The following is a 101445-nucleotide window of genomic DNA, read 5'->3' on the forward strand; positions in this document are numbered from 1 at the left end:
ATAGGGCGGTATAAAAATTTGAATAATAAATAAATAAATAAATAAATAAATATACTTTTAGAAAAAAGGTATTAAAGAAAAGACTGGACAGCCACCGGTCTGAAATAGTATAGAGTTTCTTGCTTGAGCAAGGGGTTGAACTAGAAGACCTCCAAGGTCCCTTCCAGCTCTATTCTGATTGATATATTTTAATGGACTATTTATTCATTTTAGCCATATTCAAATTAACTGTTACAAACTCTTTATTAAATCATTTACTAAAGCCTTTCTCTGTCCGTACCCTCCATAGAGGTAGAGAGATGATCTTTGAGGTGAGGAATTTTACTTTTTTTCAAATAATTTTATGAAGAATTACAAATGGAGAATAAAAGCTAATGCAAACTACAAAAAATATCAAAAAAGAAAAATGTAAAAAACAAAAAAGAAAGGAAAACAAGTATCTTCCCCTTTCATCCCAGCAGGTGAAAACAATTTTAATAGCTTCTCGACATCTGTAAATATAACGTAAACTCTGCCCTGTAGCTCACCTCTTAACTAAAAATCAAAATCCCCAAACAGCATTCATTCTTTGTCAGCAAAAGTCCAGTAAAGGAAACATGGATTTTTACTTTTTAAAATATTTTAGCAAGCTATTACTATATTTTATTGTGCTTTATTATAAACTGCTTAAACAGTTTTTCATTGAAACCGGGAAATAATATATGAACTATTTCTATGGGTGATGTATGTATCATCCTTTGGGCTTCTGTTTCTGTGAAATCATATAACTCAATCTTTTTCCTTAAGAAACAAAGATGCAGATTTAATAAAATAGGGAATAAATAGAATATTCTTTTCCTCTTTATTTTTAAGAGATCCCCTTTTCTACATCAAACCACAATCTGAGAGTGCTTTGAAGTTGGTTTTTTTAAACAGGTGAGAGTTTAATCAAATCTTTAGCTCACTTAGTCAAAATTAAGCTTACAATGATTCTCTAGTTACTGAAGTTCATCCACAGGTGGGATTCAGTTGGTTTGCACAGGTTTGGGCAAACTGGTTATCTTTTTGCGCAGTTTGGAGAACCAGCTAATCCCACCTCTGTCCGGTCCCACCCTGCCCCACCTCACCCTTCCCAGGAGTCCCAGTCACTCCTTATCTCATCTGGCCCACCTTGGCCAGTGCCTAGAGTCACGCCCATGGCATAGCTGCTGCTGCTCTTTGGCTCGCTTGCCTCAACAACGCGGCCCCCACAGCCAAGCCCACTTGCCTGCCTTTGCCGCAGCCTCCCACACGGCCCAGCTCACTGCCTGGTGAGCCTTCCTTCGCCGATCTCTCCTCGCCCAGCTGCCTCCCACTGCTCCCTGTCCACTGCTCGCTCAGCGCCTTGCGCAGCACAGTGAAATTTAGTGTGCTTCACAGTGGGGGAGATGGGGTCCCCTCCTCCTCCTGGAGCCCATTAGGAGTCCCATATATGGAGTCTGTAGAGTGTGGTGGCTGGTTCTCCTGTGGGTTGCACTTGGTAGGCGCTGCGAGGTGGAGGGTGGGAGGCGAGCCCGGCTCTGGCTGAAGCCGACCATCCAGAGGCCATCAGTGGGTTTGTTAAGGAGAACCGCTCCGCCCAGCTATGCATTTTCCAGCCTGGGCTGCTTAGAGTGAAAAGCATGGAACATGCTGCCGCTAAGCTCCCAGGTTTCCCGCACGAGCTCTGGAAGAGAGGGAGTCTGATTGTGTTGGGGAGGAAGAGGTGGAGGGCGGGCATTTCCAAGGCCAGTTCTAGAAGGAGAGAGAGATCTGTGTGCTTTGCCTCCCCATGGCTCTAATTCTTACAAAAAAAATTTAAATTCTTTAAAATTCAGTCACATGACACATACCCCAGCCATGTCCCACCCACCAGTCATTAGGAAGAACCGGTTGTTAAATTACTTGAATCCCACCATGAGTTCATCCATATTATGATTTGGCTTTCCTGATATTAAAACGATAGTATTTATTTATTCTTGTTTTCTTCCAAGGCAAGAACCTATGCAGTTTGCGTTCTAGGACTCTTCAATTAAACAGTGACATTGATTGTGAACCAAGAAGAATGCCTTCACTGGTATAGCATTGTTCCAATAATCTTTGGGAGACCTCAAAGACCCATTTTGAATGTCAAAACAAACACAATTTCTTCAAAAAATGCTATTTTATATGGACAGGCTCTTTTCCTTTTCTTTTAACTCTGCCTTTTTTTCTAGCCCATTTGCCTATTGAAGAGCTCTTGAAAGTCAAAAGTTTGAATGCTGTTTTGTGGCACTTTCACTGCTCTGAATAAAGATAGCCCCTGTTTGATAAATATTTGTTCAATAAGGCTGAATAGGGTCATAACTGCTTAGAAATTGGATGGGAAATCCTAGAGAAATGTGAACATGTTGGCTAAATTGATAAATGAAAGAAAATTTTACTTTTTTAGCCTCCTATAGACAGCCCCAACTGCTTTCCTCTGTGAAATATCTAGATTGCAAGCCCTATTATTCATTTGGATCACCCTTCTCTATGAAGTACCTTTTAGCAGTTTATCTATTATTAGAAGGCATTTGACAAACATTTGTGAAGCAAAGTCAAGAAGACTTTTATGGCTTCATTTATATAATGTATCATTTAATTAACATGTACCATTTGATTAGAGTTTCCTCTCCACAGGATGCTTGTAATATTGTTTTCTCATCTGTAATATTATTAGGACTCTAATTATACTAAAACCACATTAATATCATGCTATGTATTAAAGATGCGTCATCTCACCTAATCAACACAAATATATCTAGGAAACAACATCCATGAGATTATTCTATCATTTCCCATTAGTTCCAAAAGATTAATGTTTATTGCTAGTAAGACAAATATTACAGTAATCATAAAATAGTCCAGTGTCTCAGATTTGCAGAAATATTGATACTTTAGGAATCAGCTTGAAAATTCATCCAGGTAGCTGATTTAAAGGGGCTTTCTGCAATGGAATATGTTGGCCAGTTATCTCAATGAGTTTTTCTCCAGATAGGTTAAGACCACAAACTCAAGGTTTCCTAAATTGTGATAGTTTTTAGGACATTACCAAATTTCATTATTCACAAAGTAGAGGTGGGAGTTATAGTCCCAGAATTTCTGAAAGGGGAAAGCCAGTGGTGGGATTCAGCCAGTTCATGCCGGTTCCCCGGAACTGATAGCTAACTTTTTATGCAGTTTGGTGATCTGGTCTGATCCCACCATTGGCCCACCATTCACCCCTCATCCCTCTCCTCCCAGCCACTCATCTCCTGGCTGGCTTTTTGCCTAGATTTGTCTGGCTGTCGAGGGGGAAATAGATGGGGGTCTGGGGAGGAGGCACCTCACCTGCCGTGGTGCCCAACCAATGGCCCACGGCCCCCCTGTGCCCCATTTTCAGCTTGGACAGTCTCCTGCAACACATTGCTGGCCAAAACAGGGCATGGGGGTCCACATGCAGGCCTCCCGTGCCCTGTTTTTAACCTGCACAGCCTCCTGCAGCACTCTGTCAGCCAGAATGGGGCATGGGGGAGTCCCAGCACCCCATTTTGGCTGCCAAAGGCACCGCAGGTTGGTCCTTTGCTATTTCCAGGCTGGCCCCATGGGCCAGATTTAAGCACCCCATGGGCCGGATCCGGCCCATGGGCCTTGTGTTTGACACCTCTGACACAGACTGTCTACAGGGCATGATAAAGTAGTCACAATGCTTTGGGATATCTGCAAGAAATATAATTTGCTTGTAAACAAGAACTATGGGACCATGAACTAGACTAAGTATTAGAGAATGAAGAAATTAAAGTGCTTCTAAGAGTCTAGAATTCAAACAGACAAGCACCTGTCACATAATACCCCATAAACAATAGCTTAACTATTGTTGATAAGAAAGCCAAAAAAGTCTGGATAGTGGATGTTGCTGTTGCCGGAGATAGCAGAACAGAAGAGAAAAAAGTGGAGAAAATTACAAAATACAAAGACTTGCAAATAGAAATAGAAAGACTATGGCAAAAGGAAGCAAAGATAGTACCAATAGTGATAGGCCCCTTGGGTGTCATCTCAAAACATCTGGCGCACCATTTAAATACCATCAGCATTGAGAAAATCAGTATCACTCAATTGCAAAAGGTGGTTTTACTTGGCAGTTTTACTTTACCTGCAATGATATTCTTAACATAATCAAATAATAACACCTGCCTTGTGAAGGACTTGGTAAGTGGATAAAAATGCCAAATCCAATCTAAACATACAATTGACTATCCAATGAACCATAATAATATAATTATGCATGTTTTCCTTAATCTTGCTGCAAAGATATTTTTGAAAGAGAAAGGCAAGGTTTGATATGCCCATGCCAACCCAGCCCACTTGGCCTATGCACGTTGCCTCAAATGTTTGCCATTTAGCTGCAGGGCCCTGGAAATTGGCCCAGCTATACCAGTGCTGAGAGGCAAAATTTGCATGATGAGCTTTCAAAATGAGCTCATATGGTTGATGACAGGCAGGACTGGTGTATCCTTTTTGTCCCACTAGGCAAAGAGATGGTGTGAGGTGTGTGTGTGTGTGTGTGTGTGTGTAGATCAGTGGACATAACAAGGAAGACAAGACACTTCCATATGAGGCTTTGGCATTGTTCCCATGGTGTAAGGCTATCATATGTAGTCTGAAAAACATCCAGATGTAGAGTTTTCTCCACTTCTAGTGATCATCTGGACTTTGGCAGCTTCACTACAACTATTATAGGGCTATTTCTACTCTGAGCGCTATCATTCCTCAGGATATCTCCCAACTCTAAAAGAAATGTTTGTGAGAGGCCCATAAATTGCCACAGGCGTCTTGGCTGCAAGAAACAGAGAAAGAAGAAAGTGATAACTATCAAATCCAATCTCTGCCCTGGTGGGAATACAACCTCTGGGTTCTCACGCTAACATTTCCTAGTGAGCAGCCAAGTTGACCTATTTGATATTTTTTTAAAAAAAATGTGTCTCAGCTGCCAAAAACTCATAGTGCAAAAGTCCCAAACTGAACTGTTTTCAGTTTCAAGAGGCTGGACATTGGATCCCTTTCCCACTGGTGGGAATTTTAAGTAATCTTCATCTTCCGATTGCAAAGCTGCCCTCTGCTTTTGTCCATCTTCTTGGCTGTGAGTCTTTTCATAGCTAAAATGGCTGCTTTTTCTTTCTTGTGAGCAAAGATAGCAATGCAAGGGGGAGAGTCAGTCAGGAGTGGCAGGTTACTAGCAGATGACAGAATTCTGTGCTCCCTCATTGGTTGGATGGAAGGAGTGCGGGCAGTGGTGAAATCTGAAACAGTTTACTACCAGTTCGCTGGCTGCGCAGTGCGTGCTGCACACACGCATGCACAGTGTGCAGTGCGTACCACACAACAAATGCGAGGTGTGCGCGCATGCAGTGCACACCAAAAGGAGGCATGGGTAAAGTGACCAGATTTCAGCGATGGCAAAGCGGGACACCATTGATGGGGGGGCGGGAGGGCTGCGCATGCGTGCTGAGTCTCGCCACCTGGCTGAAGGAGGAGGAGCGGCTGCTGCTTCTCGGCTCTTCCAGGCAGGCTCGGCTCTCCTCTTGGCTCTTCCAGGCAGGCTCGGCTCTCCTCTCGGCTCTTCCAGGCAGCGGGTGATCTCGCGGCCCCTTCTCCGCCACTCCCCCTTCTCTGCCTCCTCCTCCTCCTCTTGCGTTGCCACCTCCCATTTTCAGAATGGGAGTGGGAAAAAAATCGGGACTTTTTTGAAATGCCGCGGGACGCGGGACAAATTATTAAAAAGCGGGACTGTCCCGCCAAAAGCGGGACATCTGGTCACTATAGGCATGGGGTAAGTAGAACAGGATGTGGGGGGGTGATCAGCTCTGCCACGCGATCTTTTTTTTACTTTTAAAAGCATTTTTTTTACAACCTATTCGGCCGAGCTGAGGAATTCTGGGAGTTGAAGTCCATAAGTCTTAAAGTTGCCAAGTTTGGACACCCCTGGTTTAACTGGATCATGGAGGTGCAGGAAAGCAGTCAGTGACAGATGTTCACAAATTCAAAGCTTTCACAATTACCTGCTCACCAATTCTTATAAAGCAAACACGTTTTGCAGACCTTCCACAGTCAAATTGTGGAAGATTTCATTTATTCTTTCTTTAATGTGGATAGTAGGTGTGGCTCTTACATATTTATTCTGGAAAGAAAGGCCTTTGCTGAACTTTTGCTGAAATACAGTACAGTACAGGAATCATATACATTAACACTTGATTATCATATATACATGGAAAGTTATAATGAACCGAATGAAATAAAATCTTGAAAAAGAAATTATGCAAAATGTATAAAAGAATAAATTTTGCAAAGGAAATTATTGCTATTACAAAAAAGAGCAAAAATATGTCCTTCAGATCCAGCTGATGTTTGTAAACAATTTGCCATTTAGTAGAGAGAAATGTTTTCTGTCAAGCAAGGACAAAATCATGCTTAAAGCAATGATAGTTTTGCATTAGCATATTTTTTCCAGACAAAAAAATCAATTGTAATTATTTCACTTAACTTCAAAGGAAAATATAGTTTAATTTGTAGGAACATCATATGCACCTCCAAAATTATTTACATTAAAGCCAAATACAATTTATTTCAAAATGTTCCAGTATTGTGAACCCCATCCTTTCTGATAGGTTTGAAGTAGATCCACAGAAAAATATAAATTTTCCTTAGTAAAGATAATAGTATTTTACTATTTTAGTAAAATAGTATTATTTTAAATAATACTATTTAAGTAAGAAAATGCTCAAGAGCATTTTAAATTCTTGAGCAAATCATTCTAAACTTTTTTAAAGGGATCAGTGTCTGTAGGGAATCGTAAGTGTAAGACAGTAAGGAAAGCAGGGGATCTCAATCTTTTAAGCTCTGACAGATTTCAGGGCTTTCTACCACATGCATTACCATCTGGCCATACTGGGCTTACCTGGACAGGCAGAAGGGATCATCCTAATTCATCTGACAAAAAGGTGTAAATTCCAATTATCTCCCCACATAGAGCATACAGCATGACTTCTTTTTACCATAATTCCAACCGGACATCCAGCTATGGACAAATGTCCATGTTTATTTATTATTTATTTATTAATCAAACTTATATACCGCACCATCTCCCGTAGGACTCAGGGCGGTTCACAGGCATATTAAAACAATATAATAAATAAGCATTAAAACCCTGATTAAATAGCTGTTTTTCAACAAAAAAGTGTGAAATGTATGAATCAAAACTTATCAAGACATATTATCACTGTAGTTCATCTCAAGATACAGGTATCTTCTCACGCTGTAAAGTGCAAAAGTACACAGCAAAACTGGAACATCTGCCTTAGCAATTAGTGTTTATCTTTCATACACTGAAATTTTCTAGTCACACACATTGTGCTTTTTACACACAAGCTGCTAAGCTGTTTACAATTCCTTCCCATTTCCCATAAACACAGGTATGCATATCAGTCAGTTGCCCCAAAGGTGCTTTTTTCAAAAGGCTGCTGGACTTTCTTTGCTTTTGCTTGAAGATGTTTCGCTTCTCATCCAAGAAGCTCATTTAGTTCTGCAAAATGTCTTCAAGCAAAAACAAAGAAAATCCAGTGACCTTTTTAAAAAAGCACCTTTCGGACAACTATGACCTGGATGACTGAGAATTTCCATAGACATACCGTTCAATTGGGAATAAGATGTCATACAAGCATGCTGTTCTGTTTCCCTCCCCCAATACTCCCAACAAAGAGTCAGTCAAAGGCCTTCTCTTCTAATTTATTTACATAGATAAATGTCCTGGCCACATCTACCCACGGGCCTGCCAAGTCTCTGGAGATAACGAGGAATTATAGATAAGGCCAGAATTACTCACGAATATATTCTTCCCTGCATTGATACAGTTTGCCCGCGCAAATTCACTGCTTTGTCCAAGACAAAAAACCAGGAAGTCCCGCCTCCTATTTATAGTCTCTGCAGATGTCACTGCATGACCATCATTCTTTGGCTTTGTCCCAACGCTTCCTCTGCTGCGCGCGCCGGTCACGTCTGCGCAGTCTTGCATCACTCCAAAACTGTTCTTGGGGCGTTGCCAAATCAGAAGGCTCGGGAGAATCAGGCCTTGCCGGCCCCTCCTCCTCCCTTTGGGTGGGTGCCAGGGAGGGAGAGGGCCCAAGAGAAGCAGGCCTTGCCAGGTCTTCTCCCTCACTTTCTGAATCATCCGAGTCCAGGAGTCCGAGTCCAGGAACCTGGGTCACAACACATGCTCTGTATTAAATCTAATCTCTTGCAAGGATCCAAGAATCTCTCCTTTAGATACTCCTATTTTGAGGGATAAGGGTGGGTAAGTGGCTAAGACGCTGAGCTTGTTGATGAAAGGTCAGCAGTTCAGTGGTTCAACTCCCTAGTGCCGTGTAATGGGCTGAGCTCCCGTTACTTGTCCCAGCTTCTGCCAACGTAGCAGTTCAAAAGCACGTAAAAAATGCAAGTAGAAAAATAGGGACCACCTTTGGTGGGAAGGTAGCAGCGTTCTGTGCACCTTTGGCATTTAGTCATGCCAGCCACATGACCATGAAGACGTCTTCAGACAGCGCTGGCTCTTCAGCTTTGAAACGGAGATGAGCACTGCTCCCTAGAGTTGGGAATGACTAGCACATGTGTGTGAGGGGAACCTTTACCTTATTTTGAGGGATCTTTTCTCTTTCACATCTCAGCAGCTATTTTGTACTTTGAGTTGAGGAGGGGGGAATCTTTATTTTCTTCTCAACAGCTGCTTCTGTTGCTGATATGAAAGAATGAGGCTCAACTTGGAGCAAATAAAAAACATTGATTTCTTATTTGTTGTCTATTTGGGAGGAGTTATCTTTTAGTAACCATGGATATCCGTCAGACTGGGATTGGAACATTGGCACTTCATTTCACTGCACAGGCAAAGGGGCAGCAACTCCAAGGATTTTGCTGAAAGCTGCAGTACAAAGTGAGACCAAGAGAGGAAAGAAGGAAAGAGCAGAACAGAAAAAACTGCTGGCGCACACATCAGATCAAGGAAAGCAGGAACCTCTTTCTGATGCCTTAGAAGGGAATTCACATCTTGCATCAAGAGGTGCTCCAAATGTTCTGTAATAGCAGCATGGGGACCAGTTGCAGTGCTGCTTGCAACATGGGTTTGACCAACAGCAGCAGTCTAGCTGTGTGTCAAGAACAGGACATTGAAAACTGGGCCCTTCCACCCTGCAACAGGTACCTCTGCCCACTGCTGCCCACATGCATTCTCATCCCAGTGACAGCTGTTTGCTTGGTCTTGCTGGTGCTGGGTGTAGGTGGCAATGTCTTGACTGTGATTGTTACAAGCTGCTCCCAAGAGCTACACAACACTACCAGTTTATATCTGGGCAGTTTGGCTGTATCTGACCTGTTGATGCTCCTCCTGGGTCTACCCATGGATCTGTACCGCTTGTGGCGCTCCCAGCCATGGGTACTGGGTACTGTGCTGTGCCGTGTGTGGCACTGGTCAAGTGAGGCATGTGCCTACTGTTCCATCCTGCATCTGACAGCCCTGACAGCTGAGCGCTATCTGGCCATTTGCTTCCCACTGCGGGCTAAAGTCCTGGTGACCCAACAGCGGGTAAAAGCCCTGCTGGTAGTGCTCTGGGCTGTGGCACTGCTAACTGCTGCACCTTACCTATTCCTTGTGGGAGTCCGACAGGCTGGCAACTTTTCCAGTGATGATGATTTCAGCCGTGAATGTGGCCCTACTTTGTACGCCCAGCAGACAGGGCTGTTGGAGACAATGCTCTGGGTCACCACCAGCTACTTCATCCTCCCCTTCTTCTGCCTCTACATCCTCCATGGCTTGATTGCTAGAGAACTTCTGCGTGTTGGCAAAGCACATCTTGGTGTGGCTTCATACCGGAACCATCAGCAAACAGTGCGCATGTTGGGTAAGTAAAGTGGAGGATATCTTAAAATGGGGGAGGAAACATTATCTTAGTGCTCCAATGTCTTGTCCACCCTTTACCTTTATCAAAGAAATTCCCCCAGCCCCATTATTCAGAATGAGGAAACCTTTGGATTCATAGCAGATTTCCATTGTTAGGGATTCTGTAGCAGAGGCTGACAATCTAAAACTCTCCCAATCTACTACACCACTTATCAGAGCTCCAGAACTGACGGAAACCCAAAAATCTTGGTGTATAATAAATAACTATGGAGATGCTCTGTGGCGTCCAAAAGTACTGAGTGAAGACGATCTAGTTCCAAGTATTATCTAGGGTTATCCTACAAAATGTCTAGCTAATCCTTCTTGCATCTAATGCAGAGGTCTTCAAACTTGGCAGCTTTAAGACTTGTGGACTTCAACTTCCAGAATTTCTGGAAGTTGAGGTCCACAAGTCTTAAAGCTGCCGAGTTTGAAGACCTCTGGTCTAATGAGTGTAAACAAGTAATCAGGGTTGCATAGCCCAGGGAGCTGTATGGTACTCCAGCCCCAGAATTTTTTAAAAAAAAAATAAGGATGAACCCTTATCTTGAAGAAAATTTTCTTGCTCATTCCCTCAAATGCAACACTTCGTCGGGAATGTAACACTTCGTCGGAATCTCAGAACACAGAAAGCTTTGGGCTCATGGGAATATTTCAGTTTTCAAAGTACAGGAGATCCCAGAGCCAATTCCATTGAATGAGAGAGAACTCATGCCTTTGTCATTATTTACATATATTTAAGTTGAGCATGGGGACCAAGCAAACATGCAGGTAATGCTTTTAGTCTCATAAACTGCATCTTGATCTACAGCCTGTGGCCAAAATCATTCTCATTGTTCTTCAATACCATTCTTCTCTAGACAGTTCTGGATTCAATCTCCCAGTCAGTCTCTGAGTTCTGTATGCTTCATGGTTATATTTCCATCTAATAGATTTTCCTCCTCCCTCTCTGTAGCCCTGTCTGAAAATGTGATTTATGTCCAATTGTTTATATAGCCAGTAATCAGTAAAAAGTAGACAGCAACTTTAACTCCTTTAGCTTATTTATTTATTTATTCATTCATTCATTTGATTTATATGACCACCTAGCTCACCCAAGTAACTCTGGCAGCATGCAAGGATTAACCTCCCCCCTCCCATACACACACTATATAATCCCTGGCACCCTAAGATAAACAATAACCTCACTCACACAGAAAAACCTCATTGACAAGAGCAAAACTGATCTAACTTTCTGACTTAAATACTTGGGGAAACAGCCAGGTATTCAATCAGAGGTGGGTTTCAGCAGGTTCTGACCAGTTCTGGAGAACCAGTAGCGGAAATTTTGAGTAGTCCGGAGAACCGGTAGTAAAAATTCTGACTGGCCCTGCCCCCATCTATTCTGTGCCTCCCAAGTCCCAGCTGATCGGGAGGAAATGGGGATTTTGCAGTAACCTTCCCCTGGATTGGGGAGGGAATGGAGATTTTACAGTATCCTTCCCCTGGAGTGGGGTGAGAATGGAGATTTTACAGTATCCTTCCCCTAACATGCCCACCAAGCCATGCCATGCCCACCAAGCCACACCCATCGAACCAGTAGTAAAAAAATTTGAAACCCACCACTGTTTTCAATACCCTGGCATTGAAAGGCTAACGGGGTTGGGATTATCCAAATTTTCAGGGAGATGCTGTTCCACAGGACAGACATTATCACTGAGAGGCCACAACTCTGTGATGCAAAATATAACATCGTTTGATAGAAGGGACCCAGCTCTCTCTGCTAGATCTGGTGGCTGAGCAGAAACCATGGGAGAAAGGTGCTCCCACAAGTAATCTGGTCCTATACTATGAAAGGTAGTATGGGAAATAACTAGCATCACACCATGCAAGCCTGATGGGAGACAGTACAGCTTGCAGCATAGCAGTGTTACGTGAGTGTAATTTATTTATTTATTTAGCGTAGGGCATCTACAGAGGTATGCAATCACTGATGTACAAATTTAGTATATACACACACTCACGCATATTATATATGATTGATATGTGGACAAGAAACATAGAAGATAAAATATTAAACTAGGATAAAACCATGATAAAATCACAAAATTACAATGGGATAGATGTTATAATTTGATATCTAAGGAAGCTAATTGTCTGCTTCTGGTGCGGCTGCGATGAAATCATCCCAGTTGCCTTGAAATTTCCTGAGGGGACATTCTTGAACTATATGTGTTATAGTTTGTTCTGGAACGTCACAGTCACATTGTGGGCTCTCCGCTATTCCCCACTTAAAGAGCTTTGCTTTAGTTCTAACATGGCCAGTTCTGATTCAATTCAGGAGGCTGCATTCCTGGAAGTGGTTTTGTTGGATCTGTGTGTTCTGTTTGATTTGGTTATTAAAAGTTGCCTATCTTAATTGCCATTCCTTCTCTAGATTATGAGATTGTGGTATATGATCCTAAATTGGTTTCCTAGACTTAGCCTGGTGAAAGGTAGAAAGTCTAAATGTCAAGCTTCCAAGTAATATGTTCCCCGATTCAATAATCCAAGGCAATCATTTTCCATCAGTCATTTTATTAGGAACATATCAAATTGGCAAAGTCTTGGTGTAATTCCGGCTCTGACCAAACCCCAGAATTACACCCAGTAGAAAGCATAAGTTTGAAACCTCCTGCAAAGTCACATTCACATTTTATCTATTGGAAGATCTCTAGCAGTCGATGACATGTTTATCTTAGACTGTCTGCTGAGATCAACTTAGAAAGAGTTAGAAAGCCATGAGAGTGACGTGGATTTAAGGGTTTCAGTTATTATTCTCACTGTGAATGTAATGATATGCTCATATATTCTCATCACATGGGTGTAATGAGAAATACCAAAATCTCCCTGTGGCACATGCATTTTCTAAATAGCAATAGCACTTAGACCAGAGGTACATTTCAGCAGGTTCTGACCAGTTCTGGAGAACCGGTAGCAGAAATTTTGAGTAGTTTAGAGAACCGGTAAATACCACCTCTGACTGGCTCCACCCAGGGGTGAAATCTACCTACCTTCCCTACCAGTTCGGAAGTGCATGCGCCATATGTGTGTGTCTGTGCGTGCTGACCCTCTGCACATGCAAAAACCCTTCTGTGCATGCGCAGAGGGTAAAAAAAGGTTACTTCCTGGTTAAAACCAGGAAGTAATGACTGGGTGGGTGGGTGGAGATTCGAGCTGCAATTGCTACCGGTTCTCCAAACCACTAGCCATCATCACTACCGGTTCGGCTGAACTGGGCTGAACCGGGAGCATTTCACCCCTGGCCCCACCCCCCTCTATTCTCTGCTTCCAAAGTCCCAGGTGATCGGGAGGAAATGAGGATTTTGCAATAACCTTCTCCTGGAGTGGGGAGGGAATGGAGATTTTACAGTATCCTTCCCCTGCCACGCCCACCAAGCCATGCCATGCCCACCAAGCCACACCCACAGAACCGGTAGTAAAAAAATTTGAATCTCACCATTGACTTAGACTTATATGCCACTTTATAGTGCTTTACAGCCCTCTCTAAGTAGTTTTACAGAATCAGAATATTGCCCCCAACAATTTGGGTCCTCATTTTACCTAGCTCGGAAGGATGGAAGGCTGAGTAAGCCTTGAGCCTGGTGAGATTTGAACTGCCAAATTGCAGTCAGCAGAAGTAGCCCACAGTACTACATTCTAACCACTGCACCACCAAAGCTCATGAATAAATGTTCTTCAAGGGACCCCCATGTACAGTTCATTACAGTGATCCAAATGGGAGGTGACTAGGGCATGAGTCACCTGAAGCAAGTCCTCTTGGTCCAATAACGGGCACAATTGGTGCACAATATGAACCTCTGCAAAGGCCCTCTTGAATCCCGGAGGACCTTCAAATTGCACACTATCTCGGACTGTATCCCCACACAGAGCTAACGATGTAAAACCTCTGGAATCGAGGTCCCAAAAACCTTGCCAGGTTGACTTGAAGCCTCTTCTCCCCAATCTACTATCCAAATTCACAATAAAGAGTCAGTGGTATGTTAATTTTATCAAGGCACTTATTGTTGAATGCCTCAAATAATTCCTCTTCAGATGAAAAGCTGTTGCTTTCTGACTTACCCTATGTATATTTCTTTTTTTTTTTTTTTTTTTTTTTATTCAAAAAGTTTTTATTAGTCAAAAAAGGTTTATACAAATACATATCAGGTATGGTAAATTTTCATTTTTCTTATCTAAAATAAGAATTTTACTCAAATTTTTTAACACATACAACAGCCATAAGGCAAGCAGGTGACACGAAGTAGCTAAGTTTGCAAATTTTAAATACGTAATAAAGAAGAGTCAAGAATAATCAGAATATCGTACAAAAGAGAATAAGGAAAACCAACACAATCCCAAATATCTTTATCACTTCCTAGTTTTGGATCTCAGAACTCTGGGTTCAGCCTGACCCAACTCCAGGGCCGCAACAGCGGCAGCCGCTCAGCCCCATGATCTATAACCTCCCTTCTTCAATTCCTGGGTCATCTGATTCCAGGAAGGCTTTGTGTTCCTCCACATAGGCCGTAGCCTCCACAATTGTACTGATTTTTTCGTAATGCCCTCCCGGAAAATCATCAATCCCTCTGGCATCAGCCATCTGAAGCCCACTCCTTCTGGTACAATTTGCTTGACAAAAATAATATTTCTTTCTTTTTCACGTACCTGTCTGGGAATCTGCCTCAGAATGGCTATCTCCTGCCCCTGTAAATCAGTGCCCCACTCCTATGTTTTCTAAGAATTTCATCTCTCGTCTCTCTTCTCACAAATTTGACATGAACCTCTCTGGGAACTGCATGCGTGCGTGCATATTGAATTAACTCTATAAACTCGATCCACATCCCAATTCATGAAATCAACACCTCTCCCAAGAAATTCTCCCAACAATTTAGTCACAACATCTCTCAAGTCTTCTTGGTCCACTTCTTCCAAATTTTGAAACCTAAGGAAATAAGACATTTTATCCATCTGTAGTCCAAGCACAGCATTGCCTGTCGTCTCCTCTCTTTTCTGCACTGCCCGCATCTCACCCTCCAAACCTTCCACTTTCTGCTTGTTTTCTGCTGAAACTTGTTGAGTATCCTTTAAATCCTTTTGGATAGTCACAATTTCTGCTCTTATTTCCGTTTGGCCTCTTTGCAAATCATCCAATTTCTTGTCCATATTAGATAACTTTTCCAAAATTCTCTCCATCTCTCCAGCAGTTGGTCTCTGACCTTTGCCATTTGAAAAAAAATACAAAATCCTCAGGCAGGCACAGTATCCTTGTAATTTCCTCCGGATCCACCAGGGGGCACTCACAGGAGCAACGAGTCCAGAGTACAGTTAGTCAACCAGGAAGCCGAAGGGAAGTGATGTCATCAAAATTCTCATAGTGAAGGCGGAAGCTGGGCGCCACCACTGTTCCCCAGAAGGAGGGGGGGCCTCAAACCTTCCCTCCTAAATTTCTCCATCACCTCTTCTCTCCAGAGCTCCACAAAACCGGTAATCTTCTTATTTTAAGTTCTCCTCTCTCCAGAATAACTCGTGCTCCTTCCAACCGCAGGGGAGAAAAAACCCCCCCGCACTCCGGAGCACTCCACTCACGTTTACCGATATTCCCTTCCCTTCTCCTCCTCAATTCTTCTCCGTTCCCTGTTCACCACCAGGCTGCTGCAGTTATAAATCCAATGCCCCGGTGTCACCGGGCACAGCGGCCCAGGCGACGACCAAAATAATGGCCGCGGCCTGTGGCCTCCGAACCCCGCCAAGCCTAGGACGCGCCAGCATCGGTCCCCACAGTCCTGTATATCGGCTGGGAGACCCCTGGCGAGCCGTCCGTACGGCAGGTGTCCTTTTCGGAACACCTGGCCCCTGAGGGCCTCGGCGGCGGCCGGATTCGGGCGCTGGAGGCAGGAGAAACCTTCCAGACGTCCGTTGCCGCTGGATACCGGAAGTCGTCTCCACCCTATGTATATTTCAAAGCAAGTGTGAGTATCAATCCACTCCAAAAGCTCCTAATCATGCCTTAGGTGTAACTGCACCAGGTCAACAGGTCATCTTATTTCCTTTTTTTCTACCCACTTGCAGTTATCCTGGTTCTGGCATTCCTCATTTGCTGGTTGCCCTTCCATGTTGGTCGGATCATGTACATCAACCGAAAGAACTTCAAGATGATGCTCTTCTCTCAGTATTTTAATGTTTTTGCATTGCAGCTTTTTTACTTGAGTGCTACTATCAACCCAATCCTTTACAATCTTGTCTCAAAGAAATACAGGGCAGCATTGTACAAGTTGCTGGTAACCAAAAAGCAACCGGAACGGGCTTCAACTATTACTAGAGAGACAGCTGGCTACCTAGAGATTGCTGGATAATTTAAAAGCAAGATGATTCCTAGGACCCTTTCTCCCACTGCTTTCACTGGTTACTTTTTGGCAGATGTGTGAAATGAAGGGCAGATCATAATGAATGCTTCCAGGCATAGCTCTGTGAAATGTAAGACTAGGCTAGTGCTGGTGAAACCAAATTATCACTAGGGCTATTTGGACAAGCAGAGAAAGATACTCTCTCCTTCCTATGTATAGTATAATTGCCACCTGGTCTTTCCTGCAAACTAATGCTTGTAAACCAGTATTAGAAGCCACACACTGACTTTGATTGGCAGGCAAGGACTTTCATATAGTTTGACAGCTCTGAAAAAATGGCAGCTTGAGTTTAGCCACCGGTGAAGAAGGCAGGCTTGAGATAATTTAAAAGCTCTGTTAGCTTAGCAACACAACGGGATAGCCCATCATTTGACATATGAGATACCAAAAAAATCCAATTTTCAATTCTCTACCACAGTTCTAGCAAAATAAGTTTAAAAGATTCACCTGTAGCCTCTGGAGGGTTACTATACTGCAGCTGGGACTAGAGATCTAGGAGCTGGATAAAAAGCCTGATTATAAAAATAGCAGCCAATATTTTTGTGTAACCTATAGTATAGTATGTTTATAAATTAGACTAGACAGTACTATAATGCTTTTGGTTTATCTATTTTAGCCAGTGTCAGAATGATTCAGTACTTTCGTAGCTGGGTTTTCAATTTGCCATAGCTCAAAAGACGACCCAATTAGCTGGACCAGATGGACAAAAATAATAAAACAAATATGGAATGGAAGATAGGGATTAAAATTAAATCAGACTATATCTTCATTTAGTTTAGCTCTCCTTTTGCTTCCCTCACATTGACACCAACTAGCTGATATAATTTCAATTGTAATTCTGCCTAACTAGGAGAACTATAAGAAAACCTGGTGGTTTTATGATAATAATTATGAATAGAATAGAATAGAATAGAATAGAATAGAATAGAATATTTATTGGCCAAATGTGATTGGACATACAAGGAATTTGTTTTGGTGCATATGCTTTCAATGTACATTAAAAAAAAAGATACGTTCAACAAGAATCATAAGGTACAACACTTATTGATAGTCATAGGGTACAAATAAGAAATCAGGAAACAATCAATATAAATCGTAATATTTGATCTAAACAAAAATAGTAAAATTGTATCTTACTCTGATGCAATTAAGGTCACAGTTATAGGGTCTGAATGTAAGAAGGCCCAAGAATGTAAAACATGTTGAGTTCACCCAACTCTACAAAAATGAATTACATCTAAATTTTCCCTTCAACAAAAAATAAGTATTTCATTAATTATAGGATACGAGAAGTTTCTGTTCCTCTCTAGCAAAGGTAGCAATGTGCCTCTCCAGTGGAAGGCTGATTGCTTCAAGAGAACAATACTCAATTAAGGGCTACATTGCAAAGTTCACAGAAGATAAGCTGAAATGTGATGGGCAGATCCTGAAGAAAAGATGAACGAGGTCTAGTTCTATTTCTTTAAGTATTTTCTTTGTGATCCCATTCTCTCTAAGAATCTTTTTATTTCTCTTTAATTTCCTCCCACAGGAAGAGTCTGATGGGCCTTGGTAAAGTTTTTAATTGCTGATTTCCAAGGGCTTCTTTGAATTAGGGCAAAGCTTGTGTAAGTTTCTTGCAGGTTGCCAACTTTTCCACACAAGGAAAACATAATGCTTGATGTCTTGTACAGATGATAAAGCTCCAAATCAGTGATTTAATTCTCACTATCATATTCAGTGCTATAAAGTTTCTAATTTAGATCCCATTTAAAAACAACGGAGTGGTCAGAATTTGTTTTTGTGATCCCAACCACAAAATATGTATTTTTTAAAATAGTGGCAGAAAGTAGAACTGAGTAAAAAAAACAACAATTACATTTTTACCTCAGAGAATAAGAAATAAAAGATAAAATAGGATGACCTTATCTCGATCCTATCTATAGAAATCAGATGACCATTACAAGACAGTAAACTCATAACACCCCTTGGATTTTTGCAACCCAGCTATACAGGTAGTCATCGAATTACAACTGAAATTGTGACCAGAATTTCAGTCCTAAGCCATGACAGTTGTAAGTTCACATGAACAGATCCGAGTTTGTGACCATTTTAAACACAATCATTATGAATCATGTAGTTGTTAAGTATGAACCCTTTCTCCTAAATGAACTTTTTTTGTGCCACAAACCAGCAAAAAAACTTTGCAAATCAGTCATGTCATTGCAGGATGCTGAAATCAATCAATCATAAATGTGAGCTGGTTGCCAGGCACCTGAAATGCAGTCATGTGACTGGGGGTGGGGCAACATAATAATTTACAACTACCTTTCTCAGGATGTTGTAATACCGAATGGTCATTAAACTTCTGGTTGTAAATTGGGAATTGCCTGTAGTAGTAGCTCTAAATCAATGGGGGAAAATTATGCATGCCAAATTATTTTTCTATTCCCTTTGTTGAGAGTTTAATTGCAGATGGGAATTCATGCATGTAATACTACAAAATGTGTTGGTGATTCTTGGTTTCAATGACATGGGTAAATCCGATCTCAAAATAATAAGTATAATAATAATAATAGATTAATTTGGTAATTTCAGAAAAAGTACATTACATACTGAAAAAAAGAACAAACATGCCATGATTCCTTCATGTGAGGTATCATCTTTCTGAATAAAACTGTCTACTGGCATTATTAAATAAAAACCACAATCTAATTGCTCCTGTATTTTCCAAGAGGATCACTGCTATTTTTAAAATATTATTATTTAGTTTTATCATAAAAAGTAAAAAAGAAAACAAACAAACAAAACAACAAAAGCATATATTCAATACTAGCAACAACAACAAAGAAAAATATAGTGTCTCATATACATGTACATATATATATGTATATATATATAGGTCTTTGGTTGTTCGGGTTTTCTCCCGTGTAAAATTGGAAGTGTCTTGGCGACGTTTCGACGAAGTCTCATTCGTCATCTTCAGGCTTCAGCTTCGTGCTTCTGGGAGCAATGTGTGATCGCAGCTGTTTCTTCCTTTTAACTGCTAGTGGGGGTTTGAACTGATTGGGTGGGAGCTTGGCTGTGCTCTGATTGAATGGGGTTTTTTTTGTGCTCTGATTGGCTGGGGGTGTGTCCTGTGTTGGTGGGGGCTTGGTTGTGCTCAGTTTAGTCTGTGTTGCAGGGGGATTTGAGCTGGTGAGCTGCATAGCTGTTGTTTGGCTTTGTGGTCGTGCTACATCTTCATAGTGGGTGTCAGTCTGCTGCATGTATGGATTGGAGGGGTTTGAAATGGCTAATGTTGCAGCTGCGGTCTGGCTTCTGGTCCTTGGTTGTGCTTCATGATCAGTGTGGGTTTGGGTCTGCTTTCTGGGTGGATGTGTGGTGGTGACATCCTGTGTGGACCTCGTGAGTGTGGGTCTGGTGTCATTCCTCGTGTTAGGGACTCGTTTGTCAATAAGGGCTGGTTTCCAAATGGCTGGTAGGTGGGAGGTGTCATCTCGTTTGTTCATGCTGTGTGGGCGTTTTTAGAGACTTCGTTGAAACGTCGCCAAGACACTTCCAATTTTACACGGGAGAAAACCCGAACAACCAAAGACCTATATACAAACACCCGTGAAAACCTCAGAAAACAAATATATATATATGTATATGTATATGAGACATATACATATACATATACATATTGTTATGTTATACAAACATAACATCAAGACAGCATTCTGCACAAACCAAAAAATATCCACCATCCTAAGAAACCCCAAAGACAAAATTGAGTTAGAAAATCAAGGAGTATATGAAATCCCATGCCCCACCTGCCCCACCACATACATCGGACAAACCAACAGAAGAATAAGTGCACGCATTGAAGAACACAAGAACTCAGTCAAAAAAGAGGAACCAACTTCTTCCCTGGTCCAACACCTTAAAGCCACAGGACACGATATTGACTTTAAAAAGACCAGAACTATCGCCAAAACTGAACACTTTAACAACAGAATAATCAGAGAAGCCATCGAGATAGAAAAACGCCCACACAGCATGAACAAACGAGATGATACCTCCCGCCTACCAGCCATTTGGAAACCCGCCCTTATTGACAAACGAGTCCTTAACACGAGGAATGACACCAGACCCACACTCACGAGGTCCACACAGGATGTCACCACCACACATCCACCCAGAAAGCAGACCCAAACCCACACTGATCAGGAAGCACGACCAAGGACCAGAAGCCAGACCGCAGCTGCAACATTAGCCATTTCAACCCCTCCAATCCATACATGCAGCAGACTGACACCCACTATGAAGATGTAGCACGACCACGAACACGAAGCCAAACAGCAGCAGTGCAGCTCACCAGCTCAAATCCCCCTGCAACTCAGACTAATCTGAGCACAACCAAGCCCCCACCCAAACAGGACACACCCCCAGCCAATCAGAGCACAAAAAAACCCCATCCAATCAGAGCACAGCCAAGCTCCCACCCAATCAGTTCAAACCCCCACTAGCAGTTAAAAAGGAAGAAACAGCTGCAATCACACATTGCTCCCAGAAGCATGAAGCTGAAGCCTGAAGATGACGAATGAGACTTCGTCGAAACGTCGCCAAGACACTTCCAATTTTACGCGAGAGAAAACCCGAATAACCAAAGACCTACATACAAACACCCGCGAAAACCTCAGAAAACACACACACACACACACACACACATATATGTAAAGGTAAAGGTTTCCCTCGCACATATGTGCTAGTCGTTGCCGACTCTGGGGGGCGGTGCTCATCTCCGTTTCAAAGCCGAAGAGTCAGCGCTGTCCGAAGACGTCTCCGTAGTCATGTGGCCGGCATGACTCAACACCAAAGGTGCACGGAACGCTGTTACCTTCCCACCAAAGGTGGTCCCTATTTTTTCTACTTGCATTTTTACGTGCTTTTGAAACTGCTAGGGACACGGTGGCTCAGGGGCTAGGACATTGTCGATCGAAAAGTCGGCAGCTCAGCGGTTCGAATCCCTAGTGCTGCTGTGTAACGGGGTGAGCTCCTGTTACTATATATATATATGAGTTAAATGCTAAATTTATTTGATCATTTTTTCCTCTTTTTTTGTACACTTCTATTTTTAACCATTACATAAAGAATGAAGCAACTGGTTTCATATTTAATAGAGAACTAGAAAATTCAGTTCAGGAATTTTTCAATACATGCGTTTGAATGGGAAATAGATAGCCAGGAATGTCTCATTCAATACAGTATTTCTTACTAAAATGAAAGATTAGAAATTATTAAAAATGATAATGAATCTCAGCTTTCTTTTAGAAAAGCCAGGTAAAGAAATCAAGAAAATAAAATTAGCTTTGTACAAACCCCAAAGAAAAGTGCATTAGCTATTATAAATAAATAGATGAGTGCTGCTGTTTCTTCTCTTGTCAAGTGATCAGGTTTTCAATAATTGCAGTCAGAGCTCTCCAAAGTATAGAAATAGATATTTTGCTTAAGGTAAGACTGTCACCTATATAACCATATAGAAGAATTTCCTTATATGATGTTTTCCTTTCCTATTTTTAATGCCATTGTCAAATTGAGAGAATATTTCTTAGGACAATTTTATCTATAAGGGGTGCAAAAAATCTTTGTTTGTCTTCGGTAAATATCCCAAACTGGAAGATATTGAGAGGGAGGGGAGAAATCTAAAAAAAAATCTGAGTCATTATGATGTCTGTCAGCTGAAGCAAATATTGCTTACTGTATTCTGTAATCCAATGGTACCGTAATTCATAGCTACCTTGCCACATGTGAATTATTGTAAAAATCATATGAAATGTGTTAAATTTGCTTAATTGTTTTAACAAACACTCTTGGATGTCTTCAAGTACCTTACCATACATCAATTATTCAGTTTCTGCTTATGTTGAATAAAGAAAATTGGTGAAGACATGAGAAGATTTTCTTAGCTAGCTCTTTTTTCTTAGATGCTCAATTAACATGCATGAACTTTAACTTTCATCTAGAATCTCCAGATGCTGTTATTGAAAAATAGCTTTCCTTTGATGCAGCTGATATATCCACTGAATTATCGATTTAGCCTTTGTTCATTTGTAATGGCTAATAGTGAATTTGGAAATAATACTAAGCTTAGTCTTTACAAAAGCATTTTGGTTACTACACAACTCTTCAACAATCAGATTAGCACCACCAATATTTCCATTTGTGATATTGACTCTGTAAAATAATATCTACAAGCAGAAAAAATGAGTAATATGAACAAAGTATAAAAAGGAATAGGTTAAGATCGAGATTGCGTCAAAATTAAAATAGAGTCACTGACATCAAAGGGATTTCATTAGCATAAGACCCACAGATTTTGAGTCTGAATCGGTCCCATATTTTTGTAGCTAATAAAATTCTGCAAGGTAAAATAAAACTAATTCTAGTTTCAGCTAAGAAAATATTTTAAATGTGATGACTTAAAGTAGGCTCTCCCCTGCAGGAAAGAAGCATTCAGAATTATTAACATAGGTTATCTTTGTATATTATTCCTGAATTTGTAATCAGATTAAAAACTAATTTAAAGTAATGTATTAAAGGGAAATATATGAAATAAGAGTATAAAATGTGCCTGTTTGTCTCAACGTGCTATAGCCAGCAAATATTTGTGCATGATATGTTGATATGTTCATTGTTTCAGCTCTCTATCTTTTCTTTGCATAAATGTAAGACTGACCCGCAGAAAATAAACAGGATATTCAAAACCCAATATAAAATTTAAACACCAGGGTGGGTTTTTTTCAGTTGCTATTGATTATTTCTCTTTGTGGGAGAAATCAAGAATCTCAATAATTTCTATGCCTTAACCTGTCATAGCAAATGAATTTGGAATGGGGCACGCTATTTGCTCTAAGAAAGGCATGCTTAATGTTTTCTTCAAATAGACTTATCTAGACAGCTAGCAGCCCATATTATCTGGCTGCTTTGCTAAAAAAAAATCAAATCCATTGCTTCTGTGTACATTTCAACAAGTTGCTTAATACAACAAATATGTCGCTTTGTGTTTCAAGACTTGTATAGTTTCCTGCCAGCTGGTCTGCTATTGTAATTGGTCAAAATACCTGAAGGGATTAAAACTCACAAGCTATTTGTCATTTCCTTGACTAATTTGCTCATTACTCCTGTCCAAAGTGTACTATTTCTTTACCCATGTTTTATAATTTCCATGGTTTTATCTAAAAGAAAGATCTCCAGAAAGAAAAAAATATATAGTATAGATGTTTTAAAGTGACTGTAAATAAAATGCCACATGTTCTACAGTGAAAAGAATCCTATTGTCTCTGTTCTGACTTTCTATCAAATTATGGAGTCCTGATTTTGGGTGTGGAGGGCACCTTAACCAAAATGATAGGCCAAATTCCCTGACCTTGCTGCTCTTCCTCCTCCTGGATGTCATTAGTTGATGGGAAACCATCTATCCATCAAGATGGTGATGGGAGATGGGGTTTGGGGAGAGGATGAGTTTAAATAGGTAGCCGATGCATTTAAACTGCCCTACCACATACAGACTGTAGAAGAGGGGACCTGTCATAATCCATCACCTGAAAATGAATTATCTCACTTTAATAATAAAAATGTGCTTGTGGCCCCTATAATAAGGAAAGGTTCCAGTAGCACCATGGAAACCATCATTAGGGATATTCTTATGGTGCAGTACAACTGAAGTTGGCTATTGTCCACTTTGTGGTCACTGACACCTGACCTCTTTCTAAGTGTGATTTAATTGCCATTTCTACAATCCCATCCTGATTGGTGACCTGGGCCTCTGAAGGAACTAACTCTGCCTCTTTAAGTGCTAGCTCTCCGGGTCTGGAAATCACTGTATGTAAAATAGGTAATTGGCCTATAGTTTCCCAAATTTCTTCCTCCAGATTTGCTTATTTCTGAGCTAGAAAAGATCAGGGGGAAGGAGAAGAGAAAGAATCAAAGAGGGAGAAGAGAAAATGTATCAAGAAGTGGTCAAGAAGTGCTGCTGGGCTGGTCCCAGCTGCAAGAGTCACCTGACTTCACCATTACTAGAATGCTAGGTAATGGGCATGAGATTATACCCACCTAAAAATGAGAGCTGCTTAAGAAGCAACACTACTGTTATACCAATATAACTAAAAGCAAATGAAGGCAGCATCACAGGAATCGAGACATAGCAGGAAAAAGGAGGATGCTGAGAAGAAGAGCCTTTTTCATGTTTTCTCTGAAATATCTATTTCTCCACCACACACATATTCTTGGGTTTTGATGGCATTACTTGGGCGTTATACACCAATCAAGATGTAACTCCCTAGGAACAGCTGAAACAATTCCTGAAATTGACGCACTCCAGATTTCTTGGATTACAGCTCCTGACCAAAAAAACTGACTTTGGCATTCACATATAAAACTAAACTATAACATGGTTTGTTTTCACTTTACATGGACATTAGGGACTGCAGAATACCATGTTAAACCAGCTGACTAAAGAAGGAAAGAATACAACTTTGTATGGTTAATTCATAGGGCCTGCCCAGATAATTCTAGCGAAGTCATTACCATTTCGATTGGATCAGACTTTAATCTTTACTTTCCGATTTAATGGGAAAATGACACTAGCCTTTGGCCTTTCAACTACTCCTCAGGACAACTTTGCTTAATTTTGACCGGTAAATTGCACCCTGCAAAACCTCAGCTATTTACTACACTGACTGTTCCTTAAAGCATGTAAACATTTGATTTTGAAGACAGATGAACATTTGGCATTGTTACCTAGTTGGTTGTCTTCAAGCAAACAACCAAGCTCAGAGAACACCAAGGACTCCACAGTTCAATCTTGAGCTACCAATATTCTCTTTTATTGGAGATAAACATCCTTCAGATTCTTCCATTAAAACACATCCAGTTTGCCTGAGTATCAGTCTAAAATGCCTTAGCTCCATTCCTTTCTATATTTTTCCTACTCTTTCCCTATATGATAAAGGGGAAGAGAGAGAAAGGAGTTCTAAAGAAGTCATGCTCCACATAGTCTCTGTATGTTTATTCTGTGCTGAAACCAGGAAGGGGAGATGATCCCTGCAGTAAAAAAATTACAATGGGGAATTAGTTTAATATTGTGCAAACAGACCAAAAACATACTGTATTTTTCGGACTATAAGACACACCGGACTATAAGATGCACCCTAGTGTTTGGGGAGGAAGATCAGAAAAAAGCTGATTGGGGGTGGATCAGCTTCCTGGAATACCCCCAATCAGCTGTTCCCAGAGGTTCCTTGGTTGTGAGCTCTGTGCCTTGTTTTTTTTTCAGCCTCTGAAATCTCCGTTTCAGAGGGGTTTTTTTTTTCAGCCTCTCAAATTGAGGTTTCAGAGGGTTTTTTCAGCCTCTGAAAGAGTGGTGGGTTGCTCCCGGTTCTGTCCAGTTCTATAGAACGGGTAGTAAAACCGGCGAGAGGCTCCGCTCACCCACCCCGACATCATCAAGGGGCTTCTGTGCATGCGCAGATGCGCACGCATGCGTACTCCCGTTGCGAACCAGCAGTAAAGGTAAGAGATTTGAGGACAGATCATCATGGAGAATATATGTCTATGTGGTTGCTAAGAATTGAAAATGAATTGATGGCACATAATCATCATCACTTTGTGTAGATAATGCGCAGGATCTGCATAGTATTTCATTTCTGTCTCAACTTAATATTTCCTATCCTTTGCCCCAGCCATGGTGTGTGGCACCTATCTAAATAATGTCAAAGAACGTATTTGGGAATATGAAGAGGTATGAACACAGCACCACTTTAAAACCACCATGCCTTTTTAAAAGTCTTCTGTGAAAAATTGTGGTTCAGTTGACTTGTTAATACAACCTTATGTTTAATGTGACTAATCTTTGCCCTAGCTGACAACTAGACTGTAGTCCACAAAAGATTTGGCCATAGTGCTTTTTTTGGGTTCCCTGGTATTTCTGATAATACAACTAAAACTACAGAAATATCCATCCAGTCTTCTTTTAGTTTCATTAAATGGTATGGGGGGAGCATTATCATGCCACCTGATCACTCCCCTGGAAGTTCTGCTATTATTATTAATGTACAATACAAATGTTGATGCTAATATAAAAGAGAATTTCAGCCAATTGTCACAGTGGTTCAATGAATGGCAAACATGCAAGAATCCACTGCATTTCTGGACAATATGGAAATATATTCATAATTTCTGACATAGGATTCTGGAGCTGTAAATCGACTCAGGGAGCCTTGCAAGTGACCTACTTCAGAAAACAATCAATTCACACAACAGGGAAACCCAGTAACCTGAAACTATGTAAATAGGTTAGTGAGATAGCCATATATTAAAGTGAAACTGCTGAGACACTTCTTTAAATTTCAGAACTATATTCACTTATTAAAAAACTTTAAGGACAAGATGATGTCTTCAAAGCACAATCAGAACCCCACAAAGTCCAAGATAGTCTAACTTTGTTATCAACTCTCAAATACATTAATATATATGAAGTCCAAATTGTCACAGGATTTTTTTCCCTTTAGTACATTAATATTGCATAGCTGATATTTAGTTTGGTCAATTTAAAAATGTTGATCCTGTCCTTGTCTGACTTACCTTGATAAAAATGCCTAACATTTCTATAGAAACTGCCCCAAACATGTTGTAAATCCAAATTACTTTCACAAATCTATTTAGATATAATATTGTCACTTTCAGAAGATTGAAAGAACTGTTCATTATCATGGTAAGGTTCTTATCTTTACATTAATGAGAGCAGTAGGGGATTGATAGCATTCTCTCCAGCAGTGTTTATTCTTGGCTGGCTACAATAGATTCAGTCACTGCCCTGTGTAAAGCAGTTTATTCTTTGAGTATCTGGGGAAACAGTCAAATGCTTATACGCCTTATCTGATTAATCAATAAACTCCAGGGACATCACGAGAACCCAAGAATAGGAGGGGAAATTGTGGATTGATGTATCCTTTGGTACCTCCTTCCCCTCACTAATCACGTCAGGCTCATGACAAAATTTAGGTCATAAGAATACTCAAATATTATAGCTTAAAAGCATATGTATCATGCTATTCCCTTTCTGATAAGCAATATTAAACAAAACACAGAAAGCAAGGAATAATAAACCAAAGAAATTAAAGGCTTATATACATGAAATGATAATATCTAGCAAATTGAGTTATTATCATTATTACATTTTTATTCCACCTTTCAAATACTTTGATCAACTCAAGGCAGTGAACAGACCTAATATTCCTGATACCTATTCCCCCCCCCGCCCCGAACAATAATCCTGTGAGGTGGCTTGACAGACCCAAATTCACCCAATTGGTTTTCATGGCCTAGAACTTGCCATCTCCTGGTTTCTAGGCCAGCACCTTCATCACTACACCAAACAGGCTCTCATAATTTAGTGATGTATTGTTGTTTTCATCATGTTTGTATCCAACGTCATTCATTGCCTTTTCTTATTTAAACTTCTTACCTTTTTTCTTTTTGAGGCTCTCACCAGCTCCATTATATTTGACCTTCTTCATCTTCACATTCCTTGTAAATCCATCCACTTTTCTTTCATATATTATTTCTATGAATCAGTCCAGTAAGTAAATGACATGACAAATTTTATTCTATACCAGTTATTGATCTTTTTGTTTTTTTAAAAAAGAAAATGCACCTAGTTTTGGGGGCCAATAAAATATGGAAAACTGCACAGCTATACATCCTTTAGCTGATAACTTTTCAAAATTGATAGCTTGCAGATTAGTTTATGAGTGCAGGGGGAACAAAGGAGGAGGAAGAGGAGAAGCAAACAAGCTGGAATGCATTTGGCGAGAACTGCTTTCCATTACAGTGTCCAATGAGACAAAATGATAATTGGATTCAAAATGGGAAAGTTATGTGAACAAGAAGGGCATAGGACTCAGGAAAGAGGGCAAAAATATATGAGATTTGAAAGAGAGATATGTGTTGAGGTAGCTGCTTTAATGCAGCAGAGACAGGAAAAGGTGACTTTAAAAGTTATGTCTAGAAATCCAATAATATGAAGTACTTCCTAGCTTGACTAAAATAAATATATTTCTCTTGCTATGTTCATTTATTATCTATTATACAGGATTGGTAGGAAGCCATAGGATTTTTTGCATTCCATTTTTAAAAAATATTTTACTATGCAAACAGTTAATAACTGAATTTACATAGTTTTTTAAAGGCCTATATAATTTAGGCTGGGTTGCTAAATCATTTGCTTATGGTTAAATGAGTTTCCCAGAAGAAGATGTCAATAACAAAAGGAAAGAACAAAGCTAGGGACTGAAAACAGAAACAGGATTTAATCCAGTAGAAAGAAGTTACCTTAGAACCAGGTTCAGTGGTATCTCAGTACTTGTTGTTAATTGGTTCTAGAAAATGACAAGTACCAAATACATTTTTCCCATAAGGAATAATGTCAATAAATGTAATACGTTCCCAAACCAAAGACCCATGATGAGAAAATAAAGGCACAAAAATACACAAAATGACCACAGAGGCAAGGAGATGTGCACAGGACAAGAGCTACTATGTGACTAATGCATGATCCTTTGTTTTGGCTGGAAAGGGTAGCGAATCACGAGGCAACTGACACTGACAAGTTATAGCTTGTGTGTTGAGTACCAAACAAACAATGAATACCGGGTCAAAATGTTCATGTCAAAATGCATCAGGTACCAAATTTGATGAGTTTCAGAGCGGTCAAGTAAGACTGTACTAAGACTGTACTATAAATTTCTGTACTATAAATTTCTTACAAGGGGATAATGTTTCCATTGGGTCTTAAACTCCAAGGTAAGCTTTACTTGAAGAACAAAGATCTAGGTTCCCTATGTTTAGATCCTCTTAAACAGGAGTTCTCTTGCCAACCAGATAAGAGCCAATAACAGAACATCTCAGAAAGAAGAAGAGCATTTTCCTCACTACAAGTAGGTTGTGTGTATGATTGCTCCTTTACTTTCCCATTATATTAAGTGCACAGGATGACTCTGGGACTGCTACTCTCAACCCGACCTACATCACTGGATTGTTCTTTCTGGGAAAAATTGGATGGCTTCAATCCGCAATCTGTTGCATACTGCATAAGATCATAAGCATTTGATTATGTGCTGGATTTTTTTTTTGTACATCATAGAAGTACAGAACATATAAATAGTATTGCTGAAATGAAGTTTGAAGAAGACTCTTTAGTCTATCTACATTTAAAATGACATCAATTTACCTCTTGATCTTCCTGCCACTATTCTATCAATATATTTAATAGAAGACATAGTGCTGCATGTTGGAACATGTTGACAATGAGATTATATATATGCTTTTATTTTTTTGAATTGCCCATTGAGGGATTACCCAAGCAAACCCCATATGCATCCATCCCTCTTTTTGCATAGGATTTGATATTCAAGGTGCCTTTAGGTTAACTCCGATAACACATATCCAACATTCCACAAACGAACCAGCAATGACTATGATGATCTAACTCATATAGATTTCACAGAAGACAACGTTGGTAAAGCTCTTCACAACTTAAAACCATCGCTTTCTATTGGACCTGATGGTCTATGTGCATATTTCTTAAAAAAACTTTCCATTAATATAGCTGAACCCCTAAGTATTATCTTTGATAAAGCTTTCACTACCAGTTCTCTTCCCAAACTTTGGTCACTAGCCACAGTCATCCCCATCTTCAAAAAAGGAGACCCCAGCTTAGTCGAAAACTACAGACCGATCTCCCTTTGCTCGTCACCTGCAAAGTCATGGAATCTATCATCAAAATTCACCATAAACCATGAATTCTGCTGCTTACAGCTACTTCCCTTTTTTTCAGGCTCACTTCATCAAAACACCCAGCCAGGGGATTTAAATCAGACATTTCTTAAATTCCAATGTCTATCAAATGAAGTTTATTTGTTTTTTTAAATAAAGAGAAATAAATAAATGAAGAGGCCACCATTTGTACTCTCCTCTCCCGGCTAAAACCACTGATACATATCAACGACAATCTTAGCTCAGTTTCAACTTTCAGGTCCTATATAATAGCTACATATTTATTTTCAAATAACCACCAGACCATAACCACAGTCAATTAATATAAACAATAGTGTTGCAATGATGTAAATGTAAGAACTAATCTGCAGCTGATCTTAATGCCAACTCTGTTGACTCTGAAAACCACTCTGACCTATTAAACAATAGGGACACCTCCATTTTCTAATGGGAAATATGGCATAATCCATCAGTAATCCATCCACCATACTTTATATGATTAACCTGGTCAATCTCTGCAAAAGAATAAATGGATACAAGTCTGATATTAACAATGGCAAACAGAAACATTTCATCCTCCCAAGGCATTCTGACAGTAATTTTAGGATATTGGCCGTGCAAAGCAGATATAAAAACTGCTCGCTAAATCAGTTAATTTAAGGAGATTCATCCGGAGATTTAATACCATTTTTTACAGTTTAAAGACAAACCAGCTCAGGCATGCTAAGAAGATCATCTACACAAGAATATTTTCTCCATGTCCCACTAAACCTAATACTATCTTGGGTGTAAAAAGTTAGCTGACTATGTGGAATATACCGTACAATTTTGAAAGTTTTGCCCAACATGAACCTTCCCTTTAGGCATTTTGACTGTAGATAATGGAAATTGTAGTCCAGTGCCTCTGGGAGGCCACATAGAAACTGGCACAGCTATTCCATTTTAAGCCAGTGCTGCTTACCATGTTCTCACAAGAAATGTAAATGTAAACTGTACATGACAAGCAATACAATATTTCAGTGTACTCCTTGCTTATTTTAATTAGTTTCCCCCCACCATTTGCATTTGAAAGTTAATAGACAAGTTCTATGGTATTTTTTTTTCAAGTGGTCAAAAAGATACGTATGCTCTGAATCTGATGAAGCCAGATATCCCCCGTTGACCCACAGAATTTGCTCTGACTTATAAAACACTGGACCCTTTTCTGTACACCAGATAAATCAGCCTTTATTGGCCTTTCCTACCAGCATCAATAGATGATCCATGAACAGAAAAGATTATGAATGAATGAATTTTCCTCGCTGCGTATTTAATATAAGGGTTTGTAACATGTCAGTTACACTCAAAGTCTCAATTTCTAAGGCCGTTTCTGTTTGCTATCTTTTAACAATTTAACAAACAGAAAGAGTTCCATTTCTTAGTTACCACTGGTACATTGGATAAAGGAAAACAATGAAGCTGATAACACAATGATTAAAAAAATACAGTAAACATAGACTTGCACCGTTCCTTTCTTCAGAGTTTTGTACAAAGTACTGATAATCAAATACCTGATTTGCTGAACAGGTGCATATTTCAGCTCATGAAAATTACATACAGTCATTTTACTGGGCAATATAATTCAAGATAAGGAGAAAAAAATATTTATGGAGTAATTGTTGCTATACATATGGAAGACGGATTCAGTATATTTTTAGACAGCCTAAGGTACGAAGATCAATTCAATAACCACCATAGTAGTTTTGAGGGGAAAATTCAAAGATGTTAAATGTTTATCTTTTATATATATCTGTTGTTTTGGAAGCACAGTTACTATCGAATTTTATATGTAGGGAAGAATTCATCAAGACATGAAGGGAATTGCCAAATTGTTGTCTTTGTACTTACAGCTATAGAAGTACACACAAATCTGGAAGAAGCCCTGGGATTGTGCTACAGATCAAGACAAGTCCTATTTATGGGTGCATGTGGCATTTGTTGGCTAGTACAATTGCCCAGGAATGAAGGGGTACAGGAGAGATCCAGGTGAAAAGTCTGAATTTTGTACAATCAATCCAAAAAGTGTGTGCGTGTGTGTGTATGAGAGAGAGAGAGAGAGAGAGAGAGAGAGAGAGAGACAGACAGACAGACAGACAGACAGATCATGTACAATGTTCAGCTGTCCTTCACTTTATGAATTTAGTTTATGCCTTTTAAGACAATTTGTTAAGTCAGGGAAGGTGCAACCAGATTTCTCATTTTTAGTGCAGGTTGTCATTCTAAACCTTTGCATCGATATAACGCCGTGAGCACAGCAAGTTCATCAAACAAACTTCCCAGCCTGTTTTCCTCTGGAGAGCAGCAGTAATAAAGTGCAGTAGGAGAAGGTAACCAGGTATATCAGCACCCCAAAGGCCTGATATAAAGTTTAATCAAGTGGCTACTATTAGATTAATGGAACAGGTAAAGAAACTTTGAAACTTACTTCATATTCATTCCTTAATTTATCATCTCATGGTATAGGGTCTCCTTCTCGAGCAGGACGTTGGATCAGAAGACTTCCAAGCTCCCTTCCAACTCTGTTATTTTATGTTCTGTGTTCATCTGTGACTGTTCGTTGACATAGTTCCTGTAATGAAGTTCAGTGTCCTGCAACAGTTCTTAATATGAACCTGTTTAATTTCTATGATGTGTGTTTAAATGGAAGCCATGCACATAACCCACAAGTCTGAACCATGCCTTATCAATTCTTTTGACTGTTAGAATCAGTGGTGGGTTTCTACCGGTTTGCCCCAGTTCAGGCAAACTGGTAGTGATGGTGGTGGGAGGCTCCACCCACCCACTCGCCCAGGCGTCATCATGGACGCTCTGCGCATGCGCAAAAGGGCAGTGAACAAGTGAGCGCTCCTGGTTCCAAATCAGTAGCGAAGGTAATGTCGTGTCCCACTCCTCCGCTGACGGCCGGGTCAGGGAAATCTGAATCAGGCGTGCCTCTGCAGCTCTGCCAAAGTCCTAGCAAAGTCCTCAGGGCAGGCAGGAGATCAGAAAGTGACTTCAGCAAGATATGTTTAGACTTTGCCTGACTCAGAGAATGCCAGAAAGCAGATCCTTTATATAGGCCATGGGGTGTGGCTCCATGACTCAGCACTTATCCAGGCCTGCCCCTCCCTTCCTTCTGTTACCTCCGCCTATCAAGTCTTCTGACGCGAGGGTCACGCCAGTCGGCAGCTGTTGGCAATAGACCTCCCTCAGGTTCACATGCTGTGGAGGAGGGGGAGGGGTCTAGTTGCTCCGTTTGCCTGGGCATGGAGCCAGAGCTGGGGGCTGGAGATATTTCCTCCTCTTCAGCCTGTCTGGGCATGGAGCCAGGGCTGGGGCCGGGAGGCATACTAGAACATTCCTCCGTGTTCAGAAGTAGATAAGCAGGCCCCAGCTGTGGTGAGATTGGGCGAGACACAACAGGTAAGTATAACCCATTACTGGTTAGAATCACTTTTGGATACCAAGAGTTGGGGGTTCTAAACCAAAGTGTGGGGCCCCAGTATAACTAAAGAGCTGTTAAAATTAATCTGAAAATGAAACCAGTCTCATAGAATAGAATAGAATAGAATAGAATAGAATAGAATAGAATAGAATAGAATAGAATAGAATTTTATTGGCCAAGTGTGATTGGACACACAAGGAATTTGTCTTGGTGCATATGCTCTCAGTGTACATAAAAGAAAAGATACGTTCATCAAGGTACAACATTTACAACACAATTGATGGTCAATATATCAATATAAATCATAAGGATTGCCAGCAACAAGTTATAGTCATACAGTCATAAGTGGAAAGAGATTGGTGATGGGAACTATGAGATGATTAATAGTAGTGCAGATTCAGTAAATAGTCTGACAGTGTTGATGGAATTATTTGTTTAGCAGAGTGATGGCCTTTGGGAAAAAACTGTTCTTGTGTCTAGTTGTTCTGGTGTGCAGTGCTCTATAGCGTCGTTTTGAGGGTAGGAGTTGAAACAGTTTATGTCCAGGATGCGAGGGATCTGCAAATATTTTCACGGTCCTCTTCTTGATTCGTGCAGTATACAGGTCCTCAATGGAAGGCAGGTTGGTAGCAATTATTTTTTCTGCAGTTCTAATTATCCTCTGAAGTCTGTGTTTTTCTTGTTGGGTTGCAGAACCGAACCAGACAGTTATAGAGGTGCAAATGACAGACTCAATAATTCCTCTGTAGAATTGGATCAGCAGCTCCTTGGGCAGTTTGAGCTTACTGAGTTGGCGCAGAAAGAACATTCTTTGTTGTCCCTTTTTAATGATGTTTTGATGTTAGCTGTCCATTTGAGATCTTGCGATATGATAGAACCCAGAAATTTGAAGGTTTCTACTGTTGATACTGTGTTGTCAAGTATTGTGAGAGGTGGAAGTATGGAAGGGTTTTCCTAAAGTCTACCACCATTTCTACGGTTTTGAGTGTGTTCAGTTCCAGATTGTTTTGGTTGCACCACAAGGCTAGTCGTTCGACCTCTCGTCTATATGCGGATTCGTCATTGTCTCGAATGAGACCAATCACTGTTGTGTCATCTGCGAACTTCAGTAGCTTAACAGATGGATCATTGGAGATGCAGTCATTGGTATACAGAGAGAAGAGAAGTGGGGAGAGCACACAGCCTTGGGGGGCCCCTGTGCTAATTGTACAGGTATTTGATGTGATCTTGCTTAGCTTCACCTGCTGCTTCCTGTTTGTTAGGAAGCTTGTGATCCACTTACAAGTCTGTTCCGGTACCTGTAGCTGGTTTAGCTTAGTTAGAAGAATGTCTGGAATGATGGTATTGAATGCTGAACTAAAGTCTACAAAAAGGACCCTTGCATAGGTCTTTGGAGACTCAAGATGTTGTAGGATGTAGTGCAGAGCCATATTAACAGCATCATCTGTTGATCTATTTGCTCGGTATGCAAATTGCAAGGGGTCTAACAGCGGATCCGTGATGGTTTTCAGGTAGGAAAGCACTAGCCTTTCAAAGGTTTTCATGACTACAGATGTTAAAGCAACTGGTCTGTAGTCATTCAGTTCCTTGATGATGGGCTTCTTTGGCACTGGGATGATGGTAGAGCGTTTGAAGCAAGAAGGAACATAACACATCTTTAGTGATTTATTGAAAATATGGGTGAAGATGGGGGCCAATTGGTCAGCACAGACTTTTAAGCAAGAAGGAGTTATCTTGTCTGGGCCTGGAGCTTTTCCTGGCTTTTGTCTGTGAAATAGGTCCTGCACTTCCTTTTCTGTGATCACTAGGGGTTGTGAACCCAATGAAATGGGGTCAGTTGTAGGAGGCTTGGCTGTTGTTGGTGTGTGTGAGATGGGGGTTGTGGAGATAGGTGGCTGTAGTTTCCTTTCAAACCTGCAGTAAAACTCATTCAGGTCATCTGCCAGTTGTTGATTACCTTCAGCCTGGGAAGGAGGTTTGCCATAGCCGGTGATATTTTTAAGAGTTTTCCACATGTTTGCTGGTTCATTTGCTGAAAACTGATTCTTTAGCTTTTCAGAGTAGCTTCTTTTTGCTGCTCTGATCTGCTCTCATATGTGGCTTTAGGAAGCAGGCTGTAAACAGAAGATTTTTAATCACTACAGATTGGAGAATGCCATGGAGAAGAAGATACTCTATCTTTCTAGAATTATTCCCTGATGAAAAACCAGGCTGTGATTCTGCATAAATTGCATGCATTATAATCCCTATCTGGGTATGTGAACACATAAAAGGAGGAGGAGATCTCTTGGGGAGAACTTGAAATATGTCCAGAATCAGAAACATTATGCTCTTTTTCCTGCCCTTTGGTAGAAGCAGAATTGTTCAGTCACAACTACATTTGTATTTTGCATTTCTGAATTATTTCAGTGGAGCAACTATTATTCTTCTCTGTTAAAATACATGAGATTAAAAATAAACCAGGAAGTTCCTTCTCCAGGCAGAATTGCCCATTGCCTTTAGCACCTAATGCATTAGCTACAAATCTTGAATGGAAAGAAAGGTTCACTTCTTACCAAATGTTTGAGCATCTTAACAATAGCACTTAGACTTACTGTATATACAGCTTCACAGTGTTTTACAGCCCTCTCTAAGCGGTTTACAGAGTCAGAATATTTTCCCCAACAATCTGGGTCCTCATTTTACCAACCTTGGAAGGATGGAAGGCTGTGTCAAATTTGAGCCCTTCAGAAGAAGGAATCAAACTCCTGGCAGTGAGCAGAGTTAGCTTGCAACACTGCATTCTATCCATTGTGTCACCATGGCTAGTGCCTCAGGTTTCCTAAGGGGCTTGTAGAGACTTTCTTCTGCCATAAAGCGTAAGCTGGAAATCTCAGGACTGCATATCAGTTGTGGAGGGAAACAAACTCACTTGTTCCTCCATCTGTTGGTGGTAGTTCAGAGAACAGTGTTATTATTAGCTTGCAGGTTTTTAAAATTCCCTTTATAAATGGAAGGTACATCAATCAATTATTTTTAGTTGTTGTTCTACAACTATGTACCTCCCTTACCTGATCTTCATTAATTGGCATTCAGCTCTGGTTGAAATGTAACACGATCAAATTTCCATTGGCAAAACTATTATAAAGAATTTCTCATTGTATGATATTTCTGGTCTTTTTGTTTTGTTTTTGTCTGCAGAAAATGGACAAGGGATGATATTTGATATGATCATATGATAATATTTATTGTCGCTTTTCTGTGTAAACAATGGCACACATAAAAATGAAATTCTGGTGCCCTCTCTCAAAAGAATATATACTCTGTGTTTGTGTGTATGTGTGTGTGGGTGAGAGAGAGAGAGTGTGTGCGTGTTTGTATGTATGTATGTGTATGGAGATACACGCATACACATTTCTTTCCTTTGATATTTGGCTTACAGTTGAGTCTGCAGGCAGGTCAGATCTGGCAATCCAGCTCACAGCACATGTGGGCTGCAGCCTAATTGGTCTCAGGGCAAAACTCCTCTGCTGGAGTTTTGTTTAATAAATTAAATTAATTTAAATTAAATTAATTTAATCTATCAAATGGCAGGTAGGTGTTACCTTCCCTTCCTCTGGCCAGCCAAGAGGGAGGTACATGGGCAGGGGCAGGCAAGGAGAGAAGAGCGTGTCAGAGACAAAGAAATAAAGGTACTTTCTCCATCCGCATCTGAGTTGCTATCCCATTTAGGAGCGGAATGTGGCAACTCGCCATGCCCATCTGGATGGAAATGTGGCCAATAATAATAAAATAAAGAAAGTCAATCCGGAAATACAAAAGTTACAATAATTTTGTCAAACAGCCATAAAAGTACCTGAATGAAATGATTAACAGTGTTGAATTTTCCCACAGCGAGTTGTCTTATGAGCTGGCCATGACAAGTTGTCCTAGATTTCCCTGTTTTATATAATCTGTTCAAGGCAAATTTCTCCCATTACAGATACGGAGCAAGCCAAAAGAATAAACAATGTCTTCTGCCTTGTCTGAAGCCTCTGGTTAGTTTGTGGCTATGGTAAGATTTCCAATGGGGCCTTCTGCGGTCATTCTCTTTCTCAATGAAGCGGCAGTTTCTCTCTTTTTTCATTTTTCATTTGGGTCCTCTGTCACTGCATATTATCTTGAAAGGCAATTCTGAATTGCAATTTTTTTTGGTGGTGTGTGTGTGTGTGAAAACTGCCATACTCACCAGGAACACAACTGAAGTTATGGAGATCGAAAGTACATAAAGTACCACAGATAGGAAAGTGATTTTGGCAAGTTTCTGTTTAGGAAGATGGCCCCTGATGTCATGAGCCTTCAACTTTAATTGAAGGATCTCCTAAACTGATACTATTTAACTATCAATTCAGATTATTGCGACAGCAAAATCTTGCCATTCTGCTGAAGTTTAAATTGAGACAAATTTTATCTGAGCTCCATAATTATTGTTTCCAGCGCCAGTTTTAGTTAATTAATTATTGTATTACATCCATTTCAATTTATTGCAGTAAAACAGTTTTCTTCCAACCTGTGCCCTCGTGATGACTAAAAAACCTGTCACTAACAGGTGGCATGCCTATAGTGATGGGAACTGTAATCCAACACGTTTAAAGGCAACCATTTGGGGAAAGTTGCAGTAAGCACGTAATACAAAAAAACCCCATTTTTTCTACCTTGTAGGAATGAAGGCAGCTGTTAATAAGATTTTTGTGCAACTTTCAAAATCTGTAATAAGTGATGTAGCAATAGAAACTTCAGCAGACTTGCAGCAGAATGAGAGTTAATGATATTGTTTTGCACATATTACTAAATTTGACATGAGACATACTTTATTACTTTAATTGTATGGTTCATCAAGAGTTATAAGACAATAAAGCATGTGAGGCACTTTTTTTTACTTTTTTGCTTTTGGTTTTGGTTCAATTAATTTTAACGAAAACCTCTGAGGCATTTTCTTAATAGATGAAAGTTCATTAACAATCCAATATATCTTCAGCTGCATTCATCTAAATGTGACATCAGAAAAACGCGGTAAAGCTATGAATGATGAATACTGGTATATATTTTTCAATAACCAAAAAATGCCTTCAATTTCTTTAGTCTAAGTGAATCCAGTTTATATTAGATAAGGAGCAAAGATCTCCAGTCAAAGCCCCACAGACGAACACAAGGCCAAAACTGAATGAAACTCTTTGGACAAACATACACATATACAAACCAAACACTTTTCAGTTTCATAACACTAAACTTCCTAATCTTCCAGGAATTTTTAAATTAAGAAATTTTCTGAAGAATCCTCCTTATATATTATGGCACATTCTACAGCAGACTTTTGATTCATGTAAAACTACCTTCCCCAGCCAATGACCAAGCTGGTGAGAGTGATATAATCCAAAACACCTGGAGATCATCAGAATCAAGAAAGGCTCTCCAGACCATCTTATTCAGTCAGTACATTTCAGGGAAAGACCAACAAAACTTTTTCTCAGGGAATTCCTTGATTGGATTCTGGGAAGTCCCATAAATAACAGGAAAAGCAATCTGAAAATCACAGCAAAAGGTGCAGACACGACAATTCAAATGACTATTCCAGATGTACCTGATTTAAATTATATCAAAATGACTTAAATTATATTAATAAAAACCTTTGCTAATATATATATCAGTTAAATCACAGAACCAAATCTTAGGCAGTTCTATAATTTTTTAATGTAGAGAATGAGGGGGGTGGAATCAATGATTATGAAGTGTTATGAAAATAATAATCACAGCTGCCTAAAGCACAAAGAATATTGGTGGCAAACGTGAAACAAAATTAGGTCTATCGTCAGCTATATGACATGAACACCCCAATTTTACATAGCACAACTGTATTTTTATTTTTATTTGTTTTTATCCTTCCTTTATTATTATTTTTACAGACAACTTAACACTCTCTCCTCCCCATTTTTCGCCCACAACAATAACACTATGAGATGGTTGGGCAGAGAAGGAGTAACTAATTTGGCTTTCATGCCTAAGGCAGGACTAGAACTCACATATCATTAATAATAAAGGTAAAGGTTCTCCTCACACATATGTGCTAGTCATTCCTGACTCTAGGAGGTGGTGCTCATCTCCGTTTCAAGTCAAAGAGCCAGCGCTGTCCGAAGACATCTCTGTGGTCATGTGGCCGGCATGACTGAACGCCAAAGGTGCACGGAACGCTGTTACCTTCCCACCAAAGGTGGTCTCAATTTTTCTATTTGCATTTTTAACGTGCTTTCGAACTGCTAGGTTGGCAGAAGCTGGGACCAGTAACGGGAGCTCACCCAGTTACACGGCACTAATAATTCCCTCAACACTGTCAAACTATTCACTAAGTCTGCATTACTATTAATCATCTTATCGTTTCTATCAACCACTTCCTCCCAATTATGACTGCATGACTGTAACTTTGTTGCTTGTATCCTTACTATTTATATTAATTGTTTTCTAGTATGATTTGATTGCTTATTTGTACCCTATGACTATCATTAAGTGTTGTACCTGATGATTCTTGACGAATGTATCTTGTCTTTTTATTTACACTGAGAGCATATGCACCAAAGAAAAATTCCTTGTGTGTCCAATCACACTTGGCCAATAAAGAATTCTATTCTATTCTATTCTATTCTATTCTATTCTATTCTATTCTATTCTATTCTATTCTATTCTATTCTATTCTATTCTATTCTAGGCAGACAACTTGTACTTACAGGCAACTGCTCTTAAGTTTGCATCTTCCAGCAGTCAGCATTATACAAACGGAACCAGCATCATTATTCTAACACTGAACTAAAGGGTAAAATGCCCCTCCCTACATGTGCTGACCCAGAACGCTCATCATTCATGGGGTGATTCCTTGGGTGGGGACACTGTCCTAAAGGAAAGAAAACCACTCACAACTGAGATTATGTTATACAAGCTTCTACCTATGTCCTTTTGCATCCTGAGAACACTAATTTCCATATACATGCCTTTTCCTTGATAGACAGCAATCCCTGTGGGTTATTAAAAGCTTAGAATTAATATCCTGTCGTTTCTAGATCCATTAATTTTGAAATTAAGTTAGCCTAGCACACACTTTCAGTTACAATAGGTTATGAATGATTACAAATTACTATTGATTACTGCTAGATAATTATTCAGTACTTTTAGACATACCAAGTGTTGGTTTTGTTCTTGAATCAACAGCAAGATTAACTAAGTGACAAAGGGTTACCCAAGCTAATGCTAATAGATTTTGTGACTGAACAAATCCCATAATCCTCCTCCTCTTATTCTCTGCCTCTACTTTTTATATCCCAGATTGGTTTCTTGATGACGTACTTTAGCAAAGTATGAAAATAACGTAATTACTACAAGCCACGATAGAAACTCATTAACAAGCAGAAACAAATATTTAAAATCAAGGAGGATAGACAATTATCGAAGAGTTGTGGGAAAATGTTTCGCAGTATTTACCCTAGCGCACAGTCAAGCTAAATTAGAGCTTCTATTGTACAGTACACATATAGCAGCTGCGCACTCTCCATAATTTAGTGTTGTATATGGACTGCGATTCTTTGGAGAACCACTAGATGTCAACAGAGATACAGAATGGACATTGGTCCTACCTGAATGTCCTTTCTCTGTTGGCGGGACCAGCAGCCAGGCATGGGAGTGACTCTGTATCCAATGGGATCGAGTCTGCTAGTTGAAAAGCACCTCCTCCTCCTGGTGCCTTCCAGCTTTCGGACGAGGATGATGCGGCAGACCGACGCACTGAGCTGTAAAACAGGAACTGCAAGAATATGTTATTATGCCTCCCCGGCATATGACCATGAGAGCCCGAATGACCTCCATAGAAGACAGGAACCGGGCGTTCAGGAGGGCTGGCTGCTGGTCCCGCCAACAGAGAAAGGACATTCAGGTAGGACCAATGTCCATTCTCCAGCAGGGCGGGACCAGCAGCCAGGCATGGGACATACCAAAGCAAGTCCTATCGGGAGGGATCCGCCCGGTCCGGGTTAGAACCCCCTTCTAGGACCCTTTGGAGAACCCTGCGGCCGAACGCCGCATCAGCAGATGCATAGGAATCGATCTTGTAATGGCGTATGAATGGATTCGGAGAAGACCATGTGGCTGCTTTGCAGATTTCTTCTAATGGAGCCTGGGTGGCCCACGCAGCTGAAGTAGCCGTGCTTCTAGTTGAATGCGCAGTGATGCGACTTGGAATAGGAATTCCCTGAATCTGATATGCTCTGGCAATGCATGCCTTAAGCCATCTACCGATGGTAGGCGAAGATACCTTAAGGCCGATAGTGGTTGGTTGAAAGGACACAAAGAGAGCCTCCGTCCTCCTGAGAGAGGCGGTACGCTTGATATAAATACGGAGGGCTCTCCGGACATCTAGGGTATGCCAGGACCTTTCCAGCCGGTGTACCGGATCTGGAGAAAAGTCGGGAAGAATGAGCTCTTGTAATCTATGGAACAGTGAGTTAACTTTAGGCAGGAAGGTAGGATCTAGCCGGAGGACCACCCTATCTGAGTGAAACACGCAGAGATCCGCCCTGGTGGAAAGGGCAGCAAGTTCAGAAATTCTGCGAGCTGAAGTGATGGCTACTAGAAAGGCCACCTTGTATGTCAAATATTGCAGGCCACACTCCCTCAAAGGTTCGAAGGGGCCCTTGGTGAGGGATGTTAGAACCTTCATGAGGTCCCAAGATGGGTACCTGTGGACTACTGGAGGACAAAGGTTGGTTGCTCCCCTCAGAAATTGACGGATGAGGGGCCGGTGGGCTAGGGAGCGTTTAGCACCGCAAGTTAAAATAGAAGAGAGAGCAGCTACCTGTCGTCGAAGCGTGTTCGCTGCCAGACCTTGTTCCAATCCGTGTTGAAGGAAGATCAGGATAGTGACCGTAGAAGCGGTGGTAGGGTCTATGTTCTTGCTTGAACACCAGGTGTAGAAGGTGCGCCACGTCGAGCCGTAGATGCGAATGGTGGAACTACGACGAGACGCCTGGATGGTGTTGGCGACGTTGGCAGGTACATGTCTCTTCCTCAGGAGGCTCCGCTCAAGCGCCAGGCGGTCAGCTTGAACCACTGAGGGTCCGGATGAGTCAGCTGCCCTTGGCTGAGCGAGATCTTGGTCTGAGGAAGTTTCCACGGGGGAGCCACTGAGAGAGCCACCAGGTCCGCAAACCACGGGCGCCGAGGCCAGTGTGGAGCCAGCAAGATGAGTTCCGCCTGTTCCCTCAGCATCTTCCTGATAACCTTGGGTATTGTTGGAATGGGAGGGAAGGCATAAAGGAGGCCGGGGGGCCAAGGGCTGCGCAGGGCGTCTATGCCCTCCGCCCCCTGGACTGGGTACCTGGAGAAGAACCGATCCAGTTGACGATTGTCTCGAGTGGCAAAGAGGTCTACCAGCGGGTTCCCGAAGCGGAGCGTGATCTCGAGGAACATCTCCGGATTCATCCGCCACTCCCCCTGGTCGACTGAGACTCGGCTGAGCCAGTCGGCCTGTGTGTTTGCCACCCCTGATATATGAGAGGCCCGTATGGACCTCAGGTGAGCCTCCGCCCAGAGACCCAGTTGCACTGCCTCTTGCAAGAGAGGCTGAGAGTGGGTTCCCCCTAGGCGGTTCACATGAGCCTTTGCGGCCACATTGTCCGTTAAAATTAGAATGTCTTGATTGAGAACAATGTCCTGGAATGATAGTAAGGCCAGATGAATGGCCCTGAGTTCTAACCAGTTTATGTTGTGGGTCAGGTCCCCTGGGGACCACTGACCCTGAGCCATGTTTGGTCCCAGATGGGCGCCCCAGCCATGAAGACTGGCATCTGTTGTCAAGATTAGGCGTTGGGGTTCCCTGAACTCTCTGCCCTTTGACAGGGCTGGGGAGATCCACCATAGAAGGGAGTGCCTGACTTGTTCTGGAAGTTGGACAAGTATTGGTGACGTAGCTGTGTGTGCCTTTTGAAAGGGGAGTAGAAACCACTGCAGTGTCCTGCAGTGGAGACGAGCCCAAGGTACAATGCCGATGCAGGAGACCAGTTTCCCCAAGAGTTGGGAAAGGGTCTTTAAAGGAATAAGACGTCTCTTGGTAACCCCCCTGACTAGGTTCTGTAAATTGGTGAGGCGCTCCTGTGACAGATAGACCTGGCCCTCGATCGTGTCTATGATGGCCCCTAAGTGTTGGATTCGATTCGTAGGATGTAAGTGACTTTTGGCCTTGTTGATCGAGAAGCCGTGGGCTTTTAGAACCTGAATGGTTGTGGACAAATCCGCTGCCGCCAGGGTCTCTGTCCGAGATTGGATAAGGAGATCGTCCAGATAAGCTTGGATTCTGATTGGAATAGCCCGGAGATGAGCTGTGAGGGCGGCCATTAGTTTTGAGAAGACCCTGGGGGCCGAGGAGAGCCCGAATGGAAGGGCACAATATTGGTAATGGAGACCCCCGTGGCAGAAGCGGAGGAATCGTCTGTGAGCCGGAAGGATAGGGACGTGTAAGTATGCTTCCGTCAGGTCTACTGACGTGAGGAAGTCCCCCTCCCTGATGCTCTCCAAGATGGACTGGAGTGACTGCATCTTGAACCGCCTGTAGACTATGTGGCGGTTCAGAGCCTTCAGGTCGAGGATTGCTCTCCATCCCCCCGAGGGCTTTGGGACTATGAACAGTCGGGAGTAAAACCCCTGACCGTGCTGGTCTCGTGGCACCGTTTGGATGGCCTGAATTGAGAGAAGATGTTTTATGGCCGATGCCACGAGCAGCCGTTTCGTCGGGTCGCAAGATAACGGGCACCTGACGAAATGACCCGGAGGGGTGGAGAGGAATTCCAGGGAGAGACCGGACCTGATTGTCTCCCTGACCCAGGAGTCCATGGTGGACTCCTCCCATTGGCTGGCGAAGAGCGCCAGTCTGCCCCCAATGGGAGGGACGGGCAAGCAGTCAACGTGAGCGTCTGAATGGACAACCTCTCCCCCCCCCGAAAGGGCTGCTTGAAGGAACCCCTCTGACCTTGACCTCCCTGTCTATCCTGCCTATCCTGTCTACCCTGTCTGGGGGAGAAGGGTCTTTGGGTTCTGGAGTTTCCAAAGTTAGAATCAGCCGCCCTGAAGGGACGAAAATATGGGGTTGGCCTGGAGTCTGAACGGCGGGACATGCTTGGAAGGATCTTGCGCTTGTCCTTGGTCTCTATAAGTAAAGGATCCAAGGCTGCTCCAAAGAGTGAGGTCCCCGAATAAGGGGCTGAGGCCAACCTCCATTTGTTTTTGGCGTCGGCTTGCCAACGCCTAAGCCAGAGAAGGCGGCGTGAGGATACTGTGGAACCAATCGATTTGGCAGCAAATCGAGAAGCATTTAGGGTGGCATCGGCTGAGTATTCGATGGCAGCTATAATCTTGTTTAGGTCCTGATGTGACCGGGAGTCAGTGACTGGTAAACGGTCACGCAACTGTTTTAACCATAAAAGGGCAGCCCGATTAAAGAAAGAGGCCGAGGAAGAGGCCCTAACGGCCCAGGCTGCCGCCTGATGACTTTTAATCAGGGTTTGTTCGGCACTTTTATCTTCCGGGCGAAGGGTTTCCTCTGGAGGTCCTGTGACCACAGATGGTCCTGCTAATGCAACTACTGGGGCATCAACTGTGGGGATTTGCAGTAATTTAAGGAAGTTAGGTTCCAAATTATACAAGCGACGGTCCAAGGCATTAGGATTAGGACCAGTTATAGGAGAGTTCCATTGCCTATCAACTACTTCCACAAAGAGTTTAGGGGCAGGCACCTCTTCTGACTCGACCACCGGAACTGAAAACAAGTCCATGGGTGGATCAGTGGTCTCCGAGGTGGGAATTGGGGCTGGTCGGGCCACTCCCAGTCGGGTAGTGACCTTGGCCTTGTGTAACAAAGACCGAAATAGTTGTGGGTTGAAGAGACCCACAAAGGAGGGTTGGTCTGGGACCAAATCCTCATCCTCAGAGAGGTTCTCATCCCTAAGGTCCCCTTCATCCCCCAGTGAGGCCCGAGATGGAGAATGAGCCTGGAAATCTTCAGCTTGAGGTGTGGAGTAGTCCTGCACCAAATCGTGACTAGTTTGGGATGCTACATATTCTGAAACCCATGAATGGGTTCTTGCCTGCCTGGAAGCAGTAATACCCCTCTGAACAGCAGCTGCAATCATTTCTGCCATAACTGCAGGGTCATTAGCCACTGGGGCAACTGCCTGGTGACTCACAGGCCCCATTGGAATAGTGGCACTAGAAGGAACCTCTGCTGACTCAAGTACTGGCGGGGCTGCAGGTAAAACCTCCATTTCAGATACAGAAATAGGACAGAATAAATCAGAATTGGGCAGAGGTTGGGATGAGTCTACAGATATATCAGGAGATAAAGTTAATGGAGCCCCAGGAGACTGCACAGGAGGCTGAACTGGTAAGGAGGTGGATTGCTGTTCCTGTATAGTATCAGCAGATTCCCTCACTGCCCTAGCAATGGCCCTATCCATAGCCTTCTGGCGTTGTAGGGCCTTCTTTTCAGAAGTCTTAGAAATAGCCTTTTGGGGCTTGGAAATGGGGGATTGAAGTGTCTCTGACCTTGTGGGTGCATGAGAGCTCGAAGCACTAGGCCCTGGGATTGGACTGGTCTGATGTTGCTTCCTTTTACTAGGCCGGACTGGAGGAACGGCGGCCATCTTGAAAGGCCTAACCGATAGTTAGGCCTCAAACCCCACGTGGACAAGGCCTGGATGCGAAGCCTATGAGCCTCTAGAGGCCCAAGCCAAGGCCTATTACAAAAATGACCTAGGACAAATTATAAATTAAATTACCATTTAAATAAAAATACAGTGGGGAAATTTTTCCATTCTCTAGGGCCTACTAGGTATTTTGCCACGTGGCTAGTAAAAACCGGAGGTGGCTAAGAGGGTAATCATACTCACAGACTGAAGGCCTCAGTGGGTAGCCGGAGAGCCAGTCGAAGATCGATGCAGAGGCTCTGCTGAGTCACCGAGCGATCGGGAATGAAGCCCGGGAGCGCCCACGAAGATCCGGTGACTGGAAAATAGGCCCATCAATGGCCTGATTAAAGACGCCCCAGAGCTCAGGCAGGGGCAGGCTGGCCGGCCTAGACCCTTTTCTGGGTAGGCCAGGGCGATCGGGAAGCACCCGGGAGCGCCCAAACGTAACTTTAATTAAAGCCGCCACGCGGCTGTGTGTTAAATTCGGCAGCCGCCGAATTTGCCAGCCACGGGGAGGCGTAATTGAGTCCTATCAGCCTCCCCGTTCTTCCAGCAGCTTCTTATGCTGTCCCCAGCGGTATCGGGCTGAATCGCCCTTCTCGCTGGGGAGGGGGAGAGCTCACCTACAATGGGAGCCTCAACCCCGATGCCAGCAGCTGGGAAGGAATAATTAGGGCTGAATCGCCCTCCTAATTACTAAAGAAATGCTTACTTTCCGATGAACTCAAAGGGAAGCAGCTCCGAAGTGCATCTGTTCCCAATCAGATCGAGTCTGAAAGCTGGAAGGCACCAGGAGGAGGAAGTGCTTTTCAACTAGCAGACTCGATCCCATTGGATACAGACCGAGTCACTCCCATGCCTGGCTGCTGGTCCCGCCCTGCTGGAGAAAATCCCAGTCTGCCACCAGGTTGGGGCTGATATATGCAGCCCCAGTACTCTATTGTATAGCAGCCCTATATTTAATATTGTATTTAATGTACAAGGATGTTACAGCCATAGCAGCAGCAGCTGCATAGTACAAGTTTCTTTACTTTTTCAATCTATGTATATTATGCAAACCAAACCCATTTGGCTATGGTTCAGTATATGGGGCAAATTCAGAAGATAGGTTAGTGTAGTGCCTGATAAGAGTATATTGTGAGAGCTCAACCAACATGATACAAACATGATACAACATGATACCACATTCCTAACAGGTCTGAAAGGGGCATGCATAAGGGCACCAGCATGCCTATCATCCCTGTCCTAATGTTCCCTTTAATTGTATTCACTTTATGTATTTAATTCATAAGGTAAAGGTAAAGGTTCCCCACACATATGTGCTAGTCGTTGCCGACTCTAGGGGGCGGTGCTCATCTCCGTTTCAAAGCCGAAGAGCCAGCGCTGTCCGAAGATGTCTCCATGGTCATGTGGCCGGCGTGATTCAACGCCAAAGGCGCACGGAACGCTGTTACCTTCCCATCAAAGGTGGTCCCTATTTTTTCTACTTACATTTTTACGTGCTTTCGAAACTGCTAGGTTGGCAGAAGCTGGGATAAGTAACGGGAGCTCACCCTGTTACACGGCAGCACTAAGGATTCGAACCGCTCAGCTGCTGACCTTTCGATCGACAAGCTCAACGTCCTAGCCCCTGAGCCACCGCATCCCTAGATTCAATTCATACTTATATATATTATCTAATATGTATGCGACAAAATAAATAAGTAAATAAATAAATAAATAATAAAATAAAATAAATAAATAAAATAAAGTGGTAAGCCCCAACCTCTCTCAACTGCATCTGTGTTGAAAGGAAATAGTCAATCTTACCTGAGCAATACTTCAATATCTGTGTACCATTAGATACTGAAGTCTGAGTTGTGCTTTATTCTGTTCCCTGTGCTGCCTGGAAAACTGACAGAAAAACTGACCTCTGTTCTTACATATAATACTAGGCAGAATGGGTTTGTAGTATTAGAGTAGGAACTATCTTGACTACTACTGGTTTAAGACTATCTTGCCGTTACATTTTATTTTTTAAAAATGTTGTTAAATGTAAATAGCATAATTATGATTTGAGGGGAAAAAATGTTTGAATTAAGTTTGTTTTTCTCTTTTCTCCTTGTCCTTTTTTCCTTATGTCTTTTAGATTCTAAGCTTAAGAGGATAGATGTGTAAGATTACTGATTCTTTTTCTTTGAAGAGCTACCGTAGTAAAAAAAAAATGGTTTCAGGTAAGTATAAACATAAGTGTTACCTTAATTAAGCTGAAGAGCAAATATTCTCTAAGCAAGATAGTCAGGGTCTAATAGATTATTCAAGTGATACTATCATCTCACTGCCTCAAAAACCTCATCAGGAATAAAGCAACTTAAAACTTTAAAAAGTTAAAGATTTATGGGTCACTTCTAGATAAGATGGGCAGCCCATAAATCAATCAATCAATCAAATCAATAAAGGAGAATATTTATAACTCAGGATTGAAATGATCTTCGGTTAGTTTGGTTTTTTTCTAGCAGACATTTCATTACCCAAACTAGGTAACATCATCAGTGCTCAGAGTATTGATAATGCTACCTAGTTTGGGTAATGAAACAACTTTCAAAGAAACAACCAACTTCAGAGAGCACCAAAGAACCCCCCCAAACAAATTCCGCAGTCTTCTTTCAGAAGGATCAGCATGTCTTCTAAAACAAAAAGCAGCATGATACAGACAGAAGTGTTTGGTGTATTCTCTCTATGCTCAGATATAGAAGAATCTCATGCACATTGGAAAAGATAATTAAGGATTTAAATTGATTAGTTAAGCCAGGCCAAATTCCTAAGTAGCCGAGAGCTGCCAAAATAAAAACCTGGATAGAACAACCAACCCCTCAGGTTGTAAGATACATAGATCTTTCTGCTATCACTAAAAATCAAATTTCCAGTGTTTTAAGTCAACTTGATACTTAGTCAGTATCCTCTTCAGGAGGATTCACCACTAGTGAATTGAGAAATCTATTGTATCATGGAACTGAGCGGAATAATCATATACCTATCCAATCAGACAATGCTCTCAGTTGATTCTATAGGACTTTTTTCCAGGTATGTACAGAATTGCAGCTCTATTTATGGAGTACAGTTTTATGTATCTTAATTCAGTATTAAACTCCATGATGTCCAACAAAGCTCAATCCCTAGAAAATATGTTCAAGACTAATGCATAAAACAGAAAATTACATCATTATAGTATACGTTGTTTTTAACATCTAATAATAGATAGAAATTATGCAGAAATTATTATAGCTAAATTATAAGTTACAGATAGCACAGCTAAGATGCTGAAAATTAGTTCAGCAACATCTAGAAAGCTAGAGATTCCCAATTCTTTGTTGTGAAGTGATAAAATTTAAAGTTACCAGATATTTCACAAGGAAAAAATTATGGCATTTTCATCACCATAATCTAAGGATTTAGTTGAAATCAGGAAAAAAAATCCAGTTTTAAAACTTTAGAGATCAATCGGTCAAGAGTTCATTAGCCTACCTGCATATTGATATTTGATAGAAAAAAATAATCCAAACATATAAATAAAATAATTTCCTCTCTGTTTGGCTTTTATTTTCAAGAATATCTTTCTTGCTTGTTCTCTTTTGTATTATATAGAAATATTGTTGGATTTCTTAAGACATTAAAAATGGCACAGTTTAACAATATATAGATAGAAAAGATAGATGGTATAAATCCTGGTAAAAATCCCACACAGAATCTAATAGAGAACATGACATTTAAATGGACTCAAAAGAAATTACTGGGAAGTAGTACTGGAAACTGTTACCTGAAAAGTAATCAGTCTTTCCCAACCTAGTCCCCTAAGGTCAATTGAGGGCATGATATTACTTTGGAATAAGAGTAGATCAGGGTATTCAAAGTTAAGCTTCTTCCAGTAGCACAATTCTGTGTAGCTGTATTTAATGAATCTTCTAGGCCTAACTATGATGGCAAAACAATCTTGCAGAAACTCAGGGGATGTCAATTATTTTCATAGATGGACTTTTGGGGGACAACCAACCAACAATAACCAGCAGACAGACATAAAAGCATACCTAGCCAAGGAAAGTAGAATGTGAAAAATTCTGGAGAATCTACATAGAGAAGTGGGATTCTATTGTATGATCTTCATTTATTTATTTCAAAGTGAAAATTCGCATATTTAAAACTGTGATTAGTGTTTCACGCAGCTTCAGGAATTCTGACTTGTAAACCGGTTTGCAGACTGGCCTGTTCATCATGTTGCCGGACCTGATAGTAGCTTGAGTCCAAATTCAGTCAGAATGTTATTTTATTTATCAAATTTATATGCCACTCATCTTGTGATATGGTTTTTACCCTGATGTGCAGTATTTGTTTAAAGAAGTATGCAATGGATAAATTACCCAAGAATATGCAGATGTTTGCAAATTATTATATTAATTCAGAAGTAATATGCTAGGTGGCTGGATGGAATCACTGAAGCAGTCGGCATGAGCTTAAATGGACTCCAGACGATGGTAGAGGATATGAAGGCCTGGAGGAACGTCGTCCATGGGGTCGGACACGACTTCGCAACTAACAACAACAATATGCTATTTTAACAATAGTGTATATTCTTTGTCTAAATAAATAGATTTACTATTTAGGTTTAAAATTTAAGTATATCAAATATTGTGGCTTTAACATGTTTTTCCAGTCCTAGCCAGAATTTGTCAGGAGTGGCTCCTCTTTCCCACCACCTTCAATGAAAACAATCAGCTCTATTTTAAAGAATAAAACATGTCATATTATGCTTCTGTTTAAGATTATTTGGGAATTAGTTTCACATCTAATTGGCCTGTCCTAAATAAATGTGCCTAAGGTAGTCTTATGGCATAACTGTCAAATATATATATTTTTTAGAAATAAATCCTACATCCATTAGTGAATGATTTACAGTGTGTTTCACAACACATTTTAACAACAACAAAAGAAGTTTCACTGATATTAAGCAAAATTAACTCCCTAGTAAATGGGTGAAGACCCTGTGGCTTTAGTTACTTTGTGGTACTTCCTTTGGCTGCAGTGAATCCTGAAGGAATCTTTTGGAACCATTTCCCACCTCTTAAAAGACAAGGAAGCAACTGTTCCCCACTTTCTCAAGCAATTTTTCATCAGCTATAGCTATTTTGTGCCAAAGTGTGCCACAAAGTCCTGCTACTACTTGTAGAGGACCATGCAATTAGACTGGGGGTGATGCGTTTCCAGTATTTCTTAAACTTTAAACCATTTAGGTCAATCCCTTCTGCAACACACTATAACCCAACATAGAGAGCGTGCACACAACTAATGACTCTTTCTGGGGTCAATAATGTTTATTCTACAGATTTCTAGACGTAAGAGACAAATTAATGCCTCCACTTCAGGGGCAGGTTTCAAAACCCATTGTTACTGGTTCGTTCGTGGGCCTGTGTGTGCACAGAAGTGTCCAGGTGGGTGGGTGGAGCCTCCCACCACCGCCACCGGTTCACCCAATCCGGGGCGAATCGGTAGCAACCCACTACGGCTCCACTTCATTTACTGTTATAGACATGAACTCAAAGATCAGATAGGATGAGTTGATGCACAATAAAGCTACTGTATATAATCTTAAATAAGAAGAGTCTCGCTCTGATTGATGGAAACAGACCTTCTTTATGATTCAAGCATAAATTATTTTGTTCTTTTTTTTGCCTTTAAAAAAAGTTATACTACAAAAGTCTCCATAATAAATGTCTTTAAAAGTCCCTATAATACAAATTCTAAAAATAATGCAAATACACCTTTTTCTTCACACTGTAACACTCAAATAAACCCTTTGTTGTTCACTGTGAATATGGTCCCACGTGTGTAAATTGCACTGATTACTAAAGAATGGGGGGGGAACACTGCGTTCATTCACTCATTCTGTAGTATAATTATAATGATAACACAGTCATGCCCTTCAATAAAGACTACTATTTGTGAACATTCAATATTCCTATATTAGGAAAATTAGATTAAATTATAAATTGGGCCATTTATAAGGGCTAAATTTTTGTCCTAGGATGAGCTGAGAATTTTATCCCCTCCCTCAACCAGGACAGCAGCCACCAAGGGCATTGGTTTGCAAAAACGCATGGTATTCTCAAACTCAAACAGTGCTTTCTTATAATGTTTACTTAGAAATCAATTTCATTGCCCAGAAGGGGGCTTACTCCTGGATAATGAGTATAATAGGACTGCAGTGTATGCATATCCCAATCAAATTAGAAATCCTTATTAACTGAGGGAAGGAGTGAATTCTGAGTACCATTTACAGCAAAATTACAACATACTGAAAGCAATTTCTGGTGAAAACACGACAATAATCTTTTGTGACATTGTGAGGGCACCACAAAAATATCCCCAATCACCTTAAGATAAACAGTAGGTATTTCCAAAATGATGTTACTATAACATTGTATATTGAGAATGCTTATACTTTGCCCCTCTAAAGCTTCAATAATATCGTTTGATTTTTCTGTTAATACATTAACACAATGAGTACCAATAAATAAACTAGAGGAAAGCTCTTAAAAGATTGTATTAATATTACATTGTGCAAAACAAGTAATGACCTACATTCTATACACATACCCTGACTAAAATATGCAAGCTAAATTCAGAAGCCATTACTCAGTTTCTACTTTTTCCTTGGCAATTCAAGTGGCCACAATCCTGTAATTAGGCATACCGTCTTTCCTTGATTCTGTAGTATAATTATAATGATAACACAGTCATGCCCTTCAATAAAGACTACTATTTGTGAACATTCAATATTCCTATATTAGGAAAATTAGATTAAATTATAAATTGGGCCATTTATAAGGGCTAAATTTTTGTCCTAGGATGAGCTGAGAATTTTATCCCCTCCCTCAACCAGGACAGCAGCCACCAAGGGCATTGGTTTGCAAAAACGCATGGTATTCTCAAACTCAAACAGTGCTTTCTTATAATGTTTACTTAGAAATCAATTTCATTGCCCAGAAGGGGGCTTACTCCTGGATAATGAGTATAATAGGACTGCAGTGTATGCATATCCCAATCAAATTAGAAATCCTTATTAACTGAGGGAAGGAGTGAATTCTGAGTACCATTTACAGCAAAATTACAACATACTGAAAGCAATTTCTGGTGAAAACACGACAATAATCTTTTGTGACATTGTGAGGGCACCACAAAAATATCCCCAATCACCTTAAGATAAACAGTAGGTATTTCCAAAATGATGTTACTATAACATTGTATATTGAGAATGCTTATACTTTGCCCCTCTAAAGCTTCAATAATATCGTTTGATTTTTCTGTTAATACATTAACACAATGAGTACCAATAAATAAACTAGAGGAAAGCTCTTAAAAGATTGTATTAATATTACATTGTGCAAAACAAGTAATGACCTACATTCTATACACATACCCTGACTAAAATATGCAAGCTAAATTCAGAAGCCATTACTCAGTTTCTACTTTTTCCTTGGCAATTCAAGTGGCCACAATCCTGTAATTAGGCATACCGTCTTTCCTTGATTCTGTGGGATGAAGGAGGTAAGCATGTGCTAGACCACTGCCACAGTGTCCAGCTAACACTGCACTGTTAACATCTGTGGAACCTTTGTTATTGGTTTGAATAAAATCAACACTAGGCGTTGAATAATGGCTTCCATATTTGGCCTGATTTTGTGATTGGTATTACACTTACATTAATCCCCTCAAGTGCAGGAGAACTTTTTTATGATGATGACGATTTGCAAAAAGAAAAGTCACTGTTGTAATAGATTTAGCAGTTGATTTCCAAACCTGCCCTCTTATTGGGAAGATGAATAGCTTATACAGTTTAGACAATGAAGTAACTCTTTCAAGATCCATTATAATGTGATTATCCAGCAGGGGTAGGCTTTTTAGTTCCATAAAAGAAGGACGGCTCAGTATCTATTTATCATTAAGTGCTTTCTTCATCCAAATAAACAATAGCTCAATTCATCAAATGTCTTTTGCTGCTGAGAAGACAATAATGATCCCTGTCTGGTAGCTGGCTGTCCCAAACGAAATTCTCATTGCTTCTTCAGACAGAGGCTAACAGAACCCGAGCCAATTTGGAATCTAAAATTTTGGTTATCTTTTTTTTTCTTTTTTAATAATAATTTGAAAAACCTAGGTCAACCAAGTTTAGTAATCTGGAGGTCTCCATTTATCTTTATTGTATCAATAGCTGATAACTTCTCAATGCGATGATAAAAATCAAAAAGCTGGTGTCCATCCACGAATATTCTAAAACGAGGGTGTTCACACAATATTTCAACCTGTAAGAAATAAAGTATGGATGAGGACCACAATTTTAATTGGAAGGAACATTTTAAGAACTCACAAGTAGTGTTGATATAAGAAGTGCTATCTATCTTACATAGCTTTGACCACCTATGTGGTTTAGACTAATCACTGAGAGATGGCCTCTTTTGCAATCCAAGTAGACAGACACAGTGATCCATGAAAAGCTATTTGCAGCTGAGAAAAGAAAACCTGCTCACAGAATCTTTGATTGACGTCACTAAAGCCCCCAAGTCAAATTTAGTTTCATATTTATATTCAGAGAATATAGTTTCCCAGTTATTAACTCAAGTAGTAATTAACTAAAGCAAATGGAAAAATAAAGTGACAGAACATAATCAAAGTACTGATGTGTTAAAAATTGCATCATTGGGTGCATGGTGTAGATGAGAATGAAAAGGCAATAGGGTACAATAACAATGCAGATCATGCAATATAAATACAACTGACTAGCTGAGGTATCTTCTTCAGCATGTTAATTATGAACCTCATAGATAATATTCTGGCCTTTTTTTCTAATGCAAGTATAAGTGTGCAAAGGTCTAATACTTAATGCCTCCCCTAACTAGATGGGGAAAGTGTCAGCTTTGGAAGCCATGCTAGGCCAAAGGCTTCCACATGCTGCCACTTTCTCCTGTGTGGGAAAGTAGGAGAAGCGGGTGGTGGTACAAGGGGCTATTAGACATAACAACATTCTTCCTGCCGAGGTCAGGCTGAGCTCATATCCGGAGAAGGAGTGGCCGGAGGGCTGTCTCGATATGGGATGGTTGAAGATTGGAGCATGTGATCGGCAGAGGAGTCATGAGGGTGGGGATTTTGGAGTTTGTATTACTGAGGGAGAAACCCGGATCCCCAGATTCGGATTTCAACCAACTGTGCCAGTTTACCTATGCTAGTAAAAGAACTTTGAAAGATGGTTGCTTCGGAGTCTTTTCTGCAGGAGGGGTTTTCTGGAACGCTGACAAAATGCATATCCATAACTTTTGCAAAATTCTTTCATCAGCAACACTATATATATTTTCAGAACACTTAAAGGAAATATGTGGTGTGAATATAAATCTTTCTCCGATTTAGTATTCACAAGACAGGATCTAATAGTTAATTGATGCAAATAAAGGGCTGCATCCAACCTCATGCAAGTCAACTTCCACAGGTGTGGTTAGAGTTTCCCATGGTCTCCTTAAACAGAGTTAATTTGTGTAGATCTTGTAATTTGTGCTGAAAGGTGCAGAGGAAAAAAGGAAAGCCTTATTTGCCGATAGTATCTATTTGCTACCAGTTGAACACAGTTGAAGATTTGTTAAATTAATATCCTGCATTCTTCCAGGGACTCAAAGCAGTATATCTAATTTAGGATTTTCACCCGGTTTCACCTCACAATATCACCACTGCTACGCTAAAAGAGAATACCCAGCACCTGATCATCCATCAAGTTTTCATGTCTAATTTAGATTTGTTCTCACCAAGCCTAGTTCAAAGCCTTAAGCGCTCTGTTGTACTAACTTTATTTACTCTTTAACATACTAATCACAAAGGCTTTTATTTGCACAACCCAATGAAGCAGTAACTACAATTCTAAACAGTTTCATGCCAGCTACCTCAAATTCAAACCTATGTATATGAGTACTTTGTAACTACAGAAGCAAATCTTAATGTCCTTTGTGAGATCTTATGGTGTGTAAACATCAAAATTAAAAAAAATTAAAATAAAATAATGGACCGAAATCTTGAATGATAAGGTGGAGATTTCATTCCTTCCAAAAATAGTGGCTGCTGCCAGGACAGGAATAGAACATTTTATTTTGCCTCTATTTAATAAAAATTAAGCATATTGATATGGCTACATTATAGTTACTATATGTGGTTAATAATCTCGCCTTATTGTAACATTAACTAATACAATTTGTAATATGTTTTTGTATTTCTTGGGACTCTGCACAACCCTGAAGATTTAGGACATTCACTTCTGTATCACTGAATAAAAAGAAAGAGAGCACTCAATGATGATGGGCATAATCAATCAAAATCAAGAACTTTTAAACTGTGATCACGTTGAATGGAAGACATTAGCAAATTTTCATTTAGAGTCTTTAAAAAACTTTTTTTAAAAAAGATCTCCAAATACCCATAGATAATATTCTGGTCTCATCTTCATTATTCATCTAGTTACTTGAAAACAAATATTTGCCATACAAAAGAAAAAAAAATCCTCAATTGCATCTAACTCGTAAATTTCTTCTGAATGCCCACAAAATTTAGAAGCTGGAACAGTGTTAAAGATGATTCCCCAAATTTTTTTATTGACAAATGAGTTTTTCTTCTCTGATGACAATGAACGTCTCTAGGATTCCAAATGAAGTACAATTGAGCAGACCATCAATGATTTAATATGCTGGAATAGACTACCAATAATTATATTGTTGGGGATTATAGCAACTATCATCCAATAGATCTGGAAGATGCCCTATATTATACCCTTTAATTGGGGAAGCCCACTGAAGAGTATATTCACCTGCTAAAAACACCATCACTGATCATTGCTGGGAACGTTTTGATTCACAGAATACTATGCCAAACACATACAAGGAATTTCTACAACTACAAGACAACAAAATCCAGTTCTCAAACCCAAATTATATTTTGCTTAAATCAGTGGTTCTTATGGTGTGGCCTGGGGTCCCTAAGACCCCTTCAGCGTGTTCACAAAGTTAAATAATATTTTTAAATTACTCAGTTTTCCAATATTGTAAACATCCAAAAGATATTATGCGTGTAAACCGAAGTTCTCTGTGATTCTCAATCATTTTTAAGAATTAAAGGAGTCCTGAGACCAAAATGTTTGAGAACCATCGGCTTTGTTTATAAAAAATGTGCTCTCTACGGGGTTACCCTTGTTTAACAGCTTATTATAACAAGATTATTCAGTGGCCCATGTAATATGGTACACTGGGCACTTTTCAAATAGCTACATTGTTTACTCCCAACAAAGGAAATTGAAAAGGCTAGTTTTAAGCTACAATTCTTTATGACTAGGGTAACAAAGGAATTGCATTCTTAGATGGCGACCCTGGATGGTCACTGCATTCAGCATCAAAGACTCTGTGGCAGGGTCTTCTGCCAACTGATAAAGTGATTAATAAAATGAATAAATGGACATATTTTTTTTAAAAAAACAACCCACTAATTGCACTTTAGGGATTTGCTCCCAAAAGTCTTGCTTGTCCACTTGAGCTAATTCTTTGCCTTGTTGGATTTGGTAGTTATTGGCAATGTTTCAGATTTACGCTTGCTGATTGTGATTGGATTTCTTGATTCTATTTGTTTGGGCTCCTTGTCATTCCAGCTCCTTTGAGAGCATACTAAAGGGTAACCAATGCTAAATGATGCCCTCCTTTGCTCTTGACTCCTTAAACAATATATTGTGTTCATGTCCTAAAACCAGTGTTAGAAAGCAAATGCAATGTGGCTCTTAGAATAACAGTGACATTACTGGAGAAATCCACACCATCATTGGAAACTAATGCAGGACTTGTTTGGTTCTGATAGCTATTCGGAGCTAATTTTAAATCTGTGCATACCACTTACCCTGTATTTTAAACTAGTTTTCCTTCCTCACATCTTTTAAAAAGTATAAAACAGCAATAAACAATATTGAAAACTATCATTACAATGTTGGTTTCTCTCAAGTTTCCACTGAGTACTTACTAAAAACAAAGCAATGCATTTTATATATAAATAGATCTAAATGACCACCACCATAGACAAGGAATCACATAATCCCAAAATGCACTATTCACAAAGGAATTAAAGCCCACTTTGTAAAGTATAAACTTTTAATAGCATGGGTTTCTATTTTTCAGTGTTGTTCCTTATATGGCACTGTTTCTCATCATTATCCTACAGAGCAGAGTCCCCCAGGGGAGTACTGTAAAATAAATATATGAGATACATAAGAAAACTTTAAAAAGTTGTTTAAAAAACACCATTATTTTTTCTCTTCTCATTCCAGCCCAATAAGTCATCTAGGAATGAATGTCCTTCCAGTCAGCTGAGAGGAGAGATCAGTATGCGATCACCAGAATTGAGATATAAGGTCAATGCTGTTGAATAACTATGTGAAGTTTCTGAAGAGGTTAGAACAGAGTGAGGCATCATCAATACATAGATGATATCCAGTTAAATATTCCATCACAACAAGCCCAGTACTTAGAGGCTGTCAGCATTTGGATGAGAAAATCATTGAACCTCAGTAAGACAGAGTGAATATGGATCAAAAATCTGTCTGAGATTGGATGTAGTCTATCTTTGGCCCTGGGTGGGATTGTGCTTACACCCTGGAGATCCTTTTATACTAGCAGTCCATGTTTGAACAACAGGTAGATACCATGACAAAGTTGGGCTTTTGTGACCTTCTGACAAGTAAAGTCAATGGGGAAACCAGATTCACTTAACAACTATGTTCTTAACTTAACAACTGCAGTAATTCACTTAACAATTATGGCAAGAAAGGTCATAAAATGGGGGAAAACTCACTTAACTGTCTCATTTAGAAATTTTGGGGTCAGTGGTGGTCGTAAGGTGAGGCCTACCTAAGAGCCTCGGTGGCGTAGTGGTTAGAGTGCAGTACTGCAGGCTACTTCTGCTGGTTGCCAGCTGCCAGCAATTTGGCAGTTCAAATCCCACCAGGCTCAAGGTTGACTCAGCCTCCCATCCTTCCAAGGTGGGTAAAATGAGGGCCCAAATTGTTGAGGGCAATATGCTCACTCTGTAAAACCGCTTAGAGAGGGCTGTAAAACACTGTAAAGCAGTATATAAGTCTTATTGCTAGTGCTATTGCTACCTGTTTGGGAATTTTACTGGATGCCATTTAGCTTCTGAATGCAATTTAACATGCTGGTGATCACTTTAAAACTCTACACAGCTCACAGTTGAATCTGCCTGTCTACTAACGTCTAGAGGTGATTTGCTTATGGTCCAACCACGAAGGAAACATATAGTCGAATCTTCCCAGCGATAGCCTTGTATGGCATATGGTTTTTAGTGGCCGGCTATGGCTGCTGTTGTATTGCTGAGAATCAGCAAATGAGAAAAGAAAAAGGGAGAAGCTCAATTCTTAAAGGGTAGCTTTGATGTCACAAGGGCTGTTGAGCTGGCCTGTGAGGAGATGCAGAGACTGCAGTTCCATTGTCCCAGCCTGGTATACAGTGTTGGGGACTAGAGTCCTAGAGGGACATCCACCTCCTCAGTTGCTGGGGGACATTCAGTTTTGTTCTGACCCAAAATTGGAGAAAGAGAGAAGAAAGGGAGAAAAAAAAGATGCAAAATAGGAGTGGCTGGAGAGAAAAGGTGAAGAGTGAAGTTACATAAACACATAGAACAGTTCTCAATCTATGGCCAGTGAGAGAGAAGAGAAATCTATGGCTTCTTTGGAGGAAGGGAAGGGAAGCCCCAGGGAAATGACACCTTCAACCAAGAAGCAGGGAACCAGCTACTGTTGGAAAAAAATCTGATTTCTGGGGAAGGACTGGGCAGAACACCCTGAAGGTGCTTCTTCCCCCAAGAGGGGAGAAGGTGATCAGCCAGATGGATGCAGAAGGATTCAAACACAATCTTTTTTTTCACTTTCTTTAATAAGCCCAGAAATGGGAGGGAGGGAGATAGAATGAAGAGGGAGGAAGTAAAGCAGTTAGCAGAATTAGAGAATAATCTCTGGGAGACAGATTAGGATTTGACAACCAGCAAAAGCCAAAGCCAGGATTGTTTTGTATGTACCTGTATGTACCTGTTATAAATATATTGCCACTGTCTTTTTTTTCCTGTCAATTGCCATCCTTGCAAACCTAAATACACCTCCAGTTTAAAAGAATCCAGTCCCACTATGACACCTTCTTTTGGAAAACTCTACCTCCTGATATCTGAACCACACAGTCCTTATTTTGGAATAGCTGTGAAAATACGACAGGAGGGCTTTGGGGGATGAATAAGACCTTTAAATCACGGATGTCAAACTCGTGGCATCACATGACGTTTTCCCCATTTGCGGAACTGGGATGGGCATGGCCTGTGCGTGATGCATCCGGCCCGCTGGCTGCCAGTTTGATACCCCTGTTTTAAATGATGGCCCATCAGATCGTTTGCAAATTATTATGGACTGAATAGTTTAACCCTCCCCAACCCTAACCTGTAAGTCATTCAGGGTCTTCAAAAATAAATTAAGATGAGTGAAAAAATTAAGTAAATAAGTAAAGTAGGTAAGTAAGTAATCAAACTGCATGTTTCCTTAAATTAAGTTTTAATTTAAGATCCCTATAAAGGGGCAGTTTATTTTATGAAAATCACAAATGCAAACATTTTCAGGGACGAAAAAAACAGAAGGACCATTGCAGGTGGTCTTGATTGTTTCCCAACATTCTCCTGGACCACCTGAATGTAATATTTTGAAGTGTCATGTGAGGAATCCAATGCTTTTCCTCCTAGTGTTGCACAGGTATCTTCAATGAATGTATATGGAATCAAAAGAGGAGAGGAATCTAGTAACTCCATGACCTCACACAATCATGAATATAGGACTTTTTTTCTGCTATTTATTAAAGCTATTTATTATTTCCATTTTTCAGGCTTCTGTGTGAGCCTGAAAAAAAGTAGCTGCTTTAATGAGTCAAATTATTCTCACAATGCAACTTTAATGCTGCTCTTGTATCAAAAGCATCCTTTTTCTAAGAATCATGGAAGGCATGAATGAATAATGGAGAATGTTTTTTAAAGGACAGACAACTCTAAAAACTATCTTTCCATTTGATTCTAATGCTATGACAGTATAGTTTGTTTTTTTGATTATCTCTACGTCAAGAGCCTAAGAGTGCTTTTCATTTGAATGTGTATCTGATTATATTATAGGTAGTCCTCAACTTACAACAATTAATTTAGTAACCATTCAAAGTTACAACAGCACTGAAAAAAGTGACTTATGACCATTTTTCACACTTACAATCTTTTTAACAGCCCTAGGATCATATGATCCAAATTCAGATGCTTTTGCAACTGGTTCATACTTACGACTGTTGCTGTGTCCCAAAGTCATGTGATCCCCTTTTGCAACCTTTTGATAAGCAAAATCAATGGGGAAGCCAGATTTACTTAACAACCGTGGTACTAACTTATCAACTGCAGTGATTCACTTAAGAACTGTAGGCAAGATATGTTGTAAAATGGGGCAAAACTCACTTAACAAATGCCTCACTTAATATTTTGGGCTCAATTGTAGTCTTAAATCGAGGACTACTGTATTACATCCCTTTTCTCTTATTATAATGAGATGATGTAAAAGAACAGAATAAAACCAAAATACATTAAGCGTGTTTTAAAATAACACTATTGCTTATAATTGTTATGGATATAAGAAGCTAAACTCACTCCAGGAGAATGAATAGCAATATATGAAAAGCATGTCAACCGAGAATAGGGAGACATATCCAAAAAAACAAAAAGCCATGGAGATAATACCAACGTGTATAGAAATCATACGGCAACCACTTCAAATAATGGCATGTTGCAGAGTGTTTTTAATTTATGTTTATAATAACCATGCCAATAAAGTTTCCTGTGGTTCTAAATATTGCCATCTTTTATTTGTTGTCATATTCCTCTATCTGGATTGAACAAATTGCCATCAGAATGAATGTATTCTTGGTCTTTGCTTAATATTACATTCCTACAGATAAAATCTATACACAGTGTTACTTAGAGGGCAAAAATTAGCACTGAAACACACCCAGAACAAAACCATCAAAGTTACATCTGTGTCAACAGTGTCAGTGGTTAGTCAATAAACTTCTCAGTACTCACCCTGAAGGGCTGGTCAGGGATAAATGGGAAATATGGAAGAGATGACTGTTCTTCTCCCCATTCTCCAGATATGCAGGAATTCCTGAGGAACTGTTTATCTGAAAATAAGGCTTTCAGTTCGATTGCTATATCCGCAGGAGGGTCTTCTGAATCTCCACATGTAAGACTGATATCAAAACTGTAAAAAGCAAGAATATCTCCTCACTCACTCAAAAGAAGCAATGAAATCCAAGATGCAGCCTATGTATAAACAAATGCCTTTCTAGCTAGCATTGCCAACAATAATTATAGTTGGTGTTGTTTATGTTTCAAGTACACCACTTGTATCTTCTGTACTGCCATTTCTCAATATACTTAGCTCCTTCACCCCTAACCAAGGAGATACTCCCTACTCAGAGACCATGTGTGAAGCATCCCTCTTTGTGCCCGTTTATAAGAAGTCTTCCCTTAAAAATAAATATTACATCTATATCTGCCTCCTCCCTATAGGTCAAATGAGAAACTAACGTTCTATATTTACAACTACCAGATAAAAATAACTGTCCTCGGGAATGATGGATGTTGGGCAGATACATTCTTCTTGTGGGAACACAGTTTTTTCTCGTGGTTCTTGGACAGAGAAGGAATGCATGGACAGGGATGGAAAAGCCTTGCCAGGAGAAGAAAACAGGCTGGGCCTGTGTCTTGTTACCTCTCTGGGTTGAGATCCACGATGCCCATTACCACGACTTTCTTGCCTGGCCTCATTCCTCCTTTGATGTGCCCACAGAAAGGGACAATCTGGAAAAGGATTGCAGGGAGTCAAAATGAGTAGCCTCTGATTACAGAGTGGAAGGAGAAGGGGGGCCAGATCAGGCCCAATTATAATAAAGAGAGGGAGAGAGGGAAAGCAAATCCTTTACCAGTCGTGGAAAATACACTTCAGCTTGAACTGGGGATCCCAAGGAGTTGTTTAAAAGTCTGTCCTCTATTTTCTAAAAGCAAAAACAAAACGACACATTCAGACACAGAAGGGACCCTTTGTGTTCAGCCCAGGGAAGGATGGAAAGGGGAAGAAAGGGGGGGGGGGGCGAGCCGGCGGCTGAGCAACAGAGCGCCAATTTCATTTCAAGTCTTGAAGAGAGAATCCATCTTTTTCCTCCAGCCCTTTCGCAAAACAAAGGGTGTTGCCTCCCAATTCCCCAGCAAAGTCTTCCAGGTACAATTCATGTCTGACTGCTCAGATCCATGCACCCCTCCCCCGCTCCCCAGCTAGGCATCTCACACACCTGATCATCCAGGTACAAAAACGCCAAATAGACTTATCTCCCCCCCCCCCCATCACCACCAACACACAAAACATACCGGCAGGGAGAAGGAATAAGAAATCCAGCCCTCCCCACCGCCTTTCATTCCCCGAGGCGTTTTTCTTGACGCCGCTGCAAACAGGTCCCCCTCCTTCTCTCGAGATCCCAATCCGCAGCTCCCCCTCTTCCAGCTCGAACCCGTCGCTAGGCGGGATCGCGGCGAGAGGCCACAAGAACCAGGAGCCACCGACCCACCTGAAACGCCCGGGCTCTCACCTTGCCGCCCGGGAGCCGCGAAGAATTTAGGAAAGGGCCACTTACCACCGCGTCCCTCTCTGCCACCGACCCCGCCATCTTGTTGAGACGGTGCAGCGAGCTAAGCCTGGATCGGCTGGAGGAGGAAGAGGGGGAGCTGCAGGAGGGCAGAACCCGGCTTAGACGTGCCTGCCGAGCGCTGGCCAAGGCGCATCCGGAGCTGAACTGGCAGGGAAGCCGAGAGACGGAGGGAGGGAGGGAGCCAGAGGGGGAGGGACGGGGGCGGGAGCTAATCTCGCCTGTCCCGAGCCCGGGAACCAGGAGGCATTCTCCGTAAATCCCTCAGCCGGCCACGCCGCGCGGAGTTGGCGATGCAGCAGCAGCAGCAGAAGCGGTGCAGTGGAAGAGGAAGGCGCAGAGCACTTCACCCTGGCACTTTAGAGAGCCCCGGCCCGGATTTCAGGAAGCTCAGCGCAGGGCATAAGGCTGAAAGGAGCCGGGCGGGGTCGGCAGTAGCTCAGGCTGTTGCAGCTTCTTCCGTTTCGTACTTTGCCTCCGAGCTGTTTTGCTGCGGGAGAGCAGGAAGAGAAGGGAAAGCCGCCGGTTGTGGAAAGGGGCACAATGCAGCCCGGCCGGCCTCGGGAGGTGGCGGCGGTTCTAAATAGACCGGGTTAAGGAAGGGGAGCCGGCTTGGCTGGGAGGTGGAACGGGCGGGGCGCAGTTTGGGCTCCGCCGTTGGTAGAACGGGGTGGGCCTGCCTGCAAGACGCACTGGGGTGATCGCTGTGAAATGCCTAAGTCAATCTACCTCCCCTCCCCGTACAGTTTCCATTTGATTTACCGCCCTATTCAAATACTGGAGTGCTTTGGAATTTATGTTAAAAAAACAACAACACCACACGAATAGCCAGTACAGGTGTGTAATAATACTACAATACACTATAATAAAGAATACTAATTAGAAGTAGAAGGTAATCGTTGCTTTTATTTTTGATTGCTTTTTTGTATATGTTTTATTTGCAGTTTTCTTTTAACAACGTATTTTGTGGACAGTGCAATAATTGGATCAATACATTTTTTACAGTGCTGACAATAATAATTACATATACCATAGTTTTTATCTTCTAATTTCTAACCTTAATATGCTCATATATTCTTTTATATATCAATATATATAATACTATTTTCCCAATTTGTACTCCCCGCCCCTCATTGGGGTTTTATTTTTCTTTGTTGATAATGCAGTCATTAGCCATTTAATGACTTCGTCTCATTAAAAAAAAGTACCCCTTGATAGCATTATCCAGAGTAGCTTCTTACGGATTTTTTTTTTGATTTTTTTTTTGCTAAAATCACCTCTTTTTCCCTTCAGATGTTTAAATCCTTTACAACTCCTTTTGGTTAACTTTCATTCAAGAAGACAGAACAAACTTTCTGTCGCCTTTGGCAAACATTTGGAAACTACCATAAAAATAATGATACTGCCACCCGGTGCTGACTGGGGCCTGTACTCAAAGCAGGTTATTCTTGCATTAGTGTATGCCTTGGTTGTGCAATTTAAAGGGCTCCATCATTTTGTATAGCTCAGCAACAGGATATTTAAAGGGCCTTTAACCTCACTGTCTAGTAAGACCTTTGGGAAAAACTACATGGGGAGGCAACTTGGTGACCACAGGTACCTGCCAACCTCCCTGCCCACTTGAATTTATTTTTTAAAAAATGAAATGAGAAACTGGAATGTTCCAGTGTGCCAGGCTGTGGTATTAACTTTATTTAGTGAGGCCCACACAGACTAAACAGGCAAAATTAAAGATGGTAGTAGTTGTAGCCCAGTGCTTTGGAAGTGTGCCTGTTTGTCTAGCAGAAAGTCACAAATAAATTGGGGTAGAAAGACAACCTTCTGGGACGCTAGAAGGGATGATAGATCAATCATTATAGCAAGATGCAGATGATTAAAACCATTTTAAATTATCAATGAACCTCACAACATTGGCTCATAGAAAACGGATAGTTGGCCATGCTTATTGTACTAGATATTTTGGGGAGAACATCTGGGATTTGTTTCCAATGTTTCAGGTGTGGCCATTGGCCTCAAAAGGCTGCTAATCCCTCCCAACTACTATGTCTGAGAAGGTCGCCTATGCCAAAGGGCCTGTTCTGTGTCTTATTGAGAATTTTAAAATATTTTAATCTGAGACGTTTATACAGCTACTATTAATTTCTAAGAAATCATCTACATTATAAGGATCAACAAAAAAAGTCCCACTTGGGTATCTTCAATACTGTGTAGTTTTAGAGGTCTTCTGAGTTGAAAAATGGTGTGGAGATTCTGACTTAAATGAGCATTGTTCCAATACAACTTGCAACAACTGTACAACTATTGCTATGAACATACATTAAGAAAGAAAAAGAAAACATCTATTCTAAGATCAATAGATGAAGATTTGAATCAATAAACCTTGATTTAGATTTTAAGTAACTAGTGCAACTTTGTTTTGCATTTCTTGAAAATTTTGAAAAGCAGGAACTGGGTATGTCTAGTCCCCTGATGGTGAACCTATGGCACACGTGCCAGAGATTGCACGCAGTGCCCTCTACGATGGCACACGAACCATTGCCCCAGTTCATTCCTGCTGCACATGTGTGCCTGCCTCCCACTGACCAGCTGGTCTTCAGGTCACCACGTGTGAGGGCAGGGTGTGTGTGGGGGGGGCATGCGCATTGCATTGCATCGCATGTGCGAGGTAACCTGCCACTTAGCAAAAATGTTTAAAGACAAATCAGCTAAATGTTGGAAATGTCATCAGTTGCCGTGTATGTGGTGGTCATGTAAGGAAGCAAAGAATTATTGGGTTAAATTAGAAACATGGTTAGAAGGAATGCTACACCAGTGGATAGAGTTAAGACCAGAGACATTTTTATTGGGAATTTTACTGGAGAAATATGACAAAGAAGATACATGTTTGATTATACATATAATAACAGCGGCTAGAATAGTATTTGCACAAAACTGGAAAGCAGAAAAAATCCCGTTAGAAGGAGAGATAATAACATTTTTTTAGAATGTGCAGAAATGAACAGGTTAACATTAAGAATAAAAGATAAAGTGGAATTGGTGTACTTCAAGGAATGGGAACATTTTTATGATTGGCTAGAAAAGGAATATGAATAAAAATAAAAGAGAGAAAAAACAAAAAAAATAGAAATCCAGATGACGCCTAAGTAAATGAAAAAGGGGAAATGAGGGGGAAAATGAAAAAAGCAATGTTCCAATATCTAAGGGGCCACCATAAAGAAAAGGGAGTCATCCTACTCTCCAAAGCACCTAAGTAAGAGAAGAATTAACAGATGGAAACTTACCAAGTAGAGATCCAACCTAGAACTAAGGAGAAATTTCCTGATAGTGAGAATAATTAATCAGTGGAATTGCTTGCTTTCCAATGTTGCCATTTGTGTGAAATGGTATAAGATCTCCTGCTTGAGCAGGGGTTGGACTAGAAGATTTCCAAGGTTCCTATCCTATCCTATCCTATCCGCATTTTTAAGCATTCATTGATTCATTAAAAAGTACATAATAAAAAATTCTTTTAAAAAATCATGTTGCCTTTGCTTTAAGAAATAACATCAAATCTACGTATTCCTCTGGATCCCATTACTGAGTCATAAATTGGCATTGTGAATGTTCTTTCCTGAAAGCTGAGCTTCAGCCAAATAGGTCACCAACATCCACCCAATCTGGTCCCTCAAGATTCATAGTGGGCTGTTTTCTCGTCTCCTGTCCGGTTTTACTATTTAAAAGAGAGAAATGTTCTCTCTAGTCAGTCATGATCCTGCATCAGGATGAGCCATGAATTTGTATATTGTGAAAAAACAGGGATCTGGGGGTGTGTGGCTTGGAATTTGTGTTGATTCCCCCTATACACACACAGACACACTTGCCACAATGAAAATCCAAAGGATAATTCCAGATAGTGAAGAAAGGAAATTCAGTCATATCCATAAATATCTATACCTAGTCGCAGGTAAATTTGTCTACTGACAGACATTTGTTTTATTTTTTAACTTGTCCACATTAGGCAAAAACAGCTAAAAAGGACCTATAGGACTGCTGAACAGCAGTTGCCAAAATCAGGCAACTAATTATGATACTGTTTGATGATGCTCTGAACTCCACATATTCTCTAACAAATTTCTACTTTCTACGAATTTCAAAGAACTACCTATGATCATTGAAAGGCCTACAAAGATAGGTTTTTACAATATCTGGATATAAGACTGTTATCTAGTCCAGGGGTCTCCAACCGTGGCAACTTTAATTCCCAGAATTCTGGGAATTGAAGTCCACCAGGCTTAAAGTTGCCAAGGTTGGAGACCCCTGGACTAGTCAGTTTGGTCTAGTAGTTAATAAAACCAGGTGTTTTTTAAAAATCATTTTTACATATTAAGAGCTAAATGAAAATGTTATGTTTTTCTTGCTCTGTCCATTCCAGGATATTCAGGCAGAGAGGGAAAGTAAGCCTGGAATGGATTTGACGGGACTGAGTTTTCATGCATAGGTAAAGTAAGTTTAACCTTGAGAACTTTTCTGCTTGTCTTGGAAGAATGAAAAAGTTCTTAGATTTTGGCTTAGCATTAATTATTTTGAAAATACTGGGAGCACAGCATCTAAGAAAACATTTTATTATTGATTTTTTTCCATGCCAATCTGTCTTTCTTTATTTTTATTTTCTATTTTTATATGTGCATACAGATAGTTCTCAATTTATGACCACAATTGAGCAGAAAAAATTTCTGTTGCCCAGTGAGACATTTGTTAAGTGAGTTTTACCCTATTTTACAACCATTCTTGCCACAGATTAAGTGAATCACTTCAGTTGTTAAGTTGGCAACACAATTTTTAAACGAATCTGGCTTCTCCATTGACTTTGCTGGTCAGGAGATTGCAAAAGGAGGTCTAGTGGTTAGGGCATCAGGCTAGAAAGTGGGAGACCATGAGTTCAAGTCCCACCTTAGCTATGACCATTAGACTAATCACTCTCTTAGGTCAGCTCACCTCACATGACTGTGGGGAAAATAGGAAGAGGATGTTGTGTTGGATATGTTTGTTACCTTGAGTTATATGTAAAAATAATAAAGGCGAGATATCAATAAATAAATATCCTTACTCCACACCAGTGATATTCAAACATAAAGGGCTTCCTCCTTCTCTCCATCTGGTAATGTTGAATGGCAGCTTGCCCATACCCATAGCTTCCAATGGGCTTTTAAACACTACAGAATGACAGCTTGCATCAAAGTCGCATTCCCTCTAAGAATTCTTTCAGCTAAGTTCATACATGTACAGAAAATGTGAGTGGAGGAAAGGACTTTAGGCATGCTTATTATTTATAAATAATTAAATAATATTAATATTTAATATTTAATACTAGAACATTTATTTAATACTAGAACATTATTTCCAGTGAGATTATTACAGTATGATTTGGAGAAGGAGCTGTAGAAGCTCCACAGGTAGGAACAAATAATTTAATTCCCGAACTGGGGCGAACCGGTAGCGGCGAGGCTCCGCCCACCCAGACGTCATCAAAAATGCTCTGCGCATGTGCAGAAGTGCCGCGCGCTACCGATAGCACTGGGATTTGAATCCCACTACTGGTCCTATTGATCAATACTAGTTGTAGGAGAAGCAGACGCAGAGGCAGAATTAAGAGGACTGGATCTAGAATTATGTTCGTCCAAGTGCTTCAAGTCCAACCACTCTTGAATCCCGTTAACTCTTATCTAGCACCAATTTAGTGTTGAGTTTTAGTTGATTCTTGTGGATAGGCATGACCAATAAATCAGCTTAATTGGAACTTCATGTGTAGTCCCGATTCTTTGTGTTTGACACTGATCTCCGAAAAGCTGAATAGGGTTGAATCTCATTACTGCTTGGATAGGATATTCCCAGGAAATATGAGGAATATGAACTGGACTGGGTAGTTGAAAAAACATCCTGTAAGGTAGTGGCAAGTCACTTCCATATTGCTATGAAGAAAGTAACATGGATGTTTTCATGAAACCCCGGGAGCTGAGCTTCCTGTGAAAATCAGCTAGAACCAAGCTATCTCTTTACATAACACTCCCTGAAATTTCTTCTCTCTTATCCTATAGTTGAAAATAAGAGATATTTTCTAAGTACTCTGGATAAGATGGCCTCAAAAGGGAAGCGAAACAGCTTTGAAATACTCCCAAAGGGTTGCTATATGGTAGTGCTAAATGAATCTTGCCAGATTGCAAACAGATAGGAACAAATATTCTACCATCCATTAGTAGAGTCAAAGTTGTACGTAGACTGTATAAGCAGTCTTCCACATCCGAAGTGCTTGCATGGTGAAAGGATCAGTTGGTTACATCACCATTGGTCAGGGGATGCCCAGTTGGAGGCTCCTTTCATGTCCCTGTTAATGAGACCCTCAAAGTGCTACTCATTTATCTACTCATGTTTGTACGGTTTTGAACTGTTAGGTCAGCAGGAGCTGGAGCAAATGATGGGAGTTCACCCCAATATGCAGCAGCATTCGGGCTTCAAATGCAGGCTTGCCAATTGTCAATCCAGCATCCTAACCATGTGAGCCACTGCGCTCTCTTATAAGCAGGTTTATTAGTGAGAAATGAGTTTAGAAAGTTGGGAGACTGAGTTCTTGTCCTGCATTAGGCACAAAGCCAGCTAGATGATTGCAGGCGTTAGTCTAGGGGCCCTCAGCTCTGGGAAAGAGGCAATGGCAAAACACTTCTGAAATCGTATCAGGAAAATTGCAGACTTGTTGAGTAGCTGCCAGGAGCCAAAGGCACCAAGTCCCCCCTCCCCCCACACTCACACTGTCCTGAAGAAAGGGCTTTATAGCAAGCTCTGGTAAAATCAACTGGAGACCATCCAAAATAAAATGTTCCGAGAAGGGCCACATGGAAGGAACTTCTATTTATAGGCTTCCTTCCAAGTGAATATCACTGAAAACATAATAGAGCAGCCAATGGGCTGATAATAGATAATTTTAATCCCATAATTAAATATTACTAACCAAACTTGTCTCTATTCTGATGAGCTCCGATTGAAGCCTAAGAGCTGCAGTAGACGTGCTGGGTTCCTGGTACAGAACCAAGGAATTTATATTGAATAGATTATAATAGATTTAAGGTAGATAAATCACTAGGGGCTCCAAATAATAATTGTACTGAAGTTCTTGCTTGATAAAAGCCTAATGGCTACAGGTAAATTCCTCTAGCCTTAGAAACATAAGGCTGGAAGGGACCTTGAAGGTCTTCTAGTCCAGAGATCTGGCTTGTGGGCGGGGGGAGAGGGGAACCAGGTAACGTGAGTGGCACATACCCAGGTCCACTCGCACGAGAGAAGAGAAGCCTTTGGGGCATGATTTCTCACTCCTTCAGGCTGCTCTGTGCCAAAAGCTTTTGCAACGGGACAGAAGGCCTGAATCAGCACAACATTGCTCCCCCGAAGCCTTTTGTCTTTTGGCATGGCTCTGAGGGCACGGTTCTGTGCTCCTTCAGACTCATGGAGGGTGCCTGACGCTCCAAAAGCTGATCGGTTATCCTGTGCAGGCAGCCCCAGTGAGTCAGCAAAGCTGAGCGGGGTGTGCTCATCCCACTCAGCCTCTGCTCTCACCGCTCTGGTTTTGAAGCATCGGGAACAGGCGGCTTGGCGGCCTGGCTGGAGGAGGGAGAGGGGAACCAGACCATGCAAGTGACGGGCCAACACACACATGCATGCAGTTCCATTCACACAAGAGTTTTTGGGGCGCCACTTGCACGAGTGTAGCTGTGCTTATGCACTGGCCCATCTCTCATGAGGCCTGGTTCCGAATAGGTCACAGCCTGGTAGTGAGCCACAGCCTGGGGGTTGGGGAGCCCTGTTCTAGTCCAACCCCTGTTCAAAGCAGGAACCTTACACTACCCTTCAAATGGTTGTCCAGTTTTTGAAAACTACAGGTGATGGAGCACCCACAACTTCAGGAGGAAATATTGAAAATATTGAATATTCCGTCAGCAAAATTCTCATTTCTAAGTTGGATCTCTCTTTAATAAGCTACCACCTATTACTTCTTGTCCTGCCCTCTGGTGCCTAGAGAATAAGTCAACCTCCTCTTCTTTGTGACAGCCTCTCAAGTATTAGAGGACTGTTATCACGACCCCCAAGCCTTCTCTTCAATACACTCATCCCTCAATTATTTATCACACAATTTAGTCTCCAGATACTTTATTATCTTTGTTGCTCTTCTCTCTACACTTTCCAGGGACTCATCATTTTTTGTGTCATGGTGACCAGAACCAACACAGTATTCCAAGTGTGGTCTCACCAGGGCAATACTAACACTTCTTGTTGTCTTGACGCTATCCCTCTGTGGTTAGGCGTGCGCACAGCGCACACCAAAAGGAGGCATGGGGTAAGTAGAACAGTGCGGGGTGGTGGTGGTGATCAGCTGTGGGGTGCATTTTTTTTTTACTTTTAAAAGCATTTTGTAAAAAAATGCTTTTAAGTTAAAAAAAGGCTCTGACAATTGTGCGGCTCAACTGTGATCGTCAGAATCTTTTTTTACCTTTTAAAAGCATTTTTTAAAAGAAGTGGCAAGTGGGCGATTGGGTGGATATGCGTGGGGGCCCAAAAGCACCAGCCTGAAGATGATGAATGAGACCTAGTCTGACAATGTAATCAGTATGAGCACCATTTCTACTATTGACTTGAAATCTAACCCCAAAAGCTTTACCTATTTATTTTGCTCTATCTCAGCTAAGGGTCTGTAGTCTGTAGTTGCTTTAACATCTGTAGTCATGAAAACCTTTGAAAGGCTAGTGCTTTCGTACTTGAAAACCAGGGGTGAAATCCAGCAGGTTCTGACAGGTTCTGGAGAACCGGTAGCAGAAATTTTGAGCAGTTCGGAGAACCGGTAGTGGAAATTTTGAGTAGTTCAGAGAACCGGCAAATGCCATCACTGGCTGGCCCCAGAGTGGGGTGGGAATGGAGACTTTGCAGTATCCTTCCCCTGCAGTGGGGTAGGAATGGAGATTTTGCAGTTTCCTTCCCCTGCCACACCCACCAAGGTATGTCCACCAGGCCACACCATGTCCACCAAGCCACGCCCACAGAACCGGTAGTAAAAAAAAATTGGATTTCACCACTGTTGAAAACCAGCACGGATCCGCTGTTAGACCCCTTGCAATTTGCATACCGAGCAAATAGATCAATAGATGATGCTGTTAATATGGCTCTGCACTACATCCTACAGCAGAGGTTCCCAATCTTTTTCGCCCGCGGCTCCCCCGGAAATCCGACCTGCAACTGCGCATGCGCACCAGACGCGCCCGCGGCTCCCCCGGAAATCCGACCTGCAACTGCGCATGCGCACCAGACGCCCCAGAAATGGCGCATCAGCGCTGGACCCAGCGGGCGCAGATATTCCGCGGCGCCCCCATGACGATAGCGCGGCTCCCTGGGGAGCCGCGGCTCACAGTTTGGGAATCACTGTCCTACAGCATCTTGAGTCTCCAAAGACCTATGCAAGGGTCCTCTTTGTAGACTTTAGTTCAGCATTCAATACCATCATTCCAGACATTCTTCTAACTAAGCTAAACCAGCTACAGGTACCAGAACAGACTTGTAAGTGGATCACAAGCTTCCTAACAAACAGGAAGCAGCAGGTGAAGCTAAGCAAGATCACATCAAATACCTGTACAATTAGCACAGCCCCCCCCCCAAGGCTGTGTGCTCTCCCCACTTCTCTTCTCTTTGTATACCAATGACTGCATCTCCAATGATCCATCTGTTAAGCTACTGAAGTTCGCAGATGACACAATAGTGATTGGTCTCATTCGAGACAATGATAAATCCGCATATAGACGAGAGGTCGAACTACTAGCCTTGTGGTGTAACCAAAACAATCTGGAACTGAATACACTCAAAACCGTAGAAATGGTGGTAGACTTTAGGAGATACCCTTCCATATTCCACCTCTCACAATACTAGACAACACAGTATCAACAGTAGAAACCTTTAAATTTCTAGGTTCTATCATATCGCAAGATCTAAAATGGACAGCTAACATCAAAAACATCATCAAAAAAGGACAACAAAGAATGTTCTTTCTGCGCCAACTCAGTAAGCTCAAACTGCCCAAGGAGCTGCTGATTCAGTTCTACAGAGGAATTATTGAGTCTGTCATTTGCACCTCTATAACTGTCTGGTTCGGTTTTGCAACCCAACAAGAAAGACACAGATTTCAGAGGATAATTAGAACTGCAGAAAAAATAATTGCTACCAACCTGCCTTCCATTGAGGACCTGTATACTGCACGAATCAAGAAGAGGGCCGTGAAAATATTTACAGATCCCTCACATCCTGAACATAAACTGTTTCAACTCCTACCCTCAAAACGACGCTATAGAGCACTGCACACCAGAACAACTAGACACAAGAACAGTTTTTTCCCCCAAGGCCATCACTCTGCTAAACACTGTCAAACTATTTACTAAATCTGCACTACTATTAATCTTCTCATCATTCCCATCACCAATCTCTTTCCACTTATGACTGTATGACTGTAACTTTGTTGCTGGCAATTCTTATGATTTATATTGATATATTGACCATCATTTGTGTTGTAAATATTGTACCTTGATGAACGTATCTTTTCTTTTATGTACACTGAGAGCATATGCACCAAGACAAATTCCTTGTGTGTCCAATCACACTTGGCCAATAAAAAATTATATTCTCTTCTATAGGGGATCAGTCCTTCCAAGTTGGAGAGGTTCCTTTGCCTTAGTTTGGATAGCAAGGAAATAAGTAAAACCAGCAGCAGAGCAAAGGACAAATGCAAGACTAAATGTCTTTACATTTGCCCCTCTCCAGGCTGAAAGTAAAAGTCCATAATCCCCAACCAGCAAAGAATCATGAGAATCAAATTGGGCAGATCTGGAAAGATCTGATGGGCATCAACTAATGGGATGAAGAGGAAGGAAAAGATAACAAATTCAAGAATTTTTATAAACATTCATTTTAAATATTTTAAACTCTGAAGCACAAAACCACAAAACAGGCTTCAAGAACAGTAAATAATTTTTCAGTCCCCAACATGGCATGAGAGAGGTGCAAACTGAGGGTTACAGAAGCTCCCCTGCTGAAGGGCTACAGGCTTTAAAAACGAGTGGCTGGGAGGAAGGCCAAAAAAAGGCACTCTCTTCCTTTCCAGGCCATTTCTTCCTCACCTCTGGGTAGATGGATCCCTGTTCTCCTTCTGAGCAGTGCAGTGGGAAGATGTCAACCATGAAGATTCTGTAGAAGTTCTAGTGAGACAAAGGGCCCAGGTCAGGTCTCTCAATCCCTGGAATTTTGGAGATGGGGTGAAATTGGCTCTTCTCTTTCTCCAAAGCAGTCCCAGGATGCTTCTTTGCAACTCTGTAGCCCAGAAAATACCTCCTCCTCAGCCCAGGGAAAGGGAACTAACCCAAACCATCCAGGAGGCCACGGTTCCCCGAGTTAACTGGATGTCCCTGGGAAGGAGGGTGACCCGCTTGGCAAGAGAGGCGCACAGGTAGGCATCTGCCAGGAGCTCTATGAGGAAAGCTTCAGCTGCTGTTTGCAAGGCAACCAACACCATCGATTCCCAGGTCACGTCAACTCCTCGGGTGTATTCCAGGCAGATATCGCGAATCACACGCGTGAAGGGCAGCTTCGGAATGAGGAGTCTCATGCTCTCTTGTTACTTTTGGATCTCTTGCAAGGCACGCTGGCCGGCGGCACCTCCGTCGTCTCCCAAGGCTGGCTGCTGCTTCTGGGGATCGCCTGGGTGCAGGACGGCGGCGAGTGGGCTGCGAGGGAGACCTCTGGTGCCGAGACCCTCCAGCTCGACCCCGGCGGCGAGGAGGGGCCACTGGGGCTCTTCTGCAAGCGAAGCCTGATGTTCGGGAACGCCTTATAGCGCCTGGCGAGAAGAGGCAACGGCCGCGTGTCCACCAACAATCCTGCCCAGGTCCCTGGCCGGGGCTTTCGTATTGCGCGCCAAGGCTCCCAACTCCGCCCCTTAGGTGATACCGCAGCCAATCCTCCCAAGCCTTTCGAAAAAGCGCGAAGCCCGGGAGAGAAGCGTGCAACTCGGATAAAAGTTATTTTTTAAGTAAAAGCACAAGTTTAAGCAATTAAGACATAAAGGATTTCCCCCCCACATACACAATTTATGGGATTATAGCACGCTTTTTTCTGCTGCCCTCCCCTCCCTCCATTTACCCTTCATAAAGAGTTTGTTGTGGAAACGGGATCTCTCCCGACAACCGGATTCGGAATTTTGCAAAGTTGCAAAATAGACCCCAGATTTGAACATGGTACGCGGTGTTTTTGTTTTTTTAAGTCACTTAATGCAAGTTTTATTTTGCTTTAATCCTAACCCGAATTGTCTCAAAGCAGCAGCCCGCTTCATTCAGTCCAAACCAGATTAATATCCAGGACGTTTAACAGTTTCTTGGGAATAACCACGCTGTATGATTGGCGAGGGCAACTTTCATTATAGTGATTCCTTAACTTCAGAATTCTTTTCCAATGGAGGCCACAAACGAAAATTTTGGAAAGCTAATGGAAGGCATTTTTATCCAACCCAGGAAGGATCCTAAGATTCTCCTAACCAAGGGATTTCAAGCTATCAACAGTTGATGGACTCAAATAAAATAGTCCTGTTAATATTTGCTGTGGTTTGTTTGAAAAAGTTCTCCATCCTGGGACAGTTGATTACTACCATTTACATTTGAGACTGCAGTTTCAGGAATGAGTTTCCTTTTCATTCTTTGAAACAATTCTTACTCAGATTTTTATTTCAGTGATTGCTTTGACTTTGTGTGGCAAAATGAATTACACATACAGATATACAGGCTACAAACACATGCAATTACATATATCATAGCTAATAGATTGATTTTCGTCTCAATATACGTCCATACTTAAATCTTAATAACAATAGTATTCCCAGCTACAACTCAAAAAAGCCAACTACAATCTTATAAACAACGATCTTTCATTTCTAGACTGGCAAAATCTGTTTGCAACCTGCACAACCGCTGAAGACCACTATAGAATTTTCCTACTTGAAATCAATAAAGTCATTAAGCTATATGTACCACAAATGACCACCATGACCAGGAAAAGCAAACTACCCATATCAATAAAAAAGCTTCAATAAAAAAAAATCCCTCTGGAAAAGAAACAAAAAAGGCTATGTAGCAAATTTCAAAAACCGCTACAAAAATATATGCAACCAAATAAAAACTGAATGCACAAATTACCACACCAAGCAAGAAGAGGACCTTCTGCGCACAAATTCCAATCGTGCCTTTTATAATTTTGTTAACAATAAACTTAAAGACTCAAGATCCATCCCACCACTAAAAGATTCTAACAACAAAGAATACAATGATGAAACGGTTAAAGCTAACCTCTTCAACATTTTCTTTGGCTCAGTTTTTGTTAACAGCAATAACACATATCCGACATTCCATAAACGCACCAGCATTGAATATGATGACTTAACCCATATAGATTTCACAGAAGATAACGTTGAAAAAGCTCTTCATAACTTGAAACCATCGCTATCTATTGGTCCTGATGGACTATGCGCATACTTCTTTAAAAAACTTTCCACTAATATAGCAGAACCCCTAAGCATAATCTTTGACAAAGCTTTCACTACCAGTTCCCTTCCCAAACTTTGGTCACTAGCCACAGTCATCCCTATCTTCAAGAAAGGAGACCCCAGCTTAGTTGAAAATTACAGACCGATCTCTCTGTGCTGCGTCACCTGCAAAGTCATGGAATCAATCATCAACCAATCCATTACCTCACACTTAGAAACTAACAACCTACTCTCCAATAAACAATTTGGTTTCAGGAAAAAATTATCATGCAACTTACAACTTCTTCACTGTAAAAACATATGGACTACAAATCTTGATCAAGGCAAAACAATAGATGCAATTTACATAGACTTCTGCAAAGCTTTTGACTCAGTAGTACACAATAAACTTCTCCTAAAACTAAAATCCTATGGCATTTCAGGACCCCTTCACAAATGGATATCTGCTTTTCTGTCTAACAGACAAAAAGTGGTCAAAATTGGCAATGCTCTATCAAATCTTGTTCCTGTCAAGAGTGGCGTTCCTCAAGGCAGCGTCCTTGGACCAACACTCTTCATACTATACATTAATGATCTCTGTGACCATATCGCAAGTAATTGTGTTCTCTTTGCTGACGATGTCAAACTATTTAACACCACAGACAATGCATCTATCATCCAAAAAGACCTTGATCATTTAACCGCTTGGTCTAAAACTTGGCAACTCCAAATCTCAACCAGCAAATGCTCAGTCTTACATATTGGAAAAAAGAACCCAAACACTAAGTACATACTTGATGGACATTACCTTACAGATGACCCCCACCCCGTTAAAGACCTTGGAGTTTTCATGTCAAATGATCTAAGTGCCAAAGCCCACTATAACTACATAGCAAAAAAGGCTCTAAGAGTTGTAAACCTAATCTTGCATAGCTTCTTTTCCAAAAACACTACACTACTAACCAGAGCATATAAAACATTTGCTAGACCAATTTTAGAATACAGCTCGCCTGTTTGGAACCCTCACCACATCTCTGACATCAATACAATTGAATGTGTCCAGAAATATTTTACAAGAAGAGTTCTCCATTCCTCTGAAAACAACAAAATACCTTATCCCACCAGACTTGAAATCCTAGGCTTAGAAAACTTGGAACTCCGTCGCCTTCGACAAGACCTAAGTTTAACTCATAGAATCATCTATTGTAATGTCCTTCCTGTTAAAGACTACTTCAGCTTTAATTGCAATAATACAAGAGCAACCAACAGATTTAAACTTAATGTTAACCGCTTTAATCTAGATTGCAGAAAATATGACTTCTGTAACAGAATCATCAGTGTTTGGAATACTTTACCTGACTCTGTGGTCTCTTCCCATAATCCTAAAAACTTTAACCAAAAGCTTTCTACTATTGACCTAACCCCATTCCTAAGAGGACCATAAGGGGCGTGCATAAGCGCACAAACGTGCCTACCGTTCCTGTCCTATTGTTTTTCTTTTCTTCTTCCTATATATATATAGATGCTTATACCTCCTAATATTTACTCATATATATGTTTATATACTATATAATCTTTTTATATGATGTTGTGACAAAATAAATAAAATAAATAAATAAAATAAATAAAATGATAATGTACAATGCAGAGGTAAACCAGCAGCCTCCATTTAAAAACTTATCCTTCCTGGAGAAATTTCAGTCTTCAAGGTAGGAAAAACAAAGAACAACCCACGGATCCATTTTATAGTCCCCATCTGAAGGTATATGGTGGCGAAATAATTGCTTTCAGCAGCTCAATTTGCTCCCCCACGTTTAACTGTTAAACTTGTGATAGGACTTAATTTAGTTGGAGAATTCACCTTAAAGCCTCCCAAATTCTCAGAAACTGTACAGAACATTTCACAATGTTCATGCAATAGGTTGAACAGCAAAAGCAATCCTATTTAAAAATACATTTTTCAAGTTGTTGACACCACATCCAGGCATGTTCCAAATGACAGCAATGAGATTTTGCAAATGTATAGCTGCCATAAATAGAAATTCATATATGTGGCATGTCTTATGATAAAACATCACTTATATCATCATAAATCTAACTTCCACCACTGAGTCCAGAAAGCATGGAATGTATAAGCGATGTTTAAAGTATTGATATAATTAATATGCTTTGGAATTAATTTAAGGAGATCAAATTACAACTGAGTAGTTTACCCTTTAAGTGTTGAGTATTTTCTCCTATGGAAGAATGCATATGGTTTCTGTGCCCCAAGAAATGTACCAGTATTTTGTGTCTAAAGGTTTTTAATTTTTCCATTGTTTCATTGTAAATAGGACCTTCCGAATAGTCCCATATTAAAGTCCAATTAATATGGTTACTTCTCTATATTTGTATACTTTTCTGTTTGTAAATATATCTAAAAGAGATTTTAAAAAAGAATTTGCTGTATTTCAAATGTTGAAAAACTTGAGAAAACTATGGATTCAGATATCTTAGTTTTTCAACCATGTGTCCAGGCAAACCTGTCCAATTTATACAAACTGTTTGGACTCAAGCAGAGAATCTTAGTATATAAATGGAGCCATAAACTATATACTGCAGAAACTGTTACTGCAGGACTGCAAAATCCTTTTACCTCAAATGACTGGAGAACTGATGAGAAACAGCACAAGGTTTTTGTTTTTGTTTTAGTGGAAACAAAATGCAAGGTGTTTTTTTTAAAAAAAACAATTGCTGTGTTTTGAACCAACATTTTGTATTTTAAGCAAGTATTATAATCAGTAATATCAATATTACAATAATCAATACTGCAGGACTACTTTTAAAGGTATATTTAAAAGGCATCAGAAATCCTGGCAATTACTCTTTGAAGTGAGGTGGTGTTCCTGCCTCTGCAGAGTAGCCAATAGTAGTGCAGGGCTGGGCTTTGAGGAAAGTGATGTGTTCCACTTGTGGTGACCAAAGCAAAAAAGAAAAAGAAAGAAAACCAGTGTTTTACAGGCAGAGCAATAAAACTCATCTGGAAACTACAGCTACTGGTCTGTGCTGGCAAAGGGGCAGCTTGGATAAGCCTTTTGTAATGCATCTTTGTTAATGCTGTCACAATACAGCCAGTTGTGATACCTTTCACCTAATCTATCGCCAGCACAACCAAAGCCTAGTTTACCCCAATAAAGAAGCTCACACTACTTTATGCAAGTCAGGATCTATAGATTACTTACAAGCCAACCGTTGCATTCTACTTTAATTTGTCTGCATGCAGTTTGCCCCATTTTATAAGCTTTCTTGCCACAGTTGTTTTGATAATCATTGTAGTTGTTAAGTTAGTAACATGGTTGTTAACTGAATCTGACTTCCCCATTAACTTTGCTTGTCAGAAGTTCGCAAAAAGTGATCACATGATCCTGGGACACTGCAACTGTCATAAATATGTGTAAATTGCCAGGTGTCTGAATTTTAATCTCATGTCCATGGGAATGTTGCAAGAGTTGTAAGTGTGTGTGTGTGTGTGTGTGTGTGTGTGTGTGTGTGTATAAATATATATATATGCATATATATATATATGCATATACATATACATATACATATACATGCATATACATATACATATATACATATATATATATATGCATATATATATATATATATGCAGCTCACCAGCTCAAATCCTCCTGCAACACAGACTAAATTGAGCACAACCAAGCCCCCACCCAAACAGGACACACCCCCAGCCAATCAGAGCACAAAAAAACCTCCATCCAATCAGAGCACAGCCAAGCTCCCACCCAATCAGTTCAAACCCCCACTAGCAGTTAAAAGGAAGAAACAGCTGCGATCACACATTGCTCCCAGAAGCACGGTTGAAGCCTGAAGATGACGAATGAGACTTCGTCGAAACGTTGCCAAGACATTTCCAATTTTACACGGAGAAAACCCGAACAACCAAAGACCTACATATATATATATATATATATATATATATATATATATATATATATATATATATATGTAATGCCAATATAATGTGTGTGTGTATATAACATTATTATATATAATGTCAGTGTTTAAAATCATTAGCTACATTGTTCTCAACTCATCCTAATTCCATTAAATTGATGAATCTGCTTGACAAGGGATATAATACAGGTAGTCCTCAACCTATGACTACAAATGAGCCCAACATTTCTGTTGTTAAGTGAGACATTTGTTAAGTAAGTTTTGCCCCATTTTATGACATTTCTTGCCACAGTTGTTAAGTGAATCACTGCAGGTGATAAATTATACCATAGTTCTTAAGTGAATCTGGCTTCCCCATTGACTTTGCTTGGCAGAAGGTCACAAAAGGGGGTCACATGATCTTGGGACACAGCCCATGGTCATAAGTATGAACCAGCTGCCAAGCATCTGAATTTTGATAACAATATGACCATGGGGATGCTGCAATGGTTGTAAGTTACTTTGAAAAATGGTCACTATGAAAAACGGTCATGTCACATTTTTCAGTGCTGTTGTGGCTTCGAACGGTCACTAAATAAATGATTATAAGTTGAGACAACTTGTATAGAAAACCAGAAATGTGCTCCCTTTTTTCTGCAGCAGTTGACAAACATGCATCAAACTTCTTGACAGCTAACATCTGAGCAGCCATCATAGCATAGGGCTGTCTCTAAATGTTTCATTTCCACTATTTCAGTAATAAAAATGGTGCTGAGCTCAGCTTTTCCTGTCACACTGCAGTGTATACTGTCGGGACCTCCTTGGATTATGATTCATGAGATGGAAAGCTTTCCAGCAATTCCATAATACTTTGATTTTACGAATACTGCCCATTATAACCATATGGAATACCGTATGGTTATAATTGGCAATCACAGAGGAGAAATAGCTACCGCTATGCATGTTCTGTGACCAACACTAAAGGCTTTTGAGGCTATCCAATCTTATATTCTCACACAATGTTATAATTGGACTTTAGCTTTATTTTGGCACTGCACTCGAAAGTTAACTATTGTCATTGTGTGAATTACCAATTGCCATTAAATCAGAATTACCAAACAATTGCTTTCTTGATGGCAGGAGAATACTGTAGATGCTTTAATAATGTTTGTTCTGCCAGAATGTTGCATATTCAAAACATTTTGGCTCAGCTCTTGTTTGTGCAAATGTTTTAGATTTGTGCCAGACTTTCTTGTTATTCACTGCTCTTCTTTCCAGACACTTATTACAACTTTCCACCCAGAAACCAGAGAGCTGTTGTAAACACAAAATACATTCAAACGTAATGTTAACCGCTTCAATCTTGATGGTAGAAAATATGATTTTGGTAACAGAGTTGTTAACGCTTGGAACACACTACCTGACTCTGTGGTCTCTTCTCAAACTCCCAAAAGCTTTAACCTAAAACTGTCTACCATTGACCTCACCCCATTCCTAAGAGGACTATAAGGGGCGTTCATAAGTGCACAAAAGTGCCTACTGTTCCTGTCCTATTGTTTCCTTTCATTGTATGCACTTGTATATAATGTTGTGACAGATAAATAAAACAGAATCTTGCAAGTATTTCTCCCTGCCCTTTCCTTTTTACCCTCTGAAAATCTAGGGAGGGTCCATTTTGAAACACAGCCCATGGCTCCTTTCCTTTTATGGGGTGAGATATCTTTTACACATGGATTGTCCAGTCTGCGGCTGTCCTTCCTATTTCCCAAGGTCATTCCCTCATACCATTACAGTGAGTAAATGAATTATTTCATATGGGTTACAGTTCTCTAATCCCTTAAATGTACATTTATTAGCTAACTGGTACTTTTTTCTATTGTTAATACCTTTTTTATTTTACTCTTACTATTTTCATTTTTTTTCAATAGTGTCCTTGAATTATATGTAATGGGAGATGTGTAGCAAGCACAGGCAAAGTCCATATGTATTTTTCTTAGGGAGAATTGGCTTTGTGCACTCGGCAAACAAATCACGTTCTTAAGTCAGGAAAATCTTGAAGGCAATTACCACTAACTAAAAAACAACAACACATTGGGACATTTAATGCCATGGCAATAAGGTTCACGGCAATGCCTCATTGGCAAGGTTGGTGAGGATGCCTCCAGGATTTTAATCAAAGACTCTTCCCCGGGATTCCTTAGGACTTTTCTCTGAGAACCTAGTGGGTTGGGCACCTAATGTTCTGCAACACATACCATTTGCTATATTCATAGAAACACACCCACCACACAGCTGACTATATACAGCCAACAAAAGTACCCATGATTGTCCTATCAGGGCAATTACAGCAAGAAAGCAATTGACATGTCTGGGCAACAAGATTGTTGTCATGGGGAATGTAAATTCTTGTAAACAGTAGCAGTCAATGATAGATATTGCTCTGCTCTTACCTGGCTTAGAATAAGAGCCAAGGAGGTTTGGCATTTGGTGATTCTTCCTTTGTTAAAGGAAAGCTTAGTCCACTTTCTTTTTATCATTCTAATGCACACCAACTCAGCAAAACACCACTAACAAATAACCACAGTCCAAACCCCACAGTGCCATATCATTTAGAAGCCATAAGTCTATGGATATTAGCCATCAATCAATGAAGAAGCACTATGATAGAAAGCACTTTTAACCCCAGGAGCAGACACAATGCACTGATCTTGTTAATATTGCATCAGTTGCAGAAGGGCATATATTTCACTGGTGGGACACCATTAGTATAAGACACAAGCCACATTCTATGAAATTGCCTTAAGCGAAAAAAAGAAGCATTGATGTGTTAGGAAAATGTTTTGTACATCAAATGTGGGGCTATCTATTACATGGTGGATGTCTAAAGCCTAGAATTACAAATGTATTCAGTTGGAGATGAGCTGCAGATGGCATGTTATTTAATACAGAGAGTTAACGGTTCTTCACATTTCAAAATGACTAATTCCATATATTCTATTACCACCATAATTCTTTCTTTAGTGGACTGGTTATAATGGATCTAAAACTCTATAAAACTAGGATGCTTCCTCTGATTTGGGGTGATTCCTGGTTCGGGTAGTGTGGTGCTCATGTTCAAGAGAGGCCTTGGATGAGAGATTCAGGGGTATATCCTGACTGCACAAATTGTGACCTGTCCCTTTGCATCCAATTCATTGAGAATTTAACATGGGATTTCATGCCATTAAGGCATATGGTACACCACTGTTGAAGAGTCTACCCACAACCCTAGAGCCTAAACAAAGTAAAACAGAAACCCTTCAGATAGCAATTTGCCATAGTCCCTTTAGGAAGACAATGTTACAAATCTTTGGCCTCTTAATATATCATTAGCTCATCATCTCTTTCATTTACCAATCTCAATTTGCTAATCATTGAGGCTGGTATCTTGTTTGTCTGGCTCCTCTATATATTGTAGAAAATTAGACTTGGTACCACTGGGGCTCAATGATAATTTTGAACTGTGTTCCTGTTCTTGGAGACCTCTCCAGTTTGAGCAAATTCTGAAGCAGCAGCACCTATAACTGCATGCATACACAAAGCTTTTCTTGGACATTCACTTTTCTTCTTCACATATAGTATTTTGTTTATAATATGCAAACAAGAATACAAACTGTAATACAAAAGGCAAACTAATAATAAAATCCAGCCCTTGCTATCTTCTGTTCTTGTTCCTAAAAGGGAGATGTGTCCTGTAGCACAGCTCCCCACGCCCCACACTGGGAAAGTGCTGCTTTCCTTTTCTCTTGTGTCATTGAAACACAATTTCTCCAATTCTGTTCCTTAAAGAGAACTTTTTGTGAAGGAAGAAGGGGAGGAATCAATTCAATTAGCCTAGAAATTAGCTAGGCACTGGTGGCAGGGTTGGTGGTGTTCCTGGCTTTTGCCCAAATCACTAATATAACTCCCCATTGAGTCTGATTGAAAAAGAGGAGGACTCCTCCACCTTCTTCACAGGAGACAAGTAATGAGAGAGAACATCTGGAGAAATGTCTGAGCAAATGTTTGTCAGTTTCAAAGTATAAGTAATTTCTCTTTGCTTCCACTCCTAATTGACCAGTCAACCTACCCAGGGGTGAAATGCTCCCGGTTTGGACTGGATCGGCCGATCCGGTAGCGATGGCGGCAGGTGGTTCGGAGAATCGGTAGCAAAAATCCCTCTCCCCCCACCCATGCCCACCCAATGCCTTGATGCCTGCTTCCCCGCTTGCTGCTTCTTTTAAAAAATGCTTTTAAAAGGTAAAAAAAGAGGCTCTGACGATCACAGCTGAGCCGCGCGCGATCATCAGAGCCTTTTTTTACTTTTAAAAGCATTTTTTACAACCTATTTGGCCCAATGGGTTGTAAAAAGAATGCTTTTAAATGCGCAGCCAGCGAACCAGTAGTAAACCGGTTCAGATTTCACCACTGAACCTACCTACCGAGAACAGGAAAAAAAATAGTTTTGGAGGCTGGAATTCCAGCCTTCTCTACAACCAAAACAGAAATGAACAAATGAACAAAAATGAACAAACAGGGACTTGCCATCAAATGGGAGTGTCAGTTCCGAAGAAGACCTTTTCAGGGCAAATCAATGACCCAGATACATCTTTTGTAGGATCCTTCTCCAGGGACCTTTGTCTGCACAGGAGGTCTTATCACAGCAGAAGAAAGAAAACTCTTCTCTGTGATCTATGCTCATGGCAGAATACTTCAGTTTAACTTCAGCCTCAGAAATAGTCTGACAGTAAGTTGGAAGAGGATATTCTTGAACAATGTTAAATGGAGTGTCTTCATATCATGTGAAGGATGCTGTGTAGATTGGGCAAGAGACTGAAGTTTTAGGTTGCCTTCTGACTTCTTGGCTTATCATGGTATATAGTTTTTTAGAATGCTTGCTTTAAAAAGTTTGCATCATTTTTTAGGTTATAATTTTTTTCAATTCATTTAATGACTAAAGTTTTTTTTTTTCCTGAAGAACAAATATAAAGAAACACAACATTATTATCTATGGGATTTTTTTTTGTGATATTCATTTGGGTTTCTTACCTATGATTTTTAAAGAATTGGGAAAATTTAGTTATACTAAATAGAAATTCTGGCAATTTTAAGTTGAGCAACAACGAAGAACAATGACATAATGAACTGTACATTGAGAACTATTATTAATAGTAGTTTGGTATGAGTAGAATATTTGTTATAAATTCAAATGAGGCAGGAAAAGTCATATTCCGCTCACTAAAACAATGAGGAAAGAAGTAGACAGTAGGCCTAAACTCAATCTAATTTAGGATGGAATTTATTTGTGGGAGAACATTTAGATTTTCTTATGTACAAGGAACCACAAAATACTATAGTATTAACTCACTGGCTATATTATATCTATAGATTTATCCCATTTTCTCCCCTGGAAAAGGTATCAAGAGTGAAGTATGTATACTCATCAGATATCTCTAATGGCATAAATTTTGATGGAAGGAAAAAGAAAGCTACTATTACCCAACAAGAGCAATAAACAAATCAATTAATTCAGGTCAGTTCCTAGAGGTAATCTATTAAAAACCAGACCATAGAAACAGAAAAATAGAAGACTGCTGGTTGTCGCCTACAATTCACAGCTCAAACTTCATAAACATATTATTAATAAACTATAGTTCATGTTAGACAATGGTACTGCACTTTCTTAGAGACCAGCTGGCATACCCTGTTTTCCCAAAAATAAGACCTCCCCAGATAATAAGCCCACTGGGCTTTTGAGCGCATGCTCTAAAATAAGCTCCCTCCCCAAATAAGCCCTCCCCGAAAATATTTAAATGCATACTCAGCCGGTCCCCGACATTTCCTCTGGTTAGGTTAAATGGGAGACAGAGCTGGAAATCAGGTAAGATGGAAAGGGGATTCCCATCTTGCTTCACACATTCCAAAATAATAAGACCGCCTCGAAAATAAGGCCAAGCGCTTATTTCGGGGTTCAAAAAAATATAAGACAAGGAACAGGATTGTTCTAAACCTGGGAATTATAGGCCAATCTCACTTTTAAATAATGATTATGGATTGTACAGTAATTGAGACTAAATTGATTTTAAATCTAATAACTGCAGCAAGATTACTAATAGGACAATATTGGAAGAAAAAAGAAGTACCAACAATAGAAGAATGGATATTGAAAGTTGCCAATTTGGCTGAGATGGCGAAGATATCAGCCTTTTTGAAAGACAATACGCAAGAAAGATACTTAAAGGAATGGAAAAAATGGATTGACTATATTCAACGTAGATATCAGACTAAGAGTTATCAGACTGTTTTTGAATGATTATGATGTATTATTTTTGATTGCTTTTGGGGGAAGTTAGGAATTGATGATTGTAGGGGTATAATCAAGTTGGGATGAAAATTTTTTAGCAAATGTTTGTTTTATTTTTAACTATACCTTGTGCTCGTTCCGGGAAGTCGGGGGGGGGGGAGGGGGGTTGCGAAGGGAGGGGGGAGGAGGGGGGGAAAGGGGAAAAAAAATTTTGTAAAACTTTTTGAATAAAAAAAAAAAAAGAAAAAATATAAGACAAGGTCTTATTTTTGGGGAAACACTGTATTTGCATACAGATCCATATTTCCAGGTAGTCCTCAACTTATGACCACAATTAAGACCAACATTTCTGTCATTAAATGAGACAGTTGTTAAATGAATTTTGCCCAATTTTATGACATTTCTTGTCAGAGCTGTTAAATGAATCACTACAATTTTTAAATTAGTAACCCAGTTCTGGCTTCCCCATTGACTTTGTTTGTCAGAAGGTCACAAAAGGGGATCACATGACCTTGGGACACTGCAACCGTCATAAATACATGCCAATTGCCAAATATCTGAATTTTGATCATATGACCATGGGGATGCTGTAACGGTCATAAGTGTGAAAGGCTTTGACTGCAGTGGAAATCAAGCATCTCTGCTATCCAAAGAGGAAGCTATTTTCCTGACTGGAGCTTTATGAAGTGCCATTCAAGCCATACATAAGCTCCTCACCTGCCTGGGCCTAGTGTTCATCTGAAAGAGATTTACCTTGTGTTTACAAACCAGGGCTGGCATGGAATTTATATAATATGGAGTTTATTTCCCATATTAAATGGCAGAAGACAGCCAGCTGCTACTTCAAGTTGTTGCTACTATCTCAAATTAGTTTGTTATGTGGTTTTTTTCCCTTGCTCCTGCTGACAAGAGGTTTTGTAGGCCAACCGTTTCTACTGTTTTAATTAGTTTAGGAGTATCATTTTGGCTACATCAATAAAATATTGCAAACTCCCTGGGATACTTTCGAATGTTGCCATGGTGGCCACACTGACATTTCACTGAAGCTTTTATTAATTTTGGGAACCCTGGTGAAATTAACAAGAGTTCTGCCAGTTCTCCCTTCTGACGTGAGTGACAGACCATAGGTAGAGGTGAGGTAGGCAGAAAGGAGTACTACTAGTCTCTTCAGAACCTTTTCACTGTGTCTGGCACCACACATCTGGACTATTTTTAAACATGCAGAAAGTGAGCACCCACCCCTCTCCTAGACCTTGAAGAATGAAATATTCTAGGAAATATTAAAAAGGCAGAATATTATACCTCCCTGGATGAGAAAAGGAGAAGCATGTTCTTGGGAAGCAGCCCCTACCTTTGTTAATAGCCCCAGAAAGACTGAGCCATCCTATCTACAAGACAAAAGGCCTTCAGCTCCAGGGTGATAGGATTAGTTCTCACTCAAGATCCAAACCAGAACAAAGCCATTAAGCCAAATTGCCCAACACCCTTTCAGAACACAACCCTCTTCATTACATCATCACCCAGCAAGATTCAACCAAGCCCGGGACACAGACAGCCTATAAAGTTACCCCCGCATAGCCCCCTGGGAGCCTGACAACCAATAGGATACATTTCTTGCAAGGCCCAAGAGAGGGTATAATTATATCTCACTCTCCACTCCAGTGTTCAGTTACCCAGAATCACACGTGCTTGGTGGTTCTACTTCACCATTAAACCATCTTTCCAAGCAGTCTCCATGTTTCCAGTGTCTTGCTCCCCACTTGGAATTGAACCCAGATGGACATTTCTTCCAACACATGGGTCTTAATTTTCTTGAAGACTGGTAAGCCTTTGTCCAAAATGGCTGAAGTGTTGTAGAGCACAGGATGGGCTTTGAAAGAGATTTCTCCAGATATGCTGGGATAGCCCTCTTCAGCTTTACCCCAGGCCTCATTTCTTGCATGCAATCTGTTGGTTGGGCATTCAAAAGAGAAAAAGGAAAGATTTCTTCCAAATCACAACTCAGTTACTCATTCAGAAACAGCACAACTCATTATGCTGGCTGAAGGGGGAGGGAGTTTTCCAGATCTAGTAGGAGAGCTCTCTCTGGTTTCACCCTGCACTACCCTAGAACATGTGAAACCTGTCAGTCAAGCTTTAAAAAAAATAAATAATAACAGATGACGTGTCACTGAGGCAACTGGAACAGTGGCTATGTAGATTCTCAGTCTCAGGCATCCGCCCACAGTCATCCAACCAGGCCTCATCCCATTTTAAGTGGAGTATTGGTGGTTGTTTTTCCTGTTGGCAAATGACATTTGGCTGGAAGGGAAACAAAGCAAAGGAATCCATCAAGTACTGCCCTTAAATTCTTCAGCATTAAAGATTAGAGGACAGCATCACTCACCAGCCTTGTTTCTCAGGGATATTAAAGCTCAGCCATCAAGGAAGTGGAATTTATACTGACATACTTTTCTGCCAACTCAAGAGTGGGAGAAATGCATGCAGGAGAATGCATGTTATTACAGCCATGAGGAAGAGCTGATAATAAGGCTTTAATCCTAGGACAATTTTAGTTAAAACAAAAACTACAAAAATATCTAATAGAAAAACAAAATTCCATTAGAACACAATAAAAGCAAAATTTAAAAATCAACATTCTTCCAATATTGAACGTAAAAATATAAAAAGTCAGAGTTCATATATGTGTTTACTGAATGCCTAAAGCATATGGTATGAATGATAGTTGGGCAAGATGTTATTTGTGAATAGCTGAAAAAGAATATGAATTTAAACTTCTGTAATTTTCATAAGGCAATCAAAAACTGGATGAGAACAGCTATTGATTGCCAGGACATCTACCATAGATTTACAGTTTTTCAGGATATCAAAAAAAGATTTATCAGAAGTTGATAGATATACTATTATATTCTTAAGTCTTACCATCTTATTTATATATTGGTCCATTTATTAATAAACTGTAAAAGCTGAACTTGGCTAATAAAATAAAAAAACTATGCTGTATCTTGACTGCTTTTTATGTTGCATTGGAAGATGACACAAATAGTTTATTCTTTTGTATGTTTAATATAGTTCCCTATCCCATATTGATTTATTTTAGTTTGGAATTTATAAAAGAAAAGTTGCAATTGTAATAAGTGTAAAACTGCTTTTGTGCTACTTTTCCCAATTTTCATATGGTTCCTAAAAAATAACGACAATAAGAAGAAATAACTGAAAACACCACCAAAAGTGGGACTTTAACCATATCAGTTTCAAATTGATGAATAAATTTCTAAATCATGCGGTGATCTGAGGCACGGTGAAGATTTTAAATAACAGCTGTTCCCAGGAGATCCTGACAGGGATTTCATTGGGCTCTTGAGCTCTTGGTGAGGTCACCTTGCTGCTTAAGCTGAAAGAAGAGGGGTGGAACTAGGGGTAATGCTCAATGGGAGTGTAGAGGGTAGTATGGTGTGGGGGAAACCAACCCCCTCCTCTGAGAAAAGGAACTCCAAAATGAAACTCCGAAGAAGGCAGTGGTAAACCAATTGGGTATTATTACCAAGATGACTGTACTCACAACTGTGACATTTAGATCTCCATTTGAGATCTCCATTTGAACTGGAGAAACCCAGTTAACAGATATTCCTCTATTGGGAAGAATGTAGAACTTGCACATGCAGATCCAGTGTGATGATGTGGCCACTCCCAAGTGACAAGGAATTCTGGCCATTATCAGTGGCATTATTAAAAGAGAAGATCCTTATTTTAGAAGCTCACATACAGTTAGAACATGGAATGTAAACACTATGAACTAAAGAAAACTTGAAGTTGTCAAAGTGACATGAACTAAGCTGTATATTTTATAAATACGTATCCTGAAACAGGTTGATTTAAATCAGATGGTTACCTGATATACTATTCAGGACCTAAGACAGTGATGGCTAACCTTTTCTGGACCAAGTGCCCAAAGCGCGTGTGCACACTCGAACCCCCAAAATGGAATGCACATGCAGCCCTGTGCATGAACTGCACACCCTGTGCATGTGCGTGTGGCCCCCCCACATGCACCCTGTGCATGCGGATACAACCCCCTACACTCATCCTGACCCTGCATATGTGAGGCAGAGATCCGAAGATGAGCTGGCCAGCAGGAGACGTGTGCACATGGACGGCAGAGCTGAACTGGGGTGATAGCTTGCGTGTCCGCAGAGAGGGCTCTGCGTGCCACCTCTGGCACATGTGCCATAGGTTCTCCATCACAGATCTAAGACCTCAGTTCAGGGTCCAAGTCCATGATTCTCACAAAGGACACTCCTAAGTATCTGTTCAGCTATAACTAAATAAGTGACAGGATTATAGCTATTAGTGTAGATATCCAGTAAATATTGTATTATGCAAATAAATGCAGCAACTACAAATGCAACACTGGAAGACATTGGAGAACTCCATATAAATTATAAGATGTTCAAAGGGTATATCAATAAATAATATAAGACTACCAATGGGTGCTTGGATGAGACCACATTACCCCTAGAACTACCTTTTCCCAGGAATACGGTGGCCAAATAAGTTTGAATGGAGCAGTCCTACACATCCATGAAGTAAATTCATGATTCGAGATAGAGAGGAACTTTGTCTTAGTGAAAGATTTAGGCTAAGTAAATGTAACAACTGAAAATAAGTTAATCAAGTTTTCTGAAGGAACTCTTTGTTTATTGCCAATATCTGCTTCTAGTAATGTCACGTATGGATGTATGGACATCACAATATGTATAATATTAAAATCAACAGAACTACAGCACCAGTGGTGTGTTTCAAATTTTTTTACTACCGGTTCTGTGGGTGTGGCTTGGTGGGCATGGCATGGCTTGGTGGGCGTGGCAGGGGAAGGATACACAGGGCCTCTGTGGCTCAGACTGGTAAGACAGTCTGTTATTAACAGCAGCTGCCTGCAATTACTGCAGGTTCAAGCCCCACCAGGCCCAAGGTTGACTCAGCCTTCCATCCTTTATAAGGTAGGTAAAATGAGGACCCAGATTGTTGGGGGCAATAAGTTGACTTTGTATATAATATACAAATGGATGAAGACTATTGCTTGACATAGTGTAAGCTGCCCTGAGTCTTCGGAGAAGGGCGGGATATAAATGCAAATTTAAAAAAATCTCCATTCCCACCCCACTCCAGGGGAAGGTTACTGTAAAATCTCCATTCCCTCCCAATCAGCTGGGACTCAGGAGGCAGAGAATAGATGGGGGCAGGGCCAGTCAGAGGTGGTATCTACCGGTTCTCAGAACTACTCAAAATTTCTGCTACCGGTTCTCCAGAACTGGTCAGAATCTGCTGAAATCCACCTCTGTACAGCACATTGTAAAGGACTTATTCAATTTGCTTAACTCATATGAAAGAGAATTTGAGGACCTTTCGGAAGATAAAAGATATCATTAAAATTGACGTTGGGAAAAAAATTCAAAAATTTCAAAAAGAAACTGTTCTAGGCTATCATAATAACCCCAAAAAGATATAAGATGAGAGCTTTAGGCAACAAGGCTATCAGATAAACAAGTACAAACTTCTAATGATATCTTAAACAAGGGTGTTAAAAATAAAATAAAATAACAAGGAAAGTAAGATTAGAGAAATCACAAGAGAATTTAAGGCTAAGAATAGTAGAGATATAATAGAGATAAAGGAATTTAAAGGACAATGGAAAGATATACTGAAACACTTTACAAATAGGATTATAGAATGACAGAAACATTTACTGAGGAAAAAATATATTCAAAAATCTATTCCACTAGAAAGTGAGGTATAACATGCAAGAGATCAGCTGTCAAATATGAAAGTGCCCATTGAACTGTTTAAAACTGCAGGAAAAACAACAAATACGGACCAAGATTTTGTGGCACAAATGGATACCAAAGAAGAAAAGAATACAAACAAGGTTGTTCTTGTTTTTTTCTTTATTGAATGTAGGAAGGCTTTTGACCAGTGGTGAAATCCTCTGCAGATTGTCACCAGTTCGCTGCATGTGCGGTGCACACCAAAAGCACACTACATGCACATGTGCAGTGTACACCAAATGCGCAGTTCACACAGAAAAAGAAGGCTTAACAAGGTAAGTAGAACAACGAGGTGGGGAACGGCTGTGCAATGCGGTTTATATTCACTAGAAAGCAGGAAAGTGAATATAAACTGCGCAGCACAGCTGATCGTCCGAAAACCTTTTTTTAATTACCAGTTCACCCAAACCGGTAGCTTTTTTTTACTACCGGTTTTCCCGAACCGGTAGTTTTTATATCACTACCGGTTCTCCTGAACCAGTGAGAATTGGTAGCCTTTCACCCCTGCTTTTGACTATGTAGACCAGAGTGTCCAATCAGCAGCCCACAGAGCAGATGCAGCCCTGGACAGCTACGGTAATAATGCAGCCATACAAAATCATAAACCTTTGACATTATTATGTGATTTATATACATTAACCAAATTATATATTTTATATGTGGTCCAAGACAATTCCTCTTCAGTCAGTGTGGCCCAGGCAAGCCAAAAGCTTGGACATCCATGATGTAGATCATTCCTAAATGTGGAATGTCTTACAGCTATTGAGTGCTAGACAAATCTTTAAAGTGAATCAAAAGAAGAGATATAAGGTATTATGAGACAGGTTGATACAGCAAACATTTGCCTATTAATTTGGAGATTAATGCCCTGTTTCGGGTGACCCGCTCTCTCCTTCAACAGGAGGGGCGGGAGGACCCATTACAAGGGCGTGCCGAGGAGTTTAACGGTTATCTATACGATAAAAACGTTCAGCTTCGGGACGGATTGGATCAAAATTGGGTAGATCCAGGCGAGAGTTTCGAGACCCGTCTTGTTGAGACCGTTTGGGATAGTTTTGACCCTGTGACTCCCGAGGACATAGACAGGTTGCTGGGAAGGCTGAATGCCACCACATGTTTACTGGACCTGTGCCCCTCCTGGTTGGTGCTGGCCACACAGGAGGTGACACGAGGCTGGCTCCGGGGGCTTACAAATGCTTCTTTGCGGGAGGGGGTCTTTCCCGCTGCCCTGAAAGAGGCGGTGGTGAGACCTCTCCTCAAGAAGCCTTCCCTGGACCCAGCTGTTTTAGGAAATTATCGTCCAGTCTCCAATCTTCGCTTTACGGCGAAGGTTGTAGAGAGTGTGGTGGCATGTCAGCTACCCCGTACCTGGAGGAAACTGTCTATCTAGACCCGTTTCAGTCCGGCTTTCGGCCCAGATACAGTGCAGAGACGGCTTTGGTCAAGTTGGTGGATGATTTCTGGAGGGCCAGGGATAAGGGTTATTCCTCTGCCCTGGTCCTATTAGACCTCTCAGCGGCTTTCGATACCATCGACCATGGTATCCTGCTGTGCCGGTTGGAGGGTTTGGGAGTGGGGGGCACCGTTTATCGGTGGTTATCCTCCTACCTCTCTGACCGGATGCAGATGGTGTTTACAGGGGGGCAGAGATCGACTCCGAGGCGCCTCATTTGTGGGGTGCCACAGGGATCGATTCTCTCGCCTCTCTTGTTCAACATCTATATGAAGCCGCTGGGTGAGATCATCAGTGGTTTTGGGGTGAGATACCAACTGTACGCTGATGACACGCAGCTGTACTTTTCCACCCCAGGCCACCCCAACGAAGCTATCGAAGTACTGTCCCGGTGTACGGGTTTGGATGGGGAGGAACAGGCTCAAGCTTAATCCCTCCAAGACGGAGTGGCTGTGGATGCCGGCACCCCGGTACAGTCAGCTGCAGTTGCGGCTGTCTGTTGGGGGTGAGTCATTGGCCCCGATGGAAAGGGTGCGCAACTTGGGCGTGCTCCTGGATGGGCAGTTGTCTTTTGAAGACCATTTGATGACCGTCTCCAGGAGAGCTTTTTATCAGGTTCGCCTGATCCGCCAGTTGCGTCCCTTCCTGGACCGGGATGCCTTATGCACGGTCACTCATGCTCTCGTTACCTCTCGCCTGGACTATTGCAATGCTCTCTACATGGGGCTCCCCTTGAAGAGCACCCGGAGACTCCAGTTAGTCCAGAATGCGGCTGCGCGGGTTATTGAGGGAGCAGTTCGGAGCTCCCATGTAACACCTATCCTGTGCAGACTGCACGGGCTGCCTGTTGTCTTCCGGGTGCACTTCAAGGTGTTGGTTACTACCTTTAAAGCGCTCCATGGCTTAGGACCGGGATACTTACGGGACTGTCTACTGCCATCGTCTATCTCCCAACGACTGGTGCGTTCTCACAGAGAGGGACTCCTTAGGGTGCCGTCAGCCAAGCAATGTCGAATGGCAGCCCCCAGGGGGAGGGCATTCTCTGTGGGGGCTCCTACCCTGTGGAATGAACTTCCCCCTGGACTTCGACAATTACCTGACCTCAGGACCTTTCGCCGCGAACTTAAAACTTATTTATTCCGTCTTGCTGGACTGGCTTGAATTTTTAAAATTTTAAATCGATTTTAGGGGTTTTAAATTTTTGTAAATTTTATAGGGAGATATTTTATTTCAATGTGGCCATTCAAATAAGTTTTTTTAAGGGTTGTTTTTAGTATTGTATGTGTAGCTTGTGTATTTTATTCTGGCTGTGCACCGCCCTGAGTCCTTCAGGAGAAGGGCGGTATACAAGTTAAAATATTATTATTATCATTATCATCATTATTATTATTATTATTATTATTATTATTATTATTATTATTATTATTATTATTATTATTATTAACAACAAAGAGAAGCAAATTAGCAGAGCAGTTAAAATGTGCTGGATTTATGAATAATTAGTCCATACCCTGAACCACACTATGTTATGCTGATGGTTTCTCAGTGAAGTACCCTCAAGTCCTATGTCAGTGATGGCAAACCTATGGTACATGTGCCAGAAGTGGCACACAGAACCATCCGTCTGGGCACGCGAGCCGTCGCCTGTTACTCTTCCAGGTTCCGCCACCTGGTCTTCTGGTTTCTGACACACATGCACGTGTTGAAGACCAGCTGGCCAGTGCACATCTGAACACCAGAAACCGGAAGATCATCTTGCAGAGGGAGGCAGCATTCCCCGCTCAACTTTCTCTCCCTGTCCGGGGCTGCGGAACCGAGTCATTGGTGCGGATGTCCTGCCACCCTGATGGGGAGCAGGGGGGTGGGCAGGGAGTTATGAGGACCCCTGAAAGGTCAGGCAGAGCCAGCAGAGGGTCCCTGCACATGGGGCTCATCCCTCCTCCACTGCTGACAGCTCCGGTGCTCCACCCCACCCCTTCCCCCCATGGCCTAGGCGAATTTTGATATTCAAATTTTGATACTCTTCTGTTTCCAGTGTGCACATATGCACTGGCCAGGTGGTCTTCGCATGTGCACCAGAAACCAGAAGACCAAGTAGCTGGCATGCATGTGGGCACCGGAAACCAGAAGATTATCTTCCCGGCGCTCTTCCGGTTTCCGGCAGGCATGCGTGTGCTCCCGTTTCAGCACTCAATGCCAAAACAGTTTGCTGACACTGTCCTATGTTAAAGCCACAATGAAAAACTTACAGATTTTGGTTTCAAATGGCAAAAGCTTTTATTACACGGTAAGGCGACTCATGCACAGGAAATCAGTAACTAAGTTTGCACTTTAGTAGACTGGCAGGGATGCTATTTATAATTATAATTTATAATTGTTTTTGAATTTCATTAACCAATTCCTCATCAAGCCTAATTACCAGTAGATTACATTCAAAGGAACCAGTTTAGATTTCCTTCTTGTTTGGGAATCCAGATTGGGAGTGTCCAGTCACATTTCCATTTAAAAATATGTTGGTTATTAACTAGCACAAAATGTACAATCCTTTCTATAATTCATTTTAATAGATACACTTATCTACAGCAAAAAAACCATTTGTTTCTGAAATCCAGGGCACTCAAAGCAAACCAATGTTGTCAAAATAACAAAACATTCCATGTGGTATCGTGACAAATTTCTGCTATGGACTTATTTATTTATTTAAATTTATTGGCTGATGGACTTCATTTAATATCACGATACAAGTACAAAAGGGATGGAGTTCGCATCATGACATCACACATAGAATGTTTTGTTATTTGCCTCCCCAAAATAAGTTCCTGGAAATTCTGCAAGTACCTGTCAGAAGCCAAGAGGTTCTATAAAGTCCCTGGATCAACTTCCTATCTATCCCTCCCATGAAGGGCAGTGGTGGCTGGAAATCTCAACCAAATGGTAATCTAACGATAGCAACAGATTAATACTCAACTTCAGATCATATTTGATGAGTGACTTTGAAGCAGAAAACAAATCTGATATATGAATTCCAGTGTGAATGGGTGCTGTGATTGTTGTCATGAGAGCTCCTAAATTCCACCAATTCTGCCCTCATGGCATGAAGTTGAAAGCCAGGGAGTAACCATTATCAGCCTGGTGATGAGTCCAGGGGATGTGAGGCAGTACACTAGCATGATTCCTGACTTGTCCCTGGGACTTAGCGCAACATAAAGAACCTTACACTTCATTGGTGGGCTTCAAAAATTTTTACTACCAGTTCTGTGGGTGTGGCTTGGTGGACGTGGCAGGGGAAGGATACTGTAAAATCACCATTCCCTCCCCAATCCACGGGAAAGATACTGCAAAATCACCATTTCCTCCCAATCAGCTGGGACTCGGGAGGCAGAGAATAGATGGGGGAAGGACCAGTCAGAAATTGTACTACCATTTCTCCAAACTACTCAAAATTTTCGCTACCGGTTCTCCAGAACTGGTCAGAACCTGCTGAAATCCACCTCTGTTACACTTGACTACCCTTAGAACCTCATGACTCTTTCAGAATATTAATGCCACCCATCCTCCCCTGTACTGATGTGATGGGTGATGTAAGCAACTGGGCAGATTTCAAATAGAGCCAGTCTTCCATCCATGCCTAGGCCTCAGTGATATATACTAAGTCCATTTTCAGCTGCACCATCAATTTATGTAGGAGCAGAGTCTTATTGGAAACAGACCTGGCATTCAACGGGATAAATCCAAGTCCCCAGGGCCTTGGGTGGAGGCTTGGTGCCAGAAGATGAGATGGAACCCAGATTTATTTTATTAATCCTCTTCTATGGCTTGCCGTAGTTCTTATTTGTCTCCCTCTGCTAATTACTGCGAGAGCCAGTTTGGTGCAGTGATTAAGGCAACAGACTAAAAAGAATCTGTGAGTTCTATTCCCGCCTTCGAAATTAAGCCATCTTAGGACCTTTTTTTAAAAAAATTGCATTTATATCCCACCCTTCTCCGAAGACTCAGGGCGGCTTACACTATGTCAAGCAATAGTCTTCATCCATTTGTATATTATATACAAAGTCAACTTATTGCCCCCAACAATCTGGGTCCTTTACCTACCTTATAAAGGATAGAAGGCTGTCAGTGACCTTGGGCCAGTCACTCTCTCTCAGCCCTAAGAATCAGGCAAGAGCTAACTTCTTCTGAAAATCTTGCCCAAAAACCTGCAGGGACTTGTTCCAGCAATCACCAGGAATAAAAAAAACAAAGGCTCCTACCCATAGATCTATTATTACTACAATCCTCCCTTAAATATCTGAAACTCCAATAGTTCTTTCCACCCAGTACACATCCTGGCTGCTACCAGTTTCATACCTGTCTCACCAAAATGATTCACCAACTGTCTCCCAGCCATGGGACAACCTACCTCTCTAATCCCTACTGTATAGCTTTTCTCCAATGTCTACTCCCACATAGGGCTCTCCTTCCTGCGAATAGGGGACCAACCCATTTTTGTTCCTGAAATGTCTGTTCCACACGATCTGTCCCGAAGGAATAGGGTTCCAGTCCTCAGTCCAATATTAAGTAGGCAGGGATATATTAAGGAAGGAGTTTTGCACTCTTCAGGGAATTGAACTTGACAGTTTAAGAGGTCACTTCCAATTTTATAATTCTATCAGTTGAAACAGTCTATTATTTCTATATCTAAAAGCAAGAGCAGTTAAAGAAGACCTGAAGATATTAATAACCAGGCAGCTCACATGGAAGAAGTGCATTCATTTGTGTAAAAGTCCATCGAGACCTTCAGCTATGATAGCTGATAGCATAATACAGATTATGAACTGGTGGTGCTCTCCTGTTACCTGTTTTCATCTTTTTCTCAAAAAAGATAAAATGGAAATACATTGAGCAATGAAATACTAAGGGTTTTTAATATACATATTTGATTTTACGAAGGTTAGGTAGTTAAATTGTAAATAAAAACATACTATAAATTGCATGACATTGAAGTCACAAAAGCACCATAGGAACAGCTGGATTATCTGGATATCTGCATTTACCAAATTCAGAAAAAGAAAAGGGTTTTTTGCTTGGTATAGAGCAAAGTAGGTAAAACACAGATGCTCAGCAATTAGAGAGTTTGAATGGAGCAATGTTGTGTTCCATTCAATTAGAGAGACAGTCTGTGCTCTATCTGGACTTTTTTTCCAGTGCCCACCACTGGAAAGAAGTTCAGCTGCTCTTACAAAAAATACACCCTGTCCAGGCATAAGTTGGACCCAGCCTTGTTCTTCCACTCAAGGAACCATTTGAGATTCAATAGAAGCAGTTTGATGGATGAGTGGAAGCCATTCTATTCAATTTTCTCTTTATTCTTTAGCATCAACACCCCCAGCCTCGAGAGCCAGAGGGCTGTAGATCAAAAGCAGAAGCAGCAGAAATGCTTTTCCTCTTTTCCTCCAACTGAAAACAGTTTCATGTTTTTAAAAATTTAATCCATTTATTAGCCATCTCAATCACCAACCCAACTCTCAGTGGCATGCACAGTGATTAACTACTAAAACAGAAGAAACAAACAATGCCATATATTCAACCCAGCACGATTGTAAATTATGCTGGCCCCAGGCCTGCTGGAAATCTGGTTTTGATTTCTAGTAATTTGTGACTTGAGCAACTGAATTCAGGCTTGGGTTTATACATTGCACCAAATCATACACTGGCTTTGATTTAGAGTGTTGTTTAAACGTAGCCTTTTGATTTGTAAATCGTAAGCTTAAGACTTAGTATTGTTGGAAGAAATATCCAGTTCCAGTCCCAAGCCAGGAGAAAGACACTGGAGACAAAATGTAGCTTGAAGGCTGATTGGAAAGATGGTTTTAATGATGAAGCAGAACCACATGGGTGGTTTTGGGTAGCTGACCACATGGAATTGAGAGTGAGGGGGTTTTATACCTTCTTTAGACTTGAACTTCCTGTTCCTGTGCAAGAACGTGTATTCTATTGGCTATTGTCAGACTTCCATGGTTATGTAGGGGTCATAGCTGGCTCTATAGGCAAAGTACAAATGTTAGGTGTTTGTCTGAGCTAAGTTTGGTTGAAGTTTCTGAGGGTGATGCAATAATTCCTATTGTAGCTTAATGGCTTTG

General features: G+C 40.9%; 2 protein-coding genes across 2 annotated transcripts; one reads left to right on the plus strand and one right to left on the minus strand.

Moving 5' to 3' along the window:
* The first annotated feature begins 9130 nt into the window (after positions 1-9130).
* Positions 9131-17265, plus strand: MLNR (motilin receptor). Its single transcript, XM_058180883.1, has 2 exons — positions 9131-9941; positions 16070-17265. The coding sequence occupies exons 1-2, from the start codon at positions 9131-9133 to the stop codon at positions 16351-16353; spliced, it is 1095 nt and encodes a 364-aa protein (XP_058036866.1). The 3' UTR covers positions 16354-17265.
* A 36501-nt stretch (positions 17266-53766) lies between these two features.
* On the minus strand, positions 53767-65023 carry LGALSL (galectin like). The gene is made up of 5 exons (XM_058182599.1): positions 64209-65023; positions 63504-63575; positions 63293-63381; positions 62602-62779; positions 53767-54731 (listed from the first exon to the last, which is right to left on the minus strand). Exons 1-5 carry the CDS (start codon positions 64239-64241, stop codon positions 54588-54590), a joined length of 516 nt encoding a protein of 171 aa, XP_058038582.1. The 5' UTR covers positions 64242-65023; the 3' UTR covers positions 53767-54587.
* Between the last annotated feature and the right edge of the window lie 36422 nt (positions 65024-101445).

The sequence above is a fragment of the Ahaetulla prasina genome, chromosome 1 (assembly GCF_028640845.1).
Source record: "Ahaetulla prasina isolate Xishuangbanna chromosome 1, ASM2864084v1, whole genome shotgun sequence".
NCBI classification, from domain to species: domain Eukaryota; kingdom Metazoa; phylum Chordata; class Lepidosauria; order Squamata; family Colubridae; genus Ahaetulla; species Ahaetulla prasina.

Coding starts and splice junctions, on each gene's coding strand:
- MLNR (XM_058180883.1), top strand. CDS start 9,131: ATGGGGACCAGTTGCAGTGCTGCTTGCAACATGGGTTTGACCAACAGC. Junction 9,942..16,069: donor GCAAACAGTGCGCATGTTGG/GTAAGTAAAGTG, acceptor ACCCACTTGCAG/TTATCCTGGTTCTGGCATTC.
- LGALSL (XM_058182599.1), bottom strand. CDS start 64,241: ATGGCGGGGTCGGTGGCAGAGAGGGACGCGGTG. Junction 62,780..63,292: donor GTGGATCTCAACCCAGAGAG/GTAACAAGACAC, acceptor TGCTTTTTACAG/TTTTGATATCAGTCTTACAT. Junction 54,732..62,601: donor TCCCTGACCAGCCCTTCAGG/GTGAGTACTGAG, acceptor TATTTCTTACAG/GTTGAAATATTGTGTGAACA.